This window comes from Indicator indicator, chromosome 15 (assembly GCF_027791375.1).
Source record: "Indicator indicator isolate 239-I01 chromosome 15, UM_Iind_1.1, whole genome shotgun sequence".
Classification (NCBI taxonomy): Eukaryota; Metazoa; Chordata; class Aves; order Piciformes; family Indicatoridae; genus Indicator; species Indicator indicator.
The window spans coordinates 2,865,918-3,010,096 of record NC_072024.1 but is presented as its reverse complement, the minus strand read 5'-3'; the positions used below and the strand labels follow the sequence as shown (position 1 = coordinate 3,010,096).

Sequence of the window (144,179 nt, the reverse complement as noted above, 5' to 3'; positions counted from 1 at the left end):
CTCACCCACCCTCACTTCTTTCTAACATGCAATCAAATCCATCCTCATTCCATCTTTACAACCAATGCCACAATCAAAGCACTGCCAAGTGAGACTTGAGATTTTATTATGGTGGAGGGTGTCCACCATCTCCTGAGAATGATGAACACATACCTGAAATGGAAAGACTGCAGCATTCCAGAAACAGGAAAGTGATCATAGACTCAGACTTGTTTTGATGTGAAAAGACCTTCAGGATCATCAAGTCCCAACCATCCAACCTACCACCACCATGCTCAGTAAACCATGTCCCCAAGTGCCATGCTTTTTGAACACCTCCAGCATAAGTGGATATTAAAAATACTAATGCAAAAAAAACCAAAAAAAAGCAAGCATTAAATCTGCTTCACTTGGAAATGGAAACCCAAGTCAAATTTTCATGCTGTTCCCATACAGGAGGTTTGCACACACTGACATGGGGAAAGACCTTCCCCACAATATATGCTGCTTTCCAGATCATCACAGACTGATCAGCCCTTCCACTGTTTGAAGAAGCCTCTCATGATCTACTTGCTACTTCTTTTTTCATTTAGCATCTCTTGATTGCTCTTTATGTGTGTGTGTGTGTTTCTTGTTGAGCAGAAATTAACATTGAAAACTTTTTGGAATTCACTGCATTCATACCTGCTTGGCATTCCTGGGGAAAAGCTTGGACTGAGGCTTTCAACAATCTGATTTGGGTTTTGGTTTGGTGTTTTTTGTTTGTTTGGCTTATTTGTTTGTTTTTTCTTCCAATCTCTTGGCAGCAAAGCCAAACAAAAATACAGAGAAAGCCTTTTTTTTTTTTTTAATTATAGAATTCCTTTAAATTATTTTATCATCATCATTGGCATTTGCCTGGGACAGAAAATGGTTGCCACAGAGTTTGAGCTCACAGAGTAGTTTCATCCCACACTATTATTTTGAGCTTCTCAGTAGAAGAGAGGCAGGGATCTGCTGGGGACAATCCAACAGAGAGCTACAAGGATGACTGGGGGACTTGAACATCTCTGCTGCAAGGAAAGACTAAGAGCCCTGGGGGTGTTTAGTCTGGAGAAGAGAAGGCTGAGAGGGGATCTGATCAAGATCTATAAATATCTGAGGGGTGGGTGTCAAGAGGAAGGTGCCAGACTCTTTGTGGTGGTGCCCGGCAATAGGACAAGGAGCAAAGCGTACAAGCTAGAACTCAGGAGGTTCCACCTCAGCATGAGGAGATGAGGACACTGGAAGAGGCTGCCCAGAGAGGTTGTGGAGTCTCTTTCTCTGAAGACATTCAAAGTAGCACAGTATATCAGAGGTTGGAAGGGACCTCAAGAGATCATCAGGTCCAACCCCCTGCCAGAGCAGGATCACTTAGTGTAGTCTGCACAGGAATGCATCCAGGTGGGTTTGGAAAGTCTCCAGAGAAGGAGACTCCACAATCCCCCTGGGCAGCCTTTTCCAGGGCTCTGTCACCCTCACTGTAAAGAAGTTTCTTCTCATGTTGAGCTGAAATCTTCCGTGTTCCACCTGGATGTGTCCCTGTGCAGCCTGCCCTAGATGACCCTGCTCTGGACTCAATCTCTAAGGTCTCTTCCAACCCCTAACATCCTTTGATTCAGGCTGTGACTATCATGCCTACATTACAAAAATAAACCTCTTCGAGATGCGAGGCTTTTTTTTTTTCCCCACAGCTATCTGGAAGTGAAAATCTTGTGATTACCACTCAGATTGCTTTGTTGGTGTGTTCAAGGGAAGCCAGCTCTGAGACACATGCTGGTCTGTAATTTGAGAAAAATATGGATGGATTAGTCTAGTGGGACCATGTGTAGGGCTTGGCTGAAGGAAAACACCTGAGAGAGAGATGAAGCATTGTTTGACCCAAGCTATTGCATCTGTGCCATCTGTAAAACACTCCCCTCAGAGGTCTTATTATATTCAGATCCCAGAGTTTTCCTGGGTTTTGTTCCATCAGCTCCAAATACAGTTAAAAATCACAAGTACACATTTTCCTGCAGACTAGAGTCCTGAACATTCAAATAATAATGCAGATAAAAACAATATACAAGGTAAATCAACAGAATCTACTTTTTTCACCTTCCAGAATTCCCCTTTGCTGTATTTTCCATTAAACTTTGCCTCAAAAGCAAACAAAAAGAAAAAGAAAAGAAAATCAAAATTAAATCTCATGGAACTGCATGGTGTTAGGAATTGGAGCTAAACCCCACACTTAGCATTTCAGGCTTTATGTAATTGCTCTGGCTTGTGGCATGAGCATCACACAATCAGCATCCAGACAGAGCTAAAGCTCTCTCCACCTCCTTCTGCATGAGTTAAGAAGGGAACAAACAAAGGCACCACTTTTGAATGTGGAGGTAGACTCCACACACACAGGAGAGCTACAGCCCCCACTTCCCTGGGTCCCTGCTTCCCTCTGTTCAAGGTCCATCTAGGGGTGACTACCCTTGTCCTGGTAGGGCAGACAAAGACGGAAGCTGCCTAAAATTCTACCAAGTTCACATCAAGAAGTAAATGTATAGACTTTTATTCTCATCTCTTTACCTTTATTTTTAATTTTTAGACCCTTTTACAACCTTTAGGATTTTTTTTCCCCCCTTCCTGCATGGTATTTTCTCCTTTGTTCAATATGAATATATGCTTTATTGTTCTATTCTAATTGCAGTCTCATTATTAAAGGGGCAGTACATTTTCCTTTGACAGATATTGGACCTCATTGTTAGTGGATCTTGGGCTTTCTGCACTTATTGTTGCTAATAATTTGTAGTAATTGAGTAGCTATTAGAATATTACTTTGCTAAATCACTTTTGCTGCTAATTAAGGCACTATCTTTGACATTGTTTGGCTCCAAGCATCACACTCCTGCTTTTCAGCCTGCTATAATTACTTGTAAGTCCTTCCTTTCTACTGATGTCAGTCAGGTCTTTCAATCAAGACTCCTGTGAGCTTTGCCATGCCATGAGCTGCCATGGGTAGGAATGAAAAAAGTCCTCATGGAGAAAGATTTTTTTTGCAATGACAAATGCACCTTTTACTGCAGCCCTGAAAGTGCTTAGAAATGGAACAATTGTAGTCAGTGGTTCCAAAGTGGGGACAAAAGAAGAAAGAGGGGTTTGAAGAGAAAGATTAATGAAGCATTGTGCATTGTGTCCAGTCCTGGGCTCCCTAGTTCAAGAAGAACAGCGAAACATTAAAGACAGTCCAATGGAGGCTGTGAGCATGATGAAGAGACTGGAACATGTCTGATGAGGAAAGGCTGAGAGCCCTGGGGTTGTTTAGCCTGGAAAAGAGCAGCCTGAGAGGGGATTTCGTGATTAATGTTTATAGATACCTGAAGGATGGGTGTCAAGAAGGGGCCAGGCTCTTTTCTGTGGTGCCCTGTGACAAGATGAAGGCACAAACCGAAACTCCACTTCAACATGAAGAGAAACTTCTTTACTGCGCAGGTGACAGAGCACTGGAGCAGGCTGGCTGGCTGAAGTGGTTCAGTCTCCTCCTCTGGAGACTTTCCAAACCCACCTAGGTGCGCTCCTGTGTCACCTGCACTAGGTGGTTCTGCTTTAGCAGAGGGTTGGACTCAATGATCTCCAGAGGTGCCTTCCAACCCATACCATTCTATGATTTCATGCTTCTACAATGTAGTCAAGACGTCAGCAAGGAAACTCAACACAGCTCTGAGACCTGGCTCTTCTCTGTCATCAGCTTCACCCTTCTTTTATCCAAAATACACAGGAGATTCTCTTTCCTACCCCCTCCCAGCTCCTCCAGCAGCCAGAGGAAAGCACTTTCAGACAGGCAGGACTGAGGCACTTCATTCCAAAGCCTTCTTGCCTGTTGGGTTATTTCCATGCATCGATCCTGTGCATGGGACTATTTTTTGCCACTGGATTTCCTTCAAAGCAGATGCAAAGCCATTTGGGAGAATTGTCTTGGAAAACAGAAGCTGTTATAAAATCAGAGAACATTGTCCTTTGAGATTGGCTTCCCCTTTACTGTGTAGTTTCAGTTAGATTTTTGGTCTACAATGTTTCATTGCCCCCAGAGACACCCAGGCTGGCACTGCTCCCAAGCCACAGTGCAATCTCCGTCTCAGAAGACTGTGCCCCTAACTCACCTTGGAAAATGACTTTGCAGTTCCTGGCAAAATCTCTCCAAACTTTGTCTGATGTGCTCAAATGGCCTTCCTATCCACACAAAAGTGATTTATGGAATGCAATTTCTTCGTCCTCTAATATTGTCTTATTTTATACACTTATGCCAAATAGGTTTTGGCGATTGATTACTTTTTTTTCTGCAGCTTATATATATATATTTTTTAAGTATATCAATAGAGGCAATGTAGAAGAAACTGCAGGGGTTAATCTCTAATAACATCCTCTTGAGCACTTTTCAGGTTTTATTTCAGTCACATCAGTCTAAAGACACTAAAAACACTCATGATATAATATTACATTCTGGTTTAAGTGGCATTATACCTCCAACCACTGTTTCTAATTACATTTATTCTTCTTTACACTGAACATGGCAGAAATAAGAGTTTTCTCTGCCTCTTTCTTGTAAACATTTGTGGCTTTGCAAAAACACAGATAGTTTGCTCCAGGCCAGAGAAAATGTAGTCATTTATGCAACAGACACTGAATTCATAGCTGCCTGACAAGTGACCTTATCAGCTCTAAGTTGCCATCTTCTAATTAGTCTACATTTGTTTTTCATTATTTTTTTCAGTAAATTAACCCCCAGCCTCTCCTGAAGATGAGTTGGTGATATACCAAATTGCCTGTGGTGATGGTGTATTTAAAATGATGGTCAGAGTGCACTCCACAGAACTCCCTCACTAAAAGTTGCACCTCCTTAAGATCACATCAGGCTCATTACATACTGGAATTTTTTTTTTTGTTTGTTTCTAATGATGTCACTGGCAGTGTTAAGAAGTTCTTCACCATGAAACTGGTGACACATGGGTTTGATGGGTAGACCATGAAATGGATAAAGAACTGGCTTGATGGCTGCACCCAAAGAGTGGCTGTCAATGGCTCCATGTCCCAGTGGAGGCCAGGGACAAGAGGAGTCCCTCAGGGATCAGTCCTGGGACCAGTCTTGTTCAACATCTTTGTTAGCGACATGGGCAGAAGCATTGAGTGCACCCTCAGCAAGTTTGCTGATGGCACCAAGCTGTGTGGTGCAGCAGACAGGCTGGAGGGAAGGGATCCATCCAGAGGGACCTGGACAGGCTGCAGAGCTGGGCACAAGCCAACCTCAGGAGGTTCAACAAGACCAAGTGCAGGGTCCTGCATCTGGGTCAAGGCAATCCCAAGCACAAATCCAGGCTGGGCAGGCACTGGCTGGAAAGCAGCCCTGAGGAGAGGGACTTGGGGGTGCTGGGGGATGAGAAGCTCAACAGGAGCTGTCAGTGTGCACTTGCAGCACAGAAAGCCAAGCAGAGCCTGGGCTGCAGCAAGAGAAGTGTGGCCAGCAGGTCAAGGGAGGTGATTCTCCCCCTCTGCTCAGCTCTGCTGAGACCCCACCTGGAGTACTGCATCCAGTTCTGGAACCTCTGTTACAAGAGGAATCTGGACATGCTGGAAGGTGTCCAGAGAAGGGCCACCAGGAGGAGCAGAGGGCTGGAGCACCTCTCCTATGAGGACAGACTGAAAGAGTTGGGGCTGTTCAGTCTGGAGAGAAGGCTCTGAGGTGACCTTCTTGTGGCCTTCCAGTATCTGAAGGGGGCTCCAAGAAAGCTGGGGAGGGACTTTTTAGGCTATCAGGTAGTGACAGGACTGGGGGGAATGGAACAAAGCTGGAAGTGCGGGAAGTGGGGAGATTCAGGCTGGATGTGAGGAAGAAGTTCTTCCCCATGAGAGTGGTGAGAGCCTGGAATGGGTTGTCCAGGGAGGTGGTTGAGGTCCCATCCCTGGAGGTGTTTAAGGCCAGGCTGGATGAGGCTCTGGCCAGCCTGATCTAGTGTGAGGTGTCCCTGCCCATGGCAGGGGGGTTTGGAACTGAATGATCCTTGAGGTCCCTTCCAACCCTGACTGATTCTGTGATTCTATGAGGGTGGTGAGACACTGGCAGAGGTTGCCCAGGGAAGTGGTAAAAGCCTCATCCCTGGAGACTTTTGCAGCCAGGCTGGATGTGGCTCTGAGCAACCTGATCTAGTGTGAGGTGTTCCTGCCCATGGCAGGGAGGTTGGAACTGGATGACCCTTGAGGTCCCTTCCAACCCTAACAATTCTCTGATTCAAGATTTTACATTGCAGTGCAAATAACTGTACTGTGCATATAAATTTCCAGGGGGAAGCAGAGGAAAGAGCACTTCTGTCAGCCCCAAACTGGGCTTTCATTGCCAGTAAAAATAATACAGAAAAAAAAAAAAAAAAGAAAGTAGTTTATTGCATTGACATTTTAGTAAAATGTCCATATAATTCTCAAGATAATAAAGGTGAAAATACTATCATGCAGAAAATAAAGGTGTTAAGACCAGACCTGCTGTAAATTCAGCTGGAGAAAATTGAGGAGAGCAAAAGGTGCTCCCCTATTTCCTTTTCCTTTAAAACCCCATGCTCTAAGCCTACCTAAATTAGAGTGATGTTTATCATTGATTATGTCATTGCCCAGAAATATGAGCTTCAGGCTCTTTGTCATAACTCTGCAGGTGATACTACACAGCAGACACATTAAGGAGCAGTCAAGATGATACAATTTCCCAACTACTACAAGTCAAGCAAATATGTTCTCAGCCTTCTGGGACAACCTTTCCTGGAGATGGATGACACCAGATTGTGATGTATGGACTGAAGCAGAGCTGTCTCTCATAGACCTTTAAGGTGTTTCTCCACTGGTTTTGATCAGGGGTCTAGCTCTTATAGCAAGGGCAAATACAGAAATAACAACATACCACTGAAATCAGGGGATCAAGAGCCTGAGTTCAGGTGACCCGCAGCCTTTTATCTTCACAATCTGCAATTCTTGTCCACTTCTATCCCTTTGGATTTTTTTTTTTTTTTGATTCGTAATATTATCTTCACATCATTTGGTGCTTTTTACATTTTTTTACATTTTCCTTTGCATTTTTTCCTCTTGTGTTTGCTTCTATTACCTTTGGCCTCTCACATTATCCCCATAATCAGATCACAGAATGTGGTGAGGGTTGGAAGGGACCTCTGGAGATCATCCATTCCAACCCTCATGTCAAAGCAGGGCCACCCACAGGAGGTTTCTCAGGACCAGCTCCCAGGTGGGTTTGGAATCTCTCCAGAGAAGGAGACTCTGCAACTTCTCTGGGCAGCCTGCTCCATGGCTCTAGAAATGCATTCTCATGTTCAGATGGAACCTCCAGTTTGTGTTTTTTGCCCCTTATTCTGTCAGTGGACACCAATGAAAACCTGTCTCCATCCTCTTGCCCCCAACCCTTTAGCTCTTGCATTGAGAAGGTCCACTCAAAGTCTGCTCTTCTCCAGGCTCAACAGCCCCAGGGCTCTCATCCTTTCCTCCTCACAGAGATCCTCCAGGCCCCTCAGCATCTCTGTAACCTGTGCTGGACTCTCTCCAGTAGTTCTCTCTGCCCCACCCTAAGCTCACCATGATGAGAAGGAGCTCCTGTATTGAGTGTCCTTTGGCACTTTATGGCATCAAAACACTTTCCCTATTTTCAATTATTTTATTTTTTTTTCCCCAAACCTGCTCCAGCTTGAATTTCACCCCTGGCAAAGATGAGATGACTAATCCAATTTCTATCTGTGCAGAGAGTCCTCTTGCTGTTCTTCCTGTGCTTCTACTTGTTCCCTGAATAGTAGTCATTCAATGCCTTGTTATCTTAGATAGCACTCATTTAGTGATTTATTAAGCAGTAATTTAGCAGCCTATTATCAGTTCCTACTCCAGGCAGGAAAAAAAAAATATGCAATCCAAGTATGTAAGATTCCCTCAGAATTGCAGCATTTTGGTAATTTTTGGATTGGAGAAAAATTACCAAAAAGTAATAGATAGGAAATGTTTTCCCTGCATTGCATTCTTGTCCCCACACCAAAGCTCTCATCAGGTTGTTCAGAAGGGAGATTGCCTGATCTTGATTTCTGCTGCCAGCCCAAGCAGTGAAACTGTGCAAAACTGCAGAGAACTCAGTGGACTGAGACAGACATAAAGAGGTCCTAAAGCTGGGCTATGTTCTTCTGCCTCTACTCATTATGTCCTCTCTGTAAGGCTTCCAAGTGAGGAGAAAGCATAAAGCTTACATTAGGTTTTGTGAGCTGCTTAAAAATCCCAGGTTTTAAATAAAATAATGGACAGGAATTGTGAGCTTCTTAAAATCCAGATATTTTAAGCTAAAACACTGAGCAGGGGCAGAAACAGAAGTATGCCCTAAGCATTAGAGTAAAACAGAGATCCCTGCAAATGGTTGTTCAAAATAATTTTGATGATAGTGAAGGTCAAGACTTGGTTTGAAATTACAGCTCTTAAAATCTGGATGAAAATGTTGCCTTTCAGTATTTAAAGGGGGAGGGGGGCCCACAAGAAAGATGGGGACAGAATTTTCAGCAGGGCTTCCTGTGACAGGAGAAGGGGTGTTGGGTTTAAAACAGAGAAGGAGAGATTTAAACTAGAGAGAAGGAAGATTTTTTATTTTTTTTTTTTTTTTTTTTTTTACACTGAGGGTTGTGAAACAGTCACAGATTGCAAAGAGAAGTGGTTGATGCTCCCTCCACAGAACCATTCCAGGTCGGGTTCTTTGGGGCTCTGAGCAACCTGATCTATTTAAAGGTGTCCCCTGCTGACTGCATGGGGAGGGGTTGGACTAGATGACCTTTAAAGGTTCATTCCAGTCTATGATACTATGAAATTAGAAATATTAATAAATTATTCCTATACCTTAAAATTACCAGATTGCACACACACAAAAGAGAAGTAGTGAGAGAAGGAAGCAGCTAAGAGGGTGATGAGATATCAACCAGCTAAACTGGCATTGTGATTGATCAGGTACAGGACTTTTTGCACCTATGCAGAACATTTCTGGGTTTGGTGTCCCTCTGGAAGCACAGACACAAGAGGACAAATTGTACAAAGCCTCCCCAAGTGATACATCATCCCACACTCCCCAGGCTCTGCTCTGGAGCCACTGCCTGAGGCACTTAGCAGGGATACCTGGAGAAACTGTCATGTGCACTGCTGATTTACAACAGTGTGGTGTGGGAACCATGTCAAATAGCATAGAAAGGGAAAGGTATAATGGTGGCTTGCTCCATCTTCCCAGTTTTCCCAAGGTTTTTCAGTCTGCTGACACAGCCAGCAACGTTTCCCCCCCTGCATATAGCTCCAAACCTTGCACGGTCAGGCTAGCCCAACCTGATGAACCCTTCTCTTTCTGCCTCTCTTCCAAATCAGAGGCAGCCCTTTTCAGCTGTCTCTTTTCCCTCTCCTCTCAGCTGGGTTTTATTTTGTTATTTTTACTGGTTTTTTTTTTTTTTTGAGATTCAATCAGTTAAAGGTCATTTTCTTTTATTTTTTCTTTTCCCCCCTGAATGGAAAAGAGAAGTGATTAGACAGCGAGACATTCCCAGTTTGCAATACATCTCAAATATTGATGTTAGCTCCTTTAAAAGAGACCAGAGACAAAATTCACCTAAATAGTTGGCAATTATTTTCCAGAAAAGGAACATTTACAAAGTTATGTTTGTGGCTTCTGCTGAATTTTTAGGATGCCATTACTATGGCATCCTATGTAATATATAGGATAGGAATATAGAGGAATAATAAAAAAAAAATCCTTTCAACTCAGTTTGTGTTTGCTCTGAAAAAAAAAAGGAGAGATCATCACAAAGATATTACAACAGTCACAAAAGATGATGGCTTCAGCTAGCATCTTTGGCTGATCTATAATCATCTGCTTGGGCAATTTGAGTCAGGAACATTAGCACTGATCGCTTAACGCTGTGTTCCTAATTATTCCTGAAATATTGTGCTGCTGCTCCTGCTGAAATGCATAACAAGCAGAGCAGTGGCTCAGTTCAAAATGCAACGTTCTAACTGGTTTTTAATCAATGAGTGATAATGATAGCTTGTGTTTTGACTTTCACTGGTTAATTGCCAGCAATAAAAGCAGGTCGTGGGGGAGGATGTTCAGCGGAGTTCGCTTCCATCTATCTCCTTTTATTCTATTTGTTTTCAAAGTGCCTGGGAGCTTTCAGTGCTTGACACAATCACCAAATATACCATGCTAATTATATTTGGGTTGCCTAATATTTGTTCCAGGATAGAGGATTATGATGCCCTTGCACAGGGAGTTATTGCACCTCACTGTTTCTGAAATGCAGGAGGATTCTAATGGGAAAAGCTGTGGTCCATGAAATCCCTACCAGATTTTTCTGAGATACAGCCTCTTTAAATCACTATTTCCCTTCTGCTGCTTTATGATACTTGGGATTTTACTACTTTTTTTTTTTTTTGGCCAGGATGCCAAAATGATAATGAAACATAAATATTCTAGGGGTGAAGCAGATCTGCAGGTGATGCTGCACAAGAAAGTGCATCCCATAAAAACAGGCATAGTGGCTCAGAGTTAAGGTGCATCCAACTGATTATATGACAGTCAGCCAAAAGTAGAGACCTAAAGACAGCTACATGAGCAGTGATGGTAAAGATCTTCAGTTCTATAGTGCATATTCCCCTGCTTTCCCACTATTACAATACTGGGAGAGTTTTTCTGTTCAGAATAGTGGACACAACCAAGCTAAACCCTCTGGCAGCAGAGGCCTGAGCCATACAGTGAGTACCAGGCAGTAAATCCCTAGTTCTATGGCCACTCAAAGGGCTAAAAGGAAAATCAGAGGCAGTTCAGCTTGACCCTTGAAGTTTCTTCACTGCTCAAAAGTTCTGCAATAGACTTTCCTTGATGTTTGGTGAAGAAATACCATTTTTTTTGTTGAAGTTCCAAGTCTAGTTTCAGTCAACTAAATGGATGTCAATACTGTGATGAGAAGCTTATGCAAATCAGTCAGCCCATACGATAAATATTTCTATAATATCCTGCCTGATGAATCTAATTTAAATCAGGATCTGCCTTAGCTTTAGAATGTTATAAATATCTCCTGCATTCCTCTTCAATTATATGTAAGAAAATAAAGGGCTTTTTAATCTTGCCTGCTTTGACATCACCTTAATTGCTAAAGATGATTTATTTTCCCAGATTTTCATTCCCAAGTTATCAATCATCTGAAAGCAAGAAGTAAGTGGCAGCCTGAAATTTCTATAACAGATCTTCCTGTGTCCCAAGGACTTCTGTCGTGGTAGTAATCTGAACTACAAAAATAAATCCTCTCCACATGTTTATTATCTTAATGATCTCCATTGTTGCTAAGATTCATTCCAGAGTATAACCTTTCTATCTACATAGAATGGCTAAGGTTGGAAGGAACCTTAGAGGTCATCTACTCCAACCTCCCCACCATGGGCAGGGGCAGCTCTCAACTGGACTCAGCTGCTCAAGGTCTTTTCTAACCTGGTCCTGAATATCCCAGGGAGGAGGCATTCACAACCTCTTGGGCAATGAATTTCAGAGTCCTACCAGCCTCATGCTGAAGAGCTTCTTCCCAAGATCCAGTCTAACTCTACTTTCCCCCAGCTTCAAACCCTTCCCCCTTGTCCTGTTGCTAGTAATCCTGAAGAAAAGTCCCTGGCCAACCTTTCTGTAGGTTCTCTTCAGGTATTGGAAGGCAGCTTTAAGGCTCCCCTGGAGTCTTCTCTTTCCTAGGCTGAACCTACTCCATCTCCCTCAGCCTGTCCTCACAGCAGTGGTGCTCCAGTCCTTGGACCATCTTTGTGGCCTTCTCTGGACTCACTCCAACACCTCTGTCATCTTATGATGGAAACACCAGAAGTGGAAGCAGTATTTGAGTTAGGGTCTCAGAATAGGAGAGTAGAGAGGCAGAATTCACCTCTTTTGACCACTCTCCTCCTGATGCAGCCCAGGACACCATTTGCCTTCTGGGCTGCATGAGTGCACTGCCAGCTCATGTTGAGCTTCTCAATCAATATACATGCAACAAAAAACTATAATCATACCAATACATGCAAAATCATTTCTGATGTGAAGTTCTTGCAGCTAGTTCCTGCCTGGCTTTATTCATGAGCATTATCTCAGCTCTAGTGGGAAAGGCAAGCAGCTAGGAAAGAATGACTGGAACAAAAGGGCTCTAATTAAATAAGCAAAATGTAAATAACATGTACATGGAGTTTAAACATCCACCTGCAATTCAAGTCCCCTATAACAGTGATTGCATCTAGATTTCTGCAAGGTTTGGGACTCATAAGACTGCAGAACTCAAAAATACTGCTTCACATTACACCATGTTTCCAATTGAGCTAAATGGGAATTACAAAGTGTGCCCTCTGGAAGCAAAAAAAGGAATTGTGGTTTGCTTTAGTGTGTTCAAACTATTTGCAAACTAGCCTTTCCCATCATTTCTTTTTCATGCCACTGTGGCTGGATCTTGGCTGCTAAGTATCTGCTTAAAAACAATGCAGCTGTCTTCATAGCCCAGTAGCTACCACACAAGGAATTGGTGCAGTTTGCAAACACAAAAGTATTTAGTATGTCAAATATAATTTCTTACAGAGCATGAAGTCAATACAAATAGAAGACCAAAGGGATGTTTTTATCAGATCTCTTCTCTTTCCCTACAGTCTAATTGCTTGTAAGGGTGCATATGCATTAGACATTTATGTGCACATAAATATAGGATGTTACATAGTAGTATTGCACAGGAAAAAAATGGATTATCAGTTGCTAATACTTTGTTCAGTAAGGTTGATCCATTGGCCATTGAGGTTTATGAAAGGCTTTTGCTGGCTTCAAAGCCCTTTGGCTCACAGTCTCTACATAGCAAATGAAAAACTATCAACCAAGCATGAAACTGTATCTGCTAGCAGCTATAAAAATGTTATCCAAACTTAGCCTTCATCACGCTGCTGTTTTCTAGACTGAAATTACAGTGGAAAAAAAAATAAAGTGTTCTAGCAAACTCCATTACACTTGATCAGTATTTTCCCAACTGATTCCCCAAGTCTTTTTGCCATGGGGGAGGAAGAAGGTTGCCACGAAAGATGGTAAAGATCTATGTAAACCAACTTGGAGATTAAAAGGCTTGGTTGTCCCAGATACCTCAGGCTAGCCAAGAAGAGGGGCATAGAAGGATAAGGCATTTCATCTAACTCCTTAAAAATCACTCAGATGGTTTATCCTAACACAGCCAAAGGGAGAAAAGAGACAGAGGATCCCTTGCTCAGCATCTAGAGGAAGGAGGCAGTGGAGCAATTCAGTTTTGCCTCCGTTTTCAGAGTCCCTCCGTGGGATTGTAGGGCTGCAAAGCAAGATGCTTAATGAAAAGTCTGAAATGGAGCTGCAATGGAGCTTAGAAGCTGGAAGAACTTTTCATAATTCTCTTTTCCTCTATTTTGTGCACAAGTACAACTAATATACCACCTACTTAAATGTGTATTCAAGCTGAATAAGTATATGAGGAGTGGCTGAAGAAACTGAGATTGTTTAGCCTGGAGAAAATGAGACTTGGGAGAGACCTTACTTGCTACAATTGCCTGAAAGGAGGTTGGAAATGGATGGGGGTCACCCATTTCCACATTGCTGTACACAACTACCTGAAGGGATGTTGTAGCCAGGTGGGGGTTGGTCTCTTCTCCCAGGCAACCAGCAGCAGAATGAGAGGACACAGTCTCAAGCTGTGCCAGGGGAGGTACAGGCTGGATGTTAGGAGGAAGTTCTTCACAGAGAGAGTGATTGCTCATGGGAATGTGCTGCCCAGGGAGGTGGTGGAGTCACCATTCCTGGTGATGTTCAAGAGAAGCCTGGATGAGGCACTTAGTGCCATGGTCTGGTTGATTGCTTAGGACTGGGTGCTAGGTTGGACTGGATGAGCTTGGAGGTCTCTTCCAACCTGGTTGATTCTATGGTTCTATGATTCAATAGTTGCAATGGAGTTTTAGAGTCATCACACTACAACCCAGAACTGATCAATAACAGCAGTGACAAAAACTGAGCTTAATGAACGACCATCAATTCTAGGGCAGTAAAATTCAGCACAGCAAAAAAAAAAATAAAATTGTAAGGAAACAAAGTGCTGGATTTATTTAACTGGCAGGATATTAAATGCTATAGCTGTTATCTTTTCCTGCATTGTAAATTATTGAATTAAGCCTTCAGTCAGTTTGGCAACAGTGCCAAATGAATATTACAAGAGTACAAGGCAGCAAAGGGTATCTGTCATCGAATCTAGGCCTCACTTATAAACTGAAATCACAGTAAACAAAATGCTTGCGCACTAGATTGGAAAAGGTTCATTATTATTTATTCATCTTGCCTAGTAACACACCAGACCTAATGAGATTTCGCTGAGAGGAGCAGGCATCAGGATTACTGCGCCTCATAAAGGCACAGCCCTCTGACTTCACTCTGGGTGTTTGCCTCCCCTCATTAGATGCCTGCTCCACAGTAGTTCTGGGTCTGAAGGGCATGATCAAGTTCATGACAGAGAACAAATCACCTGCACAAATGAAAAGGCTTCCTCTATCCTGTCTAAATCTCACACAGGTCTTCAGAAAATCTGCTCCTTAAAGCCAAGAAGTCACACGGTAACTCAAGTGGTGTTGCTCACACATCTTTTTCTTTCTTATTATTATATTTTTAATGCCAGTTCATACCCTGGTGTGAGCACCTCTCTCCTGAAGGCAGCTGACAGAATTGGGGCTGTTCAGCCTGGAAAGGTGAAGGCTCCAAGGAGACCTTAGAGCTACATTTCAATGTCTGAAACGGACCTAGAGGCAGGCTGGGGAAGGGCTGTTTAGAAGGGCTTGTAGTGATAGGATGAGGGGCAATGGTTTGAAACTGGAGCCGAGGAGATTTGGGGTGGAAACTGGGAGGAAGTTCTGCACAATGAGGGTAGTGAAATACTGGGACAGGTTGCCCAGGGATGTGGTTAATGCTCTGACCCTGGAGACATTCCAGATCAGATTTGATGTGGCCCTGCACAGGCTGATGTGGTTGGAGGTGTCCCTGATGACTGCAGAGGGTTTGGGCAAGATGACCTTTGAGGGTCCCTTCCAACCTGATGCAATCTGTGTATTTATAACTCCTATACCTATTCAGGCTATTGTGACTTAAAACATACCTCCACAATGATTTCTTCATGAATCTATGTTCATCAGTACACCAAAAGAGGAGATTAGCAAAGCTCCATTGAATGCTATCCAAAAAAATGCAACAATTATGAACAATTTTCCCTCACTGGAGCTTGAACTTCTGCTCTGGAATCTTTAGGGAATCTTTTGAATGTTGTGAGAATCATGTAAATCTACAGCTGATAACATACTGAGTACAGCAATCAGGATATCATGAGAAACATCACAGCTTGGCATTTAAAAGATCTATCATTAATTATTTTGGAATTAGAATGTGCCTCTCTCTGGTAGACTGAAATGCAGATGGGTAATAAATTCTCTGATACTCAATTATATCGACAGAAAGTTAACTCCAGGTCTTGAAGCAATGCTCATTATCATGATAGAATTGATGAGGAAAAAAAAAGTTTTGAAGCATCAGATTTTGACAAAATTTTGGGTCAATATATGTATTTAAGTGGAAAAAAAAGGCTCATAATTCAAGAATATGGTCAGTTTTATATATTACAGCCTTAATTATTACCCATGATATATTGCACTCTGATTTTATATGCTAGGTTCTGTCAGTCCTGAGCTGGTTGTGTTAGTAAGGTAATATTTTATACTTTTGTTTGGGTTTATAACCAAGTACTTCAGGAAGGTCTGCATTACAGTATATAACCTGAGTGTCTGCCTTGTCACATTAGTCCCAGGTCCCCCTGCCTACACCACCATACAGGTTCTGTTTCCATATCAGGAAACACACATTGGGATATTTCAATATTTTTTTCAAGGCATCAAATCTAAGAGATGCAGACTTGTTTCATTAAAGACATTTAATGTTTCTGGGCCTTTTGCCAGAGCTGGAAGAGCCTTAACTACTCCACTCTTAAAGGTTACGTCTCCAAATTCAAATCCAGACCAGAGTTATCCAGAAGTCACTGACAGATGTGAACTGTGACTCTCCTGGTTCCACAGATGGGAAGGGATAAAGTGAGGCAGGTGTTTGGAGTGATGGCTCCAGCCCTGCTACTGGCAACTTGCAGGTTAACATTTAAAGGTCCCTTCTAACCCAGACCAGTGATTCTATAAAAGCCATCTAGTCCAACCCTCTCTGCAGTCAGTAGGGACATCTAGAGCAAGTTGCTCACAGCCTTGTCCAACCTGACCTGGAACAGTTCCAGAGATAAGCCATCTTCCACCTATCCAAGCAACCTTGGCCACTGTTTCACCACCTTCACTGTAAAGAATTTCTTCTATCTAGCCTAAATCTGCGTTTTTCTAAAAAGTTTAAACCATCAACCCTTGTCCTGCCACAACAGGGCCTGCTAAAAACAAGTCTCTCCCCATTCTTTCATGTAGACCTCTTAAAGTACTGCAAGGGACACAACAAGGTGTCCTGGGAGTCTTCTCTTCTCCAGGCTGAACACACCCAACTCTCTTAGCCTCTCCTAGCAGCAGAGGTTCCAGCCCTCTGAGCATTTTTGTAGCCTCCTCTGGCTGTTGCCCAAGAGCTCCATGTCTCTCCTGTGCTGAGAACTCCAGCAGGAGGTCTCTCATCTCCTTGTTCTCACTATGTTTCCAGTCTGCAAGGAAGGGGCATCACTACTCTTCAGATTCCCAGATGAAAGGGGTGCCTTGCACTGTTGACTGTCATTGACTAGGCAGCTTCATACAGCAAACCTGGGCTTGAGTGGCAAGCTTCAATTCATTACTGAGAGCTTCTCTGACTTCAGTAGGGCCAGGACTTTGCCCTGCATGTCTCCTCAGTGTGCCTTTCTGCCTACATCAGAGCTCGCTAAGTGTCTTTCTGGTTTGGGTGTCTAATAACAGAGACAATGTAGAATCTCACCACTACTTCCAGTTTGACTTTCTCAACAGAAGCTGAAACTTGAAAGGAGCCCTGTGTCCCTGGAGCTCTGTGCATCAGTGTCTGAAGGGAGAACACACATGAAAGCTGGAAGCCCTTTGGGAAAATCCTACAGATTTTAGGTTGCTTCTCCTTGCTCAAATCTATAACAACTCTTTTAATCACCCTTTCTTTTCTGTCTTCTGCTTCACTCTGATTGAGAGGTGGATGTCACTGAGAGGAATTGGAGGAAAGCCTGCCTCCCACTGCCTGTAGTACTGACAAGCTGAGTTGCTTTTCTTTCTCCAGAATGCTTTCATGGCCCTTTGCTGCTGCTGCTTTTCCCATCTTCTCTTTCAGCATTCTAGCCACTTCTTTGAACTGATGTGTGTTACTTCAGGCTTTCCAGTGTCTCATTCTTTACCTCTCATTTTGCATCTGTCATGCTCTCTTTAAAGTCCTTGAGCTACCCAATCCAAGCTTTTGATGAGGAAAAGGATTAACCCATTCTGTGACAATCAAAAGCCCTGATGTTATCAGCAGAAAAAGAGACTCCACCACATTCAGAAATCTGTGGGCTCTAGGAATTCTCCTCCTTCCAATTAAAATTTACCAATGTCTTTAGCAGTGAAGAACATAAAGCAAGCTTTGAAGCCATTTGGATTTTTCATGTTTCCCTACCTCTGTTATCACCACCAGGAAGTCTCAAATCTGTCCCATTCTTTTTGCTAGATCTAACACATGTTTTACTGCCAAGCTGATTCAAAAGAGGCCCCTTAATCAGGTGTCAGCTTTGGCCCATAAAGTCATATTAATGTTTTGGATCAGATATAAGGCTCTATCTAAAGCACATTAAGAGAGATTCATTAGGAACTCACTACCCTTGGAATTTACAGCCTTTCCTGGAACTTAATAGCCTGGATAAATTCCTCCTTATCTGGTTTGCTTGTGTGAATCATAGCAGTTTTGCATCTGGAAGCTTTTCAGAGTGCAAGTTTGACTGTTACTCTGACCTCTTGAATCTTTAAGCTCCTCAGTAATGATATTCTGATAGGATACTTATAGACCCATACATACATATAGCCGTATGACCTCTCCATCCCTACTGCACAAGTCCAAGTGAGGAAAGAACAGTCCTGATCCATTTGTTATCTGGGTTTCTCCAATGCAAGACCTCTCACTACTTGCTCTCCAGCACACAGGACTCCTAATCTCTGAGCAGCTCAGCCCTGATCCATCATTTATCTGGGATTCTCCAATGTAAGACTACTCTCTGCTTGCTCCACAACACAAAGGACTCCTAATCTCTCAAACAGCTCCACAAAACCTCATGGCAAGAGAAATAATAACAGAAGCTGCAAATACTGCAGACCTTGGAGCTCTCAGAACAACAGAGCTGGTCCCTGGGCAATGAATCCTCTGGAGTTTGTCTGCTTGGAGCTGATTCACCCACAGGCAACACATAAAGCCTCACCTGGTCTTTCTCTGCAAACAGAGCGTGAGGTTTCTAGGACACTTTCAATTTCAAACAGAATTTATCTCATAGGAGTGATCACTTTTGAGTAATGCAACTAATCATTGGCCATAGAACCAGAGGAAAGCACTGAGATATTATCTACATTCAGCCTGCACCCAGGGCTAAACTGTGTCAGTTGCTCTATCACCTCATGACCTCCTCCTAGCTGAGAAAGAAGGATCAGGAAATGAAGAGAAACCCCATGGGTTGAAATTAAAGCAGATGTAATGAAACAGCCAAACTGAACCCAATGCTAATGTCAAATATAAAAAGTTATGGTACTCACTAGAAACAGGAAAGCCATCCTTGGGAGTAGAATGATGAGCAAGAACTACCAGGCTTGAAGAGAAGCAGGAGAATAAAGAAGAAGAGCCCAAGCAGGAGGAGTCCCTTTATACTGAGGATGAATAGGATACACCTTCAGCCAACTCAGGTCAGCTGTCCTGGTTAACTCCAAACAGATGATGGTCTACAGACCACAGCTGGCTTGGGCTTCTGTCCCAGCAAAACCAGGGTGACCTCGTAAGGAGCTAAATATGAAGCCAACCAGGGTCAGACAACAGAAGAAGGAGCTGGATTTGGCTGGAAATTAAGTTGATGGAGTGTGGGCTCCAGAATTATTTTTTTTTTATTCTCAGCACATAAGCATTTAAACATTTATTGTGACTAACCAAAACCTCTTTGATTAAATTTGACACAAATATCATAGTCCAGCAGCACTAACCATTGCCCACAAAGCAGTGAGAGGAAAGCACTGCAACATCCTCTGCTGATACATAATTATCAACAAAATAAACCCCAAAATAGGATTTTTCCTCCTCCATTGGCACTCTGTTAATCTCTGTATTGGCTGGAGACAATGCCACATAATGAATAACAGAGTGGAGCTTCATTTCCATACTTTGGATTTGAATTCAGACTGGCATAATTATGGTCTTTATGGAGATCAAACTGCTTGAGAACCACGAAGAAATACATTTTAACTTATAAAATTTTATCTGGCAAAATTTTGTGTTGGCCTTCAAGCAGCCTGCCGAGGATTAGCACAGCAGTTTTGTGTGAGTGATAAGCTCCATCAAATGTTTGTATTCCAAGAGATTTAAAATAAAATGAAATACAAAATAAAATAAAGTAAATAAAATTTTAAAAATGAATAAAAATAAAATAAAATAATAAAAACATTAAACTAAATTAAATTTAAATTTAAATAAATAAATAAAAGGAAATTAAAAATAAAATAAATTAAATTGAATTAAAATAAAAATAAAATAACCAAATAAATTAATTAAAAATTAAATTACAAATAAATTAAGTTTAAAAAACTAACTAACTAAATTTAAAATAAAATAATAAAATTAAACTAAAAATAAAATAAATAAAATAAATAAAATAAAAAATAAATTAAAATAAACTAAATAAAATAATAAAATAAAATCTTGATTTTTTTTTTCCTTTTAACTCTTACCAAATGTAAACAGTCCTACAATGATTCATTTGTATCTCTGGAGAAGTCATGGTGCCTAGTACTGAACCTGGAGAATGAAGGATGCTGTCTGACCATTCTCCATACAAAACACAAAAGGATGCATCAGGAAATTAGAAGTGACCAGCCTGACCTTTTCCATCAATAAGAGCTGGACTCCCAGCACACCACTGGCTCAGAAGCTGCACACCATTTCTCACAGATTTGATGTTATGTGAGGCAAGCAAGAAAAGGATATTAAAGCAAAACCAAACTGACAGCACAAAGCCACCCTTAGCAAAATTCATGGATGTTATTTTTTGTGATAGGGGCTGTGAGGTGTCTGCTGTAAGGAGTTCTGTAAACTTTTGTGTCCTTCATTAATCTTCCTTATTTAGAAAGAAGTTCTTCAGTAGGAGGGTGGTGAGACTCTGGAGTAGTTTGCCCAGGGAGGTTGTGGATGCCTCCTCCCTGGGGGTGATGAAGGCCAGGCTGGGTGAAGCCTTGAGCAACTGAGTCTAGTTGAGAGGCATCTGTGGCCATGGCAGGGTAGGAAGTTGGAGTAGATGATCTCTAAGGTCCCTTCCTACCTTAGCTATTCTGTGATTCTATGATTAAGTGACCCAATAAGGGTCTGCTGTGTTGAGGACACTGAAAAGGAACACAAGAACTATGATGTTCAAAAGTCTACAAATTCCAAAGACTCTAAATTCCATTTAGAACTCACTGGGGGCATTTAATCCAAAAATATTTCCACTTCTATCAGCTAAGCTAGAGATCCTCCTGTGCAGCAAGTAGCTCCCCACTGTTAATTTCAGGTCCACCCATTTATATTGATTTAAAACAATGATCTCTAGGACATTTTGGTGCTTTAAAAAAGCTTTTCATTGGTATTTCTGGGAAGGCAAGGAGAGTGGCTCACAGGCTGAGCAAATTAACTCAGAGGGGAAGAAAATTCCTATCAAAGAACTGACAAGTCAAAGGATCAGTTGCGGAAACAGTGGGGAAAAGAAGCCTCAAAATTTGTCAAGAGATCAAAAGAAAAGAAAAGAAAGTGGTAAAAAAGAAATAAAGATGATTTAACTATACCCAGCCATCATCTCTGAGGACCTCTCTGCCTTGACCTGCATGAATAAATTGTTTTCTCCTCTACTTTCCACAACAACAGAGATTACCTTGAGAAATAGAAAAAGTTCTGCTTTCCTTTATGATCCTCTGATTCTGAAAGATTGAAATCCAGGAAAAATAGTGTGGGGGTCTATGGTCAGTAGTGGGAGATGTGTAACCCTTCTGATCAGAAAACTTGAACTGTAAGACAGAAGTTAAATATTTCTCCTGCTGCATCTTGCTCTATGATTGAAGACCCCTGGAAGGATCAAGTTATAAAGAATAATTAAAAAAAATAATTTAAGCTGTAGATAGAGCTAAAAGTTTGGAAGATGCTTATCTTTAGGTATTTGAGTAAACCTTTACTGAAAGGGTCATGGAGCACTAGAATAGGTTGTGGAGTCTCCTCTGGAGACTTTCAAGCCCTGTCTGGATGCATTCCTGTGCAACCTGCATGAGATTCTATGGTCCTGCTCTGGCATGGGGGTTGGACTTGATCTCCAGAGGTCCCTTCCAACCCCTAACATCCTGTGATCGTGTGATCCACAGCAAAAGCAAACAGCAAAACCCTATCATGTCTTGAAGGCAGTTGAATGACAGCTTCTTTCACTGTGTTTGCTTCATATTTCCTGAGAATTCCACCTGTGCCACTGGTTATGGATAAGGCATGAAATATTTGGAGCCTACTCTTGGTTCACACACAGTCTGCAAAGTTTAACAGAATCATATAGTTATGGAAATTGATATTTATTTGTGTGTGTGTGTGTGATTTACTGCATTTTATGCTCTGCTCTGTCACTTCTGGCATCAGATATAACATTCAGCCAAGTTTAATGCTTTGTCTGCAAGCCACCAGCTCACCTCAGCTGTTTTACTAGCCTGATGTACTTGATATCCTAAGCTGCAAGGATGTATTTTTCCTTCCTGCCATGCCCAAGCTATCTGCTTTATAACATGAGCTACTCTTAAAATGAGATGTGTCTACCTGAACAGCTATTGTGCTATAAAGCAAAATCAATCTCTTTTGACTGCTGCTTTGAATTTTGCTCCAATAAGGCTATTTCTCACAGGTACTGCTTATGAAAGCACACACACACAGAGCTGGGCTGGCTGAGTTTCCAAAGGGCACACATTTTGGCTATCAGGAATGGGCATCTCAATTTAGATATGTGGATTGTGATTATCAGTTGCCATCCTTAAAAAGGCTTCTGGCCAAAAAGGCTTCAGTATAAAACATTTTCCTTTCTTCTTCACTCTCTAGAGTTTTTCCAGATGTTCTTTGCTTCAGATCATAAAATTATAGAATTGCTAAGGTTGGAAAAGGCCTTTAAAATCATCAGGTGCAACTGTCAACCTAACACCACCACAGCCATTAAACCATGTCCTGAAGTGCCATGTCTACATGGGGTTTGAAGACCTCCAGGGCTGGTGACTGCACCACCTCCTTGGGCAGCCCATCCCAATGCCTGACAGGAAAGAATTGTTTTCCTGATATCCAACATAAACCTCCCTTTGCACAGCTTGAGGACATTTCCTCTCATTTTATCACTTGATACTAGAGAGAAGAGACCAACAACCACCTCATTACAACCTCCTTTCAGAGAGTTGTGGAGACCAAGATCTCCCCTCAGCCTCCTCAACCCCTACCCCTCTGTTGGCTAGGGTGCTAGAGGTCCACCCTCTCCGATGATAGAGACTCCCAGGGGTTGGAGCAACCTGTCTGTCTTGATAGAGTTTGGTCACAGTCATAGAATCACAGAATCAGTCAGGGTTGGAAGGGATCACAAGGATCATCCAGTTCCAACCCCCCTGCCATGAGCAGGGACACCTCACACTACTTCAGGCTGGCCAGAGCCTCATCCAGCCTGGCCTTAAACACCTCCAGGGATGGAGCCTCAACCACCTCCCTGGACAACCCATTCCAGGCTCTCACCACTCTCATGAGGAAGAACTTCTTCCTCACATCCAGCCTGAATCTCCCCACTTCCAGCTTTGTTCCATTCCCCCCAGTCCTGTCACTACCTGATAGCCTAAAAAGTCCCTCCCCAGCTTTCTTGTAGCCCCCTTCAGATACTGGAAGGCCACAAGAAGGTCACCTTGGAGCCTTCTCTTCTCCAGACTGAACAGCCCCAACTCTTTCGGTCTGTCCTCATAGGAGAGGTGCTCCAGCCCTCTGCTCATCCTGGTGGCCCTTCTCTGGACACCTTCCAGCATGTCCAGATCCCTCTTGTAACAGGGACTCCAGACCTGGATGCAGTACTCCAGGTGGGGTCTCAGCAGAGCTGAGCAGAGGGGGAGAATCACCTCCCTTGCCCTGCTGGCCACACTTCTCTTGCTGCAGCCCAGGCTCTGGTTGGCTTTCTGGGCTGCAAGTGCACACTGACAGCTCCTGTTGAGCTTCTCCTCCACCAGCATCCCCAAGTCCCTCTCCTCAGGGCTGCTTTCTAACCAGTCACTGCCCCAGTCAATGAGCTGCTGGTCTTCCAAAGAGTGATGTGAGGCTGATACATTCAGTTCACCAGGTGAGGAAGGAGGCAGAAGCACCAAACACCAAAAGCCACAACTTGAGCCTTGCTTGCCTCCAGTCATGGTCTAGAGCACAGGTATGAGGTAGATGGGGGAGATTTACTAGTCAGCCATAGAGCTTCCAGAGGAAGTATGCAAAGCAGCTAGCCTTCACTGTCACATGCAAAATAAATCTCCAGCACCTGGGATATGGGATTTTATTATCAATCAGGCTTGAAATATTTCCTCCTTAACAGCCAAATGTCTGGAGGTGGATTCTCTGCAGAATGAAATTGCAGACCTTAACTTCTGACCGAAAGCAAAGGACACCAAAGGACATTTTGAAGTGTAAGGGCAATGCTCAAGATGTCTAACCTTAACTTATTGTTTTTCTTTCACAGGGGAAGAAACCCTTCATGGTCCTATTTTTATTCAGGAGCCATATGATGTCACTTATTCCATGGGCTCAACAAATCCAGAAGTCCTACTGAACTGCACAGCTAAAGGATATCCACTCCCATACTACAGGTGAAGTCAGCTTTGGAATAGTGTTGTCTGACTGGGAATCTTTTAATGTGTTTTAATCAGTTGCCCATGGTTGTATGTGTTGATCTCTCACAGCAGAGTACATCAGATACTACACAGGTCCATAGGTACTCACAGCATACTACATAGGTAGAATAAATTTCAGGAATGAAGGAAAAAATATTTCTGCTAGTCTAAGAAAATCAACACAGAAAAAAAAGGGTAAATTAGCACACGAAAAGAAAGCATATCATGGAAAGTTGTTTCTAGGGGGGTTTACAGCATACAAAACTACTTCTGAACCCACCAAACAGCTGGGGAAAATGGAAACATGGAAATGCTGCACATCTGTGTTTGATGAAACTTTCCATAGATCAATAAATGCTTGGATAGCAAGAAAGCAACATCCTCATCCAGTTCTAATGCTTCATGTGTGTATTTATGATGTTTATTCAGAGAAGCAGCAAGCCACAGCTCTGCTCCCCAGCTTACAACACTCTGTAGACTCAATAAAACCTTGGTACATCAGAATGTTTGCTTTATTTCATTACAGCCTCACCATTTAAAACATTGTTGTACCAAGGATCTGGGGATCTGAGTCTTGTAAGAGAAAAAAGATGGAAGTCTGGAATTAAAATGTCAGAGTGCTTTCTTCAGGAAGGAATAGGGGGGAAATTAGGAAAAAGAAGAAAAGTAGAAAGCATTCATGCAAGACATGGAAGAAATTTGTGTTCTACCAAATACCTACTAATTATTCAATGGCTTTTAATTGCTCACATAAGAGATTCCCCTGTAAAGTCCTCCTGCTAGTCACCAATGTGGCTTTTTTATTCTACCCAGAGTAGTGACCTTATCAAACATTTTCATGCAAGTCTGAAATTGAGGATTTATTGTTTTTTCCCCCTCAATAAAATTCACTCAGAGCAGGCAATTGAACCAATAAATAAGAAATCCAAGCAGAGCAGAGGCATTATTCATTATAACAACATTTTAATATTCCAGCATAACTTCAAATGATGCAATCAAATAAGCTGAAGAGATTCCAATTCAATCCAAATCAAAGTATCATGGAGGGTAGCTGTAACAGGCAGGGAGGGGAACAGAAGCACAAAGTCCAGGATGATTGCAAATGACATAAAATATGTTTCTAATCACTGGATGCAATTGCAGAATGATTCCCAGCAACCCCTAAAATACATTTATCTTACTCACACCCTTGAAAAACAAATGACTGCAGTAGTGTAGTTGTTTGCCTTGACTCAGTGCAGATTCTGGCTGCATGAAAGTGGAGTAGAATTAACAATGCTTTCAACTTCTGTTGCATTGTAGTCATTTAAAAAAAATATTTATTTAATTTCTCTCTGGAAATACTGGATACTAGGGGATTTGTAAGGGTTTGTTTGGTTTTTTTTTCCTCCATTACACAAACATCTCAAATGGTTTTCCAAGACATTTCCATTGGAAAGCAAATAATCTTAAGACAGAACACAATGAAGACTTAAAATTATTTATGTGGGTTTTTTTATTACAGCAGTACAATGGAAAAATAATCCATTAAAATATATGTAGATGTATCCACAGAGCTAATTCATATTGAGGAAATACGTATGCAAGGTGTATATGCAAGTAAGAGCTCCAGCCATGATAACATTGGCACAAAACCGTGATGCAGCCATGAATGCTCTGTAAAACTTCCAGGGTTTCTATTTACAGAGCTGGAGAAGGCTCTTTCAGCAGGAAAATCTAAGCACATCTTTTCTTTTTTCTTTAAAGGCAAGGGAAGCAGATTAATGAAATATTGCAGTTGAGTTTATCCAAGATATTTGCACATTGCCTAAGTGGAATCTTTCACTATTTCCTTGAGTGCTTCAAGATTCATACATTGATGGTTTCACTGACATTAACAGACCTTCACATTCCATTTCCAACAAGATGTCACATCTGAAAGGAAATGTTTCCTTTTCTTAAATAGTTTCTATGGACCACTACTCTTTTCCAGATTCGTTAATCACAGAGGTGGGACTCATTTAATTATAACTACACAGCACTGTGCAGTATCCTTAGAGATCAAAATTTTCTGGTTAATTATCCACTGGCCAGAAATCACAATCTTAGCTCAAACATTAAAGTTCTCCCTGTTAAATATCAGAGATCAGAGGTAACCAAACAGCAGTTTTACCTTCCTGAAACAACCTTCTTGCTCTGAAGCTCCTGAGCAGCCCATGAAAGTGTTGGGTTGCAAGGCAGGTGCCTCATGCCTGCATTTTGGATATCAATTGGTGAGTCCAGGCTGAGAGCTCAGCCTCCATGGCTCTGCAAGATTTATATGAACATGGGTTGGGGTGTAGGGACTTAGAAATATCTTGGGAACAACTGTTGGGATCATGTTGCCAGAAGACACATGGCCCAGAATAAACTCTACCCAGAGAGGACAAGGGAGGTGTAAACAACAGAAACCTGTTGCTGTGCAGCTGAGCAGTCAGCTTGTGCACAACAGAACATATTGACATTTCTCCAACAAGTCCTGACAATATTTGTATTCTGCAAAGGTCTCTCATATTTCACCATTTCTCTAAGTTTGATGTGCTTCTGCCTTCTCCCAACGCTTTTAGCTAGATCAATATTTTTTTTGCAGCGTGAAAACATGATCAAAATTAATTTTATTGTTTGGTCCACAACTCTTTCATGAGGTATTACCCCTAAAGACAGCTTGCATGATTTCCACTTGCATTGTAAGTACACACCATACACATCACTCACATGTTCATATTCATTAAGAAATTCTTCCTCCTCCTTGTTAGGATTTGCTTGGAGAAGGAAGCTATTTGAGTAGCAAATCACAAGGAGTATAAATAACAGGAAATCATCATCCATTACAAGTTTATCCTTCCATCAGTGTAGGATAATTTAGAAGGAAAATGAGTCCAGCATCAAAGATCTAACACAACCCAAAGCTTTGGAAGCATATTCAAATAAATATTGGTACATTGGACTGATAGGATAAATTGGTAAAAAACTTAAGAGAACAAGAGAGAGAAAGCTGCCTCTTGCTGGAGATCTTTCACTCAAAATCTCTTGCTTGAGATCTTTAAATCAAATCCTCCTTGTTAGGATTTGCTTGGAGATGGACACTATTTGAGTAGCAAATCACGAGCATTGGTCAGGGATAAATAACAGGAAATCATCACTCATTATAAGTTTATCCTTCTATCACTGTAGGATAATTTAGAAGGCAAATGAGTCCAGCATCAAAGGTCTAACACAACCCAAAGCTTTGGAAGCATATTCAAATAAATATTGGTACATTTGACTGATAGGATAAATTGGTAAAAACTTAAGAGAACAGAAGAGAGAAAGCTGCCTATTGCTGGAGATCTTTCACTCAAAATCTCTTGCTTGAGATCTTTAAATCAAGATGGGAAGAGGAGAAAGTAGTACATATATATATATATATATATGTTCTAAAAGTCTTTAATTTAATAAAGAATTTATTGAGAACATTTTGTAAGTGGGGCTCTAGGAAAAGTTAGATTTTTGTTTGTTTGTTTGTTTGTTTTGATTTTTTTTGAAGCAAATAAAATGGGATCATTTGTTCTATGAGTTCATAAAACAGTTGGATTTTCTGGGTTTTGATATATCAAAAGGATTTGACAGGTTTGACATTCCCAGGGATCTGATGAATTCCACATCAAAATCCAGCATATTTTTTTGAAGTTTAGGAAAAGCTTACCATTAGGAATGGTAAATTTACCATTGCTTTATCATTCAGAGATGGTAAATTTGCAATGTGCTTTACCATTTAGGAATGGTAAAAGCACAATGAATTTTGAACCACACCAGGTTCAGATTCATCAGTGGGCTGAGGTTCAGGAGATGTGAGCTCCTGCTTCACCTCAAGTGAGGAAGGCATGTTTCAGATGTAAGATATGTTCCTCGCATGCTGAGATCCTCCATAGGACTGCTCTTAGCTCCTCTTTCCAAAGTGCCCAAGAGGTGACACTCACATAGCTCACCAAAACATCACTCTCCCCCCACAAATCTTCACAAGCTGTCTCCCAAGGCATCAATTCTTTGCTGTTCGTATTAACAACATATTGGTTCAGGATTTATTTCCTATCATGGATGGAAAGCATTTTCCAATGGCTGCATGAAGAAGTTCACAGAGCTATGAAGGTGATCTCTATCTTAACAGGCTTCAAAGAGTTCTTCAAAGCTTTCTGTGTATCAGACAGCTTATTGCAGAACACACAGAGAGTCATTAAATCACTGTCTATCCTCCAAATTCATTAATTCACTTTCTTCAACGATGTAAACATATTAATTGGGGGTGGGGGGGTGGGGGTGGGGAAGCTCACACCAGGAGATGAACCCCTGATCTATATGCAAAGTTGAACAATCATTGTACCACAGTGATTAGAATGATTATGGGGAGACTGTGAAGAATTCATTTGCAGCAACTAAGCCAACAACTTTGCATTTGTTGTGAAAAACAATTATGGAGCTTAATTGGGAGCCATGTAATGATGACAGCAGTTACTTCAGTGATTGATTCTGAAATTAAAGAGAACTGGCAAACTAAATACCAGAATATCTTATATTAGGCAATTGAAAGGTTCAGGCAGCATGTTCCATATGCAGCTCCTGAAATATGGCAAAATCCTGACACTGATAACGAGCTGCTGCTTCATACAACAGGCTCAGGGATGGGTACCAGCTAAGATGAAGCTTATCTTTGAAAGAAACCCAACAAAACACCCCAAAACAGCAGCAAACAGAATTAGACTGACTAAAGTAAAACATAAAAAAAGGAATAGAAAAGAGGCATGAAAAGATCCCAAATCAGCTGCAATTGGTAGGAAGAATTGCTGATGGTTCACTGTGGCATCAAAATTTCTTAATCTTGATGCACTCACACACACACACACAAAAAAAAAGCAAGCAGTGATTGGCAAACTCAGGTGAATTATGTAAAGTTGCTAGAATTTGTTCACAGAATTCAATTGATTTTGTATTTTAATCACTCATTACTCACCTCTAAAAACAGCAAGCGCCCACTGAAAGGTCAGCATCCTCACTTCCTCTTGATGTGTGTGTCAAGAGTTCTCTCAGAACACAGAACTACACTTCACAGCACAGCTGGAAAAACTTCCTCTGAAAGAACAACAACCTGAGCAGTCTGACCATGTAGAGAAAGGTCTGTGGGTGAGAGAAATAAAGAATTGAGCTGTGTACCCAGGTCAGATCTTCCAGGAATTCAGTTATGGTGCAAGTTTGTTTCAATTTGTTAACTCTGGAAACCACCATCACTGTCAGAAAGTTCACCTCTGCAGACAACAAGAAACAGTACTTTTTCTTCCTGTGAGCCATCAGTCCATCAACAACTGTCCTTGTTTTGAAGGCTGCTATAAAGCCTTCTGCACACCCAAAGTGAGCCATTAGCAACACTTCCGTGGTCCTTGCAGCCCACTGAGGGGGTGGGCATCCCACCCAAGTAGGTCAATGGAAGTGGTAGAGGATGAAGAGGCAGGTGTGGTATTAAAGTAGGAGAAGAAAAGAAATGGTTTAGGATTGCTGACAACCTAAGTGTGGCACTGAGAAGCCTGAAGCTGGCAGACATCAGTGACTGAGGTCCTTGGTTCTTCCTTTGAACCCCATCTGGACAATGGAAGTTGAACCCTTTTGTGACTAGAAGTGAAGCCACACCACTTCCCTTTCTGAACACATGAAATATTTGTTTCCTTTGAAATACAAATTTGATCCTGCCAGGTGTGAATAGCTGTGTAATAGTGCAGGCACAATCCATCCCCTCTTTAGTGGACAAGCAGGGACAGCTCATGTTTTAGAACAGCAGCTTTCTCCTCATTAAATTACCAAACTTGTGTATAAAAACCTCTCTCTCTCTGCTTCTGTCTTGCTGTCTGAAGTGTAATCCTTCCTGATCTATACCACCAAATAATTTTTTTTTTTTTACAGCCAAATTTATGGCATCCTTTGAAAGGACTCTAAATCACATTCAGGTGTTATTAATATCATATAAAAAAAATTAAGGTCTCTGTAGTCAAGGCTTACGGCATACTCCCCACTGGGTGGATAACTCAGTTTGTGTGAATAAGTTATAATTACTTTGTGTGGACATTTGGGGGAATGTTGGTGACCAGCATAAGAGCAGTAAAGGTTTTGCAAAGAAGTAGAATTATTGATACAATTAAGATTGATAGAAGCAGCAGTCTGGTGTGAAAAATGATGTGATTTTTTTTTGGTGCTATTTAACTACATTTTTATCATTACAGGTATGATACAGCACACTATTTAAGATTAATATGAATAGGCTCTGTAAATTATAAGCATAATTTGATTTTTTTCCCCTCAAAGGTGGAAGCAAAATGGCACAGATATTGATCTTACCATGAGTTATCACTACAGGTTGGTTGGAGGCAGCTTGGCAATCAATAACCCACATAAAAAACAGGATATTGGAACATACCAGTGTTTGGCCACAAATTCATTTGGAACAATTCTGAGCAGGAAGGCAAAGCTTCAATTTGCATGTAAGTTGGGAAGACCACATTTATCAGAGCATTGTTTCCTGGTTAATTCTGCAGCTGAAATGTAATGTAAGGGATAATTAAAGCATCATCAGTGACCCTCTTCCTTTAGTGGTGCTTAAAAAAAATATATCATTGTTCCTAGCAAATATTAATAACAAACCCCCAGACAGCTGATGGCTGTTAGCCCTCAGGAATGAGGGAACTTCCAGCAAACTAAAAGGTCAAGGAAGAGGAGTGCAATTATTTCCACTTAATAAAGGGCTTTTCACTTTTTTCTTTCACTCCCTTGCAGGTAGCTACAACTGGAGGGGGGAAGCATTGCAAGAAGTTAGGTTTTTCCCTTTTCTACAACATAATGAGTTTCAAGGCCCAGCTTGACAGGAAGCTGGGCCACCTCATTTAAACTCTCTTCTTACTCTGCAAGGTTGGACTGGATGATCCTTGAGGTCCCTTCCAACCTGGTATCGTAGGAACCTATGAATGAGGTGTGAGTGATGACAACATCCTAGCCCCAGAGTGCCACACTGGTATTTTGCCCATTAACAGAGTAAGAAACATCTTTTTTTCCTTCCTTACCCAGTGTGCAAAAAAAAATACAGCTTTGCTCAGCAATGGCTCCTATTTCAGCTCAACTGGGTGCAGCAGACAAACTGTCTTCAGACCATTTAGGCTTGTCCTCATTTCACTGCTTCAGCACTTCACAACCTTTTTCACAACCCTTACACCTACCCGGTGACTGAGTTTTGGTAATGCCCTGGGGTAGGGCACAACAGCAACAACTCCCTTCCCCCTTTTCCCCAGATATTAGCTCCATTCCTTTTTTTTTTTTTTTTCTCCAGTATAAAAGGCTGGGCTGTCTGTTGCTGGGAGAAAGCAATTGTTTTCAAACCTCATTAATAAAAGATGCACCCAAAGCCAGCCTTGTGTCACTATTTCAGACACCAGAAAACACATTAATTATTAATCCTCTTCCATTTCTCACAGCAAATCTCAGGTCACAGGGGTTATACAAAGGAGACATTAGAGACCAGGATGGTTCACAAACTCTCTTTTAGTACAGCTGATCAAATAGTCTATGGTTAGTATCTCATTTAATAATGTTTTGCCCTGAATTTCTTAAAGAGCTTTGGATTCCCAAGAGCTGGTCAAATGGAAGCACAAATTTTGATTCATTACTTTCCCTCAGCTCAGCTTTTTTTTTTTTTTTTTTTTTCTGAAGCATTTTTGCAAGCCAGCTTTCCTCTATGGGATATTATTGCAAGATCTGGAGATGACAAAATTGTTCAGTGACAGAACAAATCCCATTTTAGAAAGAAGGAAGACTAGATGGCCACCTTAGAATTGTCTGTGCAAACTCTAACCCTCAAGGAACCAGGCAAGGAATGGAGCTAGGAGGAGACTTTAAGGAATATCCTCAAACAAAGGCATAAAGGAGGTTTAAGAAGTAACAGGGATAAAAAAAAAAAAAGGGAAAACCCAGGAATTTGTTGAAAGAAAGGCTCTGTGTTTCAGATAACTCAGTGATTTAATCTTTTTCTGGAAAAATCCATTCCTGGTTCAAATTCCTGGAAGCACTTTAGAGTCCTGCTCACTGCTTTCCCAGCCCCAGCTCTTGGAGCATGCAAACAACTCTTCTGGCCAAGTGCTCCTTTGCATACTGTTTAATTGCACATCTTTGTGTGGTTTTCTAGGTTTAATTTGCCTATCACCATTTCAAAACCATGTGTACGACCAAGACTAGCTCTAGAAAAATTGTCTTGGTTGAAGACTTTGCAAGGGGAAAGGTTTGGAAAAAGCTGAAAGAGTGAAAGAAGAGAAAGAATCTTTATTGGGGAAAGCCTCCTGGGTGAGAAAGAGAGAAGGGAAAAATCCTTTCTCAGGATGCTGGTCCATGTTTGTCCCCACATTCACAAATGCATCATTGAGAGTCCTCAGGGGAATGAAACTGTTGGATGTCTCTTCAAGCTCCTTTGGAAGCTTTCCCTACTAGAAGAGAGAACTCATGCACCACAAGGCACAACTTTCTTGTGAGACTGAGTTTTCTAAGGATCTAAACTCGAATGTACAGCTTCCCACAGAGATCAAGATGACTCTGAAGACCTTCCTGCCATTCCCCCTCTCATGGTGCGGCTGCAAACTGGGAGTCTGAGATCAGACAGGCAAAACCTGGAAGAAATCATGTGTGATTTGTAGCCTGTCTGAGGCAAAGCACATCTCAGTGGGATGAGGCTGATGCCCCTGAGCAGTTAGAGGACCTGTCTGCCTGAAAATGGACTGGGTTGATGGCATCAAATATTTTCAGCTGTTAAAGACTAACTCTTTAATACTCCATGTGGGAGAAGCATTCCCTCTGAAACACTTAACTCACCAAGAGCTTGAAGTCTCTTTCCAACATGCAACAATCAAACCAGGCTAAATATCAAGCAGTTCCTTTACTGAGGCTTCATATCCTCACCAAAGTCACTGCAGGGAGCAGGTGATGATAAGATTGTGTCTCGTCTGTCCACAGCAGCAGACAACCCACATTCACCATCCTGCTTTAACCCCCCAGTAACCATATAATGGCCAACACATCCCAGATCCAAGAAGCACCCTGATTTTTCATTAGCAGTGACAGACCTTCACATCCTTTCCCACACAAAACCCAAAAGGCAGACAAGTTTAAGGCTGCCATTTGCACTGGCAAAAATGAGCACACAGGAAACTGCTTCCATTTAGCAGCAGCACTGTAAAACTCTGAGCTTTAACTTGTCTTATAATAAAAAAACAAACAAACAAACCCCCCCACAATACAGGGAAAATGTTATAATAACCTGATGAGACTAGTGGAACAAATTACCTTGAAACAGTTATTTCACAGTTAACATTTTCTTATTTCTTATTTTCCTGTTGCCATCCAATTTACTTCTTTGTTTCAGCCATTACTTCAGGCTATATCTTAAAATCCAGGCAGGCATGTGGATATTATGACACTCTCATTCAATACCTAGCAAAATGGGACTCTTCCCTGCATTGGGCTGCTTGGAGTATTATTGCAATCACAGTGATAAATAATTGAATCAAGCCTATTATCCAAGTAACAGGGTTTATGCCTATCTGTCTTTTTTACTACAAGGTAACTAACTCTGGGAGTTTGAGTCTGAATTAATGACACCTCTGCAAACCTATTGTGTATCTCCAGTTACTATGTGGGAAATACTTTTGCCTCTGTTCAAGACAGGAAGCTCTCTGAGTAGGAAAATAAATGCAGTATGAGATTAGAAAAATGTCTTCAGGTTCAGCTGGAAGTTTCATGATTATCCCCTCTGAAAAAAAAAAAACAACAGAGCTGTCAAATGAAAGCTACAGGAGGAACCTTGTACAGAAGGAAATGGCATGGATTATTAAAGCTACAAGTTGAAAATGAGAGACAGCATCAGAGAGAGGGAGCAGAGCAAGAGCACATGAATGCATTAGCAGGGTACTAGGATGGCAGTGCTATGTTATCCCTACTTCCTGGAGAAGGTTTGTGTTGTCATAAATAAAGTTGAAAGCTCCCTATAAACCCTGCACATCTCTTGCTACCCAGCCAGCAGCATGTTCTGCAAAGCTAACTTGTGTTTTGCAAGAGCTCAAGCTCTTGATCTGCACCTGCAACCTGGTTCAAAACCACAGCTGTCAGACCCCAGCTTGTGTAGCCAGAGCCTGTCACAGGCACAGCGGTCCTCAAGCAGACTTCAGTTTTCAGCTTTGCTCCCAAGTCACAGCCTGTCACTCACATGGTGCTTTACCCCTTCCAAGTTGATAGGATGAGAGGAAATGGCCTCAAGTTGCATCTGAGGAGGTTTAGGTTGAACATTAGGAACAATTTCTTCATAGAATGGTTTGGGTTGGAAGGGACTTTGAAGCTCATCCAGTTCCAACCCCCTGCCATGGGCTGGGACACCTCTCATCAGCCCAGGTTGCTCAAGGCCTCATCCAGCCTTGCTTTGAGCACCTCCAGGGAGGGGGCATCCACAGACTCCCCCCTGGGCAACCTGTTTCAGTGTCTCATCACCCTTACTGCAAAGAATTCTTTCTAATACCTGATAAAATCTACCCCCCTCAAGCTTCAGTCCATTTCCTCTCATCCTATCCCTACAAGCTCTTGCAGACAGACCCTTCTCTGCTTTCTAGTAGGCACCTTCAGGTACTGGAAGGCTGCTCTAAGCTCTCCCCAGAGCCTTCTCTTCTCCAGGCTGAACAGCCCCAACTGCCTCATCCTGTCCCCATAGGGTAGGTGCTCCAGCACTCTGGTCTTATTTGGGGCCCTTCTTCCCTCAAAGGGTTGTGCAGCTCTGGAGCAGGCTGCCCAGGGCAGTGGTGGAGTCCCCATCCTTGGAGGGATATAAAAGCTGTGTAGACATGGTGCTGAGGGACATGGGTTAGCGGAGATCTGGCAGTTAACTGTTGGACTTGATAATCTTAGAGATCTCTTCCAGCCAAAATGATTCTATGATCTTTGTGAACTCTGCAAGAGAGTCAGCTTGAAGATATGGGTGCATGGAAGCTTTTCCTTCATATTTTGCATGGAAGCTTCTCCTTCATATTTTGCATGGAAGCTTTTCTTTCATATTTTGCAAAACTGAGTTTCCAGACCAAAATGACAATCCTTGTGCACAAGCTGCCCAGGTGGCATGGGTTTAGTTCTTCTGCACAGTGGAGCAGACACTTCTGAGGGAGGAACTACCCTGAGTTTTGCCACCAACAAAGACACAGCAAAACCTGGCCAGGCACAAAGGCAGAATCTATCACTTCTGAGCCAGAGCAAGACACAGCAGGATCACAATCAAAACTCACAAAAAGAAAGAAGCAACCAGGTTTAAAGAAACAATTTCCTCCATAAAAGCTGGAGTTTCTGCTATTCTGTGGAGCCAAGATGTATTTTTATGCATATTAATGAGGTGCTTTGCAAGAATATTTTTGCTAATGAAGAGCATCTCAATTGCATTTCATGCCTTGAAAACAGGCAAACAAAAAAACCCTGTTACAGAGAACTGCTGAAATCTGGCTTCAGCCAGAACTCTATCCCAAGGCACACAGGGGATTTGCTTTAATTATTTCATCAGTTTTAAGTAAAAGTAACTGTGTGCAAACAAGCAGTCTGGAGGGAAATCCCCATAACTGGCTGTAGTAAAACTGTCTGTTGAGGTCTGCTCCTAATTTAGTTGTCACAGTATGGTAGGGGGTTGAAAGGGACCTCTGGAGATCATCAAGTCCAATGCTCCCTGCCAAGGCAAAGCCACCTAAAGAAGGTCACACAGGAGCACATCCAGGTGGGATTTGAATGATTCACCTCTGAGTAGCCTGCTCCAGTGCTCCACCACCCTTAAATTAAAGAGTTCCTCCTCAGGTTTAGATGGAAATTCTTATGTTCAATTTTGTGCCTGTTAGCTTTTGTCCTGTCACTGGGTGCCACTGAAAAAAAGCCTGGTCCCATCCTAAGAGGTGCTCTAGTTCTTTGTAGCCCTTTGTAGATGTGCCATCTATGTCTGTAAAACAGATTAACAGACATCTAGGAGAAGCAAGAACTACAATGAACTAAAGAAGAAAAAAAAAGTACTCCTCCATGAGAAAGAATCATCTGTGAACCTCCTTCAGAAACATTCAAGGCATAAACCCAGAGAATTCAGCATTAATTGGAAATATCTAATTGCTGAGGGATCTTAAATGGGATTCTCAGCCAAATTGTTCTACCCTCACTGATAGACAGCAGTGATGACTGCAGCTTTCTCAGACCTCAGAAGCCTCCCCTTTATTAACCATGAATTCTAAGCCACAAGGACAACAATTGGAACTCAGGAGTTAGATTAGTCTTCTTTCCCTCAACCACACAGGAGGGCACACAGGGGAGACATCCACCCACGTGCTTAAAAGCTCCTTCCAGTGTTACAGACCAAGGAAAGTTTTCTTTTCCATGGCATTTTTGGGCTGCAAGCATATTCTCCTCCTTTTCAAGGGGGTGGTCAGGGGCTTTGCTTGGTGTTTATTCTCACAGGCACTGTGCTAAACACACACATCCTCCCTCCTCTGCTGATGTGCTCAGAGCAGTGTGGATAAGAGTGATAATACTGGAGCTCTTGGAAGAAAATCTGCAGCTCCCAAGTGCTCTCCCTTGTTTTTTCATGAAACAGGCTGAAAAAGGCATGGGTTTGCTGAAATAACAAATTAAAGGGGTAGTAATTCTTCCTAAACAGGATTTACCCATTCTGAAACAGCAAATAATGGTCCATGACCAGCATTTGTATCAGAAATAGTGCAGCCAGGGGTAGGGAAGTGATCCTTGCTCACCTCGAAGCTGCACCTTGAATACTGTGTTTGCTTTAGGGCCCTCACTACAGGAAGGGCATTTTGGTGCTGGAATGCATCCAGAGAAGGGCAAAGAAGCTGCTGAAGGTTCTGAAGATCAGGTCTGGTGATGAGCAGCTGAGGAAACTGGAGTTGATCAACTTGGAGAAAAGGAGGCTGAGGGGAGACCTCATTGCTCTCTACAACTCCCTGGCAGGAGGTTGGAAAGAGGTGGGGTCAGTCTTTTCCCCCTAGTTACAACAGAGAGAGCATAACGATGATCTCTGGAGGTCCCTTCCAACCTCTGATGTACTGTGATACTGTGAAATTGCACCAGGTGAGGCTTATGATGGATGGTAAGAAACATTTCTTCACTTACAGAGTGGTCAGGCATTGGAGAAGGCTTCCAGGGAGATGGTGGAGTCACCATGCCTGAAGGGGTTCAAAAATGTGTAGACATAGCACTTTGGGATGTGGTTTAGTAGGCATGGTGGGTGGTGTGTGGTTGATGGGAAAAGGCTGCCCAGGGGGCTGTGGAGTCTCCTTCTCTAGAGATAGTCAAAAACCTGCCTGGATGTGTTCCTGCTCTAGGTATCACAGCATCACAGCATGTCAGAGGCTGGAAGGGACCTCAAGAGACCATCAGGTCCAACCCCCCTGCCAGAGCAGGATCACTTAGGGTAGTCTGCACAGGAATGCATCCAGGTGGGTTTGGAAAGTCTCCAGAGAAGGAGACTCCACAACCCCCCTGGGCAGCCTGCTCCAGGGCTCTGTCACCCTCACTGGAAAGAAGTTTCTCCTCATGTTGAGCTGAAATCTTCTATGTTCAAGTTTGAACTCGTTCCTTGTCTTGTCACTGTGCACCACCCAAAAGAGCCTGGCACCATCCAGATATACACACTGATCAGATCCCCTCTCAGTCTTCTCTTCTCCAGACTAAACAGCCCCAGGGCTCTCAGTCTCTCTTCACAGGGGAGATGCTCAAGTCCCCTAAGCATCTTCGTGGCTCTCTGTTGGATTCTCTCCAGCAGGTCTCTGTCTCTCTTGAACTGGTGAGCCCCAAACTGGACACAGTATTCCAGGTGTGGTCTCACCAGGGCAGAGCAAAGAGGTAGAACAACTTCCCTAGCCCTGCTGGACACATCTTTCTTGATGCATCCCAGGTTCCCTTTGGCTCTCTTAGGTGATCCTGCTCTGGCAGGGGGGTTGGATTAGATGATCTTTCAGGGTCCCCTCCAACCCCTAACATTCTGTGATCCTGTGATGACCTTAGAGATCTTTTCCAACCTTAAGGCTTCTAGGATTTAACCCTTTCAGGGGAAAACACACTCAAAGCAATCAAGTCTGCTTAGCCTTTGCTAGGTGATGACAGCCTGAGCATGAGCAGAGTCTTGCTGGAGGCACTGCCTGTGAGATGCTCAGCCAGCATCAACACTTTGCAGCTGATTACTTCATCACATTGTTTACCTTTGACTGCACACAAATTACAGACACATCAGAAAGCAATTCAGCACTCTTCAAGATGTCATAACCCTTTCCAGGGGCAGGGGATGCTTTGGAACAGCAAATGGAAAAATCAATGCACTTGGATCAGACAGTCTGGATTTGCAAAGCTTGGATATGCATGAATTGGAGTCTACACAGCTCACACACACACACATGCTCCTGGATTGGTTGCATTGTGCTGCTGAGTGTGTCCAGAATTCCCTCTGTAACAATTGTAATTGATTAAAAGGTGTGCTAAATGTTGTAACTACCACCTTGAGTAAAGCTTGCTGGGTCTTTAGGCTGATTGTTAATTCATCACCACACGTGAGGGCTGGCATACTGATCAGGCTGTCTGGCAGCTCCTGGTGCAAGAACAAGCACTGCAACCTCTTTCTTTCTCAAAGAGGGGGTAGGCTTCTCAACTCAGTGTTCAGTAGGCACTGAAGGATGGCCAGCTGGCAACTGAAGAGCAAACAGGAGGAAAAAAGAACAGCTTTCCAGGGGCAGACTCAGGTCACCAAAGTTCCTCAAAGTTTTACTTCATGTGGAAGGTTAGGGCAGGGCCAGCTACCACATGAGTCCCAGAGACTCTCAGTGAACACTCTCCCTTTCCAAAGGGAAAGGAAGATGAAGAGAGACTGATGGGGTGGGAAAGACACTAAGCCAGCTAGGATGGAAAGCAGAGCAATCCCAAGAAAGAGAGAAAAAGAAATACAAATCAAGAGCCAACCCACCCCCTGATGGCAGTGATGGCACCATTGGCACACTGATGCTGGGGGCAGGTACTGGACAAGTCCCAGACTGGACTCAGCTGCAGATGGGAATTGGACTCAGGAGCTGGATTCAGGAACACATGGATTGGGATGGAAGACAGAGCAGATAGATTCCTCCTGTGGCAATGGCCAGTGAAGAAGAGTCCAGACCCTGGGGATCCCTCAGCTTGCTCCTGAAGATGCCCTCCACGGGCTGCAATCCCTTATTGGGCAGCTGAGGGCTACCTGTCCTGTCCGCTCCTCCCCCCAGCTGCCACCTCTGCCTTCCTGCCCCCCAGGGTGTGGCACAAGCTGTGGCAGTGTCCTTGGTGTGTGCAGCAGCAAGTCTCTGGCAGAGGCTTTCTGCAGCCCAGCCCTTGGCTAGAACAATCCCCGTCAGCTTCTCCCTGCTAGAAGCAGCCCCTGGCTGTGCAAAGCTGCCCTGAACTTCAGCAGGGACCTCACTGAGCAGAGACTGAGCAGAGAACTCACAGGACTGACCAGGATTATTTCTACTGCAGCTCAGACCAGGACACATATGTAACGCAGGGACATCTTGATGTGCAGACATGTGTAGAATTGGATATAAAGCAGTGTCCTTTCCAGGCTCTGCACAGCCCTCCTGCTGATCCTGGTGACACCTCACAATCTGCATCTTCCTGTCAGCAGATGAGAAATAAATGCAACCCGCAGTGGGAATGCTGCCTGTGGATCAGTCCTGCCTGGAGGGTGAAAACACTTCTGTCCTCCCTCCTCATGTCACCATGTAAGCTTACAGCTCACAATTACCTTTTGGACTTTTAACCACAGTTAAAGAACCTCATAAAACCACAGCAGCAGTAGCTACCTGTCCTTGTGTGTGGGCAGGGGGAGTGCAAGCTTTGGAAGAGAAAGAGTTGCAGTAATTATAGCAACAATTCCATTTATCCCTCACCAACAACAACAACAACAAAAAAAAAAAAAAAAAAAAAAAAAAAAAGGAAAAAAAGCCCTTATTTTGCAAAACTCTGCCTGGAGTCAGAAGAAGCAGGCAGCTGATTTATCAACTCAGATTGCTATGGACACTTTGTGCCAATGCTTCAGCACTCTCTGCAGCAGCTCTCTGTGTTGGAAGCCTGCATCAAGGTCTTTGCTTAATGCATGCTCTCCACAGAGCAGACCCAGCAGCCTCAGGCATATTTTCGTTTTTAACCTCTTCTCCACGATATTTTGCCTCAAAATTAGGGAAAACTTGGTGACAACCTGATTTGCATTGCTCAAAGGGGACTGTAAGCTGTTCTAGCCCCTCTAAAGTAGGTCACTGTGTTTCCTTCAAGGCTACTTTGAGCAGAGAGCCAACTATAAGGAGTGCAGCTTACTCTGAGTTTGTTGCAAGACCTCATGGTGTTCATCTCACCTTCCTGTACACCTGCTGAGCTTCCCAGCATCTCTGTCTTTGCAGCAGGCTGTCTACACACACACAGGCTCTCACAGGCTGAGGGAAAAGCAGGAGCCCTCAGTGGCCATTCCACAGTGATGAAGCAGGAAGCCTGGAAGGGATTCACCTGCTTGCTGACAGGACTTGGCAGGGTGAGAAGAGTGTTTCTATTTTAGAGCTCAGATACAACAAGAATAGGATTATGCAAAGATCCAGACATTCCTGAAGAGAGGAAGAACAGCCTGGAATCTTCAAGCCAGAAGATGTGGGCATGACTACATAACGAAGGGAATTTGCTCTCTCCATAGTTCCCTGGATGGCTGAGCCTGATCTGTCTTCTCAGAGTCCATCTGATGCCCACTGACACCAATGCAGTCATGACCTCTCCTGTTAAGCACACAGACTACAGCTGATGGCAGCAACATTCCCCTCTTATTTAATGATACAACAAAACATGCACCATCAGAAGCCCAAGCTGCATTTTAGTCTGTTTCAAATTATGTAATCCCAGCATGGGGATCAGAAGGGACCTCTGGAGATGATCTAGTCCGACCCCTTGCTGAAGAAGGGTCACCTAGAGCAGGTTGTCCAGCATCACATCAAGGAGTCTCCTTGTCAGGAGACTCCACAACCTCTCTGAGCATCCTGCTTCAGGGCTCTGGCACACTCACAGGAAGGAAGTTTTTCCTCATGTTCAAATGGAATCTCCTATTCTAGTTTGTGCCCATTGTCCCTTGTTTCATCACAGCCAACCACAGAAATGAGTCTGAACCTATTTTCCTGACACCTGCCCCTTAGCTCCTCCTGGGCACTGATCAGATCCCCTCTTAGTCTGCTCTTCTGCAGGCTCTCAGCCCCAGGGCTCTCAGCCTTTCCTCCTCACAGAGCTGCTCCAGGCCCCTCAGCATCTTTGTAGCCTCCATCGGACCCTCCCCAGTGGTTCCCTCTCTTCCCAATGTTTTTAGACATCTCTCTCAGAGTGCTTACCAACCACATGCAAGGCTATGCCACATCAGGATGCTTTGTTAAACCTCTTTTATTCCCTTCTGTTAGTTGCTTAAACTATCCTTATCAGAGAAGGCTCTCTCTCCTCTGGCACAGGAATTCTTTATCTATGGAGACATACAGTAAAGAGATGTGGTAAGGAATGATACAGGCAGTGAACCAGTCAGATAAAGCAGTAACAGGGAGTGTGGAAGCATTTGAAGATTATCTTTTTAGTTATGCATTACTTCCTCTTCTGCAGTCCCTAGGAGAAGTGTTGATCCTAAATCAACCCATTGCAAGGTCTATTGAAAAAGCAATCTATGAGATTGAGATATGGTTGGTAACAAAGCAGCCACAGGTCCCAGAGCTGCAAGATCCTGACTGATAAAGCTTAATATTTCTGAAGGATAAAACCAGTCTGCATGGGAAGTCTGGGTGAGTCTCTTTTCTTTTTTCTGTACTCTATTTTCATTGCAGACTTAGATTCTAATAAATTATTGAATGAAGTATCTCTAATAATGTCCCCATGAGCTTCTTCAGTCTTTGGTGTGCAAGGGAAAAAAAATGTTACAGATAGGTGGAGGATAGCAAGGGAAAAAACCCAAACAAACAACCAAACAAAACAACTGAATTAAATTCTTTGGAATAAGTTTCTGTCTTTAACTGAATAAAAATAATGAACTTAATTGATTAGTTGCTTTGGCAGGGAAGGTGCAAAAATATCCTGTCATAAAATGTTAGGGGTTGGAAGGGCACTCTGGAGAGCACTCTGTCTGATACAAAGGTTTTGAAGTAGAAGATAAACTGAGGTCCTCAGCACAGGACAGGCATGGACCTGTTGGAGCAAGCAGAGCCAGAGGAAGCCACAGAAATTATGAGAGGGCTGTGAGGACAGCCTGAGACAGCTGACATTGTACAGCCTGGAGAAGAGAAGGTTCCTGGGAAACCTTCTTGTGGCATTTCAGTACTTAAAGGAGCAAATAAGAAAGATGGAGACAGACTTTTGAACAGGGCTTGTTGTGACAAGACAAGGGATGGTGGTTTCAAACTAAAAGAGGTAGATTTGGGATAGAGAGAAGGAAGAAAATCTGCCGTGAGAATGGTGAGACCCTGGTCCAGGCTGCCCAGAAAGGTGGCAGATGCCAGGAACCAGTTTCCAGATCCCTGGAACCATTCCAGGTCAGGTCAGACAAGGCTGTGAGTAACCTGCTCCAGTTGCAGATGTCCCTACTAACTGCAAGGGGTTGGACTAGATGAGTTTTAAAGGTCCCTTTCAGCTCAAACCATTCTCTGATCCCATGGCTCTCTAGTCCATAACTTAAGTTGAAGAAGGAGCAGCAGTAGTTGTCACTGGTACTTTCCATGGTGGGAAGGAATAAGACCACAGGCAGAGCTTTTCTGAAGAGAGAAACCACATTTGGTACAGAGAACACACTGAGCTATAAATATTCCCTTCTGCTGAAAGCTAATAAGATACTGCACCTGAAATCCCACTTACAAGATTCACATTAAAAAAAAAAAAAATTAAAAAATCCTTTACATCAGGCACTCAGAGTAAATCCTGCAATTCCCATTGGAAGGAAGTCTTTGATGGCTTTGCAGCTGGAATGAGCAAGATAAAGCAGTGGTGTCTGGGGAGAACTTGAGGTAATTCTGCAGGAAGCGATTCTGTGCTGGATCAAGATCTCTACAGTGCTGGGCAGGAATTTGGGAAGGGCTGAAATATTCATGGGTGAGCTTATTGCATGCTTTCAGCTGTGCATGAGACCCTTGGCATTTTATTTCATAGAATCATAGAATCAACCAGGTTGGAAGAGACCTCCAAGATCATCCAGTCCAACCTATCACCCAGCCCTAGCCAATCAACCAGACCATGGCACTAAGTGCCTCATCCAGGCTTCTCTTGAACATCTCCAGGGATGGTGACTCCACCACCTCCCTGGGCAGCACATTCCAATGGGCAATCACCCTCTCTGTGAAGAACTTCCTCCTAACATCCAGCCTGTACCTCCCCTGGCACAGCTTGAGACTGTGTCCTCTTGTTCTGGTGATGGTTGCCTGGGAGAAGAGCCCAACCCCCTCCTGGCTACAACCTCCCTTCAGGTAGTTGTAGACAGCAATGAGGTCTGCCCTGAGCCTCCTCTTCTCCAGGCTAAACACCCCCAGCTCCCTCAGCCTCTCCTCACAGGGCTGTGTTCCAGACCCCTCCCCAGCTTTGTTACCCTTCTCTGGACACATTCCAGTCCCTCAACATCTCTCTTGAATTGAGGAGCCCAGAACTGGACACAGCACTCAAGGTGTGGCCTGAGCAGTGCTGAGTACAGGGCAGAATAACCTCCCTTGTCCTGCTGGCTACACAATTCCTGATCCAGGCCAGGATGCCATTGGCTCTCCTGGCCACCTGGGCACACTGCTGGCTCATGTTCAGCTACTATCACCCAGCACCCCCAGGTCCCTCTCTGTCTGGCTGCTCTCAGCCACTCTGTGCCCAGCCTGTAGTACTGCTTGGGGTTGTTGTGGCCAAATTTGTTGTTTGTTATGAGTGTAGATTATCTTGCTGGTATAAAGAGAATAAAAAGACATAGCTTGAAGTAGGATGTTTGGCAGGAGGTACCCCACAAGAGCCTGGACAGGGAGGCCTCCACAGGATGGCTTGGTTTAGCACAGTCTGCTCTAACACAGCTCACTCCCAAGAAGGGGAGCAAAACACACTGGAATCCCAATGAGTTGAGACAAGGAGAGGTAAATGGAATAGACTAGGACACAGGTCTAGGGGCACTGGCAGCCACAAAAAGATCAAGGTCCTAGGAAAAGGGCAAATTCAGGAACCTTCTCCACACACACACTGGGAAACCAGGTCTCTGAAGGAGCAGGGGGAAGCATGAATGGAAGAAGCCAGTCTGGGTAAGAGTTAACCCACCTGGCAAGAGGTAGTTTTGATGAGGCTGGGGCCATCTCTGGTGTGGGTCAGTGAAATTCTTGTAGTTCTGGCATGGATAAACCCAGCCTCTGAGATTTCAACTGGGGAGAGAAATCTGTGTTTAAGAGCACTCCAATCTGGAGAAACCTTCTGCAGCCAGCAAAGTGACTCTGTGATGACAGGTGACAAATGAACTCAGCTGTGACAAGTGAGAAAACTGTTCAGAAATATAAAATATTTAAACTATATTTCTTACCTCCCCTCCCTGTGAGGGGGTCAGATCCTCAGATACGCCTCTGGCCTGCAGATGGGTTCCAGGGTAAGAGCCCTAAGGCTGCATCAACACTTACTGCTCACTGCAAGTCCTGTGTTGGGTTCAGAAGAGAGCTTTAATATTTGATGCTGCTAACTCAGTAAAAGGAGAGGGAGCGGAAAAAAAAGCAAAAATAACAAAGCCAGATGTAGACCAGCACTACAACTTCACAGCATGTTTCTTTGCACTGAGTTTTTTGGTGCATGAACAAAAAAAATAAAAGAACAATCAAGTCAGCTAAGGCTTTTCCTCCCACCCTCCTTCAGTCACACTCCCTGTTTAATTTAGTTGTGACCTTCCATTTTTTTTCCCTCTAGAGAAGCTTGATATTACTTTATAAAGGGCATTTTCACTTTTTTAATTGAAAAAGACAATCAGGCTGTGGCAGAAATTATTGTTCCCCACCTTGAAAATTAGTGCCTGGATTGGCTATTCATACCATTTAAGCTGAATTGAAGACCTGGGGCCCATGTGCATCTTAATGTGCAAATTACAGGTCCTCTCACTGTAGAAGCTCCAGAGCAATTTAACTAAATAAAGGAGCACTGATGAAGGTCCTTGGTTGATTACCAAGCTTTGGAGAAGGACAAGAGCCAGCAATTGTGATTTTCCCCTCTTGGTTTGAAAGACAGCTGTGTGGGAGCAGAGAGCAGAAGGGCTTTGGAGTGAGAGCACCATCAGGGTTCTCCTGGTGGCCTTTTTCGGGGGGTAAGGGGAGGGCAACTTTCTCTTTTAACCATAGTGGGATGTAGTGTTCAGCTCAGATGGAAAATCAAAAGAAAAGGAAGGTGGAGGGATTAAGAGCAGCCCTGCAGAGAAGAACTTTGGGGTGTTGGTGGGTGAAAAGCTGGACTTAAGCTGGCAGTGTGTACCTGCAGCCAGCCCCAGCCATGTCCTGGGGTGATCCCCAGCAGTGTGGGCAGTAGGTGGAGGGAGTGGATTCTGCCCCCCTGCTCCACTCTGCTGAGACTCCACCTGCAGTGCTGGGGCCAGCTCTGGAGGCATCAGCACAGAGATGTGGACCTGTTGTAGAAGGACAAATCCACAGAAATGATCAGAAGGCTGGAAGACCTCTGCTGTGAGGACAAGCTGGGAGAGTTTGGGTTGTTCAGCCTGGAGAAGAGAAGGCTCCACAGAGATCTCATAGCAGCCTTTGAAGACTTAAAGGGGTTGATAAGAAAGATGGGGACAGACTTCAGCAGGGACTCATGACAGGACAAGGGGTGACAGGTTTAAACTAAAAGAGGGAGATTTAGACTAGATACAAGGAGGAAAACTTTTGACACTGAGGGAGGTGAGACCCTGGCCCAGGTTTCCCAGAGAGGTGGCCCATGGCAGGGGGGTTGGAACTAGATGATCCTTGTGGTCCCTTCCAACCCTGACTGAATCTGTGATTCTATCCCTGGAACCATTCCAGGTCAGGTTGTCTGGGTCTCTGGGCAACCTGCTTTAGCTGCAGACATCCCTGCTGGCTGCAGTGGAGGTGGATTAGATGACCTTGAAAAGTTTTTTCCAACCCAAACTATTCCACTATTCTAAGCAAGACAATGCTCAGTTGCTGCCCAGGCTCATCCTGGCTGAAACCCTACAGACTGTGGTGCTCTACACTCTGACAAAGCAGAGGCTCACACTTCAAACAGAGAAGGAGCAGAAGAGCCCAGCAGGACTTCAGTACAAAACGCAAGTAGTTAAAAATCAGGAAATGGGCAATGCTAAGCAGCTTTCAGACACCTTAATTAGAGATAACACTGTTCTTAATCTCAGAATTGAATTCATAGAAAATCAATTAGAGCATTTAAAAAAAATTGAGATTAGTCAGTAATGGGCAAAGATTAATGTATTGGCACTATTAACAAGACAACTCAACTGTCAGAGGGTTTGCTCAGCAAGTTTACTACAGCTCTGAAGGCTAAAAATAAGTTTACTTTCCAGTGCAAGTTGCCCTTCCTTTGGGAGATATCTTGGGAAAGAAAGGTATTTCTACAGCACTTCCTGTTGGTCACAAGGCTGTAAGAGGTGGGTGCTAGTCTGACACAAGGCAATACAAATAGCAAGAGATAAAATGTGTCAGATGCTCAGGAGGTCTTCTGGAGAGGTTTGAACAGATCAAAATCTCTGGACAAGTCTGTGTCTAAAAGTGATTTTGCCCAACAGAAGCCTGATATTTCCTGTACATGAAAGAATCACAGAATTGTTAGGGTTGGAAGGGACCTCCAACTCCCCCTGCCATGGGCAGGGACACCTCACACCACAGCAGGTTGCTCACAGCCACCTCCAGCCTGGCTGCAAAAACCTCCAGGGATGAGGCTTCCACCACCTCCCTGGGCAACCTGTGCCAGTGTCTCACTGCCCTCATGGGGAAAAACTTCTTCCTAACATCCAATCTGAATCTCTCCATTTCTATTTTTGTTCCATTCCCCCTAATCCTATCACTACCTGACATCCTAAAAAGTCCCTCCCCAGCTTTCTTGTAGCCCCCTTCAGATCCTGGAAGGCCACAAGAAGGTCTCTTCAGAGCCTTCTCTTCTCCAGACTGAACAGCCCCAACTCTCTCAGTCAGTCCTCATAGGAGAGGAACTCCAGCTGATCATCCTGGTGGCCCTTCTCTGGACAAACTACTAAAGAACTGAAACCACAGCCAAAATCTAGTCAGCTATGTGACTTCTCACAATCTGAGGTCACTTAAAAGTGACCAAGCAAGTGCCAGTTTTTCCATCTGAAGCTACAACAGACCTGATTCCTCAGAATCAGATCTTGAATTTGGACCTATGCTTTATCACAATATCTCAGAGGTTGGAAGGCACCTCAAGAGATCATCAAGTCTGACTCCCAGTGGGCCTCCTAATTCCTGACAGGCACAGGAAAGTGAATACAACCAGCTGTCAGCTCAGAGGTGTTAGAAATGCTCACAGCAAACCACAGAATCATTGAGTGCATTGTTTTGAAAGGGGTCTTTAAAGGTCATCATAAGCATGAGCTTCTAAAAGCTGCTGAGGTGGTCACTTTTACCCCATTTCCCTGAGAGAGAATCACAGAATAGAAGCATAGAAGTGTTTTGCATGGAAAAGACCTTTAAGATCATCAAGTCCAACCCTCAATCTAAGACCACCCTGGCCATTAAACCATGTCCCAGTGTGCCCTGTCCACAGGTTTCTTGAACACCTCCAGGGATGGTGACTCCACCACCTCCCTGGGCAGCTGGTGCCAATCCCTGACCACTTTTTCAGTGCAGAAACTTTTGCTAATATTCAACCTCAACCTCTAGCACAATTTCAGACCATTTCCTCTCGTTGTATGACCTGATATCAGGGATAAGAGACACTCACCTCACTCCAACCTCTTCTCAGGGAGCTGTAGAGAGCAATGAAGTCTCCCCCCAGCCTCTTGTTCTCCAGGCTGAACCACCTGAGTTCCCTCAGCTGCTCCTCACCACACCTGTTCTCTAGACCCTCCACAGGCTTGGTTGCCCTTCTCTGGATACACTGCAGCAACCCAGTGCCTGCTGAATTCCTGCCTGTCACATCAAACAACACTGATCATCCTGCAATAGATCATAGCCAATAAGAGAAAGAGAAGAAACTGGATGTGATGCATCACAATTTGACACAGCTCCACAGATATGTAAAAAAAACTTCATTGATTTATCCTCAGGATGATAACTAATTTGGAAAGGGATCTCATTACTAACACCTTTACTATTCATTACATATCTCAATAGCAAGTAATTACAGAGATCATGTTTGGGATGGTGTAATGACAAAACACTGGTGGAAAAAAAAAAAGAATTAAAAAATAATAAAAATCAGAAGTCCAAGCAAGCATGAAATTGCATTAATTCAGATGAACTGCTAGCAATTGCACAAGGTGATAAATTGGACTTTCTCTAATTATCTGTAACAAGTTCATATATTACAGCACCCCAGATTCCTTGTCTGCTCTTTGGTCACACAGAATTGTCCTGTGCTCATAGAGTTATAGAATTGTTAGGGTTGGAAAGGGACCTCAAGGATCATCTAATTCCAACCCCTCTGCCATGGACAGGGACACCTTAAAATGTACTGTTTGGAAGTGCTACAGCTAGCCCTGAGCAGCTTAAGGAATCCCAAACATGACTAAAATCACAGCTGGGCTTGATGATCTTAAAGGACTTCTCCAACCAAAATGATTCCAAGAATATGTTACTCTGTGAGTAACACCCTGCAGCTTCTACAGAATAAAGGTTGACCTGCTAGAAAGCAGCTCCATGAAAAAGGACCTGGGAGTGCTGGTGGACAAGTTCACCATGAGCCAAGGATGTGCCCTTAGGGTTAAGAAGGTCTGCAGTATCCTGGGGTGCATTAAGAAGAGTGTGCACCAGGTCAAGGGAGGTTGTCCTCTCCCTCTACTCTGCCCTAATGAATCATAGAATCAACCAGGATGGAAGAGACCTCCAAGATCATCCAGTCCAACCTATCACCAGCCCTAGCCAATCAACCAGACCATGGCACTAAGTGCCTCATCCAGGCTTCTCTTGAACATCTTCAGATGAGACCACATCTGGAGTATTGCATCCAGTTCTGGGCTCCCCAGTTCAAGAGGGACAGAGAAATACCAGAAAGAGTCCAAGAGAGGTTAAGGTTAAGGAATGTTAAGGAACCTTAAGGAAGGTTAAGAGACTGGAACATTTGTCTTATAAAGAAAGGCTGAGAGACCTGGGGCTGGTTAATCTGGAAGAGAGCAGCCTGAGAGGAGATTTTATTAATGCTTATAAATATTTGAAGGGTGGGTGTCAAGAAGGAGCCAGGCTCTTTTCAGTGGTGGTGTGTGATAGGATGCGTGGAAACGGACACAAAGAGAGTGCAGGAACTTCCATCTCAACAGGAGGAAAATCTTCTTTCGTGTGAGGGTGGCAGAGTCCTGGAGCAGGCTGCCCAGGGAGGATGTGGAGTCTTCTTCTCTAGAGATTTTCTGTCCTGCCCTAGGTGGATCCTCTCTTGGTGTTGGACTCGATGTCCAGAGGTCCATTCCAGCCCCTACTATTCTATGATTCTGTGAGGTTGAAATTAACAAACTTCTCCCTGTGATTAGGTTTTTTAGTTCCTATCATCATTAAGAAGCAGTTTCCAAGGCAAACTGCTCCTGTCTTCACACATTGTGCTGTGCAAGTTCAACCTACCCTCCAACCCTCAGGAGGCAGGTTGACATTGAAAACCCAGCCCAGGTGTGTGGGTAATAGTGGTGGTGGGGAAGCCAGAAGAGAGATTTGTGACAGTTGGCAATTATGTCAGTGCTGAGCTTTAAAGCACTAAAGAAATAATTACTGTGTGGCTGAACCTATCAATTAAGATAAGCACTGCAGCAGGAAATATTTGGGTTTATCAGTTACAATTCCCTTCTCACTCCACAGATCATCACTTCAGGTAGACAACTCACCCAACTTCATGGTGTTGCTTGCCTCTTTCCAGCAGCAGCCCTCTACTCAGTAAATCCAGGATGATGGTCATCCTCATCCCAAACTACTCTTCTCATCTTCTGGCTTTATTGTAGTGGCAGACTCTCACTGAAGCCTTGCAGGCCATATCCTTTGCTGTCATATCTTCCTTTGTCCTACTGGGGCACTACAGACTTATGGCAGCTCAAAAGAGCTCTGGCTGATTCCTCCTCCCCAGACCTCCCCTCATACCTAGTAATGAGCTGAAAGCCTCCTACACCCCCAGAGTTCCCACTTAGATCAGATGAAGCCCTGTCATGGTTTAACTCAGCTTCCACAGAGTGCCCTGTGGTTGGCTTGTTCTGAGCACATCCCTTTCTTGCTTGCCTCTGCAAATGTTCCCAAAGATGATGACTTCTTGCCACAGGCAGCTGAGTCCATATATTCCCTCTCTTTACTGTGAAGAATCCCTTGTTCATCTGAGTGTTTTGCTTAGCCTCCATGCCCTCATTATCACATCCAGCTGATTAATTCTGCTGTACCAACAGTAATCTGCCAACAGGCACAGTGCTCAGGAAAGGAGAAAAAAATATTAAAAAGTTGTTTTTTGGGTTGTTTTTGGGTTGTTTTTCTTTTTTTTTTTTTTTTTGTTAAAACTCACAGCTGAGAGAGCAATGAAATGTGAAGGAACTTGTTCATAAGTACAGATAAAGGATGGAAGGAACTAGGTGATAATTTATTTATAGATCTCTGCAGAAACACTGAAGTTAGCAAATGCACCATCTGTTAAATAGCTGCACTATTCCTCAGTGCATATTAGCAACCTAAATGTGTGCCAAACACCTGATCTTAGCAATCCTGTTTGATGTTCTTCTTGACAAGGAGCACTTATGCTTTACTAGATTATGTCATGCTATGTTACAAAGCTATGCTAGGTGAGGTTTGAGGGAGGTTGTCTTCCCCTTCTGTCCTAGTGAGGCCATACTGGGTCCAGTTCTGGGTTTCCCAGTTCAAGACAGACAGGGAACTACTGGAGAGAGCCCAGTGAAGGCTGCAAAGGTGTTGAGGGGACTGGAGCAGCTCTTTGATGAGCAGGGGCTGTCTAGCCTGGAGAAGAGGAGGTTGAGAGGGGAGCTTCTCAGTGCTGATCAATAGTTAAAGAGCAGCTCTTTGATGAGCAGAGGCTACATAGCCTGGAGAAGAGAAGGCTGAGAGGGGAGCTTCTCAGTGCTGATCAATAGTTAAAGGGTGCAGGGTAAGAGGGTGGGGACAGACACTTTCAGTGGTGCCCAGCAACAGGACAAGAGGCCCCAGGCACAAACTGCCCAGGAGGCTCCACCTGAATGTGAGGAGAAATTCTTTGGTGTGAGGGTGCTGGAGCCCTGGAGCAGGCTGCCCAGAATGGTTGTGGAGAATCCTTGTCTGGAAAGATTCCAAACCCAGCTGGACATTGTGATCCTGGGCAAGCTGCTGTCAGTGATCTGCTTTAGCAGGGGGGTGGACTGGATGATCTCCAGAGGTCCCTTCCAACCCTCACCACTCTGGGACTCTGTGAACAGTAACTGGGAGAAGATTAGTTGTGCTCTGCTGGTGTACATGCCAGCTCAGGCCATGGAGAAGTGGTTTGGAGAAGTAGGCAGATTTTCAGAACCACAGGAGCAAAGTAGAATAAGTGCATTTTATATTCACCTTCAGGTTTGGGTTGTTTGTTTTTTGTTTTGTTTTGTTTTGTTTTAACATATTTAACACATTTTAGACTGCAATTAACCACTGCAAATACAACCAACCTCACAGGGTAGGAAAGGGATGCACAAATCTTTTGGGCAAGGGGGCTGTTTCCAGCAAAAAGAAACATGATTTCTGATGGTCCACCTCCTCCCTCTCTATCACCCTGGGCTACATGACACAGGTAGGCAATTTTATAACCCATTATTGAATCCCATCTGAATGAGGTGTCATAATACATCATAGGAGATGCTGCCTGCCTGGAGAAAGGGTCCAATAAAGATGACAACAGGAGTAAGGCTGCCTCCCCTAATGAGTTATTTTTCACTTATTTTGCTTTGTTTTGCTCTTTCGGATGTTTGGGGTTGTAGGGTTTTTTAATATGCAATGATTCTTTGTTACAGACAGAGGCACTGGAAAATTCTTTCTCTCCATTTATCTATCAAAGTCAACTTCAGATAGGGAAAAAAACAAAAATAAAGAGAACTTTTTTGGTGAGGCTCACTAAATTTTGGGGGAATGAGGGATCTAAAAGATGCCAAGTGATGCAGATGTTAGTGAAGCACCAGAATGGACTCTCTAAAGAAAATGCCTACCCCTGGAGCTATTTAAAAATGGGTTAAATAAGTAACTTATGACAGACATAGCATACTTGAACCTGTCATGGGCCAGAGAAATAAATTAAATGATCATTTATATGCCTCCACATCTACTTTTGGATACCTGTGATTGACTATTAAGCACAATGGAACTAAAATCTTCGCCCCAGCACAAAGAAAAACTGAGTTACTTTGTATAACCAAACTGTAACCATGATATGAAGGACCTCAAACTCCTGGATACAGATTTTGATATCCAATTTAAGGTTGAGAAATGCAGCTTGGGCAGGAAATGTCAGCTGCTTAGGTTCATAGATTTATGGAATGGGTTAGGTTGGAAGGGACCTTGAAGATCTAGTTCCAACCCCCCTTGCCATGGGCAGGGACACCTTCCACTAGACCGGGTTGCTCAAGACCTCATCCAACCTGATCTCCAGGGAGAGAACATCTCCAGAGAGGGCATCCTTGGGCAACCTGTTCCAGTGTCTCACCACCCTCACTCTAAAGAATTTCTTCCTAATCTCCTGTCTAAATCTTCCCTGTACCAGCTCAAAGCCATTCCCTCTCATCCTATCACTACAAGCACTTGTCAAAAGTCCCTTCTCAGCTTTCTTGTAGCCCTCCCTCAGGTACTGGAAAGCTGCTTTAAGGTTTCCCCAGAGCCTTCTCTTCTCCAGGCTGAACAGCCCCAACTCTCCCAGCCTGTCCCTATAGGGGAGCTTCTCCAGCCCTCTCATCATCTTCATGGCCATCCTCTGGACTCACTCTAGCAGATCCACACCATTCTTATGCTGGGGGCACCAGAATTGGATGCAGTACTCCAGGTGGGGCCTCACCAGAGCAGAGAGGCAGAATCCCCTCCCTGGTCCTACTGCTCTCACAGCTTTTGATGCAGCCCAGCACGCAGCTGCCTTCTGGGCTGCCAGAGATCATTGCTGGCTCCTGGGGAGTTTGTCATCAACTGACACCCCCAAGCCCTCCTCCTCCAGACTGCTCTGGAGCTACTCCTTGCCCAGAGAGGTGCAGCTGGCATTGTTGAACTTCAAGAGATTGGCTTGAGCTCCCCTCCTAAGCCTATCCAAGCCCCTCTGCAGTGCATCAGTTCCCCTCAGAGTGTAAACCAGACTCTAGAGCATGACCTCATCCACAAACTCAATCCCACTGCCTGTGCTGCCAGCAAAGATGTTAGACAGCACTGGTCCCAGTACTGAACACCCAGCCTCAGGCCAGCCAGCCCAAGCAAATGCTCATCTACTGCCTTGACAGCTGTCTCAGGGGCCACTTCTTCATACAAATATCTTTTCCCTTCTCAGAAGATACTTAGCCCACAAGAAAGAAAAACAACAACAACCAAAAAAAAAAAAAAAAAAAGCTGGTAGATGTTCTCAGACTGGATTTTCAAACAAGTTAACAAATAAACCCAGACTTAAAGACTGAAGCAGGAAGCTCCTTGTAAGTATAAATCCAAACTCTAGTTAGCCTTATTACAACCATCCACTATTTTTATTTCCAATTAATATTACAGGATGGAATAAAACCAAATCTATTCTCCTTTTTTCAACTTTCTTTTTTTTTTTCCTTCTTTCTCCCCCCGCCCCCCATTTTTTTTTTTTTTTGTCCCTTCAGACTAGCCAGACTGCAAGGCAGAGGTCTAGCCAGCAGGCAATTAAAAGAGCATCAGAGTTTCAAACACTTTCTCAGTGTATTGACAGGCACCATCTATTGTGGCTATGACAGCACAAGGAGGTGCTACAGCTGCCTAATTCAATTCAGTCACCTCTGAGTAGACAATGTCTTCATAGGAGACCAATATACAGGAGATGAAGAGGAGGAAAGAAAAATTAACTGTGTAAAGTTCAACTGAGGGGGAGAAAATTGATGTATTGACATAAATAGCTGAGCCTGTAGAGGTGGTAATCATTATTGCTTTGACCAAGGAGAATTGTTTCTCTATTGAGCTCTGGATCATGCAGTTGTTCAGCTGATGAAAAATGGAACAATTGTTTGAAACAAGAACCTGCAGCAAGGTAAATAAAATAAGCTTAAGGCAAGCAGTTAGCCACATGAAGGCATAAGGAGTTTTAAGGCAAGCTGATAGTTGTGATACTAAAAGAGATTTTTGGATGTATTTCAAGCAATCATTTCCCAGAGTGCTCTGAGAAAGAGGAGTAAGCCTTCCTCTTTGTGGTGGTTTTAAGGCTATGCCTTTTATTTCTTTTCACAGAGTTCGAGCAGAGAAGTCAAAGAATGCAAATAAATCACAACTGGGTGTAAGAAAGCAAAATAAAGATTATTCTAAACACTCCCATTGGAGAGAGAGAAATGTTTAAGAGTCAGTCCTCCAAACAAAGTGCAGTCTGTCTGTTAGCCTGTCTGGTGCTTCTCTGCTGGGCAGTCTAACAGAGTTTTTCAGACTGTGTTTCCCTTCTGGCTTTTCTTTCACAGATAACACACTGGCATACTGACCCTGAAAGCTAAGTTTAACAACCCCTCTGCTTCTTGGCTTTCTTCCTTCTGCCAGGGGGGCCTGGGAAAGGCAGGAAAGGAGGAGGCAGGGGGGCAGCTTTCCTGGCTTTGGCCAGGAGGGTTTTGTGCTGTTTCTGTTAACTGCACATATTTGTAAATCCTGTATATTTTGTATATATCCATTGTATTCCATTGTAGACTGTAATTTCCGCCTGTAAATACAGCTGCATTTGCATCCAAACTGAGCTAGTCTGGTGTCGTTCACGTGGGAGGGATATTTCAGCCCACCACACTACAACCACCTTGCTGGATCAGAGTGTGAAGAATCATATTTTAAAGTACATCTACATGTGTCACTTTGTGATTGAGGTCCTTAAAGAGAACAAGGCTGTCAGTACTTCCACATCTCAGTGATCTGAAAGAGAGTAGAGGAGGTGGAGTGTGGTGTAACATTTGGTAAAGAAAAAAAAATTAAAAGAAATAGCCATAGAGAGGACTGAGAGGGGATCTGATCAATGTCTATCAATATCTGAGGGGTGGGTGTCAAGGGGAGGGGGGCCAGGCTCTTTTCAGTGGTGCACAGTAATAAGCCAAGGAACAACAGGTACAAACTTGAACATAGAAGATTTCACCTCAACAGGAGGAGAAACTTCTTTACAGTGAGAGTGACAGAGCCCTGGAACAGGCTGCCCAGGGGGGTTGTGGAGTCTCCTTCTCTGAAGGCTTTCCAAACCCACCTGGATACATTCCTGTGCAGACTACCCTAAGTGATCTTGCTCTGGCAGGGGAGTTGGACCTGAGGATCTCTTGAGGTCTCTTCCAACCTCTGATGTACTGTGATACTGTTGAAAACACAGAAATTTGGCTTAAATTTACCTGTGTTAGGCAATTCATCCATTCTGTATTTGTGACTTGATTCCTTTGGTCAATAACCAAGGATTTGAACCAGAGACCTAAATAATTTGAGGTATGAGCTGTTACAACCCTGCTAGAAAAGGAATTAATATTTGTAAGGCAGTGCTGCAGGCTGGAGGCCTTGGGGACTGGCAGACAAGGGTGATGTGCACTTCTAATTTCTGTCCCAGTTGTATTTTCAAGTTCAGTACCAAGGATTTGCTGCTGATCTTACTTCTGCTGGAAAAGAAGTCAGCATTTAGCCAAAGCCTCTGTAAAGAGCTGTTCCAAGCATCTCTTCTGCTCTCACATCTCCCCAGGGGGGTTGTGGAGTCTCCTTCTCTGGAGACTTTCCAACCCCACCTGGATGCATTCCTGTGCAGACTACCCTAAATGATGCTGCTCTGGCAGGGGGGTTGGACCTGATGATGTCTCAAGGTCCCTTCCAACCTCTAATATGCTGTGATAAAAATCACCACAGACACATTTACACATCCCTAAACCACCACAAGATTTCCTACTTAGAGCATCCTCTTCCCCCCCCTTGAAAGCCAGTGCTCAGGTTGGTTGCAGTCAATTAAAACACATGCAGGCAAGCTTAGGACAAAACAGACTCGTTAAGAGTACAATGTACTTTTTATCAGCGTTTAAACATGCACTCTGTGGGAGTCCTGATGATGTTTAATTATCTCTTGTAAATATGGGAGAGCACATCTGCTTTTTATATCTATAAAACAAAAGGAAACAACACAAAAATGTCTGTTTTGGTTGTTGTGGTTGGGTTGTTTTCCTACTTGCATGGCTTCAGAGTCGAATAATTTCCAATCGCCGGTGCTAGCAAACATCCTGCTTTGATGTGACACCAGCTTTGCAATTAGGAGTTGTAACTACAAACTCAGAGTATAACTGCTTTATGGATAGAGAGCTCATTACCTAGGGCTAGAGACTAGGCTGGACACAGAAAAATGCTCACATAGTGAGATGATATCATGCTGTTGAATACATAAATGCATTTCTGAGTTATGGGAGTGTTGCGCAGTTTGGGATATGGATAGGAATAAATCAAACAGATAATAACTGGGTCTTGCTTTCTCCTTCTCTCTCTCTCTCAAGATCTTGAACATTTTGAAACAAAGCCAAGAAGCACAGTGTCAGTCAGAGAAGGACAAGGAGTGGTTCTTCTCTGTGGTCCTCCACCACATTATGGAGGTAGGTTGAATGACTCTGCATTGCAAGGCCTGAACGTCAGCTGCTGTAGCTGAAGAGAAGCAGCCTATGAAGCTTCCTGCTGGATTAACAGCACCATTTCTTTGTGCATGATGGGTATGGGGGTGGATTTAAGTGCTTTGAAAGGTACCAGGGCTTCCCACTGCTTCACAGAATCATAGATTTGTCAGGGTTGGAAGGGACCTCAAGGATCATCCAGTTCCAACCCCCCTGCCATGGGCGGGGACATCTCACACTAGAGCAGGTTGCTCACAGCCACATCCAGCCTGGCCTTAGAAACTTCCAGGGATGAGGCTTCCACCACCTCCCTGGGCAACCTGTTCCAGTGTCTCTCCACCCTCATGGTGAAGAACTTCTTGCTGACTTGTGATCTAAATCTCCCCTCCTCTAGCTTGGATCCATTTCCTCTAGTCCTACCACTACGTGACATCCTAAAAAGCCTCTCACCAGCTTTCTTGAAGTAGGCTCCCTTCAGACACTGGAAGGGCATAATAAGGTATTTTGGGAGGCCTTTTATTCTTCTTTGGTTACTTGAGGGACAAGAACACGTCATCCTAGCCCATGGCATAACTGCTTATCTCCTTTGCCCTTATGGAATGGCAGAGAAGAGCCCTGAGAAACTCTTTTACATCCAAACCACTTCAGCTTTAACTAGAATATTTATTAATTTAGTGCTTACTACTTCAATGTCATAATTTGAATCCTGCATTTCACACATCAGTCATGAAAATTTGTCTTCTGTTCTTCAAAAAAATCTCATTCTCTCCTTACTGATAATCATAATAGTCATAGAAAAGTTTAGATTGGAAGGGACTTCTGGAGAAGTAAACTCTCTGCTTAAAGGTCTGATCAGACCACATTGACAGATAACTTTCAGTGCTTCAGATAGAGAATGAAAGGGAGGTATTTTGGGGGATTGATTGGAGGGTCACTTTTATCTACTGCTCCTTAAGGCTGGTTTTGCTGCCTCCCATTTGCATGAGGTCAAATCCAGGGAACATGAACCAGTAATGCACATGATAGGGAACAATTTTCCTTTCCCCCCCTTTGTAGGTGTATTGCTACCTCCAACACCAGCATTTACAGAGTCATGCAAAGGCTTGAGCATGTGTGTACACTGCTGCCATCATTTGTTATTAACACTTTTTGTACCTACTAGAAGTCAGAAGTTCTTAAAGGACTTTTTTCCAGAATTTTTTTTCACCCCACCCATTATTAAGTTCTGAGCCATAAACATTCACAAATCTTCAAGGATGTTAGAACCCTGATCCAAACTGCTTCAGATCTTGGGAATCAAGAAGATCTGTGGTTTCCTAGCTGAAAGTGATTGGAAGCTTTATCCTGGAAATGCAAATTGTATTAATAAAAAGGAAATATCAGTAGCTATAATAACCAAATGACCTTGTTCTGGACTGAAAGAATCAGCAAATCTTAGAGGAGTCACATCCACACATTCACATGAACATGACCTGCTTTCAGCAATGTTTCCTCAACCCTTCTTAAAGGAGCAGAGCTATAGAACAGATTGCCATGAGAAGGTAAATAGTGATCTGTAAAGAGGATGCAATATATCAGAGATGTAGAGAAATCCATCAATCAATTGGAAGCCCTTAAGACTTGAATGGAGAGGACTTGTGTTTGCAGCCACGTGATAGCAGTATGTAAGCAAGGAGATGGAGCAAAACCTGATCCTTAAGGGCAGAAAAGGCTTGAAAGAGCTCCTGAGATATATCAGTGGGACAGACAGAAAGACAACTGGAGTCAGTGAGCTATATATTTCCCTCTTGCTGTAAGGTTAAAGTTATGATTTGACAAATAGGAAGGAGCAGAAGAAAGCATTCAGAAGAAATAAATACTTAAGAAGTGAGCTCAGCCCAGATTAATTGAACTGACAAAACAGGAGCCATGAACAAAGCCTTTGCCACAGTGTTTCTTAAGCTGGAGATGTGAGCTGCTGACCAATAGGCCTGAAAAATACATTATCTGAAATAACAAGTCTCCAGAGACCAGAAACCAACTTCTTTTGTCATCCACACACCCTGTATTTGTGATCCAAAATTACATGCCATGGGGATGAAGCACACAGTCTGAGCTATGATAAGGTGTGTACCAGCTGAGGATGCTTAGGAGGTTGGTTTCTATTGGGAAAAAAAGAAAAAAAGATTGGATTTTGAGTTCTTTTTAACTGAAACTTCTGACTCGCAGCACCAACAGGAGAAAGGATTATTTGCCTTTCATAGAGCTTCCATAACAAGTGTTCTGTACTTCCAATGTGATGGGAATTGGATATCAAGGAATTTGGAAGATATACCAGTAGTAAGAGAGTTACCAGGCCTGTAATGTTGACCTTAAGGCAATAGAAGCTGTATAACTTGTCCTAGACATAAGGAAATCTGATTGCTCTTAGGCTTTCCTATCCAACTTAGCAGATACAGCCCATAACCAGAGCAGACTTTTTGTCTGTTTCTTGTGAGAAGATGAGGTAAACTCTTTGGCTGGAAAAGACTAACTCTGCTCTTGGAAAGAGATTATCTCTCATGGAAAAGACACCCAAGGGAGACAGAGAAGATGGATCCAGCCCTTCAGACACTTCTCCCTAGCAGACCAGCTGTCTCCTTCCCCAGGATGAGTCACTTCAAGACCTGGCCTTATCCATGCATCACAGAGAAGGAAAAGGAACCTGGTGCTGATGCTTATTGGCTTCATTTTCCTTTGACCTGAAGGGAAATACAAGACATCTGTACAGCAGTCATTCAAAGCAATCATCACCAATATACTTATTTTGGGATAGGTAAAGCAGTCTGCCTTCTTGCTAGCCTAGAAAGTCTCTACCAAGAGAAGAGAAGAGACAGAAGAGCAAGAACTCAAGAAAACAAGTTAATATTTATTAATTGAGGTTTCTTCCCATACAGCATCAAGTAGGAATAGGTTAAATAGCTCAAAAATATTACTACCACCTATTGTATCTTAGAACAGTATCTAGAGAAACATTTCACTTCTTATTTGCACTGCAGAGACCAACACATTGCAAAGCTTATCTAGGTCTGTATCACAAACAGTCTGAAGTTCAACTTTCTGCTAGGTTCACAGGAAAACAAGCTCTGCAGTTACCATTAGACCCCTCAGCTCCTTTCAATACGCTTTACGTATTCTCCACCTCCCAAAACATTTCACAGAACAGTAAAGCTTGGAAGAGACCTCTGAGAATCACCCAGCCTAAATCCCCTGCTAAAGCATGGGCACCCAGAGCAGGTTGCTCAGGAAGGGTTGGAATCTCTCCAGAGAAGGAGACTCCACAGCTTCTCTGGGTAGCCTAGTCCAGTGAAACACTTAAATCTTAAAACAAACAAACAAAAACCCCAACCCAGCATTTAAAATTCTTTTTTTATAGTTGACAAGAAAAACTGTGCTGCTCCTTTTTCTCTTTTGCATACACACTTCCTAACTGGGACTGCACTGCTAACCCTTTTTTTTCTTCTACAAAAGAAACAACTTTTTCACTTGAATAGGGAAGAGGAAATATATCAGGCAGCATGGAAAAAAAAAAAAAAAAAACAAAAACAAGGAAAAAAACTTCAAAAGCATTACTCCAACAGCTTTCATGTCAGCTTTAAACCTTAAACTAGCCCCAACAGAACAAAGTCCTTGCAGACTCTTGTGAGAGCCACACTGGTACCAATAACCACAAACAAAACCCTACACTATGTTGCTATGAACAAAGAGTGCCTTTAGCAACGATCAAACAAAATTGAAAGGGAACAGCCCACCTCTTAAAAGCCTTTCTTGTGTTTTCAATCAAGTAAGACATTAAAAATTTGCTACAATTAATGAACAACAAACCACAGCCTACAATTAGCTTTTGAAAGCAGGAGCAAACCTACCCCAGGTTATCCTGCCCTGACCCAAACACTTCATTTCCTCACCCAGCCCCTCCTTGCCTATTTATGCACCAGCCTCTGCTGCTGTTATTTATGATGCTCATTAACACACCTTACAAAGTTCAGCCTGTGACTTTCCTCTGCTTGTTAGTGAGGCTCAGGGATGCAGGGGTGAGAAAGCAAGCTCCAGTTCTTTCTCTGAGCTGTGTCCTTTCACAAGCTGAAGTTCTTCAGGTCAGCTGTTTGTTGTTTTCCTTCCCCCTCCCCAATCAACATGCAATATTGTTTTCTTATCACCAAATGACACTTTATAAAAGCTCCAAGGTAAAGGAAGTCATGTAGGGAGGCTCCATTTCTCTAGTTACATATGAACTTGACCTGACCTCGATGAAGTTGCTGCCTAAAGAGTAATACTTGGCTCAAGACTTGGGGGGCAGGCTGCTGCTCATTTCTTTTTTTAGAAGCAAAGCCTGATGCAAAGCCAAACTCTTTCAAGGTGGCTCCCTTCAGAGCTTTAAGGAAGTTGCTAATCTTGTTAGGAGCAGCAGGGATCACTTGTGCTGCTGCATCTTCTTGTGCACAGGAGCTGCCAGGGTTTGCAGCTGGGCTGCTGAGTCTGTAGGCATTCTCTATGCTGGCATTAGGGCACCAAGGCTGTATCATGGAAACAAAGCACTCCTAAGGAATCAGGAGCCCTGTGGACCTGCTTACTGCAGCAGTAGCCCAAATCCTCAGCACAGAGATGGGGAAAACATGTCCACCCAGCAGAAGGGTGGAGAGGGAGCTGTGCACTGGGAAGCAGGGCAGAGGAAACTGGCAGTGGAAAGCATAGGGTGAGGCTAGAAGTGCTGCCTCTTATCTAAAAGGGTCTTTGGCTTCTGCTGCCTCAGGTTGCTTCTGCATTTCATGTTAAACAGCCTGCTTGGTAAAATGCATAATCTTAAAATGAAGGTTTGAAGTGTGTCTTCCTCTGTAAAACTGAGTCTCTTAGTCATGGGTTTAACATCCCTTTCTCTCCCTGCTCCTATTTCTCAAGGCTCCTATGAATCTTTAATTCTTTCCTGCCATCTCTGGCAGGAGGGGGGAGGTTTCTTCCCTGAGACCAGCCTGTAGCTGTTCTCCTGCAGAACGAGCAATATTGATCTGAATTTGCTTGGGCTTAAGAAAGGCACTGAAATGTTACATTCCCTTAGACTGATATAACAGCAGTGATTATCACCTGCTCTTCTTCCCTCTCAGCTGTGCTCTGAAAGAAAGAGCTCAGGGCTGACAGGCATAGCCAATGTTCTCCTGCTTGCCCAAGCTACAGGACTTGCCCACTGGCAGTGCTTGGCTGGAAGTTGTGATGGAGTTAGCCTAATTTGGAGGGACCTCTGGGTTGAGAAAGGAGATTGGCACCAAGTAGTCACCTGCCTTGGGTAAAACATAAAACCCAAACAAACCCAAGCACACCCCAGGACTGCAGAGCTACTAAAATAAGTAGTTTATGCTCTGGCATGTGCATAATAAAGTTGACATTAATGACCTTTCCACTGATGAGTAGCCTCTTTGAAGTAAAGGAAGTTTTGTGTCCTCCAAGACATCTTCTGATGGACACAATAACACCACTGAGATCATTATTTTGAGTGTAAATACCATTTTCCAGTGTTCAGTGCTCACACAGGTTAATTTGGGCTGGGACTAATCAGCTGCACATGTGAAAAGGAGCAGTACTGTGACATTTATTATACCATAGTTAGAATTACTAAAAAAAACAAAACAAAACAAAACACCAAACCAATTAATTACCTGAAGGTGATAAGCAGTTAGAAAGCTTGTCTTAGAAAACAACTTGGCACAGCGCTGATAAATTAAAAACATTGAGGGGAGAAATTAAATGAATAAATGTTTTATTGCTGGTTTTTGTCAAGTAAACCTCTAAACTTTTATGCTGCTCTGAGTTTTATATTATTATGGAATCATTTTGGTTGGAAAAGACCAAGATCAAGTCCAACCATTATCTAACTACCAAGTCTGGTGCTAAGTCATGCCCTTCAGCATCATTATTTGTAGGACCACATATGAGAAAGATTCTCTGTGGGTATAAAGCTTCATAAGGTTAGAATTTTTTTGGTAATCTGGGCATAAATCATAGTTTTTTTTTTATCTGCTTTTGGAACAAGCTCAGCTTCTACTGCAAGCAATATTTTATGGATTAAAAAAGATCAAAATCCAGGACCAAATTCTGCTTGTTTGTCTGTATCTAAAGCACCACTGAGTCAAGACTCACCCAAGATTGCTCCAATTTGCTCCTTGCCAGACAGAATGGCTCCATGTGATCAATGAACATCTCAAAAGGGTTCCCTTCCCCAGCCCCCCCTCTCCTTATGCCCCACTATGTAGTTTTACCTGGCATTTATTTTTCTAACCCATCCCATTAACTCTAGTGAAAACTGCAATAGGAAAATGGGGGTAATTCATCTGTTATAGGGGAAAAAAAAGATCTCTACTCCCTTGCTTCTGGTATGTTGATTCATCTTCAAGATCATATGAAAAGTGGTTACTCCAGAGGGAAGGTTACAGCACAAAGGAAAATAAAAATCATAGAATCACAGAATCAGTCAGTGTTGGAAGGGACCTCAAGGATCATCCAGTTCCAACCCCCCTGCCATGGCCAGGGACACCTCACACTATATCAGCCTGGCCAGAGCCTCATCCAGCCTGGCCTTAAACACCTCCAGGGATGGGACCTCAACCACCTCCCTGGACAACCCATTCCAGGCTCTCACCACTCTCATGGGGAAGAACTTCTTTCTTACATCCAGTCTGAATCTCCCCACTTCCAGCTTTTTTCCATTCCCCCCAGTCCTGTCACTACCTGATAGCCTAAAAAGTCCCTCCCCAGCTTTCTTGTAGACTCTCTGAGATACTGGAAGGCCACAAGAAGGTCACCTCAGAGCCTTCTTTTCTCCAGACTGAACAGTACTAAGTCTCTCAGTCTGTCCTCATAAGTGAGGAGCTCCAGCCCTCTGCTCATCCTGGTGGCCCTTCTCTGAACACCTTCCAGCATGTCCAGATCCCTCTTGTAATAGAAGCTCCAGAACTGGATGCAGTACTCCAGGTGGGGTCTCACCAGAGCTGAGCAGAGGGGGAGAATCACCTCCCTTGACCTGCTGGCCACACTTCTCCTGATGCAGCCCAGGCTCTGGTTGGCTTTCTGGGCTGCAAGTGCACATTGACAGCTCCTGTTGAGCTTCTCATCCACCAAAGAAAGAGATGGAGGGGGAAAAAGCCCAGAAAACTCTTTGGTGTGGATAACAGCTAAGACCTTTTATGCTAAATCCTTTCATAGCAGGCTGTGAAATTCAACCATTCTGAGGCTTTCAAGGGTGTGCTGAAATCTGATCTCCACTACTGCTTGTGTCAGAAATCTCATGGTTAAATGGAAAGCTTATTTATTTATATATATATATATATATATATATATATATATATATATATATAAACTCAAAAATAATTGTCTCTTTACATTTATTCTTTCATAAAATAGCTGCCAGCAGTCACTTTCAGATTCATTTAAGCTGCACTTCAGCAGCAGGTTGCTGTCTTTACAATCTTCCTTCTATGCCTTTACTGCCTTCACCAGACCCATCCCAGCTGCTAATTTACTCAGGCAAATGACCCTAACCCTACAAGTGATGCCATGCTGCTTTGTTTTGCTAGTTCAACAGGCTTGCTACCCATCTGATTCACTCTCAGTGACCCAAAATGGGAATGGTTAAGTCTTTGTAGCTTTTTCTTATAACACAGCATTAGATTTTCCAACCTACTGCACCTGTTGATGTCTAAACGTTGTCTAAGGGTATTCTACTATAGAAGTGGGGGAGGAGGGGGGGGGGGAATGAAAAAAAAAAAAAAAAAGCTTGGTTTCCCCACTTTGGTTCCTTTCTCTTAGGATTTCATCCAAATCCCATTGAAGTCAATTAAAATGAAGGTTTCCACAGAGTTTAGTGGAGCTGAAGTAGGCTCTAGGCAAGTAGGACCTGCAGATCGGTGATGATGAACCTGGAGTTAGATGAGTAGGAGTGTTTATATTCCTTCTACTGAGGGGGGAAAAAGGATTGAAACATGCAAAGGAGGGGCCTGAACATGTTCCCAGTTAATGGGAAAATTCATCAGGAGGCCCTAAGGCAATGGTGGAATACAGGCAGGGAGCGAGTAACAGAAACTTCAGAGGATGAAGTCAACTGGAGCCCCCTGAGAGCTGAAATCAGGACAGACAAGGACTGACTTTCTCTTACTGCTTAATTAATTCAGAGGCTGACGTCATGAAGAATGTCTGTGTTGCATAAAGTTAGTTTTAATAGGGTTTTACTAGAATTTGCATACTGTATCCTGCACTGAATTTAGCTGCATCCCCAGGCCCTACAGCAAGAATCTGGGGCTTTTGATTGCAAGCCATAAGATACTTCAAAGGTCCTTTGTGGGCATCCATTTGGTGTTTTGTTTGGTATGGAGATGCCATATTAGAGTGGAATGGTGCTTTTTTCCAGCCCTGTAACTGCCAGCACCAGAATTTGACTTTATGAAGGGAACCTCCTAACTCCTTTTGCCTACTGTCTTGCATTTAATATTCCCTCCTGTTTCTCATTGGGTAGACTGTCACAGAAATCTGGGCAGCCAACTCTCAGGTTCAACCATGTGGAGCAGTTTTGTTGCACATAAGCTCTGAGGTGCCTCTGGGTAGGTGTATGTGAGGAGGAAAGCAAAGTTTCCATCTCTCACAAAAAGGGATATCAGGGCACCAGCCCTCAGGTGTTCTCATGAAAACTGAGGAACCTGCAGATCCAAGGTATTTCTTCCACAGAAATCTCAAGTTGGCAAGATAACGTTTGACTTAACATAGATGATTTACCCTGAAAATCTTCAGAGTTTTGTTTACAGTCCCTAACTTGCAGGCTAGAGAACATCAGGTAATGAGTTGGAACCAAGGTGTTCACCACACCAAGCACTTTGGTCTCTTTGTCCAGCCAGGCTACAGTCATCAAACTTTATGCCTTACATTGTCTCTATGTAATAAATCTCTGGAAGACACATCAGGTCATAGAATCATGGAATGGCCTAGGTTGGAAGGGACCTCAGAGATCATCTACTTAAACCTTCCTGCCATAGGCAGGGATAGCTCTCAACTAGACAGCTGCTCAAGGTCTCATCCAACCCAGCCTTGAACACCCCCAGGGAGGAGGCATTCACAGCCTCCCTGGGCAGCCTGTTTCAGAGTCTCACCACCCTCACACTGAAGAACTCCTTCCTCAGCTCCAGTCTAATCCTGCTCTCCACACCTTCAAATCATTCCCTCTTGTCGTGTCTCTGGACACCTTCATGAAAAGTCCCTCTGCAGCCTTCCTGTAGGATCTCTTCAGGTACTGGAAGGCAACTCTAAGGTCCCCCTGGAGTCTTCTCTTCTTTAGGCTGAACAACCTTCCTCAGTTTATCCTCATAGCAGAGGTGTTCTGTGAGGTCATGGTTACATCACTTACATCTGGCTCTAGGCTGATCTTCCCAAAAGGAAACCCCCAGCCATCTTCAGGGGTTTGGTGGGTATTTTTCCTGTGAATATTTGCTTTATTCAGATACCTAAAAGCACATGGATGTGTAAATGTGCAAACACAGTGCTTTTATCTCCTGTGTCTGCAGGTGTATGTGTGCACACAGGGGTTTGTCTCACATTATTTCTGCAATTGTTGCATCTTCAGGTATTGTTGTAGACTAGGAGGGAAAAAAAAGAAAAAAAGAGGAAAAGAAAGAGAAAAAGGGGAAAAAAGAGAAAAAGAGAAAAAAATAGAAAAAGGAGAAAAAAGAGGAAAAAGGGAAAAAAAGAGAAAAACGGGGAAAAGAGAAAAAGGAAAAAAGAGAAAAAGGGAACAAAGAGAAAAAGGAAAGGAGAGAAAATGGGGGAAAGAGAAAAAGGGGGGAAAAGAGGAAAAAGGGGGAAAAGGAGAAAAAGAGAGAAAAGAGAAAAAGGAAAAAAAAGAGAGAAAAAGTAAAAAAAAAGAAAAAGAGAAGAAAGAAAAAGGGGGGGAAGAGAAAAAGGGGGGGGAAGAGGAAAAAGGGGGAAAAAGGAGGAAAAAGGGGAAAAAAGAGAAAAACAGGGGAAAGAGAAAAAGGAAAAAAAGAGAAAAAGGGAACAAAGAGAAAAAGGAAAGAAGAGAAAATGGGGGGAAAAGAGAAAAAGGGGAAAAATGAGGAAAAAGGGGGAAAAGAGAAAAAGAGGGAAAAGAGAAAAAGAAGAAAAAGAGAAAAAGGAAAAAGAGAAAAAGAAAAAAGAGAAAAAAGAGAAAAAGGAGAAAAAGAGAAAAAGAAAAAAGAGAAAAAGAAAAAAGAGAAAAAGAAAAAAGAGAAAAAAGAGAAAAAGGAGGGGAAGAGAAAAAGAAAAAAAAAAAAAGTCTAGCGTTAAACTGCATCAAACCAGAGCTTATTGCAGGATTTAGCCAAGTACAGCAAGTGTCATTGATTGCTCCCTGGAGATGCATCACTTCTAATGAGAGTCCTAAAATGTTAGAAGATGATAACATAAAACTCCACAAAACTACTGGAGTTTGCAGACTTATTACCATACTGTCTCCATGTTGTAACTGAGGTGGGGAGGGGGGAAAGAAACATAAATAATCCTTTTCAAATGGGCTTGTTGATGGGGGAAATGTGTAGAAATGAAGCTGTTGGCAGCACACTGTTAGCTTATGAATTATGCATTTAATTAAGGAAAGCTAAACTGGTAGATTTTGAAAGTTCTGATTTACTGTGCCTTGTTAAAGACGGAATTTCAGCTCTGCTCTGGCTGTTGGGTGTTGGCAGGGATGTGGAGCAGCCACAGCATGGGGCTGGTGGGACACCTTGGGTGAACTCATGTCTGCAGCATGCTGGGTTGGAGACACTGAACCCACTCGCTGTGCTGCTGAGGACTTTGTGACAAGGCTTGGTCAAAAAGGCCTTCAGAGAAGCAAGGTTCTGGGATGACAAGCTGGGTTTGGAGATGTGTGGGTCCAGGGTGGGCTAGTCAAATAAATCAGTCTTAAATTAGATTATAAATAAACATTCATAGAACATCTTGAGTTGGAAGGGACCTTTAAAGTTCATCCAGTCCAAACCCCCTGCAGTTGGCAGGGACATCTGCAGCTAGAGCAGGTTGGTCACAGCCCTAAACAACCTGATCTGGAATGGTTCCAGGGATGGGGGATCTACCACCGCTCTGGGCAACCTGAGCCAGTGTCTCACCACCCTCACAGTAGATGAATTTCTTCCATCTCCCTCTTTTAGTTTAAACCCATCCTCCCTTGTCCTGTCACAAAAAGGCCCTGCTCAAAAGTCTGTCCTCAGCTTTCTGATCAGCCCCTTCACGTACTGGAAGGTCATAAGAAGGTCTCCCTGGAGCCTTCTCTTCTCCAGGCTCAACAGCCCCAACTCTCTCCGCCTGTCTTCACCGCAGAGGTGTTTCAGCCCCCCTAGCATTATTGTAGTATTTTCTGGCTCTGCTCCAATAGGTCTGTGTCTCTCCTGTGCTGAAGAGTCCAGTTCTGTCCCCTGCACTGCAGGTGGGAGCAGAGCAGAGGGCAGAATCCCCTTGTCCCCCTGCTGCCTCTGTTGCTGGGGATCATCCCAAGACACAACTGACTCTGGGCTGTGAGCACATGGTGCTGGCTCATGTCCAGCTTTTCATCCACCAGCACCCCCAAGTCCTTCTCTGCAGGGCTGCTTTCTACCCATTCATCCCCTAGCTTGTATTGACAGTGGGACTTGCCCCAGACTAGGGTCAGGACCTTGCACTCAGGCTTGTTAAATCTCAAGAGGCTCATCCTTCAGCTATGCATTGTGAAGCCCTCAATGGAAATACAAGACAGAGGCAGAGGAGAGTCAGGAAGTTAGGACAAACACAGAACAGATGCAAGCATGGAAGATGAGAAGGGTCAAATGTGCAGTAGAATAAAACATTATGTACTCTCCAAAATATTTACATGCAGATGAGCTCCCCTTGGTTGTAAGAATGTGATGACCAAGATTTATGTTACTGGTTTCTGTTTTCCATACTCAGAGTGAAGAAAGGAGATGCAGCACTGTGACCAGCAATTGGCTCTCTGGACGTTCAGAGCATTATGAACAGAAATTATTTACTAAAGCAGCTTTCTCCTGCATTGTGGCACTGCCATTCCTACTTAAAAATAACCTGAGCAGGGAAATGAAAGGCAGCAGGGGACAGAAACTTTCCTGACCTTCTGAAGTGGCTGAGAATGAGTTTAAAACTAAAGCAATGCTTACCTTGCCTTTGCTAATTTGTGCTTCCCCAGCGGTTTGCCCTATAAGTGGCTCATGCTTTCAGCTGGCAACATTGCACTTCAGCACTGTCAGGAAGTGGATGATCCCCTAAAGGATACATGATGTGTGTCTGGTGTTTTCTAGACTTATCTTACACGTGGACCTTCAACGACAGCACCTTGCACGTTCAGGAGGACGGGCGCCGCTTTGTCTCGCAGGAGACAGGGAATCTGTACATCGCCAAAGTGGAGCCATCAGATGTGGGCAACTACACCTGCGTGGTCACCAATCCCAAAGCAGAGCAAACTGTATGGGGACCACCAACTCCCCTCACTCTCCGCACTGATGGTGAGTTGTCTTGGGTGAGCTTGGCTGAAAGCATGCAGCAGGTCCACCTCCAGTCACTGGAAGCATCCTCATGGAGGTTTAAGGCTTTCCTGTCCGGTTCCCCACATGTTCTGCTGGGCTGAGATCTGAGCTGTCAGGAGAGGGGTGAGGAGCTGAAGATATGCAAAGCAAGCAGTGCTCAATATCATTGAAAAATAGCAAGAGAATGTCAAATGGTGTGTTAATATTTTTCATCTTCTGGCTGGCCATGTGGAGGCTTAAATCTGGAGGAGCTTTCTAAATTGATAACGTAGGTACAGCTCAAGCATCAAATCTAGAAAGCTGTTTCAAGCTTGAGTCATCGAGAAACTCACCCACACATATACAAATGTCTTTCTGGCAACACTTCTAATTAAATGTTCAGAGGGAGCAATATATACCTGGGAAAGCTTTGCCCAGAGTTTCTTTTGTAAGTTTGCTCACCTAAATTTCAATATACTCGTAGTGTTTGCCAAGCAGTGGCAGCAATCACTAACAGAAGTCACTATAGAGCTATGTTCCTGAGATAAATAAAACTCCACTGTCCAGTACAGAATAATATTCCCACTGTGAATCTGTGCTGCCTTGTAACATATTTAATTGGATCACCCAAAGCAAACTCACAACTCAGAAGTTAAGAATTTGGGACTGTCAGTGTAAATACTTCAGATCTTTTCTATTTTCTTCCTTCTCATCACTCTATTCTATTTTTTTTTTTTTCTCAAACTTGTTTTCTCAAGCTCGTTATCTCCTCTGGATCGAGTCCTAAACAAGCAGCCTCTAAGGCAACAGTGGAAATTGTGTGTGGAATGTTAGCCAGATCCCTGTTAAATATCAAATAAGAATCAGTTAAATTTCAGTGTAGGATCTGTCCTAAGCTGATAAGAAATGATCTGCAGTTTATCAGATGTGGAGCCAGATCTTCAAAAGCAACCATGACATCTCATTAAAGCAGGTTTTCTCATGCCTGGAGCTCACACTTGGGTGCTTTAAAGATGTTTCCAGTGGTTTACAAGCACTTTGGACACAGAGTTCCACAATTCTCTCTTGCACCCAGGATCGTGGGATCATTTTGTGTGGAAGAAACCTTTAAGACCAAACCCAAGCATTAACCCAGCACTGCCAGGTCACCACTAAACCATGTCCCTCAGCACCACATCTCCACAGCAGACACAATCTATTCAGTATTCCAAAAAGTCACCTCTCAGTGAAGTGTCCAACGCTAAAACCATTGCTCAATGACAGGTCTGAACCCCTAAATTATCTCCAAAACCTTAAAGCCCACATGTCACACACTTGTAGAACTTAAAGCCAAGCTCTTCAGCTCTCAAATGCATAGAACTCAAAGACCTCACCTAAGGTTGAATTCCACCCAGCAGGCTAAACCTGCTCCACAGACATCATGTTTTGCTTGCCATGGATGGAACAAAAGGCTTTACAATTTTTCTTTTACACTGGTGTGATGGTTTTAAGACTGTCTTTTTAATTTTTCTTCACAAAGTGTGAGCAGAGAAAGCTGAAGAATGTAAATAAATCACTATTGGGTGTAAGAAAGCCGAGTAATGATTGTTCTAAACACTTGCGTTGGAGAGATAGAAATGTTTAAGAATCTCTACTCAAAACAAGGTTGGGGGGTTGGGCAGTTCTCAGCTTGCTGGGCTTCTGTCTGACTCCTTTTCTGGCTGAAGATAACACACTGACCTTGACAAGCTCAGTCTAACATCCTCTCTGCTTCTTGACTCTCTGCCTTCTGCCAGGGGGGTCTGGGGGGACACCTTCTGGCTGGGGGGAGGCCCCTTGGGGGAAGCAAAGGGAGCTTGGTTGTGTTTTTCTGTTGATTGTACATAATTGTAAATGTTGTGACTAGTGTCTATTTGTACAGATTCATTGCATTGCATCATAGATTGTGGATTTGCTTGTAAATACTACTTGCATTTGCTTCCAGACTGAGCTAGCCTGGTTACTGTGGGTGTGGGAAGGGGATTTCAGCTCTCACACTGGTACAATTCAATATTTTGGTGCCCAGCTTTGGCTGACTGCTTGCATGATCTATTTCTGCTCAGCACTGGAATTCTGTTGTAGTAGACAGGTCTCAGGCTCCACTGGAGTGCTAGCTGTTCTGATGTTCAACAGGTGTGATGGGGGAGTACGAGCCAAAGATTGAAGTTCGTTTGCCAGAAACAACTTACGCAGCGAAGGGCTCCTCCGTTAAACTGGAATGCTTTGCCCTTGGGAAGTAAGATTTTTCCTCTTCTATTGACATGGAGGTTCTGTACTGCTCTGCAGTGAGAAACAGAAATTCTTTCTAATTTGCATAGTGGATTTCTTTCTTTTATTCCTTTTTATTTTTTTTCCCCTTGAATGTGAAATTGTGCAGCTTGTTTCCTTTAACTTTGTCTTGGTTTGATTGTTTCCCTGCAAATGTGCTCCTAAGCAAATGAGAAAGAAAATTGTATCATGACTGAAGTTCACTTTGGTTGCAGTTTGAAGCAGGGGAGGAAGGATGGGGAAGACAGGGAAAACCAGGCAAAGCTCTACTGCAGAATCCCAGCATGGTGAAAGGAACCTCTGGAGATCATCCAGTCCAGCCCCACTGCTAAAGCAGGGCACTCACAGCAGCTTGCCCAGGGTCACAATGTCCAGATGGATGTGGAATCTCTCCCAAGATGGAGACTCCACAACCTCTCTGGGTAGCCACCTGGTGTTTTCCTCATGTCCTCATGTTAGAACCTCCTGGGTTCTATTGCCCCTTGTCCTGTCACTGGGCACCACTGTAATTGGTCTGGCCCCATCCTCATGCCCCTACCCTTTAGCTCCTAATGAGAACTGAGAAAATCCCCTCTCAATCTGCTCTTCTCCAGGCTAAACAGCCCCAGATCTCTCAGCCTTTCCTTCTCAAAGTGATGCTCCAATCCCTTAATCCTCCACTGGACTCTGTCCAGCAGTTACTTGTCTTTCTTGAACTGGGGGGCTCAGAACTGGACCCAGCTCACTAGATGGGGCCTCACTAGGGCAGAGCAGAGGGGCAAAAGAACCTCCCTTAGCTTGCCAACAACACTCTTCTTAATGCATCCCAGAATACTTTGAAAGTAGCATTAACCCTGAGATGAGACCTGACTTCAAGTTGCAGCTGTCAGTATAACTGCACATCCACATCCAATCTGCACCAAACCAGGAGTGCTTCTGTATGGTACTGTTACAAACAAGACTTGAGGCTGAGCTTCAAGAGCACATAGAATAGAATCATAGAATCATAGAATCATAGAATCACAGAATCATAGGATCATAGAATCATAGAAACATAGAATCACAGAATCACAGAATCAGTCAGGGTTGGAAGGGACCACAAGGATCATCCAGTTCCAAGCCCCCTGCCATGGGCAGGGACACCTCACACTAGAGCAGCCTGGCCAGAGCCTCATCCAGCCTGGCCTTAAACACCTCCAGGGATGGAGCCTCAACCACCTCCCTGGACAACCCATTCCAGGCTCTCACCACTCTCATGGGGAAGAACTTCTTCCTCACATCCAGTCTGAATCTCCCCAATTCCAGCTTTATTCCATTCCCCCCAGTCCTGTCACTACCTGATAGCCTAAAAAGTCCCTCCCCAGCTTTCTTGTAGACTAAGATTCATGTGGTTCTCAGCACCCCCTCACCCCCTTCTCCTCTGCTTGGGAGCCCTGGGAAGCCCCAACCATAGCCCTTCCTCCTGGAAATCTACACCTCTCTTAGCCTATCTTTTTCCTGGGTTGCTTACAGCATGTGTCCACTTCCAGAAGTCCCAGCAAAGGCTGTTCTGCATTCAAAGAGCAGATGGTTTAACTGATTAAGTGTAACCAGCCAACAAAAAAATAGTCTGTCCAGTGAGCATCCATTGCTCCCTGCAAAAGCTAAAACAACCTCAGATTGTTGACCTCTATTTAGTTTAAGTTTCTTCTGACAATCTGTTTTAAGGCTGTAAGCTTTTAAACAGTTTAGAGCTTTCCCAGAGGTTAAAAGCCTGACTCACAGACAACACAAATTAATCAAATGTTCCTCTGCAACCTATGCTAGGAAGCAAAAACAAAACAAAACAAGAAAAAAAAAAGGGCAAATAAAAAGTTATTAAGATGGGAAATGGCCTTCCATTTCAGATTAAATTTTTATACAAAGTAATCTTAGAGCTAATTTTTATTTGAAGGTGAAGAATATTTCTACAGAGTCACAATGAAAGGTGTATGCAATTGCTTTGAGCCCCAAACAAGTACCAGACTGGTTTTTATATATATTTTTTTTTCTTTTCTTTTCCAAACACTGTTGAGCTGCTTCTCTTTAAATACCTCTTTAATTGTGTGTGAGTCAGTGAAGGCTTTACATTTCAAGTTGTCATTTCATATTGCCATCTGTTGCATGGGAAGCATTTAACAATAATATAGAAAAGCAGTGAAGAAATTAAAGATCTGATGCAAAACTAGGCTGCCTTACTGAAAGGGTGAAGGTGGGGCATGTGAACTTGGCATATGGGCTTGGCCACTTTAAGAACAACTTCAGGAGAAAAAAAAAGGTGGATTGAAAGGACTTATTGATAATAAAATCCTTCAGTGAGCATAATACTTTCTATTCTGTGCTTAGAAATTGACATGGCTGAGAGGGTTGACACAGCTTTAATATATGTTTTATTATCCTTTCACACCATGAGGGTGGTGAGACACTGGCACAGGTTGCCCAGGGAGGTGGTGGAAGCCTCATCCCTGGAGGTTTTTGCAGCCAGGCTGGAGGTGGCTCTGAGCAACCTGCTGTAGTGTGAGGTGTCCCTGTCCATGGCAGTGGGGTTGGAACTGGATGATCCTTGAGGTCCCTTCCAACCCTGACTGATTCTATGATCATTATTATCTCTCTACAGAGGTTGTGATGAGGTTGGTGTTGGCATTTTCTCCAAACTAACACAGGACAAGAGGAAATAGCCTCAAGTTGCACCAGGAGAGGTTTAAATTGGATATTATGAATAATGTCTTTACTGAAAGAGTGGTCAGGCATTGGAAAAGGCTGCCCAGGGAGATGGTGGAGTCACCATCCCTAGAGGTGTTCAAAAAACAAGTAGATGTGGTAATTCAGGATATGGACTAGTAGCCATGGAGGTGTGGGGTAGAAGGTTGAACTTGATGAACTCAGAGGTCTTTTCCAACCTTTATGGTTCTATGATCATGAAATCATTAGGGTTGGAAAAGACCTCCAAGATCACTGAGTCCAGCCATCAGCCCAACACCACCATGGCCACTAAACCATGTCCCAAAGCACCACCTCTACACATCCTTCTTTATATGTGAGACTGCAGTTGAGAACAGTGCTGCCACACTTAAGTGGAGTCATACTGCATAAATAAAGCAGCGGGCAGGCAGTGATCCATGGGCAAAAACCCATTCTTCACTCAGAGTTCTATAGCATGCTGCTAATGTGCATGTAGTCTAGGTCATGTCTGAGAGATGCTGCTTGTGAGCAGAGTGTGTTTGTGGGCAGAATATTTGTCAGCAAAGGGTTTTTTAGGTTAGATTATTCTTTTTTAGACCAGACTCTTTTTTTAGACTAGACTCTTTTTTTTTTTTTTACTAGATTCTTTTTTTTAGGCTAGATTCTTTTTTTTTAGACCAGATTCTCTTGGATACCTACAGTTCTCATACAGACCTGTCCTGTTTTCAGGCTGCTTTTGGTTTTTTTCCCCTCCCTAAGCAGAGCCTTGAGCCACCTTTTCACTGGCATGTCAAGTGGGCGAAAAGCTTTATTTCAGAGCTGGCATTTGTGTGTGGATAAAGCAAGGTAGAAACAGATTGCAGGTGAAATACTCTTAACTCATTAGATAAGGCCAGATTTCTAAAGGTATGTAGGTGATTAGTGGTATTGTTCCAAGCTTGAAGTTTCCTACCTCCAGCTGCTGCCAATTGTAGTTTGGCACATTTAAATGCAGCCATGTGGCCATCTGCACTTTTAGCTGCTTAAATTCCACTAAAACTCTAGCCCCTACTATTGTCTGTTTGTGTTAAAATCAATTCTGCTCAACATTTGTTGAGCTATACCTCTGATCTGCCACAAGCACTAACGGTGATTATCTCTCTTGGATTTCAAAACTGCTTTCCCATTATCCATAATTTTCTATATTCATACTGTTAGTCCAGTGCTTCAGACAATGCTGGCAGCTGCTACTACCCCTGTGCTATGAATAACAGAAATCTTTCACATCTAAGGCAGATTATAGGCAACCTGCTGGGGTTTTGGGCTCTGAAAGTCCTAAATGAAAAGTACTTCTCCTGGTATTTAGAGAAATAGCATCTCTTCTCTGTACGGAACAGCAAATCATACCTATTGGACTTTGCTCAAAATGCAGTTCAGCACTTGAAATGCAAGTACAAGAGGCCAGGCTTGTGGCTGAGTGTTAAGATGCTTTTTTTTTTTTTTTGACCTGAGGGAACTCAAAACAACCTAAGAAGTCCTCCCTCAGACAGGCTGTGGGGCAGCCAGGGGTAGGTGTATGTATTCCACATAACTCTGTTTCAAAGCCCTTTGTGAGTTGAGAGTTGAGGCTGTTCAGTCTGGAGAGAAGAAGGCTTCAGGGAGACACTACAGCAGCCTTCCAGTACCTGAAGGGGGCTACAAGGATCCTGGGAGGGGATTTTTTACAAGGGCTTGTAGGGATAGAATCATAGAATCAGTCAGGGTTGGAAGGGACCACAAGGATCATCCAGTTCCAACCCCCCTGCCATGGGCAGGGACACCTCACACTACATCAGGCTGGCCAGAGCCTCATCCAGCCTGGCCTTAAACACCTCCAGGGATGGAGCCTCAACCACCTCCCTGGACAACCCATTCCAGGCTCTCATCACTCTCATGGGGAAGAACTTCTTCCTCACATCCAGTCTGAATCTCCCCATTTCCAGCTTTATTCCATTCCCCCCAGTCCTATCACTACCTGATAGCCTAAAAAGTCCCTCCCCAGCTTTCTTGTAGGATAAGAATGGATTAAAACTTGAAGAGGGTAAGCTTAGATTGGATATTAAGAAGAGATTCCTTACAATGAGAGTGCTGAGACACTGGAATAGGTTGTTTAGGGATGTCATGGATCCTCCCTCCCTGGAGGTGTTCACATCCAGCTGGGATGAGGCCTTGAGCAATCTGGGCTAGAGGGAGGTGTCCCTGCCCATGTCAGGGGGCTTAGAACTAGATGATTTTTAAGGTGTCTTCCAACCCAAACCATTCTATGGTTCGTGGTTTTAGATGAAAATATCACAGCTGGTTCTTATAAATAGCCTCCTAGCTAAACTCTTTCTTGTGTTAGGAAAAATAAGTATAAGAAAGCCAAAGACCAGGATTTATTCCTGAGAAGAGGATCCCAAATGGACAACATGGGGCCAGCTCTTGAGCTGAATCCTATTCTGCAGAACAGAAACCATGCAGAGTAAAGTAGATTTTTGAGAAGTACATCAGCCCTTACTGTGATGGAAATAAAAGTGGGCAAAAAGGAATGCAAGTAGCACACAGCTACTTACAAGGGCACAGGGAGTCTGAGCAGGTAAAATAAAATAAAATAAAATAAAATAAAATAAAATAAAATAAAATAAAATAAAATAAATAAATGTGCTTCCTACTGAATTCTTAAAAGCAGGAAAACTGAAATCTGAACTAGTAGCTTGACTATTGCAATGCAATGCAATGCTGCAGCCTGTGGCAACTGAATAGAGGAGAGGAGGCTTTGTGTTCTGCACTAATATTCATTATGCTGACAGTGTTTAATGCTATGCCAGTATTAAAAGTCATGTTTTGGATCAAGCTGTATTAATCATGCCATACATCTAAATTATTCTTCACCATGTCTTTGAGAGGATTGAGCACTGTGGAGTTATATTCAGCTGAGTTCCTGTGCTGCTTTCTCTAGATTTCCTCCAAAATAACTTTTCTTTTTTCCTTCTTCTTTTTCTTTTCTTTTTCTTTTTTTTTTTTTTTTCCTGTTGCACAAATAAGAATAGTTTCTGGAATGAAAATAAGCAAAGTAGTTTCCCTGTCTGGTGCTGCATGCACTTATTAAGCTATGTCTATGTTTTACATTTTTCTTCATTCTCTTCTCCAAGATAGGGAAATAATCTGTTTGGAATCCCTGCAGATGGGCCCCTGCCAGCTGAGGTTGTAAAGAGCATATGTGAATAATATAAACCAGGATTTCTTTCAACCCACAATAATCACTTGTGGTTGTTTTTTTTTTTTTTTTTCATAGGAAGCCCTGAAATATTCCAGTAAATGCATTCAGGGAAGGGCTTTTCTAGAGGCTGTTAGTATAAGGAGATAATCACATGGCTACAAGGGGCTTCCAAATAACCATCTTTAGTGAATTTACAGAAAACCCAGTAGGCTTCATTTCTTCATTAGTTGGCTATTCTAGTTTATTTCCAAGCAGTTTACGTAGGAGTCTGTAAAGGGATCAATTATGTGATTCTAAAATCATGGATATATGAACAGTTTCTGCCACCACAAGTGAAATGTGCTGCTTTCAGTGTTCCTTCCTGAAAAGCTAATACCTTAAGAGTTCTTCTCTAAGGGGTGAGCAAGCAGCTCTGGAAGGTCCTCTCTCACAGTAGTTCAGGTGAGTGGCTTGTGAGCAAAGGAGAATAAGGCACAATAGGTTTCAGAGAGCTTTGCTGTTTCCCAAGTAATACATCAGGATGATTAGAAGCCTGAGTGCTTTAATTATGATGCCCCTTGAATCCTAAATCTTCCTTGTGTCAGCAGTTGATGCAGACATGATAGCAGCTTTCAAACCCCAGCTTTGTCTGATTTGTTTAACTAGCCATGGGCTTCATTACCAAAGCTGTAGATTTACTTTTATTGTGAAGTGCCCTCAGATGCATAGGAGAAAAGATGAGGCACAGATGCAATGCATCATCTGGCTGCTGAGTCTCTGCTACAGGAAGGTGGAAGCTTCATCTCCGTGTTGGCTGTAATGCTGCAGACAAATTAATTTCATGTTCAGTGTGACAAGGCTTGTCACCAGCCAAAAAATATTTTTTCCAGGGCCTTTTCTTTCTCTGTTGGTAACTTATGGTTTTGTGATTCAGCTGTGCCTGTGTGGCTGAGAATAAATTAAATTAATACTCCTTGATGCTCTGAAGTTTTCAAATAAACTCTGGATTTATGTACAAAGACACTCTGATATTTATGCACCATTTTCTTATTTACTCAGGTGAAAGCAAGGCTTTGTCTGTGAGGTGTAATAAATTTGAAAAGTGTACTCATTGTTTCTTTACATATATTCCAAAAACTTTTTTAGACCCCAACAGTTACCTATTTCAACCTTTTTTCTTGCTAGTGACTCCATGCAAAAGGCCCAGCCCAGCTGCAGGACCACCCAACATCTGCATCAGAAGGCATTAGTAGCGATGTTAGATAGTGACCTTCAATAGAATATGATTATTGAAAACAGTCCTATGAAAACACACAAAACTCTATTTATTCAACCACGTTTTATATCTATTTACCTAGACCTAAAGGAGTTTCACTTCTGAAAAAGCAGAATGATTTCTTATACAGAAAAAAAAAAAAACCTTCATAAAAGTAATTTTTTTACATTTAATTTCAGAGAGGTTTTTTGGTTTTACTTTGAAAGATTTCCTTATAGCCTGTAGGAAGAGTTGCTGTGAAGAGCCGTTGGTTATAAAAATAGAAACCAACACCAGAAGGGGGTGAAGGCAGCCCCAACCCCCCTGCCTTCTGCAAAATGCAGTGGCTGAGGGTGCTGGGAAGCCTCTGACAGTGGTCAGCAAAGTCAATGAAGAAATGCAGATCTTCTCAAGCTGCTGTGACAGCAAAGGTCTTTCTGGTGGCTGATGGCACACGGCTGAGCTGCAGATCCTCCTGCAGCCTGCTGGTTTAACCTGTAGTCAGGCTGATGTGGAGCTGCTGTCCTGATAAATGAATTCCCTCTGCTGATCAAACTAGGTCACCCAGTGCAAGGCTCCCCTGGCAGGAGAACAAAGTGCTGTTAGCTCTTTATTGCAATTAGGAGTTTAAATGCAGTGAGGCTGATGAACCCACCACTGAGGGGTTTATGCCATCCATCCCTCTCCAGTCCCCATCAGAGGGAGTGTATGTCAAACATCCCTGTGTTTGGCCAAAAATGAGGTAAATTTGCCCCAAAGATGTCATTAGAAGTATGTGGGGTGGGAAAAGAAAACAGGACAATGCCTTCAGCTCCCACTTGCTCAACTTGACTTGCCAAGCTGACAGAAGGGGCTTTCCACAGAGCCCTGCCCCTGGCCTTGCTGTCAGTGCTGACTTCCCTTATTCAGGAATAGCCAGTAGCAAGAGCAAACAAATGGCTAATAGAAGAGGAAATGTTTCACTGGAGGACTTTCAGGTAGCACAGCATGAATGAATGCATCTAATTGTTGTTTTTCTTCTCCCATATGGCTGTTGGCTTCATTTAATCTCTTTGTGAAAGAAGAAACTAATCCAGAGGAGATGCCTTTAAGTAGCTCAGTGCTTCTGGCAGTGAGTGCACTGCATGCTTCTGCTATAGGGTAGCTTTCCACACCCTGTGTAATATGCATGGTGCTGTAAAAATCCAGCCCTGCTCTCCTTTGTGCCATCAACAGTCTGCACCCATCTACAGCAGGACTGCAAAATGCCTCTGGCAGTTTTCCTGGCTAGAGCCCAGCAGTGGTGGGCCAGACCTGTTCTGCACTAGAGCTGCACTTCCTTCAAATAACTGAAAATCATAGAGTCATTTGGGTTGGAAAAGACCTCTGAGACCCTCAAGCCCAACCATCAACCCAACACCACCATGGCCATTAAACCATGTCCTGAAGCACCACATCTGCACACTTCTTGAACACCTCCAAGGATGGTGACTCCACCACCTCCCTGGGAAGCCTATTCCAATGTCTGTCCACTATTTAAAGAAAGGCTTCTTAACATCCAACCCAAAAGCAAACTTGAGGCCATTTCTTCTTGTCCTCTCACTTGCCACTTGGGAGAAGAGACCAAGCCCACACCTTACAGCCTCCTTTCAGCTAGTTGTAGAGAGCAATGAGGTCTCCTCTCAACCTCCTTTTCTCCAGGCTTAAACAACCCCAGTTCCCCCAGCTGCTCCTCACAAGACCTTTTGTCCAGAACCTTCATGAACTTTGTTGCCTTTTTCTGGACCCTCTCCAGCAACTCAGTGTCTTCCATGGAACAGCAATGTGCTCTTGTGGCCAAGAGAGCCAATGGGATCCTGGGGTGCATCGAGAAAGGTGTCCAGCAGGGCTAGGGAAGTTGTTCTACCTCTCTACTCTGCCCTGGTGAAACCACAGCTGCAATCCTGTGTCCAGTTTTCGGCTCCCCAGTTCAAGAGAGACAGAGACCTGCTGGAGAGAGTCCAACAGAGAGCCAGGAGGATGCTTAGGGGACTTGAGCATCTCCCCTATGAAGAGAGACTGAGAGCCCTGGGGCTGTTTAGTCTGGAGAAGAGAAGACTGAGAGGGGATCTGATCAATGTCTATCAATATCTGAGGTGTGGGTGTCAAGGGGAGGGGGCCAGGCTCTTTTGGGTGGTTCACAGTGATAAGACAAGGAACAATGGGTTCAGACTTGAACATAGAAGATTTCAGCTCAACATGAGGAGAAACTTCTTTACAGTGAGGGTGACAGAGCCCTGGAGCAGGCTGCCCAGGGGGGTTGTGGAGTCTCCTTCTCTGGACACTTTCCAAACCCACCTGGATGCATTCCTGTGCAGACTACCCTAAGTGATGCTGCTCTGGCAGGGGGGTTGGACCTGATGGTCTCTGGAGGTCCCTTCCAACCTCTGACATACTGTGAGACTGTGATACTGTGATACTGTTGAAAACACAGAAATTTGGCTTAAATTTACCTGTGTTAGGCAATTCATCCATTCTGTATGTGTGACTTGATTCCTTTGGTCAGTAACCAAGGATTTGAACCAGAGACCTAAATAATTTGAGGTATGAGCTGTTACAACCCTGCTAGAAAAGGAGTAAATATTTGTAAGGCAGTGCTGCAGGCTGGAGGCCTTGGGGACTGGCAGACAAGGGTGATGTGCACTTCTAATTTCTGTCCCAGTTGTATTTTCAAGCTCAGTGCCAAGGATTTGCTGCTGATCTTACTTCTGCTGGAAAAGAAGTCAGCATTTAGCCTCTGTAAAGAGCTGTTCCAAGCATCTCCTCTGCTTAGAAAAAGCAGCTTACTTGTGTTTGCAGAAACAGAAAGCAACTGTGAAATCCAAGGCTATTAATATTTCAAAGTGTTTTGGTGACATAATAGATCAGGAAAGGGAGGCTTGTGTGGTTTGTGACATTGCCAGGAATCCAAGAAGTATTTTTAGCTGCCTTCACACTTGACTATTGCTTTTTGTTTGTTGCTGCATGGAATACATCGATCCAAATCGAAATGAAAATGATAGAAAGCTACAAGGACATGAAACAAGAAATATTCTCTTTAGTCTCTATCTCCTTTCAGCTTCAATGTCTCCTGCTTTTCACTCCTTTGTTCAGCTGCCTGTCTGCCCTCCTCTACACTGGCTCTCCTTCTTTTTATACCTAGATTTAGTGGTATTTTTAAGCACTTTGAATTCTTGTCCAATGTTTTCTGTTTTGAGATGTGAAAATACCTCCAATGCTGCAGGGAATTTGTTTGCTGTGAAAACCAATTGACAATTCAGTGCTCCTATGTTGTCTCTTTGGATTGCCAAAGTGATTCCTTCAATGTCATAGTGTTGAGAAGAATGTTTGAGCCCTAAGCAAGTGTTTCAGTGGGGAAAATCCAAACTGGCCTAAGGAGCAATCAGAGAATTGACTGAGGACCTCATCCCACTTTTGAACTGGTAGCCTCTAAATAAATTGGAGAGGTTACAGAACCTCAGTCATGAACCTCTGTATGTTGTGCTTAGAAACAGAGATTATTTCTGGTTTTTTAGTGTTCTATGAAAGGATTTCATGTTGCCTGTTTCTTCTATAACAAATGCTTTCTCTTTTTCTCTAATGAAACATGAATATTTAGTCCTGTCCCTAGTATTAGCTGGAAGAGGTCTGATGGAAACTCCTTGCCAAAGAAAATTGAAGCCAACAAAACCCAAGGAGTTCTCAAAATCCCAGATATTCAGCAAGAAGATGAAGGCTCTTATGAATGCATTGCAGGAAACATTCGAGGAAGAAACATTGCAAGAGGCCAATTATTTGTCTATGGTAAGGAAATCAGTTAATTTCTTCATTTATTTCTCTTTACAGGGCATGATGGTGTTCAGATGTACTTTGTAGATGAAGTCTATTAGCCTCTTACTGGAGATATGAAATATAGTTCAGGTTAAGCTGGTTAAAAAATGATTGGAGGTCTGCAGTGACCTTCACTGAATTCCATCCTCAGAAAATAAAGATATTTTGCATTAAAACTCAGATTGAAAACGTGGGCTGTGCCATGATGAAGTTGTAAAGGTTAATGTGAGGCAGAAAGAAATCCCTGGTACATTTACATGAAACATTAAGGGCAAGCAAAAAGATTTACTCTCAACAGCTCACAGCAGCATAAAGCTGTGCTGCCCTAGATGCAGATCAGGGAAGGATTCATGAGGTTTTGGTTCATGTGAGTGGAAGATTATTTCACCTTCTATTCCAGCTGAACTCTATTGCTCCATAAACAGATGAGGGCAAAGCAGGGGAAACTCATTCCACTGCCTGCCTCTCTTCCTCCTTGCCAGGAATTGAAGAATAATATTTCAGTGAGACTGTTCTCCTTTTGCTTTTCCCTTCTCACATGCATGAAGTTCTTGTGATTCAAGTCCCACATGAGGGTCAGCCAAGGTGAATTGTATTGCTCTTTAGTCTCATTGCTAATAACCAGGGAAAGCTACATATTTTGACATGACTAAGAAGGGAGATCTTTCCTTTGCCTCATAAACCTTTCAAAAGAGAAGGGGAAAAACAAAAAAGAACAATAAATATAACAGTGAGAAATATATTATGGAAAGCTAGACAGAGCCTCCAGTTAAAGAATCTTAGAAACATTTTGGTTGGAAGAGACCTTTAAGATGATCAGGTCCAGCTGCTAACCCAGCACTGACAGGTCATCACTAAGCCATGTCCCTTAGCATCACATCCATGTGGCTTTTAAACACCTTCAGGGGTGGGGACTCCACCACTGCCCTGGGCAGTTTGCCAATCCTTTCCATGAAGATTTTTGCCCCTAATATCTAATGTAAACCTTCTCTGGTGCAGCTTGAGGCTGTTTCCTCTCATCCTGCCCCTTACTACCTGGCAGGAGAGAAGAACCCCCTCCTGGCTCCAGCCTTCTGTCAGGGAGTTGCAGAGAACCAGGCTTTCCCTGAGCATCCTTTTCTCCAGGCTAAACAACCCCAGTTCCCTCAGCACAAGCACTTCACTGATCTTCTTTGGACATGCTCCAGCACCAAAATGTCCTTTTTGTAGTGAGGGACCCAAAGCTGAACACAGTGTTTGGCCTCACCAATGCTGAGTACAGGAGGACAATCCCTTCCCTGGTCCTGCTGGCCATGCTAGTGCTGATCCAAGCCAGGATGCTGCTGGCTTTTTTGGCCACCTGGCTGTCAACCAATAACCCCAAGTCCCTTTGCACCAGGTAGCTTTTGAGAGGACCTTGACACATTTTTTTTATTATTATTATTATTTGAAGCCAATCTCTTCTAATGAAGAGATGTAGGCTTTGCTAATAAGCCACCAGTCTTCTGCAGCCATGGCTGATGTCAAGATATATGCCAGGAATTGGCTGCTGCTGTTTTGAATATTTAATTATTTCTTTGCTTTTAGGGAGTTATTTTTGTTCTCATTGCTGACTAGTTTTTTTTTACAGAGCATCAATCAAGCAGTTCCATCAAAATCAAGCTCAGCAGATTACCTGGACATGATTGATAACAGCATAGGCAATTACAAAATAATGATCAGTTAATACAATCTAAAACAATGCACTTATTAAATGTGCTTTGTAAATTAATTAATAGCTGCTCGTGGTGAAATGTATAAACAGCACTCAGGAAGCTTCTGCACAAGAGGTTTTTTTAATCATATTAAGGAGTGGGCTGGTATATTAGCTACTTAATTGACTTCCTCATGCTTAATTTCTCTGCTGTTTTTTACTCTATAGGCAGCTTGTCTCTGGGAAATAAAGTTTCTTTCCTGGACACTGTCTGCTGCTCCATTACTGCTCCCTTCCAATGCCTGAAGGGATCCTGCAGGAAGGCTGCAGAGGGACTTTCCATGAGGGTGTCCAGCAACAGGACAAGAGGGGAGGGTTTGAAGCTGAGGGAAGTAGGTTTAGGTTGGATCTTGGAAAGAGGTTCTCCAATACAAGGGTGGTGAGACTCTGGAACAGGCTGCCCAGGGAGGCTGTGGATTTCTCCTCCCTGGGGGTGTTCAAGGCCAGGTTGGATGAGGCCTTCAGCAGCTGAGTCTAGTTGAGTCCAGCAGTGAAGGTCCTCAGCCCTCAGTCTCCTTTTCAGGGCACAGACATCTTCCTCCAACCCTGTTTGTCTCTCCCACCTTCCCCGTGGTGGGGAGGTTGGGGTAGATGATGTCTAGGGTCCCTTCCAACCTAAGCCATTCTGTGGTTCTTTGTGTGATACCTGAATCCCATGTATAGCCTCTGAGAACAATCAGAATGTAATTAGAATCACTTTCAAGCATGCTAAGATGCATCCCAGGTATTATCCTGCTCTGGGAAGCAGCTCATGGCATTGTATTAAGCTAATGGGGTACAATCTTGAGGTACTTTGTTGGGGCAGAGTTATGAGGTATCCCCAGAGCTGTGGTTTAGATGGAGTCTCATTCTGCTAGTCTCAAAGGATGATTCTATTCCTAAAAATGAAATTATTCTAGGTAAGAACCATATGGATGTGTATGTATATACAGTTATATACACCTGGAGACCACAGCTTTGGGCTTTAACAACACAGCCAAAAAAAGAAAAAATTCACAGGATGTTGAGGCAAAAAGCTGCAACCCAGTACCTCACTTGCTTTTTGCTGTCTCAAAATTAGGTAGGTGGTAGTCATTCTCCCTAGATCTTAGCTAAGCACTTTGTACAAGGGCTTGTGGTGGTAGAGCCAGGGAGAATGGCTTTAAGATGTAAGAGGGGAGATTTATACTGGAGTTTAGGATGAAGTTGTTGAGAATGAGGGTGGGGAGACACTGGAACAGGTTGCCCAGGGAGGTTGTGGGTGCCCCCTTCAAGGCCAGGTTAGATGGGGCCTTATAATGGTACATGAAGAACATGTAGCAGTCATGCTCTTCTCCTGTGCTGTGTGTTATGGTGTTTCCAGGGGATGCCAAGATAAGAAGACTTACTGTGAAAGGCAAAAGCATTTACTGCCTATGTAACTAAGCAGAGCACTAAGCACAAGCAAAAGCAAAGAGCTCAAGCATAAGCCAAAGCCTCCTACTCTGTGACACAGTCAGCTTCTCTACTTCTCTAGTACAGAGCTGTCACACCCCACTTGGCAGTCCTTTCCCTGACATGGGTCCAAGCAGAGCAGACAATAGGTTAATACTGACAAACAAGCTTCTCAACACAGCCTCTCAACTTCTGCCTGGTAGCCTTTCTCTTCAGTTACAAGGTGTTTGCATTCTTTCCAACTCAAAGACAAAACAGAGCCTTCTCAGAAGTTGTTCAAAGGTTTGCTCTCTTCCTACAGGGCCTTGAACAACCTGGGCTGGTGGCAGGAGGGTTGGAACTAGCTGATCTTTAAGGTCCCTTCCAACCCACACCATTCTTATGATATTCACCTCTATCTTGACAACTATTCTAAATGTCACACTGCCTCAAGCTAAACCCTGCTTTGACTGCTCAGTTGGATGTTTCCAGAGCTTGCAGATGACGCCTGCAAGTTCTGCTTGCAGGCAGCAGTAATCTTATGACAATGTGCCCCAAGTGCCCCAACAACTCCAAAAGTGTTGTTCTAATTCCTTTGTGTAGTATCTGTGCTGCAAACTGCAAAGAACCCATGATCCAAAGCCATGGGTTCAGGGATGTGTGTGAAAAAGAGAAGTAGTATTTACAACCCCTTGGTTTTTATCAATGATTTTGATGTTTCTAATTTTTTGGTACACAGATTCAAGTACCTTGAGGAGGTTGTTCAGAAAGCAGAGGTTCTTGGTGTTTTCAGACAGCATGCCCAGAATTTCAGGCACCTAAAGCCACTGCTTCTGCAAATGTTGGCAATAAAAAGGAGCAATACCTGAACTAAAGTTTGTGCCCACTAGGTACTTGATCTCTAGCATTTTCCTAAGTGAGTCCTGAAGTTCAGTGTCTGGGAATTGCAGTCCAGAATTCACTGGCAATATAATAAAAGTATGTTGGACAACTATTAATTAGCCTTGCTCGGTTCATTAATTAATGGCAGCATACCTCCAGCAAAATAATTCTTCTCCTGCTTAAAATGCTTTGCATATTCTTTACAGCCCTCCCTGAATGGGAAAAAAAAATCCAAACTGCCTTTCTGTCTCTCTATGACAGTTTAGTGTGGGAATGTAAGGCAAAAGGAAAACCAAGCCCTTCCTACAGCTGGTTGAAAAATGGCCAGCCCCTCATGTCAGAGGTAAGACTCCTGTCACCTTGTTTGCTTTCTTTGCTTCTCCTTTTGGTTTTCCTCAGGCTTTAGTCATTACATTCATTTCACAGTGCATTGTCTTTTTTTTTCCCTTTCTTTTCTCCTTTTCTTTCTTCCTTCTTTCCCCCCCCCCCCCCAGAAACCTAATTAAGGTTAACATACCAAAACAAAGAGCACAAAATAAAGAGCACAAACTCTTTTCAACACAAAGCCTCAATTCTTGGAGTTCATTTGATGAAGGTGGTGCCAGTTTATGGGTTTTTTCATATGTACACTAAATTCTTCATTATCATTTCTCTTACAGAGCATCTAATTGCTGCAAGATGTGGCAGTAGGTGCTGATGGGTTTAAAATATCAATCACAGAGAAAAACAAAACAAAACAAAACAAAACAACAAAAGGTCTGTCCAGAAGCCCTAAACACATGTGTAGACATAATCTGCAATTTGGGAAGCTGGTAGGGTGCCAGCTGACTGTGGATGAGTGTTTCAGAGCTCTTGCTGCAAAATGATCAGCAGTTCACTTGCATTTTCCTTCTGCTTCTGCTCTTCATCTGTGGGCTGGATTGGACCTTTGGTCTCATGTAGTATTGCCTTTCTTATGCTATGTTAATCCTTTAGTTGAATTAATCAGTCGGCTCTGAAAAATCAGTTAATGTCCAAGTTAATACTTCTTTTTGTGTGTGTGTGTGTTATGTGGAGGGATAATAAACCAAAGAAAATCATATGAAGTTATAGGGGAAAATGAGAAAAAGTGAACATTTTTCACTTAAAGGAGAAAGAAGAACCAAGTGGAAAGGGTTTGGAGTGCAGGAGGAGAGGGGAAATCAATTTGAGCTTAGGAAACCTTGTCTGGACAGGTCTTTGAGAACCCAGCTTTTTCTCTTTCCAGATACTATAGTTGTACTTCTGCACTGGCCAAGCTTTGGCACATCCATCTTCCAATCCTCAGTTGCTGGCAATCTCATGGAGGATGTCTTCTGTGGCAGGAGACTCTGCTGTGTTTGCATTCTGCTGAGGCCAAGTTTTCCTTTTTTTAAAGCATTTTTTTTTTCAGCATGTACCAGGCATAAAATGGCCTGGCTCATGTGTACTGCATTTTTATTTGGTTGGGAGGGAAAAAATGAAACAAACAAAAACAACTAAAACCTCAAATAATACTGTGATTAATTTTTGTCTATCATCAGCAGACACAGAATAATTTCCAAAACATAAGGGGCAAACTACCCTCTGCTGGGTTGCAGAACCAGCACTGGTTCGACTTGGTGATACTTGAAGTGATTAGAAGGGTAGTCCAAACTTCCCTATGGTTTTCTGCTGGACTAATCCTGAGCAGAACCCAACCTGCACCCGAGGAAGCTAGCCAGAATTTACTGGGATTGCAATTTTGCTGAACTCGATCATTCTCCTCATTCTCACATCTTCTAAAGCAAGATGATCCAGTTCCTCTCTCTTTGAGGACAGCGGTATTTAGAATCTGTCACTCTTCAAGTGCATCGTTTCAATGAGAAAAGAAAGAATCAAAGACTCTGCAGAGACATTTTCACAGCACTTACAGTGCACGGTAAACTGAATACTTCAGGCAACAAAATGCTGACTGTTATTGCTCAATGGACAAAATGGATAGTTTGGAGGTGAAAGCACACGGGAGGTGCAATAAAATATTCAGCCTCTCACAGCACCCAGCATGTTGGAAATATCACAGTAAGAATACCTCCCAGTTGCCTTCCACCCTGGGGATGATTCTGAGGATATTGTCTGCTCTTTGTCAAACCTTTTCCCTTGACCACCTAGTTGGTCATTCTTGCTTGTGAACATGGTGTGCTTTTATTCTTCTCTTTGTCTGCACAGCTCAAAAGAGCCAGCAGAGAATAGGAGGGGATCCTGCCTGTGAAGGCAACATGAGTGTTGCTTCAGAAGGGGGGTTTTACATTCAGAGGATGCTTGTAAATATAGAATGCATCAAGAGGACAGCAAACAGCCTGAAGGTACAACTAAATATGCAAAAGATAGCTGTAGTGAGAGCCTCCAAAAAAAAAAAAAAAACAAACAAACCAACTTAGCAGTGGATAAGTAATGTCATGTCGTTAATTAGTTTGCAGCACACCAGCCATACAACCTCAGGCTGTGCTCTCATCAAATTTCCAAGCTAAACGAGGTTGGGCTGAGTCACTTCTTGGTTGGGAGACCTCTAAGGAAGAACTAGAGTGTTGGAAAATAGTGTTCCATGGCTCAATAGGTGGCACTCCCTGTCCTGCAAACAATGCAAGAGAAATTTACCTCCCCCTCTATCCACCCCCCAAGCATGAGCTAGCTCAGCAAGCTAGGTTAGATATGTTTAGCAGTTCACAAATCCATTTTAGATGCTCATAGCTGTTCTGCAAAGTCTGGGCTGTGTACGGTCCCATTGCTGCTGCGCAGGGAGGAGAGTAAGCCTAAGTGAGCAGCTAAATAATAGCAACACTGCTAATAGCTGCTGTTCCAGGCTTGCGTTTGGTGATGGAAATCATATTCCCTGTTGTGGACTTCCTCTGAACTAATTTGTTTGGGGGAAAGTATTTTCTGCTCCTTTGCGGTGCTACACTTTGCAGAGGAATTGTAATCGTCTTTGGAGATTAGTCATAGTAAACTCACAAAATATTTAGCCTTAAGTTACTTTGTAAGCATGAAACAGGCTTTTCTTTTTAATAATAATAATAATAATTATTATTATAATAGTTATAGTTATTATTAACAACATTATTATAGACTAATTATATAATTAATTATTATATATTCATATATATTATATATAGTAATTATTATATATAGTAATTATTATATATAATATAATATAATATAATATAATATAATATAATATAATATAATATAATATAATATAATATAATATAATATAATGTAATATAATATAAATTTATTGTTATATGTTATATATTAATATATATTAATTATTATGTATTAACAACACTATTATTATTATTAACAATAATAATTATCGTTATTATGAGTATTATTGTCGTTATTATGAGTATTATTGTTGTTGTTATTATTATTATTATTATTATTATTATTATTATTATTATTATTATTATTATTATTATTGCCAAACCAGAGGGATTAAAAGTCCTCTTAAAACACCAAAATTGAAGTTCTGGTCTAAATATCCCCACTGTGCAGTTTCCCCTTTGTAAGTAGATTTGAACCAAAGAAACTCCTTCTGTGTAGAGAGATTCAGGCCACAAGGAGCAGGTTCCCCCTCTGATCTGAATGCTGCCTGCGGGCTTGAGGGCTTTCAGCAGGGATTCTGCAGTGGGTCATGCTTCTGTGCCTTGTGAGCTGCTGGCTTTTGAAATGTTTCCATTATTTGAGCACCTCTGGCTCCTGTGGAGCTTTTCAGATCATCATCATCATCAGGTTCATCTAATCAGATGAGGTGGGTAGGCCATGCTTCAGGATGTCTCCAGGAAGGGGTCCGGGTGCTGCTTCTCCCAAGCCGCTCCAGGTTCTCAGGTGGAGCAGCTGGATGTGCCCTCTGGCAGCTACTTCTGCATCTGCTTGGTGGTAAAGCATACCTAGACAATGTTCAGCAATGCATAGGAACACACACTGCAGATGGAGCATCTGGGCAAAACCTGCCCAAAGCAGTGATTCTGTAACATGTGCCTGAAGTTCTTCATAGACTCACAGAAAGTTTTGTGTTGAAAAGGACCTCTGGAGATCATCCAGCCCAACCTTCCTGCAGTCAGCAGGGGCATCTGCAGCTAAAGCAAGTTGTTCAGAGCCCCAAACTACCTGATCTGGAAAATTTTCAGGGATGGAGCATCTACCACCTCTCTAGGAAACCTGGGCCAGTGTCTCACCACCTTCATTCTATACAATTTCTTCCTTCTCTCTAATCTAGATCTCCCTCTTTTAGTTTAAACCCATCACCCCTTGTTCTGCCACAACAGGCCCTGCTCTAAACATTGTCCCCAAAATTCTTCAGACGTTTGAATCATGGAGTCATAGAATCATTCCAGTTGGAAAATACCTCTTAAGATCATGCAGTCCTACCATCAGACTCTCAGCTAAGATGTCTGAAAACCTCACAACAGGTCCTGCTCTAAACATTGTCCCCAAACTTCTTCAGAAGTTTGAATCAAAGAGTCATAGAAGCGTTCCAGTTGGAAAAGACCTCTTAAGATCATCAAGTCCAACCATCAGCCTCTCAGCTAAGAGGTCTGAAAACCTAACCACCATCATCTAGCCAAAGTATATCTCATGTTTCTGCTGCACCCCTTCACCTTTCTTGCTCTGAATTACGATGAGTTGCAACCATTCACATTTCTGCTCTGAATTATGATCAGGTGCATCGGTGCCACAGGAAACAAATTATTGTGATTCAAAACTAATTTCAGTGTTTGGATTTTTTTTTCCTTCTTCTTTATTTTTCTTTTCCTAGGAAAGACTCCAAATAGCAAATGGAACTCTTATCATACCTGTGCTGAATATGTCAGACTCTGGCCTCTATCAGTGTGTGGCAGAAAACAAGTACGACACTATTTATGCCAATGCCGAGCTGCGGGTGATAGGTGAGTAAATGTCATCAACTGAGCATTTACTGAGTCTAAAGGGACACTCACTGAGGAAAAAAAAAAAAGAAATTAAGAAATAAATAGATGAAATTCCACCTGGCAGTTGGAGATTGTTGATATTTCTTTGCTTCTTGCTCTTTACCCACATGTGAGGTTTATTTTCTTTCATGGCTGGTTTTGGGGAAGAATCGAATCCCATGTGTGGTCTTTTGCTTTTTTATCACATTCCCACAAGTTTAATGAATGCTGTTTCTCACTTGGTGTTTCGAGTTATTAATAATCATCCTGCAGTTTTTAAAAGTCACTTCAGAAAATGAGAGGAAGAGTTTTTAACAGTAAACAAAGAGCATATAGCATATGGCAAACGTGGATATAAAAACAAATACCATGCTGCAAGAAATCTCATTAAGGATTACCAGAGATGCACATAAACTGGAATTTATTCATATATTATAAAAAGTACTCTGTAATATCAACATGAAGCTTGCTCAACAGCCATATCCTACTGAAAGCAATAAAACACAGACTTTAAGAGCACCTTGTTGTACAGGTCTTGTTTTTCCCCTTCTCCCAGAGTAGATTTTCACATAAATTCCTGCAAAACATAAACACATCTTCAGTAAATAGTGTCAGCTTATGAACAGAAAGGCATTGAAAAGATGTGTTTGTAAAGGAATCCCCTGCAGATGAATACCTGTGGCTGGGATCAGGAGTGTGATGCTTATCCTGCTGACAGGACTTGGCTCAGGAACCTTGTTCTTCACTGCAGCTAGACCTCCCAGTCTGCAGATAACCCTAAGGAAAGATTGCCAGAGCAGCCAGTTTCTAGGCAGACAGTTTAGAAGCAGCATAAATAAAAATAAATAATAAATAAGATACAATGAATTCCATTCTTTGGGACTGAGGTACATTTTTCATGTTTGAAACATCTACTTTTGCAGAAACCTCAAATCAAAGCGATTGTTGGATTCACCTACTGCCCAGCTCCAAGAAAATTGACCAAGTTCACTTATTAAACTGGTCCTGCTCTTCCTTCTGCTTCTCTCTGTTTTTAGTTGCAGCACCAGATTTTTCCAAAAATCCTGTGAAAAAGGTGTCTGTCGTTCAAGTTGGAGGGGAAGTTACAATTGGTTGTAACCCAAGTGCATCTCCCAGAGCAGTCATTAACTGGAGAAAGGGCTCCGAGGCTCTGCGCCAGAACAAAAGGTATTATCCTAAAGTACTTGCTGGGCTGTTGGGTGTTCTCCGTTTTAATATCATTTGAAGGAACAGCACTGGAACACAGTTGGCTTAGTATTGATTTTGACAGGTCCTTGGTGGCAAACTTTGATGCCAGGGGCCTGGTTGTCTTTAGCAGTGGCTGCAGAGCTTCGCTGATGTAAAGCTGGAGGAGAACAAAGCCAAGCCGAAGCCACAGGGGTAATTGTACCATCCATAGCTTGGTGTTCATCAGCAAGGAATTCACTGCAACCTTATCAGAGCTGACTGTTTACCACACACAAAGCCTGAGTCAATCAGGAGACGTCAGTGGAGGCTTCAGGGAAGCTGAGTATACCCCCAGGCGGTGGCATAATTGCTTTGGAGATGTACAGGTTCTACATCAACCCACAGCTAAATCAGCCTTCATGTTCTCTGTCTCTCCTGTCAGGCAGGGTTTGACCACTGGACCAGTACAGTGGTACATTTCCTCACCAACTGGTGTGGGGTTGTGTGGTCCTCAGTAGAGCTTTACTGATGTTGGGGACTAATAGCTGATTTGGGAACTGGCACAAACCATCGAGATTAGGAGATGTTAACATCAAATAAATGGTAAAGCATTAAAATCAGAAGCAGCTTTTGGACTTACATGGTGAGTAGTGTACAAAATACACAACTTTGGTGCTATTTCTAGGTGTAGACAGGTGGCTGAAATGGTCACCAGTGTCTCAGAGCTGTACGCTTTCTCCACATCAGCTGGAGTGGATCCAGAGAAGTGCAATGAAGTTGGTGAAAGGTCTGGAGAAGAGGTCTTGTGAGGAGCAGCTGGGGAGACTGGGAGTGTTTAGTGTGGAGAAAAGGAGGCTCCAGGGAGATGTACTCACTCTCTACAACACACTGACAGGAGGCTGGAGTAGGTGCTGGTCAGTCTCTTCTTCCAAGGAACAAGGGATAGGAGAAGAGGAAATGGCCCAAGTTGTTCCAGGGGAGGTTTAGGTTGGACAAGAGGAAAAATTTCTTCCCTAAAAGGATCCCCAGGGCAGTGGTGAAGTCACCATCCTTGGAGGAATTGAAAAGACACAAAGGTATGGCACTGAGGGACATGTTTAGACTTGGCAGTGCTGGGTTAACTGTTGGACTCAAGGGCTTTTCCAAGCTAAATGGTTCTATGCTTTTTAGGATCTCTTTCAATTCACAAATATAACAGCAGCACTGTTTCAGCACATTTTCAAAGACTGAAAAGAGAATCAGTAATTCATAAAGCTCTGGAAATTGAACACCAGGTTTTGCACACAGGAGCAGCCAGGTGCTCAAGGAGGGTAGTTTGGGCCACATAAGTCTTAAAATAATTATCATTCATTACAACAACTTTAGCCAAATCTGAGAGATGAAGAAATATTTCCCTACGCCATACTGCAGTAATGTACAATGCAGGCAAAACTGAACAGAATCACAGAATTGCTTTGGTTGGAAAATACCTCTTAAGATCATTGAATCCAACCAAGAGAAATATTTGAGGTAGATGTTCACAAAGAAAGAGAAAGATGTGGGTATCAATCCATACCATAGGGCCCAAAAACATTCCAATGATATTTCTTCCCCCCTTTCACTAATGACTGTTGTATTTCTGTTGAGCTGCTCAGCTAATGATGAAAAATCTTTTTCTAACTAGTGTTCAATCGAGTCTTTATTTGCATTCTGATTGTGTGCCCTATTTAACAAAGTTCCCTGTTAATTCTTATTAGATTCAGCCTCTACCTACAGTGTTCAGAAACCATTCTCAGCATCCACAGTTTGCTACAGGTAATCTCTGGGTTTTCTGAGGCTGATGAGAAAAGCAGCAGGGAGAGCACCGTTCAGAACTTACAATTCAAAGAGTTGAATTAAGCTGAGATCCTAAGGTTCTGGTAGCCTGAAATTCCCCACCTAATTTGCTCAGAAAAAAAAGAGAAATAAATTAATATTTGCCTACTGCATACAGTATTTACTTCTGGTTCTGTATTAATTTGCTAACAACAATTATAAGCATGCTGTAATTTTTGAGCATCCCAGAAGGCTTGCTGCTGCTGCTGCTGCTGCTGCTTAGCAGGAGTAAACAAAAGGAACAGGATTTACACTGAGGCAAAGGGAGAAGAGTGTTTAAACTCTCTTGCTCATGTATTACAAACTCCAAAGCAGAATTTATAAGGCTTTTTGATTATTAAATGGCAAATCACCTAACGCTGGGGCTTTAAAGAAGAGACAACAAATAATTGAGGCAGTCATTTTCCAGAGATCTTTGTGACAAAACAAAACCCAGAAAATGAAATCAGGATTTGTATGGCTCTAAGTAAACTATACAGCTAATTACAACACTAAAATCACCTCTACCTTTCCTTATGAAAAAAAAAAATAAAATAAAAGAGAAGGAACCTGGACTGCCTGGCTTTATATATAAAGCAATGAAACCCTGACATGTGACTTGAAGATTAATTATTTTAACTGAGGCTTTCCTTATTTCTGTTCTTATTTTATTGTGAAGCAATTATTATCTTTATGGACTCTCTTACTAGCTCTTTTTTTTTTTTCTTTAAATATTTGGTTAAGTTACTCTGCCATGAGAATAGGCTGAAGGAGCTGGGGTTGTTCAGCCTGGAAAGGAGAAGATTCCAAGGGGACCTGAGAGTTACCTTCCAATACCTGAAAGGATCCCTCAGAAAAGCTGAAGAGAGACTTTTCATAAGGGTATCTAGAGAAAGGACAGGGGGGAATGTTTTGAAGCTGAGGGAGAGTAGGTTTAGACTGGATTTTAGGAAGAAGTTCTTCAGTATGAGACCCTGGAACAGGCTGCCCAGGGAGGCTGTGGATGCCTCCTCCCTGGGGGGTGTTCAAGGCCAGGTTGAATGAGTAGCTGAGTCTAGTTGAGTCCAGCAGTGAAGGTCCTCAGCCCTCAGTCTCCTTTCCAGGGCACAGATATCTTCCTCCAATCCTGTTTGTCTCTCCCATCTTCTCTGCAGCATTGTCCAGATCTTCTTCAGCTTGTGTGCTCTGATTTATGTGGAACACTTGATTGCAGTTGAAGCATATGCATAAAGCCTTCAAACAATTCCCCAATCAATCACTTTTTACATTAGATGGTAAAATAAAGCATCACCATACCCAAACCAGGTCTGCCTCCTATTCCCAGTTTTAATGCCACCTCTCTAATGAGTATCCTGCTTCAGAATTATCAGAAATAGCTGAATTCCACCCTCCTTCATATGGCTCCCTGTAGAGTAGTGGAGTTATCATTGCCACATGCTCCTGTCCACCTTGGAGAGGGAATTCAGCTGCAGGAATCAAAAAGAAATGCCACAGCTGCCCAATCCCAGCTGTTCTTTTCCAGCTCTCTCTTCATGTGATCCCTCAATCAGGATCATCTAGCAGTACAGCTTCAGATCTTCCTTTGGGCAATTAACCTGCTTCTTTGGATCAAAGTCTTGGGAAAGAGGCTTTTGGGAGCAACACCACTTGTCCAGTGGGCAACTCTGAAAAGATTTTTTTTTGTTGCCCTTTGCTAAAGTGCCAGACTTTTCCCTGGCACATGCTGCAGATTTTAATAGAAAGAAAATACAACAAAGAAAAGGCACAAGCTTCATGCTCTGAACTCCCACAGTGGAGTCTGACACAGAGACATGTATGTTAGACACTTAGGAAGTGCAATGGGAGTTTTCTTCATCTCACTTCTAGCATCTCATGTGCCCATTGATGAAAAGAAAGAGTAGAAGGAAACATCTAGTGATTTATTAAATAAATTAGGAAAAAAAATAAAAAAGAAAATGCAAAGAATTAAAGCAAATTTGCAAGTCTAGACACCAGACTCATCATAAATTTATGTCTTGTTACTGCCTTCAGTAAAGAGCAGGACCCTCACGGAAAAACTGATTTTCTCAAGATGCTTTTTGATTGAAGCATTTTAATAAATGGGAAGTGCAAGGCCTTTTGCTTTGCCAGAGAGAGGTGCTATTCCCCCACCACCAGCTGAGGATCCCCAAACACTGCAGTGAATGCACACAAACATATGGGATTCGCTGCACTCGGAATTTGAATGAGGCCAGCTGAGGGAAAATCGAGAAATGAGGCAGGCTGCAAGAATGCATTAGTCATATACAGCACTTCCCATGCATTAATAATCACTAATCAGCAAATAGTCATCATTTAAATTGTTTTCTGGGGACTGGGCAAGAAGTATGTTTAGGGAAGGGGCCAATAGATTGTGCTCAATACTTGCTGGCTCTTAGACTTGCTTGTAGGAGACAGCTCCCTCCCATTTCTGTGATTCCCTGCTGGGAGTAAAGCTGCTCAGGGCTGTAAATTCTCTCTCCCATGCCACACTTCGAGGTTTTGCACCTGAGTTGTTTCCATTACTCAGGAAAGCTAGGAGAATGTTTGAGCACTAAATGAAAGCTGACTTTCAACAACCTCGTGCAAAGAAAATCACGAGTGGAGACTTCTAACAGGGTCGAAAATTATCTGGTGATTGCTGAGATCTTACAGCTGCCCCTTGGAGCCTCAAACTCCAGGAGATTTTCATGCTCCCATGTGAAATGCAAAGAACCAGCAGGTTTTTCTAATTAGAGGCTTGGGCCACAGCCATGTCTTGCTGCCAGTTTTCTGGGCAAGACCATTCTCCATCAGCCTTTTGAGCACTCATGGCCACCACCGCTTCTGGCATTCTGCTGCTCCACCTTTTAGAGTCAGATCCCCAAACTATGAACATTTTAGCAGGTTTTAAACTTTTCTTGTTGCTTGGGGAGAGAATTCTGTCTGGTGAGTGCTGTTGGAGCTAGAGAAATAAGGGGTTAAAAAAAAAATAAAGGCAATTAATCAGTAAACTGGAGAAGTCCTCAACCCACTGATCAAATACAACATCCAAACCACACTGCACTGTGAAAGAAGCATTTCAGCTTGAACCAATTTGAGAAGAAATGTGTCAGGGCAGTTCAGCAAACTTCAATGAAACATTTCAATTACCAGAATGTCAACACTGTTTGTTTAGCTTGTACTGAAACCTTCCAGAGCATCCATTAGTTTAAAAAAAAACCCCACAAAAATCTGCTTGGGGAGGAATCGAGACAAAATGGATTGAAAATTCCCAAATTTGCACTGCTCTGCTAACAAAGGAGGAGATTGATGTCACTTAACTTTTATTTAGCTGGAGTCAATATGCAGGCTGAGGTAGTTGTTTACTTTTTCTTGGCAGGCACATCCATCTCAAACGAGATGCCTAACTTTTAGATGAGCAAAGCTGGGGGAGATGAAAGCTACCCACAGTGCCTGAAAAAAAACCAAACAAACAAACACCCAACCCTACCTGCATTGAAGTCACACCAGGTAAGCAGCACAGGCAAAGAGAAGCTTTCTTGTTGTGCTGCTTAGTGCCACAAACCACCCTGTTTGCTGAAAATGGTAGGATAGGTATTTGTATGCTGGGAGCAAATTTCCTACAGACCATGTTTTCTTATGCTATTCCCAGCTGTCTACAGCAATGCAGCTGGGTGAGTAGAAATGGGATATTAATATTACTATTATTTTACTTTTTTTTAAGTCTGGGTTTTGAAGCCTGGATTAAGTCTAGCTCCATTTTTTTTTTATCCTTCTCGCTTTTCTACCACAAGAAGCTTTGCATAGCTTTGATGATGTGCCTTAACCCTCCTCTCTTATCAGAAGTCCGTTTCCTATTTGAGTTTTTAAATCAAGCACCTGAAGTGTGGGCAGCAGCAATCAGAGCAATTCCAGCTATCTTAGACACTATCTCTGTAAGTCAACATGAATGCAAATTCAGCTTATCTCTTGCTGAAATTCTGATTTTGCTCAGGGAACCAATGGCATTGATTCCACATCTGCTAAATTTGATTAATCACTTCACTCCCATTCCTTGCTAACAAATAGATTGGCAGAAATCAAAGGCATGGATTTACCTGCCTGCTTCAGTGCTTGGTCTGTACTTACATGATGATATGAAAACTCCAACAAAAGCTGAGGCTGCTGTGTAGAATTGCTTTGGTTTTTCATCTCTCAGGCCACACATTACTACATATTCAGTGTTAACCAGGCAAAAGCCATCATTACACCTGTCCTGAGTGAATGCTGAGAGCTGCAAGGAGCTTTCTGTGTTCTAGCTAAAAATATCTTATGCTCAAATTACAGTGGTCTTGGATTCTGTATGAAAGAAAATAGGGTATGGCAAAACACGGATGGAAGCACATAAATACATAATATATTCATGGAATATTTTGTTTTCTGTTGTCAGCATTGATTGTAGGCACAAATATGCAAGCATTTGCCCATGCTTCCTTCTGAATAGCATCACTGAATAGAGGAGGAACACAAACAGAGAGCAGAAATGTTTGGTGATCCAGAAAAAACTGTGATACTGGTATAAGAAAAGTTTTACAACCAAAGGGTTCCCAGAAAATCCCTCAGAAGGACTTGAAGTACCTTCAAGTCTTTCCTTCTGTGTGTTTTCCATGTTCTTTCTTCTCCTCCAAGTTGAGAGCAGAGGGGGGTGGAAAGCATACGAGTGAGAGATGAGGAGGGAGATATAAGGATAAGGAAGAATGAGCACAGATGAGGGGAAATAAAAAAGCAATCTATTATTTTTCTTCTTAATCTCATCTTGCTTTGCTTTCCCCCTTTCTTCTGCCTTGGTTATCTTCCCATTTGAAGTCAACCCACTGCAGAGTAATGCGAAGGCAGAAGGGGACCCCCATTGCTACTTGACCCAAAGAAAAGCTGGCAGGCAACAGACAGAGAGTATTAGTGCAGAGGAAGACATAAGAGAAGGACTTTTCCTTTCTTTTCTTTCTCCTTAGAGAGTTTGCTAATGGAACAAGCCAATAAACCTAATTTCATCATGTATTGCTGACTAGCTAATGCAATAGTGTTTAGCACATCAGAAAGAGTGAGCATCATGTAAGCAAATGAACCATATGTTCCCAGGTATAAAAAAAGAATGACAACCTGCATGATGCTGGATTTATTACCATTCCCCTCCTCTGTGACACCTCTCTAATACAATTTTCCATTGTCCCTGCTCAGCTCCTGGGAACCTTGCTAAGGTGAGCCTTCCTGAGGGGCTGCCCTACGTGCTGAGGTGTCCCCAGCAATCTGTCACTCTTCCATGTCATACAGAGCTGCAAATAAACTAAAGCCCAGTGTATGTCAGCCTTGTGGCCTCTCTCCCTTCCAGAACATGTTCTGCTTCATGCACATATTCCGATTGATCTTCAGGATTTGATCCAAAGTCAGCTAAGCTCATTGGAGTTTCTCCATTGATTGCAGCAAGCTGTGAATCAAGGTTCCTAATTAGGGGTTTGCACCAAAAAAAAAAAAAAAAAAAAAAAAAAAGGAGAGAGAGACTGCAACCTTCTGTGCTTCTCTTTTAGTCTGAGTTGTAGTCCATGCACATCGTTACCGTTGTGCTATTCTGGGATGCATACAGAAGTACTGCTGCTGAATGAAAAACCTGCTGCACAAACATCACAGAAAAGAGACTTTCTGATCCCAAAAGTTTTCAGCCTATGAGCAACATTAAAGGTAACAGATAAGTCAGAATATGTTGTGGAGGGGATGTAAGTAGCAGCACTAAGGTACTGATTAGCACGACAGGCACAGGGACTCCTGCCAGTCATGCTCTTGGCATGAGGAACAGAGTCTTCTAGGGATGGGATTCTGGGCTTATTTTGAGTGGGAAGGGTCATGTGAGTGAAAGCATAAAAATACCACCTTGAAAACATGGCTAATGCTTGGCTGACACAAAGTGTTTGCAGGAGGATGCTAACACCACTTGTTTAGCCATGGGGCTTTATTATACATACTAATATTTCATTACTCCTACCGCAGGTGATCCTGCTCTGGCAGGGAGCTTGGACTCGATGATCTTTTGAGGCCCCTTCCAACCCCTAACATTCTATGATTCTGAGATTCAGTGATGAGAAGTCAAAACATTTCCAAATTTTTTAGTGAGAGGAGGAGCTGCTTAAGGGCTACATGGGAGTGGTAGAATCTTGCACATTAAAAAGACAACGAATTTCTATGCTCTGATCTTTTGAGCAAGGCTTCACTGAACAGTTCCTATCATTATCAGTGAAAATAGCCCAGTGAGGATTGCCCACAAGTTGCCCAGCCAACAGGTGCAAGATGCTAGAGCAGAAGACATGAGGGCAAGGGCTGAAAGAAGCTGAAGTGGGTGAAGATGAACACTGTTCATCTTCAGAGTCTATCTGTTCTGGAGTTGTGTGCACATGAACATCCAGTCCAGGGTTTCTGAAAGCAAGCCAGTGCCATGCTGTGTTCCTGGTGTCACTTACTTGTTGCCAATGCAGAATCCTTTAAAGTTAACAGCAGGTTTCATTGTACTTTTCTTTTTGAAATATGTTCTGCCAAGCAGGGAGGGAAGAAGATTCCTGTAAGTGCATTAAACTCCCACACAGAGGGTAATTCAGGGCCTCAAGTACCATTTAAATTCTACCTAAGTCCCATATTAAGGGCTTAGTTTTACATCTGGAGCAAATTTGGGGGTGTGAATGGCTGTGTCTGAACTCCTAACAATGTCTGAATTGTCAAGATAATGATTAATGTGGGGATTAGGTTGAATAATAGTGTGGGCATCCCATCCTCTGCTGAAAGAACTTTTGCCTGGTGTAGCAGAGTTGTAAAGTTTGCATAGAAACAGGAAAACTTGTAGGCAAGTACTAAACCTGGAAAGCTTTTTCTTTGCCAAGTCAGTTTATTTCCTACCTGAATCCTCAGCATGGAATTTCACAAAGTCTGGTTTCTGATCCCTTCCTTCTAAGTGCATTGCTTTATCACTAATTTTTTTTTATTCTAATGTTCAGAGTAATGAATGTTCAGAGTAATCAATGTAAGGCTACACAAGTTTGGTCTTCAGTTATGTCCTGTCCACAAGGCAGACTCATAACCAAGGAATCTTTCTCTTTGCCTGGACATGCTAAGGAATAGTTCTTGTCTCAGTCCAGGATTGTGCAACAGCTCTCCTCTCCTAACATCCACTGCTTAGATGCAGGTTTGAAACAGGACAAGAACAGACATGGGGAAGATAAGAACCATAACAGACCACATCTTGTAAATATGACAGGAGACCAAGGCCTCTCTTCTTTGAGGGTAACAGAGCACTGGAGCAGGCTGCCAAGACAGATTGTAGAGTCTCCTTGTCTGGAGAGATTCCAAACCTACCTGGACATTGTGATCCTGGCAACCTGCCGTGGGTGATTCTGCTTTAGCAGAGGGGTTGGGCTGGATGATCTCCAGAAGTCCACCTCCACCACGCTGGGATTCTGTGTAAAGAACAAAAATGGCCATTCTTGCTTACTGCAGCAGGGTGAGGATCAGCAGGCTCACAGGCAACTAGCACATGGATTTAGAAAGCTGAAAGGACCAAAACATGACAAGCAACATTTTGGATGGTTGCTTACTTGCTTGTTTTACTTTGTTCCCTCACTAGACTTTGGCACATCTTTCTTTCCCATACACACACAGGTGCTGCTGCCCAGTATTCCCCAGCTGCATGTTTTAAGCTATATTCCCACAATGGGTTTAAACAGATGTCTACAGACATGGTTATTTTGTCAATGTTTCTCCATGTAAGAACCATGTAAGTCACCATGTAAGAACATCTGCCACGTGTTTAATACTTGAGTATACTAAAGACAGGGCAAAAAACCTTTTGCTATTTGATTTTAAAGGGAGTAGCATCTCCTGAAAACTCCATATTCAGTCTGGAAGCTTTATGATGGAGCATAAATCAGTTCAGATCTCTGTATATATTAGCATAGAATAAATATTTGTGGTCCCAAATAGCAAAGACTTTATGCAAAAAAATAATATTCCTTTGGAGGAACAGAGGGGAAATAAGAAGGAATAGAGTTCTAGTGTCACCTTCTGTCATTGTTGTTAGTATTATTAGGCTGAGGGAGCTGGGGCTGTGCAGCCTAGAGAAGAGAAGACTCCAGGGGGACCTTAGAGCTGCCTTCCAATACCTGAAGGGATACTATAGGAAGACTGCAGAAGGACTTTTCGTGAGTGTGTCTACAGACAGGATAAGGGGGAATAGTTTGAAGCTGAGGGAGAGGAAGTTTAGACTGGATCCTAGGAAGAACTTCAGTATAAGGCTGGTGAGACTCTGGTATGGGTTGCCCAGGGAGGTTGTGGATGCCTCCTCCCTGGGAGTGTTCAAAGCCAGACTGAATGAGGCCTTGAGCAGCTGAGTCTTGTTGAGAGGTATCCCAGGCCATGGCAAGTTGGAGTAGATGATCTCTAAGGTCCCTTCCAGTTTAAGCCATCCCAGGATTCCATGACTGTTTTCTAAAGTGTTTCTCATATGACTCTTCAGCTAGATTGTGTAATTTTGTTTTGATCCCCATAGTTAACACACAGTTTAATGGTGATTATTTTATTTCCAGTTAATTGTCAGTCAACTCTGAAGCTCATTTGTATCAGCGTGCAGATAAGGAAAATCTTCTTTTAAGCACAGTTTATTAAATGGCAACGCCATTAGCATACAAATTACACTCAGAATAGGATAAACAGGTACAGAGATCATTAACATAGAACACAGACACTCAGATCTCAGATGGGACTCAGTGGGACCTTTTCAAAAATACCAGAGCTGTCAGCAGCAGGCACAATTCATTCACTCAGTCAAACTTGATTCACATTTACATCTGCACAAATCACTGCTGAGGCTGAGTCACCGGAGAGCTGGGCTCCCTGTCTCTGCCCCTCACTTAGTTCCCTTTGTACTTCCCTCCCTACTGTTTAACTCAGCATCTCTCATACTCCTCAGTCTTTGTGAAATTAGTCAGTTGCTGCCTCAGTGTCCACTGACATCTCTGAGGAAGCTTGCAAACAAACTCTCTTCTCACAGCCTGTGAAATCAAGAGTGGCTCTGCTCTTAGGCAACAAAGTGAGGCCAAGAAAGCAGGGCTTCAGATAGGATTTCTCAGATAACAAAGATTACTTTGCCTCTGGTTTCATCAGGCCCAAAATGCTCCCTTTTGATCTGCACAGTGCTATGATGACGACTTCAGTGACATTGTGAGGTGTCAGATGCTTGATGTTGGAGGCAGACTGGAGAAGAGGAAATATTTACAGTAAGAATCAGGGTTACTTCATTCAGCTAGGAATGATTTTGTGCCCTTGAAGGGATAGCTACCCCACTGGCAGGGCTGGAATGTGCAGAAGTAGCCTTGCTTCACCCCCAATTTTACACCAAAGACATTTGCTGTGTTGAATCCATGCAATTCACATCCACGAATTAAAATCACACAAACTGGCTGAGCTGTGCAGCAGGACACAAAAATCACCTCTGCTGCACTTTACAATCTAATGAGTTGACAGCTCTTGCTTTTCTCAGCTTTTATTTCTCCATCAGCCTTTGTTAAATACATATTATTCTTTCCTGCTCTTAAGATCAAAGCAAACAGCCATCAACAATCTTTTGTTCACACGAGACAGGACTTTTGAAGATGAATTGTTTGGCCTGGTTAATTAAAAGCTGTAGCTAACATCCCTGCTTGATTTCTCAGGTTCTTTACTTAAAAAAAATAGAAATAGTAATGTGTGACATTTTTAATGAGCTCTCACCAGCCTCATGTCTTCTGCAGAAACGTTTCAAACCCTTCTTTTGGATCATGACACAAAGTTTGGGCTCCAGCAGATCCTGGGTAGGCTGTTTGCTTCCTCTTCCTCCATACAATGCTTATCTTGTGTGCTAATGGAGTCACCCAGATAGGGCATGGCTGTGGATCAATCCAGTAGGATGAGTAGATGGAAAGCAAACAAAAGGACATCAATTAGCCTGTGCTTAAATGAACCAGGGAGAACTTCTCACAAACTGCTGTGGGACTATAGGTTTGCAGAGGCTCAAAGGGCTTTGGATTAATCGATGAATCCAAATGAATCTAATGTATCTTTAGATCTTATCAATGCCTTCAGTAGCTAAAGGGCGGGGGGCAAGAGAAGGGTGCCAGACTCTTCTGTGGTGCCCAGTGAGAGAACAAGAGGCAAAGGGAAACTAGAGCACGCATGGTTCCATCTGAACTTGAGGAGAAACTTCTTTGCTGTGAGGGTGCTGGAGTCCTGGAGCAGGGTGCCCAGAGAGTCTCCTTCTCTGGAGACATTCCAAACCCTCCTGGACACTGTGATCATGGGCAACCTGCTATGGCTGACCCTGCTTTAGCAGGGGGGGTGGACTAGATGATTCCAAGAGGTCTCTTCCATGCTCATCATTGTGTGATTGACTCCTGAAGACAGATCTCATCCTGTACAGAAAGGCACCATCTCTACATCCAAAGCATGGCTTCCAGGTCACTCAGTACTGGGACAGGACTGTGGTACCTGCCCTGCATCCTCTGTCAGGGGCACCCTGCAGATGGAAACTTGGCCATACATATCTGTGAACTGGGCTTTAAGGGCAATGCTGTGGTCTGTTGATCCATATGAAGTGAAGAGAATCCAAGAAATCCATTTTTTTTTTTTTTTTTTTGCAGAGAAAGTTCCCAGGCTGGTCACACATGGAATGTATGGTTTATTTCTGAGTACCTCCAATTAGCCCTTGTGTGCAGGAACTTTTTAAGGGTTTATGTAAGTGGATTTTCATCTCTTCTTTTCCTCACAGCAACTTGGCTTAATTGAGCTCCTTACCCAGAGGTAGCACCTGTGTGATTCAGGCAGGAACAGAGATGTCAGCACCAGCCTGATAGAAATTGCAGTGTTTTGTGAGTCAGAGATGCAAGTTCAGAGTCAGGCTTATACTTAATCCCTTGCTGCAACAGGGCTTTATGAACACCTGTGTCCTGAGCAGCTTGTGTAGTTTTTCCTACTCCTACTCCTTTCACAGGGATAAATTTATCAGATCCGCTGCAGAACTTTTGCTTTTTTGTCCCTCAACAGGCACTCACTTAAGGAGAGCAGTCCAGTGTTCCAGGCAGACAAAATGTTCTACTTGTGGTATATTGGACAAGCTAAACTTTTCTGTCTGTCATAGCACTTGGAATTACCTTATCTCCTGATGCAAAGGCTAAAAATTATATTCTCCAGCCTTCACCTAGTCTGAAATGTTGTGAAAAGTAACAGTTTTCAGCCAGCCTCCCAGCAGGTGAGACAAGCGTTTCACAGCTTCTTCCTCAGTCGCTCCTTAGAGCTTGATCTGAAGCCCATTAAAGGAAATATTCCCCTTGCCTTTAGAATCATAGCTCCATTATTTGAAAGACAAATGGAAGAGGATAAAGTGCAGCCCCTCTGAACCTACCCATGGTGTAAAGTCGTGGCTCTTAGGAGGTTTATGACACCAGGGTCAGTATTTCACACTGCTCTTTGTTTTTTTGTTTTTTTTTTTGTGCATTTGAGATGCATCATCTTGATTTTCTGCTGTGCTCTGCTTTCTCATCCCACTCCTGACATGGACCTCAGTAGAGCTGGAAATTATTCACTTCGGGTGTTTTTGGTTTTTTGGGTTGTTTTTTTTTTGGGGGGGGGTTGTTTTGTTTTTTTTTGTTTGTTTGTTTGGTTGGTTGGTTTTTCTTTTTGTTTTTTTGTAATTCCCTTCCCTGGTAACTAATTGCTTTGGAGTCCTTTGTGCTTTGACATAAATTCTGCCTGAGTCTCTTATTTACTGCTGGCTGCCTAATTGTCTTCAGGTAGCCTGACCTCTGTTTCAGACACCTCTGAAGCTTTTATTAGCTCCTTGTTTCTCTTTGCTAAGCTGGTTTTGATCCATTGAAAGAGCCATTCCATCCTCAGCCTGCCCAGCCACTGAAATATTTGTTTCAGAACAAGCATTACTTCAGATCAAACATTACCTTGTCAGCTCTTGAGTGGGTACAAACTGCTCTTAGAGGATAAATCAGGAGGCTTCCAATTATTCAGGTCTCAATTCCTAATGAAGAACACAGAGCAAGGCAAGACTTGTGAGGAGCAGTTGAGGGGACTGGGGTTGTTCAGCCTGGAAAAAAGGAGGCTGAAGGGAGACCTCATTGCTTTCTACAACCCCCTGAAAGAAGGTTGGAACCAGGCATGGGGACTATCTGTTCTCCCAAGAAACAAGCAATGGGACACAAGAAAATGGCCTCAGGTTGCACCAGAGGAGGTTTAGGTTGGATATCAGGAAAAATTTCTTCACTTGAAGAGTGGTCAGGCATTGGAACAGGCTTCCCAGGGAGGTGGTGCCGTCACTATCACTGGAGCTGTTAAAAAAAAACATGTAGAAAGGGCACTTTGGGGCATGGTTTAGTGGGCATGGTGGTGTTTGGTTGATGGTTGAACTTGCTGAATTTAGAGGTCTTTTCCAACCCTAATGATTGTATGATTCTATGACTAACCTTCAGTGAAACAGCACTGACCAGAAATCCACTAAACACGGAGCCTCTGTATTCAAAGCAGCAGCCCTTTATTATACTGTATCTTTAAAAACTACTTTTCCCAGTTTCTTCACCTATATAGGTCACTTCTGAGGAGCAGGGTTGTCTTCTTTTGCCTCATGCACACCTCTGGTTTCTGATTTGTACCTAGAGCTCTTAGGTACAACTGCAATAAAAAATAACAGGGCATCAACATTTGATGGGGGAAAAGGCACCACAGAGGCTTGTTATAACTTATGGCTCAGGTAGCCAATTTATGAACATTTCCTGATTCACGCTTGGATCTCCTTTGACACTGATGAAGCCACCATATGCTAGGTAACCACTCAATTGAATCAACTATTTTATCATCTGCACTTCATATTGAGGGTGTTTTCTGCTGGCTGGTGCAAGGCAATGTGAGGAAATGCATCATTAATGCAAAGAGAATTGCAGAGGCAGAAGAGGAGCACTTGCAAATATTGCTTCATATTTAAACTTGCCTTTGGAATGCTCTCATCAGGTGTGTCCCCATGCTGAGAGGGAGATGCACCCCCCACAGGCCAGCAGAAGGAGGGAAGTGATCCTGTACTGGGCACTGGTGAGGCTGCACCTCAAAAACTGGGTTCAGTTTTGGGCCCCTTACTACAGGAAGAACATTGATGGACTGCAACATGTCCAGAGAAGGACAGCAAAGTTGGTGAAGGGCCTGAACAACAGGGCTGGTGAGGAGTGGGTGAGAGAACTGGCATTGTTTATTCTAGAGAAGAGAAGGCAGAGGGGAAACAACATTGCTCCCCACAGCTCCCTGAAAGGGGGTTGGAGTGAGGTGGGAGTTGGTCTCTTCATCTAGTACCAGGTGATAGAAGGAGAAGAATTTGTGCCAGGGGAGGGTTAGGTTGGAGATCTGGAACAATTTCTTTACTGAAAGAGCTATCAGGGATAGGAACAGGCTGCCCAGGGAAGTGGTGGAGTCCCCATCCCTGGAGATGTTCAAGAAACATGTAGCCATGGCACCTGGGGATATGAATTAATGGCCATGGTGGTCTTAAATTGAGGGTTGGACTTAAATGTCTTGGATGTGTTTGCCAACTGAAACAGTTCTATGATTTTGAGGAACAGTGTCATGAAGCCAGCAGCAAAGCTTACTTCTTTCATGCTTACTCATCCTTCCTTATCTATAAAATCTCATTTAGTTGATACATCATTACATTGAAGACTTGACTTTGCTGCTTGATATTTTCCCTCCTCTCCAGTTTAATGTGGATATATGATGGATTATTAAACCCAAACTTATTTTCTCATTTTACTACAAATTGCACATGAACAACTGCTGCAGTACCTGGTGATTATTGCCAAGGAAACATAGATTTTTCATTCAAGCCTAAATCCCTTCCCCTCTCAGCTCCACACCCAAGTAACAAAGTGCTTGGCACCATGGGGACATCTGAGCTTTTCTCATAGCTAAATCATAGAATCACAGACTGGTTTGGGTTGGAAAAGATCTTTAAAGCTCATCTAGTTCAACCCCCCTTGCATCAGCAAGGACATCTTCAACTAGAGCAGGTTGCTCAAAGCCCCCCAGACAACTCTGAGCTGGAATGATTCCAGTGATGGGGCATCTCCCACCTCTCTGGGTAACCTGGATCAGTGTTTCACTACCCTCTCTCTCTCTCTCTCTTGTTTTATATATATATATATATAAAACAACTCTCTCAGCCTGTCCTCAAAGCTGAGGGGTTCCATATCCACCCCTGCCCTGCTCAGGAGCAGATCTTTCAGCAGAGTAAGGTCAGACAGCCATGGGAGCCATGAAATTTGGGTGATGTTAAACCCCCAAATCTAGTGCTTCTTTTCATCAGCTGAGAGGCTGGGAGCATGTAACAGGAAGCAGAACAAGGTCTAATGTGTGTTACACATCCAGCTACAAGCATATGAGTAGCAGCAGCAAGACACTCTGATGGTTTTCTGTGTTTAGTGGCTATGATATTGCTGCCAGCTTCAACTCCTGCTCTTGTTATTGTTCCTTTCCTTTAATAATTCATTACATCATCCAGTCTGGTGTTGTTAGGGATAAATATTAACTACCCAAGCTGTGATGCATGAATTAGAGGTTTTCTTTTGTGAAAAAGGCTTCTTGTATTAGATTTAAATGTCAATTAAAAGAGGAAGATTAAAAAAAAAGCAAAGGATAATGGCATGCTTCTGTGAGTGGCAGAATGGATGAAGGCTGCTTTCCTGTTGTGTCTTACAGCTGGATGCTCTCAAATGTAAGAAAGTGGCATTGGAGTGCAGCTCTTCCCATCTGAAGGTTTCAACTTCAGGTCTTTGAGCCCAGTGTTCTACTTCTAAAGTCAGAAATAACTAATCAAGAGCTTCAACATACAATCAGAGAATCATTAAGGTTGGAAAAGACCTCTAAGATCAAGCCCAACCATCAACCAACACCACCATGTCCCAAAGTGCCATGCCTGCATGCTTTTGAACACTTCCAGGGATGATGACTCTACCATCTTCCTGGGCAGCCTGTTCCAATGCCTGACCACTCTTGCAGGAGAGAAATTTTTCCTAATATTCAACCTAAACTTCCTCTGGTGTAACTTGAGGTCATTTCCTCTTGTCCTATCTCTAGTTACTTGGAAGAAGAGACCAACCCCCATATCACTGTGACCTCCTCCATCCACCTCCTACTTCTCTTACTACATCTACCACGTGCCAACAGATGGACAGAATAACTGACACAAAATTAACAAAACATTTCAGGATGATCTTATTTTCTGTCCAAAAGGTCCTTTCTTACCTAACTCAGTTTTTCATTTGGGAATTCTCTACCTTTGACAGAGCTGTTCAGTATATTTGTGAAGAAAATTCCCCAACCCTGGAGTGTTTCCCTTGTGTGTAAAAGCAACAAGGTGCCAGGCATGCAGAGAAAGCTTACCTGTGGAAAACATATGCCATAACCTAAGCATCCTAAAGTATCTCCTTGACATGAAGAAGCATATGAACAAGCTTAGAAATTAATTTTGTCCATAAAACCCAAGAGTGATCCTGAAATTTCTACTAAATGCAATTTAGCCAATGCTCTGCAAACTGATGTAAACAACATAGTGACTAATAAGGGCTTTTGAAGGCCCTAGGAGGCAGAGATAGATTTGATTTGGCTCCTTGGCTTGTGAGATGGCATTTCAGCATCTCAGCTAATATCTTTTAATAAACCTGACAAAATTGCACAGGCAGCTGGGCTCAGACACAACATTAGTGTGGCATAAGAGCATTGGGATCCAATGGAAAAAGTCCCCCATGGTAAAACACAGGATAATTAGATAGCAAGTTGGGGGCTTCCTTCTTTCCCTTGAGACTCCAGGTTTGGCTGCCAGCAAGTCAACTGGGTAAGCTAATGGTCAACTCCAGTATGTCAACAGAACATTCCTAATATCAAAATCAATAATAAGCAGAGGTAAAACACGGTTGATAAATATTCAGCTTGTGGTAGGAGAGGGGGGGGGAAAAAAGTATAATGGAAATGTTTAAATATTAAAAGTAGCATTTCTAGTACAGTTCCTGTAGCAGAAGCCTTTTACTCTTCTTTGCTCTTTGTTTTTGTTCCCCAGGGTCATCTTGCTAGAAGATGGCAGTCTCAGGCTCTACAACATCACCAAAGCAGATGCAGGGGTGTACACTTGTATAGCAACAAATCAGTTTGGAGCTGCCAGAAATTCTGGGAACCTGATTGTAAAAGGTACTTTTATAATCTTTTTGTGTGTGCTTGATGAATTTTAGGAAATATTTTTTTCTTCACTGGGATGCCCAAGCCTGTGCCAAGCAGTGCTACTACTGCCAGCTTTTTACTTGCAGTTAAAAGCTGACACTGAGCTCTCCATTGCTTGCAGCAAAGAAAAAACTCATGACCACACCACTCTGAGGATCAATTTGTGTATCAGGATGTGTCGGTGTGAGCTGAAATTCCCCCCCCCCCCCCCCCCCCCCACCAACAAGTAACCAGGCTAGCCCAGTCTGGAAGCAAATGAAGGCTGTATTTACAAGCAGAGTCTAAAATCTACGATGAAATCCAATGAATATGTACAAATATACAAAATTCACAACATTTACAAATATATACAATCAACAGAAAAGCACAACCAATCTCCCTTTGCTTCCCCCCAAGGGGACCCTCCCAAAGGGGGCCTCCCTCTCCCAGGAGCTTCCCCCCAGACCCCCCTGGACAGAGAAGCAGAGTTAGTTAAGCAGAAAGTTGTTAACTTAGCTGCCAAGGTCAGTGTGTTATCTTCAGCCAGAAGAGAAGAAGAAACAGCAGCCAGACAGCCCAGCAACTGCCCCCACCGCCGAACGCAGAATGTGCCGAATGCCTACTTTGTTTTGGGTAATAGTTCTTAAACATTTCTATCTATCCAATGGAAGTGTTTAGAACAATCGTTATTTTGCTTTCTTACACCCAATAGTGACTTATTTACATTCTTTCACTTTCTCTGTTCTGAACTTTGCAAGGAAAAATTAAAAAGACAGTTTCAAACCATCACACAGGAAAAAGAAGTAACATTAATAATGGCATTTGTTCTGCAGCACTATTGATGTGTCACAAGTATGGCCTGCAGGGTTATTCTCCTTCCCTTCAAAACTGCACCTTTGGCTCAGCTCCTGCTGTAACCACACACTCCAGCTCTGCTCCCAGTTCGGTGATGCTCTGCATGGGGTAGGGGGCTATCTTCCCTGGAGTATTCATGGAACAGTTTGGGTTGGAAGGGACCTTAAAGCTCATCTAGTTCCAACTCTCTGCCATGGGCAAGGACACCTTCCACCAGACCTATTTGCTCATGGCCCCTTCCAACCTTAGCCTTGAACACCTCCAGGGAAGGGGCATCCACAACCTCCCTCCCTGGGCAACTTGTGTCTCACCACCATCACTGTCAAGAATTTCTCCCTGATCTCCAGTCTAGATCTCCTTCCTTCCAGCTCAGAGCTGTTACCCCTCCTCCTGACACTACAAACCTTTGTAAAAAGTCCCTCCCCAGCTCTCCTGCATCCCCTTCAGGTACTGGAAAGCTGCTCTAAGGTCTCCCTGGAGTCTTCTCTTCTGCAGGCTGCACAGCCTCAACTCTCCCAGCCTGTCCCCATAGGGGAGGTGCTCCAGCCCTCTGATCATCCTTGTATTTTTCACTCTTCTTTGAAACACAGTGGGACACGTGGTAGGACATATTAAAATACATTTATTGCTCCAAGTTTTTGGTGTGCTGGTGGAGAGTCTATCTCCATTAACAAAAAGACATTGTCCAAATTTACCTCTCAGGTGGACTCACCCAGAGCTGCGGGATATGGAAAGAGAGATTGTTTAGATAGAAATTCCTAAGAGCAGAGCATGAAATACTATGATCTGATCTTTGATCACTAACAGAAAGGGGGAAAAAAGGAAAACTGAAGCAAACTCAGTATGCTTTTTTTTCCCCCCTCCCCTCTGTGCTCTGCAAAGTCTTCTCAATACAGAATTTTTCTTACCAAACCATTCATATTTGTTGATCTTAAATGAGAACAAGTTAAAAAGTGAAACTTCTGAGCTCACAGTAATCATATTGATCAATTCTGCAAGACAGCTAACAGTAATATTGGCTGTAGTTACAAGAGCACATTATTAAGTCTAATTTGTAACTCTCTCTCTCTCTTTTCTTTTTTTTCCCCTTAATATTCTTGTTCTCGATGCCTTCAGAACTGCTTCTGCAGCCTGCAGGCACAACCTCCTCCCTAAGCCACTGCATCTGGCAAAGATCTTTTTCATGATCATGTTATGAAAGTGCAATCAGCACTGATGCAGTGCAAGGTGTGCTCTGAGATGATGTTACAGCGGAGCTAGCAATGAACAAACCAAGAAGTTTAGGGTGCAGGCAGCTCTGCCTTCATTAAGGTTCTATAGCATTTCGCATATCACATCCATCCATCCTAATGGAGCAAACATGGGGAAGTCCTGTTAAAACATGACCAAAATATTGTCTTTGGCATTTATGAAGTTTATTAAAACACTGAGTAACAACATGGTGTAAAAATGATCTTGTTTGCAGGGAACATTTGTTTTTGTTTCCCCTCTGGAGAAGTTTTGGCTGTTCAATTATAGGCCTCATTGCTTCAGCATTATTTTCAACTGAAATGTCAGAACTTGGAAAAGCATATCTAATGTGCAAATTAAGTTTATTGCTGCTCATTGAGTTGTTTATTCTTTGTGTGAGAAGTCTTTATTATACCTCCAGCACTCTCAACATCTTCTCTGTTTTCTCCTCTGGAATGGGATTTGCCATGTAATGAGTGCCTGCAGTTGCTAAGCAAGATAGATAGATAACATGGAACCAAGAGCTTTTAAGAAGCTTTTAAAAACATTTGAGGTGGAAATCTTAAAGACAACCCCATAAAAGAAGAAGAAAATGTCACACCAGTGAACCTATTACACATCTGTGGTGTCACTGGATATGAGCAGGCTAGAAGAGGAGATACAAGAGGACAAGAATAACATAAAAAATGGAGTAATTTGTTTGTTGTTGACTACTAAAACACATACCTTACACATAACCCTGGTGTAATTCACAGGAGGACAGACCCCAGTGTAATTCAGAGGAAAGACTCCAGTGTAATTCAGAAAAGGACAGACCCCAGTGTAATTTAGAGAAGGACAGACCCCAGTGTAATTCAGAAAAGGACAGACCCCAGTGTAATTTAGAGAAGGACAGACCCCAGTGTAATTCAGAGATGGAAAGACCCCAGTGTAATTTAGAGAAGGACAGACCCCAGTGTAATTCAGAGAAGGACAGACCCCAGTGTAATTCAGAGAAGGACAAACTCCAGTGTAATTCAGAGATGGACAGACTCCAGTGTAATTTAGAGAAGGACAGACCCCAGTGTAATTCAGAGAAGGACAGACTCCAGTGTAATTCAGGGAAGGACAGACTCCAGTGTAATTCAGAGAAGGACAGACCCCAGTGTAATTCAGAGAAGGACAAACTCCAGTGTAATTCACAGGAGGACAGACCCCAGTGTAATTCAGAGAAGGACAGACTCCAGTGTAATTAACAGGAGGAGAGACCCCAGTGTAATTCAGAGAAGGACAGACCCCAGTGTAATTCAGAGAAGGACAGACCACAGTGTAATTCAGAGATGGAAAGACCCCAGTGTAATTTAGAGAAGGACAGACCCCAGTGTAATTCAGAGAAGGACAGACCCCAGTGTAATTCACAGGAGGACAGACCCCAGTGTAATTCAGAGAAGGACAGACCCCAGTGTAATTCAGAGAAGGACAGACCACAGTGTAATTCAGAGATGGAAAGACCCCAGTGTAATTTAGAGAAGGACAGACCCCAGTGTAATTCAGAGAAGGACAGACCCCAGTGTAATTTAGAGAAGGACAGACCCCAGTGTAATTTAGAGAAGGACAGACCCCAGTGTAATTCAGAGAAGGACAGACTCCAGTGTAATTCACAGGAGGACAGACCCCAGTGTAATTCAGAGAAGGACAAACTCCAGTGTAATTCAGAGAAGGACAGACCCCAGTGTAATTCAGAGAAGGACAGACTCCAGTGTAATTCAGAGAAGGACAGACCCCAGTGTAATTCAGAGAAGGACAAACTCCAGTGTAATTCAGAGAAGGACAAACTCCAGTGTAATTCAGAGAAGGACAGACCCCAGTGTAATTCAGAGAAGGACAGACCCCAGTGTAATTTAGAGAAGGACAAACTCCAGTGTAATTCAGAGAAGGACAGACCCCAGTGTAATTCAGAGAAGGACAGACCCCAGTGTAATTCACAGGAGGACAGACCCCAGTGTAATTCAGAGAAGGACAGACCCCAGTGTAATTCAGAGAAGGACAGACCACAGTGTAATTCAGAGATGGAAAGACCCCAGTGTAATTTAGAGAAGGACAGACCCCAGTGTAATTCAGAGAAGGACAGACCCCAGTGTAATTTAGAGAAGGACAGACCCCAGTGTAATTTAGAGAAGGACAGACCCCAGTGTAATTCAGAGAAGGACAGACTCCAGTGTAATTCACAGGAGGACAGACCCCAGTGTAATTCAGAGAAGGACAAACTCCAGTGTAATTCAGAGAAGGACAGACCCCAGTGTAATTCAGAGAAGGACAGACTCCAGTGTAATTCAGAGAAGGACAGACCCCAGTGTAATTCAGAGAAGGACAAACTCCAGTGTAATTCAGAGAAGGACAAACTCCAGTGTAATTCAGAGATGGACAGACCCCAGTGTAATTCAGAGAAGGACAGACCCCAGTGTAATTTAGAGAAGGACAAACTCCAGTGTAATTCAGAGAAGGACAGACCCCAGTGTAATTCAGAGAAGGACAAACTCCAGTGTAATTCAGAGAAGGACAAACTCCAGTGTAATTCAGAGATGGACAGACCCCAGTGTAATTCAGAGAAGGACAGACCCCAGTGTAATTTAGAGAAGGACAAACTCCAGTGTAATTCAGAGAAGGACAGACCCCAGTGTAATTCAGAGAAGGACAAACTCCAGTGTAATTCAGAGATGGACAGACCCCAGTGTAATTCAGAGAAGGACAGACCCCAGTGTAATTTAGAGAAGGACAGACCCCAGTGTAATTCAGAGAAGGACAGACTCCAGTGTAATTCAGAGAAGGACAGACCCCAGTGTAATTTAGAGAAGGACAGACCCCAGTGTAATTCAGAGAAGGACAGACCCCAGTGTAATTTAGAGAAGGACAGACCCCAGTGTAATTCAGAGAAGGACAGACCCCAGTGTAATTTAGAGAAGGACAGACCCCAGTGTAATTCAGAGAAGGACAGACCCCAGTGTAATTTAGAGAAGGACAGACCCCAGTGTAATTCAGAGGACAGACCCCAGTGTAATTTAGAGAAGGACAGACCCCAGTGTAATTCAGAGGACAGACCCCAGTGTAATTCAGAGAAGGACAGACCCCAGTGTAAGTCAGAGGACAGACCCCAGTGTAATTCAGAGAAGGACAGACCCCAGTGTAAGTCAGAGGACAGACCCCAGTGTAATTTAGAGAAGGACAGACCCCAGTGTAATTCAGAGGACAGACCCCAGTGTAATTCAGAGAAGGACAGACCCCAGTGTAAGTCAGAGGACAGACCCCAGTGTAATTCAGAGAAGGACAGACTCCAGTGTAATTCAGAGAAGGACAGACCCCAGTGTAATTCAGAGAAGGACAAACCCCAGTGTAATTCAGAGAAGGACAGACTCCAGTGTAATTCAGAGAAGGACAGACCCCAGTGTAATTCAGAGAAGGACAGACCCCAGTGTAATTAACAGGAGGAGAGACCCCAGTGTAATTCAGAGAAGGACAGACCCCAGTGTAATTCAGAGAAGGACAGACTCCAGTGTAATTCACAGGAGGACAGACCCCAGTGTAATTTAGAGAAGGACAGACCCCAGTGTAATTCAGAGAAGGACAGACTCCAGTGTAATTCAGAGGACAGGGAGGAAAATAGATCCACTAAGCATATATCTTATAGATCACAGGATCACAGGATGTTAGGGGTTGGAAGGGACCTCTGGAGATCTTCCAGTCCAACCCCCCTGCCAGAGCAGGACCATAGAATCCAGCAGAGGTCACATAGTAACACATCCAGATGGGTCTTAAAAGTCTCCAGAGAAGGAGGCTCCACAACCCCTCTGAGGAGCCTGTTTCAGTGCTCTGGGACCCTTACAGTAAACAATTTCTTCCTCATGTTGAAGTGGAACTTCCTGTGCTGTTGTTTCCATCCCTTGCCCCTTGTCCTCTCACAGGGCACAAATGAGCAAAGGCTGTCACTGTCCCTTCCTTCCTGACACCAAGCCCTCAGATATTTATAGACATTTATTAGATCCCCTCTCAGTCTTCTCTCCAGACTCAACAGCCCCAGGTCTCTCAGCCTTTTCTCATAAGGCAGTGTTGCAGTCCCTTCACCATCCTAGATTATAGATAACAGGTTATGGATAATAGATGATGTTTTGTAAGAAGAAACCTTTATGTTCTGGTATTCCAAAATACCAGGTTGCCAGAGGGATTCCATAGAACACATTTCTTTCAAAATCCTTAGCTTTTATATTCCTGAGATGTTCACAGGTAAAGGACCTCTGGATCTTTTTGCTTATTCCTCCTAATAGCATTCTCTACCAGGATTACAGATCTCTTATTTCTGATCTCTTTGAACATGTGGTCAAATAATGCCACAAGAAATTACAGGACAGATCTAATGAGGCACCAATAATATTATTGGAACCTGCTGATGAAGAGAAGTTTCAAAACATTCCCAACCACTTTCATTCCAGCCAGCTGGAGCTAATGGCTCCTCCCTCTGCAACAGATGACTGGCTTTGATGGAGGCGTCCAGATAGGACATCATTTTCTATTTGTATTCTATGGATTTTACAATGCAACTGTTGAATCTGATTGCAAATTCTACGCAACCTTGTTTGTATCATCCTTGCTTGCTCTTACTTTGACCTTTCCATGGAAATAAATTGATTTTATTTATAGCCTCTTACTTATTTATGGAATGCTGTAATTGTACACAATGCTTTGCAGAAGTCAAAATGCACCCATCCCTGTGACCAACCATCCAGTACAGAGAAGCAGGAGTTGGAAAAGGAGGTGACATGAAGTCCTATGGCAGTAGAGGTGATGAGGGTCTTGTGAAGGGTAGGCTTTTGGAAGAGGATTTTGATTGACAGGGAGTACTTGGCAAAAAAAAATCACTAGAGGCACAAAGTTTTATTAAAGTTGAATGAGCTCAAGCAGAAAAGGTGAGTTTCATCCCTAGTATAGAAGCCTTGATTTGGAGTTTTGGGAGAATACCCAACTCAAAGGGTATCTCCAGGCTGCCACCAAAGCAGTGCAAAGCAGATACACTTGAGTCATCTTTTAAGCAAGGCAGCTAAAATACCAGCAGCAGTTTATACCTGGGAGCAAAGAGCTCACCTTAGGTTTTGGAATTTATCCAAGCAACTTCAAAGCCACAACCTGTAACCACTCTTTATTCCTATCCATATGTTGAGCTTGCCAGTGGAAGGCTCAGAGAACATACTGTTGACCATCTGATTGATAGACATTGTAGAAGAGCTTCATTAGGGCCAGTCCTCCCTATTCCCAGGGCCAGTTACACCATGAGGGAGGCAGGAACTGAGGAGGTGACCTTTGCAGTGATTTCAGAGGAGCCAGTTCCCACTCCCTGGTTCTCCCAGCTCCACTGCACAGGTCAGACCTGGAGGCTACATAAGGTTGGAGACAGTCCAGGCTGACTTGCCAGACCCTTCAACACCCTCTTGTAAATCAGGCATAACCTTCTGCATCATTTATGAGAGAATATGTGTGGAGACTTCTCTCCTGCACAACTAAAGGCAGAGCAGAAAAACCCCAGATGGAGTCTGGAAGAAAGTGAGTCATAAACATTCAGAGCAGTGTAGAATCCCTGCTTTGAGCTGGATCGTGGCATCTAGGGGAAGGATTTGCTTCTCTAATGCTATATTTCATTGGCCTTAAGAGCTCAACGTAGAGATGCACATGGTTCAGAGGTTTAAAGAAAGAGAGAGTGTTACAAGATGACTCTGGAGGAAGATCTCATGAATTTGGAGAGCCATATCAGGCCAGAAAATGATGCTTCTCAACCTGCTACTGGGAAAGAGAAGTTCCAGCTACCACTAAAAGCAACTTTCCAATTTTTAACATATACCAGGATATTATTTCTTTTTGCTTCTTTTAACATACACAACATATACGACATGATTTGCTTCTTTTAACATATACAACATAATTGCAACTAATAGAATTCCTCTCCTCCAAGTGTTACTCATGCAGTGAGAACAAGTAGAAGGAGGAAAATGAAGAAAAGAAAACTTTGTGGAAGTCCTCTGCAGTTCCCAGATACTTTTCAAAACTATCCTCTAAAGTTACCTGCACTTCCCAATGGAATTACTTCATCTGAGATTTATGGAGCCAAGCCCTCTGCCAGCCTGTGCTGAAACCAGTGGAGTTGTGCCAACAAAGAGTATGGCCCTTGAATCATCTGGAATTTATTGCATCTGACACACTGCTTCCAGTCAGAGGAAGAGATTTCTCTAACCTAATGATCGAGTGTCTTTAAGACAGTCATCTGAGGCCTTCACATTTTCTGCAGCCCTTGACTTCAGACAGACTGATGGAGCTGCCACAGTGATAGCTTTGCATGGCTGTGAAGAGCAATCAGACAATGCAGCAATATCCCAGAAACCACCTTCCAAGCCTGGGCTGTAACTCACACTGAGAACCTCTACCACTCTTGTAATGATACCAGGAAAAAAAAGAAAACACCAAACAACATCTAGTTTGTCTATAACAATAAAAAATCAGACAAATTATTTGTTTTATTTGGAAAACCTTACTTGATGCCTGCAGCAGGTATATCACTGAAGCTACTGAGTTTTAGTTTTAGTTTAGGTTAGCAAAAAATCGTAGAGTCATTAAGGTTGGAAAAGACCTCTGAGATCATCAAGTCCAGCCATCACCCCCACCAGAACACTAAACCATGTCTGAATTGCTATGCACATACATATTTTGAATTCCCACATTCAACCTTGTTTCTACTTGGCCACTGCCATATCAGTCCCTCCTCCAGTGAAACTCAGATGCTGGGAGGAGTATATCAAGTTCCAGCCTATATTGCCTGTCTGTACCTACATATTGTTCACCTACTTCAAGGAAGGTGACAGCTGGAATGAAAACATGTGTGAAGGGAAGGGGCTGGAACCAATGCCTTGGTAAAACCCAAATCCTGACTCATAGTATTGTTGAGGTTGGAAGAGACCTTTGAGATCATCAAGTCCAACCAAATTTTCAAGTACATTTCTAACACAGAATGTTAAGGCAGAATGAACCAATGCAGCTTGTGCTAATTTTTTTCTTCTCCTGTTGCAAGAAAGATCTGGAGGTGCTGGAACAAGCCCAGAGTAGGGCCACGAGGATGATTAGAGGGCTGGAGCTCCCCTCCTGTGAGGACAGGCTGAGAGAGTTGGGGTTCTTCAATTTGGAAAAGAGAAGGCTCCAATGGGAGACCTTATTGTAGCCTTCTAATATTTGAAGGGGGCCTACAGGAAAGCTGGGGATGGACTTTTTAGGGTGTCAAGTAGTGATAGGACTGGGAGGAATGGATCCAAGCTAGAGGAGGAGAGATTTAGATTAGACATTAGGAAGAAGTTCTTCACCATGAGGGTGGTGAAACACTGGAACAGGTTGCCCAGGGAGGTAGTGGAAGCCTCATCCCTGGAAGTTTTTGAGGCCAGGCTCTGGGCAACCTGATCTAGTGGAAACTGTCCTTGCCCATGGCAGGTGCTTGGAACTAGAGGTCCCTTCCCACCCTGACAATTCTATGATTGCTTTCAGAATGTATTCATATTGTTCTGTAGATTCTGCATTCATTTTATTCATGTGCCTCTAAATTCTCACTGTTTCGTAACACTTCCATGCATAAAAGCTTTATTTAATGGAGTTACTTACAACAAAGTGGTTGTTATCCTTAATCTATCTGCCAGTCATCTCAAAAACGTGAAGCCATACAAAACTATTTCTCTCCCCTTCAGCAAGCTACAACTTCTCTTCATAAGAGCTGCAAGTTTGTTTCTTGTAAGGATTAAAAAAAAAAAAAAAAAAAAAAAAAAGATTGCAGAAATAGTTTTCCTGTCTGTGAAAGACTCCTTTGAAGCTGGAACATAAGCAACACTGTGGTAAACTACCACTAACATTGGTATAGATTAAAGATCTTAATGCATAAGGCGAGTGGAGATGAACAGCAATTTTGCTTCTGCTGCAGTTTCTTGTAAGGAAAGATTTTCAAGCTTGAAAAAGCCTGGGCATATTTTTAACAGTCTTAATAATGAGGTCTGTACTTTTGGAGCTGAAATCCTATCTGTTGACTACAGGCTCTCCAAAGCAACCTAGGACTAATTTAGCCTCTTGCCTCTGATGTCTGCTTGCTCTCCGAGGCTCACGGCATGCTCATTGTGTTGGTACTGGGCTGCTCCCAGGTAAAAATGTTCCCAAACCATCACTCTATTAGGGATCATTTTCTGCATTATGGAACATTTGGGCCAATTTGAAACCATTTTGTACCCAATGGTACAAAACTCATTCAAAACCTCCTATTTTTATAAGCATTTTAATAGAAAAGTATGTTATTATGGGTTGATTTTCTTTTTGTCTCCACAGAAAGGACTGTGATTACTGTCCCACCTTCTAACATGGATGCAACAGTTGGAGAAAGCATAGTCCTTCCATGCCAGGTGGCTCATGACCCCTCTGTTGATGTGGGCTTCACATGGTCATTCAATGGCAATAGAATTGATTTCACCAGAGGAATACATCATTTTGAACGCATTGGAAGGGTAAGGTTCTTAACCCCCTCAAGTGCTTAATGAACCTATTTGCCAGTCTTTGGATGGCCCAAGTATTTATCACCATTCTTCCAGCCCTCTTTCTATGCAATTACCTGAAAGGAAGTTGTAGTGAGGTGGGGGTCAGGCTCTTCTCTCAGGCAACTTGTGATAAGAAAAGAGGGCATGGCCTGGAGCTGTGCACAGGTTGGATGTTAGGAAGCACTTCCTCATGGAAAGGGGAATTGGACCTTGGAGTGGATTGCCCAGGGAGGTGGTGGAGTCGCTGTCCCCACAGGTGTTTAAGGAAAGATGGGATGTGGCACTCAGTGACAAGGTCTGGTTGATGTGGTGGTGTTAGGTCATAGGCTGGACTTGATGACCTCAGAGCTCTATTCCAGCCTCAAGGGAGAGCCATGAGGATGATTAGGGGACTTGAGCACTTCCCCTATGAAGAGAGGCTGAGAAACCGCTGGGGGTTTAGTCTTGAGAAGAGAAGACTGAGAGGGGATTTCATCAATGTGTATAAATATCTGAGGGGTGGGTGTTAAGTGGAGCAGGCCAATCTCTTTTCAGTGGTGAGAGAAGGAACAAGGGATACAAACTTGAACATAGAAGGATTCACCTCAACATGAGGAGAAACTTCTTTATAGCAAGGGTGACAGAGCACGGAACAGGCTGCCCAGAGAGGTTGTGGAGTCTCCTTCTCTGGACACATTCACAACCAACCTGGATGCATTCCTGTGCAGACTACCCTGGGTGATCCTGCTTGGGCAGGGTTGTTGGACTCAATGATCTCTGGAGGTCCCTTCTAACCTCCAGTGTACTATGATACTATGATTCTATGGCTAATCACTGTTTCTTTAAAAGGGCTGCAGATATTTATTATTTCTTTCTTAAATTTCATAAAGGAGCTTGGAGTTATTTGTGAAGCCCTAATAAAAATGTCCACATGAAAGAAACTGATGATAGCTATGAATATTTTAATTCCAAAGCTGAATTTTTTATTAATATTGAGCAATTTATAAAAAATGTCCAGTGTGGAAAGCATGTTGTGAGTGATTGGTTTACTTTCTTTGTATCTCCAGGAATCTGTTGGGGATTTGATGATAAGAAATATTCAGCTTCATCATTCAGGGAATTATGTGTGCACAGTACAAACAACTTTAGACAGCCAATCTGCAGCAGCAGATATAATTGTCAGAGGTATGTCTGTTAAACATAGACACATCTGTCTTTTGGAGGAATCAGAAGTTCTTACCATCAGCTGTTGTTTAAATGATTGCTAGAATATCTCTTCAGCACTTCAGTAGTGAGATGGTCTAGATGGCAGACCTTTGGCACCAAAATTGGATTGAGATTCTAACCAGCATGATCTTAATGTGCAGCTAACCCAAGGAGATCTCTGCAGTTCTACCATGGACATTTGGGAGGGTAAAATTTCTGGCCACACAGGTTCAGTACCAGAAGGAGGCCTACAAGAAAGCTGGGGAGGGACTTCTTGCAAGGGCTTCTAGTGATAGGACAAGGGGCAATGGTTTGAAGCTGGAAGAGGGGAAATTTGGACCAGAGATAAGGAAGAAATTCTTAACAGTGAGGGTGGTGAGACACAGCAACTGGTTGCTCAGGGAGGTTGTGCATGCCCCTTCCCTGGAGGCATTCAGAGCCAGGCTGGATGAGGCCTTGAGCAACCTATCCTGGTGGGAGGTGTCCCTGCCCATGGCAGGGGGGGTGGAACTGATTGAGCTTTAAGATCCATTCCAAGCCAAACTATTCTGCAATGATTCTGTGAAATATGGCCAAGGCATAAAGAAGTCCTCTACTTTCAGCAGACTACTGCCACCAGCTTCTTGCTGGGCATCTCTGGGTCACTGTGCAGACTGGGGGAAAAAAAAGAAGAGACTTGATTCTTTTCCACTATTTGAAGATAATCTGACAAATTATTTTCTGTGGTCAACTAACTAATCATTTAACTGCCATGCTATGATGGGAGCAGATCCTCTAAATCCTAGCAGAAACCAGAGATCTGCACAGTGCACCATTTCCCATTTTTTTCCAAGTTTTGATTAAATTCCATAGGAAATCTGAAGTTGTTGGCTGGTTCAGCAAAAGACATCTTGGGTAACTTTCTTTGTCAGACAGAAAAACAAAACAAAAAAAAAATTCGTTTGTTTGTAGTTTTTCTGTCAGTAACCTAAAGACATTCATTTTCCTGACTCCAAACTCCTGCCCAGGGGATTTGTGGAGTCTCCCTCTCTGGAGATATTCAAGACCTGCCTGGATGAGCTCCCGTGGGATCTGGTATAGGTGATCCTGCTGTAACAGGGGGGTTGGACTGGATGATCTCTTGAGGTCCCTTCCAACCCCTACCATTCTGTGATTCTGTGATTAATTAGAAGAATGCAATACATTAAACAGAAAAAATGCATTTAGGAATTGCGCTGCTTTGATGAAACTGCAGCTTCATGAATAACTCCACTGACTTGACAAAGTCAGAGTTGCCCAACTCACTCCAGCAGCGAATCCTCTCTTCCTAATACCTTCAGCTTAAACTGCTAATCATATCAGGCCCCCCAGGTCCACCAGAAGATGTTAAAGTTGAACATGTTTCTAGCACTACTGCTGTGTTGTCCTGGAAGTCTGGAGTAGATAACAACAGTCCAGTGCAGATCTACAGTGTGCAGGTGAGGACTCCATTCTCAGTTGGATGGCAAGCAGTTGCAACAGGTAAGAGACTTGAGATTTCCTTCTGCTTTTTTTTTCATGTACCATTGATTACTCCAATAATACATCATCACTGAGATGTCTGTTTTGCCTTTAGTTCCTGAAGTCATTAATGGGAGGACTCTCAAGGCCACAGTGGTTGACCTAAGCCCTTGGGTTGAGTATGAGTTCCGTGTGGTGGCCAGCAACAGTGTTGGAATTGGGGAGCCAAGCACGCCTTCAGCTCTACTGAAAACTAAAGCAGCAGGTAAGTCCCTAGTGTCTGGCAGGTTTTCTTCCATGCAGATACCTTGCCAGCTCCTGGTTTGAGAACTTCACTGCAGCAGAGCAGAGAAGGGTTAGTTATAGATCTGTCTGGCAGTTTGGTCTGTGGCTGCTAAGGCTTCATGGCAGCAGACCTGAACTGGTGATGCAAGGGATGCTTGGCCATGATTAGAGGCAGCACATGCTTTGCTCTCTGATTTGGAGATAATCAGGCCATCAATCAGAGAACCATAGAATGGTTTGGGTTGGAAGGGACCTTAAAGATCATCTAGTTCCAGCCCCCCTGCCATGAGCAAGGACACTTTCCATGAGACCAGACTGTTCAAGGCTTCATCCAGCTTGGCCTTGAACACCTCCAGGGAGGGCAATCCACAACTTCTCTGGACAGCTTTTTCCAGTGTCTCACCACTCTCACTGGAAAGAATTACTTCCTAACCCTCAATCTAAATCTCCCCTCTTCCATCTTCACTCCATTGCTCTTTGTCCTGTCACTACCAGCCATTATAAAAAGGCCCTCCCCAGCTTTCTTGTAGCCCCCCTTCAGCTACTGGAAGGCCACTCTTAAGATCTCCCCAGAGCCTGGTCCTCTCCAGGCTGAACAGCCCCAACTCTCTCAGCCTGTCCCCATAGGGGAGGTGCTCCAGCCCTCTGATCATCTTTGTGGGCCATGCTTCCTCCTTTTGGTATATGCCAAAATACAGCTAATCCCCACAACCTTTCATTCAAGAAGCTGGGGAGCAGCACTTCTTTGCTTTCAGTCAGAACCACGTTTGTGCCCTGCTCAGAGGCCTGCCCAGGAAATGCTAACGCCAGCTCTCTGGCATATCCTACCACAAGCATGAAATACTTTTGCTGCAGAGGGTGTTTGATATCTGAAAATCAGCAGGGACAGGATATTGGCTTTAACTGGAGGAAATAAATTACAGCATCCAAAGTCCAGCGAAGCTAATAGCTTCCACTGACTCCAGGGCAAGATCCTTATTGTATGTCTGTCTAACCTTTACACATTTATTGTCTGGACCTTTGAACCTCCTAAAAAGAAGATTCATTCTTGAATGACCCACACAGTCAGTCCTTTGACCTACTTAGTTTGGTACAATTTATTTGAAACCCAAACCTTTTTTTTTTTTTTTTTTAATGTCTCTCCCAGCCCACTCTCTCCCTGCTATAAAATCAGTATTTGTAGGACAGAAAACAGTAAAATGGAAGCAGCTTTTAAAATCCACTTTCTCATCTCTCTCTGTTTATCTCTGAAGTTTGGCAAGTTGCAATTCAAGGCAGAAGTCCAAATAGAGTATTGTACAGGAGACAGAAGACAATACATGTGTCCAAAGGAATGGGGAGCCACTTGTTTCTTACAATACCTGCAATATTTGTCCCAAGGCAGAATAACTTCAAAATATATTAATTCAGATTAAATTCTTTTTACTCTTGTTGAAGGAAAGACTTATACTGAGGTATTGATGCCAAAAATAACCATTTGATCATTAGAACACCAATTTTGTTAGATTTTATCAGCTCTGCAGATGCAGAGAGACATCATAGAATCACAGAATCACAGAATCACAGAATCACAGCATCACATGATCAACCAGGTTGGAAGAGACCTCCAAGATCATCAAGTCCAACTGATGATCCAACCCTAACTAATCCACTAGACCATGGCACTAAGTGCCTCATCCAGGATTTTCTTAAACACACAGTTTTGGTTGGAAAAGATCTCTAAGATCATTGAGTCCAACCATTACCCTAACACCACCATGGCCATTAAACCATGTGCCAAAGTGCCATGGCCACTTGTTTTTTGAACACCTCCAGGGATGGTGACTCCACCATCACCCTGGGCAACCTATTCCAATGCCTGACCAGCATCAGTCTTAGCAGCAGTCAGAACTGCTTGGCCAGTGTGGAACAAAGCAGACTGCAAGCTGCTCCCAAGAAAAGGGAAGATCCTGAGAGCCTCCAGCCTGGAAAGATGCACTGATCCTGCCTGGACTTAGGGCTCTGGGTACATGAACTTTTATTCCAGCTGCAAACTAAGAGAAGCTTTCACATACAAAGAGTATAAAGACAATGTGAAAAGGGAAGGCCAAAGGAAAACTGGAGACATGAAGAGGTCAGCTTTGCAAAATTTCCCAACAGAGTATCTCAGATTCTTTTTTCTTTTCTCTCCATTACATGATGGATTATGATGTCAAAATTAGTCTTGAGAAGGTCCTTCTTGCTGTTGGGGGCTTTGTAAAGAGTGGTATTCAAAACCACCTCTAAAGGCAGGAAAGCTTTCATCTTTTAAAACACTTTTTTATTAGAGGGATTTGCAAGGCTGGGGCTAGAACAAAACAATAAAATTAGTATTATTTATCATGCCAACAGCACACGGAATGTTACTTCCTTACAGTGAGGCACTGTCTGAGGCTTAAAAAAAAGCAAGAGAAAGACTCACTTCAGGTTTTAGTTGCTTAACCACTTCACTGCTGTAAATCACTCCAAAATACTGCTGTGCTGTGGGAGAACGAACAGCTTATCTTTATTTTCTTTCTTCTCAAATCAGAATAGGAAGCAACACGCTCTGACAGAGTGGACAGCAAGAAGCTGGTCACAAAAGGGTGAATTTGCACTTGGCTGCTGGAACAGCTCTTTTGCCAGCTGAAATCTGAGCATTAGTAGATTTGTGCATGCAAATGAGCCCACTGTTCATTTCATTAAAATGGAGCTGAGAATTAATTGAGCCTCTGTTGGTGCACTCAGCTGTAAATTTTCATCTGTTTCTCAACTATGACCCAGTTGAGGCTCTGCTGAGCAGCAGTGCATTTTTTTTCCACTGCATGCATTTAACATGTGAACTAATTGAGCATCAACTGGTTCATGAAACAGTGAAATACTAGGCTTAAAAGTCTGATTTGCCTTGGGTTTTCTTGTCTGGTTGGTTTGTTCCTTTTTTATTTCTTTTTTTTTTTTTCCCTTTAATTCTGTTCTTTTCAGTCTCATATTATTTGCCTCTGATGTGCACCAAGATACTGATCGGGAGTGACACAGCTGGAGACCTATGCTAAACTCTCCAAAACAATCCACTCTGTTTACACTCACACCCAATGTGATGCCTGGACAAAAAGAAATATGGTGACATTTCTGTATTTCTAGAAATAGATGAAATGGATGAAATCAGAGAAAGATTGATATGTGTGCTGGTATCTAGAAAGGATAGTGGCTTCACATAAATGTCTGAGAATTGAAATGGATGTTGTTTTCATTGCCCCTCCTAGGGCTGCTCTAATACAGGGTGGAAGAGACAGAATCATAGAATGGTTTGGGTTGCAAGGGACCTTTAAAGCTCATCTACTCAAACTCTGCTGCAGTCAGCAGGGACATCTGCAACTAGAGTAGGTTGCTTAGAGCCCCAGACCATCTGACCTGGAATAATTCCAGGGATGGGGCATCTACCACCACTCTGGGCAACCTTGGCCAGTGTCTCACCACCCTCAGCATAATAAATGACTTCCTTCTCTCTACTCTAAATCTCCCTCTTCTAGTTTCAAACCACCACCCCTTGTCCTGTCACAAAAGGCCCTGCTATAAAGTCTGTCCCCACCTCATGGCAAAACTTACCAAAAATCTCTGAAAAACCTTTTACCCAGCCTGTTTCTGATGCTGTCTTCAGCCCTGTCTTATCACCTCCAATACTAAGATAGTGAAAGCTGAATGAAAGGAACAACAAAACACTCCTGAAATGCCTAAAAATAGCATCAAGGGGGTTGGAGATGGCAAGCAGCATAAATGCCCTCTTCAAGGGAGGTCCTGTCTCAGTTCCAGGGCTCTCCTCTCTTTCTTACTTCTCCAGCAGCTGAAAATGAGCATGATGTCATCCTGGCAAGTAGACCTGCACTGAAGTGTACAGTAAGAACAAGGCTGGTCTGTCTAAATTCCATACATTACATCACAAAGCAGTTCCCCCCCAAAATGTGGCTATTTACAGGCTAATGGGGTAGAGGTCTTGATGGATATATAGAGCAAGAAGCAAGAAATGCCTTTTTTATTTCCTTGCCTTGCTATTTGAGTGATGAGAAACACCTTCAGCCTGAAACACCAGCACATCACTTGACCTTGACCTCCTACCTATGGTGCCACACACCTGGAGCAGCACTGAGGAAATCAAGCTGCAATCAGTGAACTTTTGGGCACTTGCAGTGTCAGAAGCTGGAGAGAAGCAAATTAAGAGTTTGGAATTTGCTAAGAAAAGCATAGAGCCAATTAAAAAAAATTAATATATTGCTCCAACAACATGTTTACTGAACAAATGCATAATTAGTAAATCAGTAGTGTTGCAGCTACAGTCTGAATGGAACATCATTTTGCCAATTAGTTGATGAGGCATAATAATGTCAGATACTTGATGCTACCAGCTCCTTTAATTAATATTTTAAACCAGGGTGCTCATGTATCAAATACATCTGTGGCTCCAGCCTTATCAGCTTGAAAATGCATAAACAGAATTTCAGTTCATTTAAGATGTGCTGTTATGTAATGTAGTCCCTGTTCCACGTGTTGAAAGGCAGAGCAGCTCCATGGGAGCTGGGAGAAGCTTTAATCACCCAGCTGACAGGACCCTCGGCAGTCGTGGAGGAGGGGCTGCAAACACCAACATCTCTTTCTTCTCCAGTTCCTGTTGTGGCACCCACAAACATCAGTGGAGGAGGAGGAACCCGTTCTGAGCTGGTCATCACTTGGGAGGTAATTGTTAGCTCCATTAACCTAAGCTGTCTAATGGGAAAGAGCCCCTGGGTGAAATCACAGCCATGCTGAAATCCAAAGGCTTTAGGTCAATGGCTTTGGCTAAGCCTGAATTTCATCCTGCATTTGGAGAGAAAGGAGCCTGTAAGATACCCAGCAAGTTTTCTGTGTTCTGCTGAACCATTTATAAAAATAAACAGTTTAAGAGGCACGTTATAAAGATGTTTAGAAGTCTGTATAACCCTCTTATCTCCATTGTACAGGAGGTGCTTAACACACTAATCTGCTTGGCCATTTCCTGCATTAACATTTTTCACACTTTTGTTTACATGTTTTTCATTCTGGAACACTGTGCTGACAAGACATATCCTATTATGTGTTAAAAGAGATGAGCCCTTTAATTCTCCTGCTCTCCAGCCAGAGGAGAGAATATACGTTTCCAGAGGAGCTAATACCACACTACCAGTTGCAATGGGTGAGCAGAGGTCATTTCAGAGAGTGGAAAGGGAGTGCTGTGGGAAGGAGTTCTCCTTCTCCAGCCACTAGCATGGAGACTGAAATGAAGACAGGCAGCATCTTGCAAAACCTGTTTTCAAGTGACTGGGGTGGCCACTCAATGAATCCCAGATCCTCTTTGTGAACCCCTCTGCCTTCCCAAGGGGAAGAGAAAGAGAAGAAAGGAGAAAGACTGAGGGACTGGAAAAGAAACTAATCCATCTGGGATGGAAAGAACAATCCCATGGAACTGAGACAGAACGACACAAACCAAGAGCCAACCCAACCCCTAATGGCAATGATGGCACCAATAGCACCACTGATGCCAGAGGCAGGCACTGGGAAAGTTCCAGACTGGATTCAGCAGCAGATGGGATCTGGACTCAGGAGCTATATTCTAGAACTTGATTCAGGAATGCAGGAATCAGGATGGAAGGCAGAAGGGACAGAGTCCTCCTGGGACATTGGACATTGAGTAAAAGGCTTGGCCCTGATTCTGAAGATGATGTCCATGGGCTGCAATCCCTTGTTGGGCAACTGAGGGTCACTTGTCCTGTGTGCTCCTCTCCGCAGGTGTGACCTCTGCCTTCCTGCCCCCCAAGGTGGGGCACAAGCTGTGGTAGTGTCCTTGGCTAGCACAGGAGCAAGTCTCAGGTGGAGCCTTTCTGCAGCCCAGCCCTTGGCAGGAACAATCCCCATCAGCTTCTCCCTGCTGGAAGCAGCCCCTGGCTGTGCAAACCTGCCCTGAACTGCATAAAGGATCATCACTGAGCAAAGGCTGAGCTGAGAAGTCACAGCACTGACCAGGGTTAATTCTACTGTAGCTGAAACCAGGACATTGATGCAGGGATGAAGCAGTAGCTTGGTTGGAGCTGCAACCCTATAGAAAAACTCAGCTCCCACTCTTTAGAGCTTTTTTATTGCCACTCAAAACCACATATGAAGTTAATGTGACTCACCTAATTCAATCTTTCCTCTGGCTTTGAGGACATCTGACTGAATTAGGAGCTGGCCACTGCCATCAGCAGCACTCAGCCTGCAGGACAGGAGCCAGGCAGCCTTGCCTTGTATCTAACTATGAGGTGTGGCTATCCCAGAGGCTGCACAAGATGACCTCTGTTTAATTCTCCATTTGGGATGGAGGCTCCAAAAACACAGTGCTCACTTTGTAAGTCATGGAAACCATTTCTTCATGGGAAAAAATAAAAAAGGAAAAAAAGAAGACTTCTTGTTCAGCTTAAGCAAGGAAAGCTACCCTTGACTTCATTCTTAGCTCAGCTAGACAGTTGGAAGGGCAGGAAAAGGAATTAAATTGAACTGAAAGTGATGTTATTCATCAGCTGAGGGAGTTACCTGTGTTCTGTATGCTAAAAAGATGCCATTTAATCTACACTTTGGGAGAGGAAGGGAGGTGATAGGAAAAAAATGACGTTAAAAGAAAAAAAAAAAAACAAACTACTAGATAAATAATATTGTCAATGCTTTCCTCTCCCTGTTCTCCAAACAGAGCAAAACATCACTTTTCCTGGAGAAAATTTTCCTCCATATGTATCTTTCACTACTTTGTTTCATTTTCTCCTCTACTGAGGAGCAGAAGAACATGAAAATTGAAAACAACCTGAGAGATCTCAATCAAATTATCCTGTTGGACTCCATAGTGAGTCCAGAAGAACAATCAGAAGAAATACTAATTGTGCCCAGCTAACAACACTGAGCAGGGCTCTCCAGCTTTCTGTGATGAACTCACTAAACATCTTGATTAAATCTGAGGTCACAGAAGCCTCAAAAACAAATTAAATGCTCTAGAAAGTACGTTGAGCTCTTATAAATCCCCAGCTCATCACCATCCCTCACACTTAACTCTCTCAGGACTGGAAAAGAGATGGAAAGGCACATCCTGGGGAATTAGTGTTTGTAAAATTCGTGAGGAAAGGCACATTTGTTATACATGCTTGGGATTCAAATTAGAAGGAATTTATGAAGAATAAAATAGGTGTCCTGATCTCCTGATGTCCTTCATGATTTTTGTCTCCCATCTTCTCACCCTCTTAGTGCTCCCAGGAGAGAAGGATGGATCCAGGGATGATCACAGGGACTTGAGGTCCTGCCCTTGTGTTTCTCTTTTCACACCATTTTCCATGTTTACTTTTCCGTGTACCTTACTTCGGTGCAAGCATCTGCAATAAATGAAATTTTGCTGCAAAATGCTTCCTTCCTCCACATACCACTGATCTTTACTTGTTTCATAAATGTTCTCTTGATGAAAAGGCAGCGTGGATGTGTTTTCATCCCATGGAAACAAATAAACAAAAAGGTCGTGTTGGATGCAGCGCTGATCTAATTGCCTGTTCAGTTTGAGTCATTAATACAGACCTTGACACGAGATTTTTATTAACAGAAACATTAACTTTGTCATGTTAACTTGCAAGAACATTTCGGTTCCAAACAAACTTAAATGTTCATGTACTTGAGACTTCCATTTGGGCTGAACAACAGCAACAACAAAAAAATTAACTAAGTACTGTGCTGATATGTAGGCAATTATCCAGCTGATGCACATTTCTGTATCCACATTTGTTCTTTTCCCAACTCTTTATTTTTTTCTTTAAAAATAATTTATTTGAAATTAGCATTCCCCTTGGAAGGGAAAAAGAAAATCAGCTACAAGTTGTACTGAGTGAAATGTTTTTAATTTTTAAAACTCAGTGCCTGCAAGAGAATAACTTTAATGGAGCTGATCAGATCCTTTGTTTCTGAATTGATTGCTTCAATAGATTTATTATTTTGATTTTTATTTCAATAATACATTGACTGATGGAGCAAACATTATTATCTCCTCTAAGGCACAGTCAACTAAATCAATAGCACTAAAATATACTCAGAGAATGAAGATTCAATTAAAGCAGTGTATACTTGCAAATGCTTATTGACTGACTGCCTTGTCACTACAGCCAGTTCCAGAAGAGCTACAAAATGGGGAAGGTTTTGGCTACATCATTGTGTTTCGCCCTCTTGGCTCAACAAGCTGGACAAAAGCAGTGGTGGCTTCAGTGGAAGCAAGCAAATATGTTTATAGGAACGAAAGCATTACGCCTCTCTCTCCTTTTGAAGTGAAAGTTGGAGTCTACAACAACGAAGGAGAAGGAACCCTGAGCTCCATATCCGTTGTCTACTCAGGAGAAGATGGTAACTCCTGTTACTTTGATTGGTTATGGTTGTGCAGCATCAGGAGGTCCTAGATATGATTAAGGAGCCTACTTAAAGTTGCTCATTGGAGATAGGCAAGATACTTGAGGCAGAATATAGTAAACTGAAGTCAAACAAGGCAAGGGAAAGACTTTCAGAATCACTTCAAGTAGACAGTGTGCTTCTTCCCTCCAAGTGGGACATTTAGAAGTGTAACTCTGAGAGGGTCTAGTTTTTCAGACCACTCAGTGCAGCTGATCTCCTCTGAGAATCTGTGCCAGCTTAGGAGTAATGACCAATACTGAACACAGGTTTTGCTGATGTTCTACAATAACTGCATAGCAGAGCCAGTAACTCACACAAGGACTCCTGACTTTCTGCCTGCTGCCCCAGAATCTCTTCCTCTTTTCTTTAAAGTCTCAGTTCCTGACATCACCTCCTCTTGGTAACACAAATATTCCACCAGCTGTGTTTTCTTCCATCACCCAGAGCCACAGATAGCCCCGGCGGGGACTTCAGCACTGAGCATTTCGGCGGCGGAGGTGGAGGTCTCCTGGCAGCCCATCGCATGGAACAGGCACACAGGCAGGGTGCTGGGCTATGAGGTGAGGTGGCTGCTGCTGGTGTCTGACACCTAACAGATGGCCCTTTCCTAGACACATTCATGTTCTGGTTCCTCCTCTCTTGCTCCCAACTTAAGAGGCGATCAGACAGTCAGTCACCCGACTCTCATTAGCAACATCTCACCTGAGATAATCACAGGCATTTACAGACTAGGGCTGCAGCTCCATCCCAGACTGTTTATAATGTAAATTAAAACCTCAAGATTAATCATTTGTGATGGCTACTAGAAAAGGGCTCATGCTTAATTATCACTGTGAACCACCAAAGAGAGCCTGGCCCCCTCCACTTGACACCTACCCCTCAGATATTGATAGACTTTGATGAGATCCTCTCAGTCTTCTCAAGACTAAACAGCCCCAGGGATCTCAGACTCTCCTCATATAGGAGGTGCTCAAGTCCCCTAATTTCACAAATTAAGGCTGATCCTCCCTTCTCTTATCCAGCTGGAATGCTGTCTGAGCATGATGGTTTTGCTGGATAGTTTGGGGTCATGGAGTCAGAATAGTTTGGATTACAAGGGACCTTGAAGATCATCTACTCCAACCCCCCTGCCATGGGCAGGGACATCTGTAATGTGCAAGGTCTGCACACTAGAGAAGAAACCAGGATAAAAACACTTCCTCCTAGTTCTAAAATAAAATAGTAATATATAATCCTGTCTTCCTTGAACTCTTCATTGTCTGCATTGTGTGCTTCCCAGCCAAAGCTGCCATTGATGGAAAACAAGGAATTGCCTGTTCTCTGTTCTTGCTTTTCAGGTTTTATATTGGACTGATGATCCCAAGGAAAGCACAGCTGGTAAAGTCAGAGTCAGTGGGAATGTAACAGCCAAAAACATCACAGGGCTGAAAGCTAACACGGTGTATTTTGCAACCGTCCGGGCTTACAACACCGCAGGGACAGGGCCATCCAGCACCCCAGTGAATGTCACCACTAAAAAATCACGTGAGTATTCCCCTTTGGACTCCAAATGTTGCAGGCTCCCAGGTGTGACAGTGACATTTCAGCTCGTCATGACCCACCTCTGCTAAGTCTTGTAATATCAAAGGAAACTGGCTCCCAAATTTCTTCATAAAATTAAACAACAAAACCTGTGATTGCATCAAAAGATGTGGTACCAGCAGACCCAGAGAGGTGATTCTGCCACTTTGCTCTGGTGAGACAGCACCTGGAGTACTGCATCCAGCTCTGGAGTCCTCAGTTATAGGAAGGACATGGACCTGATGGAGCGGAGGGCCATGAAAATGATCAGAGGACTGCAGCACCTCTGCTACAAGAACAGGCTGAGGGAGCTGGAGGTGCTCAGATTGGAGGAAAGGAGGCTCTGGGAAGACCTAATAGCAGCCTGCCAGTACCTGAAGGGGGCTACAAGAAGGGTGGAGAGAGACTGTCTGCAAAAGTCTGCAGTGACAGAATGAGGGGCAATGGTTTGAAACTAGAAAACTGCAGATTTAGATATTGGGAACAGGTTCTGTACTATGAGGCCACATGCCTGGAGATATTCAAAGTGGAGCTCAACAGGGCTCTGGGCAGCCTGATCTACTTGAGGATGCCCCTGCTGACTGCAGAGGGGATTGGACTAGGTGGCCTTTGGAGGTCATTTCCAATCCAGATCATTCCATGATTCTATGATTCTATTCCATGATTCTATGATTCTATTCCATGACTAAGACACTTCCCTATCTCTTTCCTCCCAATATTTTCTTGGTCACCATCAAGTTTACTCAGACTTTGGCATTTAAGACATTCTTAATATGATATTTAGCTTCAGGTCTGTCTCAGCAGAAGCCAAAATTCTTGACACAAACCAGGTTATTTCATTTCCCCTACCCTATTTATATGCTGAAAGAGTTCTGCACACCTCCAAAATCAGATAATCCCTGTTTGTGCTCCTCCACTGTAACAACCCTTAGGAAGGATTTCTTTTTGCGTTGCCACAGCACGCTGCTTGCTTTCAGGAGGCTTCAAAAGAGATGCACAGTCAATACAGGAAAGATGTTCCACAGGTCAAACAATAGATATGGATGTGGAAACATGGGCTTGGCTCTTTTAAAGAGAACACCTGGATGCTTTTTTGTTTGAGACATCTAAACTGCATTGCTGAGGATAGTATAAGGGATATATTGATATCAATGTTATCCAGTCATTAGTTTTTTAATTTGTCTGCAATTTTAGAAGCAAACCCCTAAGCTGTTTCATTTATGAGAAGCAACTTAAAAAAAAAAAACAAAAAAAAACCAAAAGAAAACAAGAAAAAAAAAAGCCAACAGAAATGCTGTCATGGGGCCTTCTTCCAAGGTAAAAACAAAACACTGGGAATCATTCTGCAGGACTGAAGCCATGAAGTAAATGTTCACTGAGAGAAAACAAAAATCATAAAGAAGGAAATCTTGGTAATCTGCTACATCCCAGAATGTCAAAAATGCATTTTGTTGTTTAAGCTTCCATTTATCTTATACTTTCCCTGCACTGTGTTTCCCCAGTACACAGCTGATCAGCCCTTTTGCACAAAAAGGGAAATAGTTCCCCTTTTCCCATCCATTTTCCTGAATTTTTGGGGTGGAAAAAAACCCTTTATAGCTCATCTAGTCTAACCACACCACAGTCAGCAGAGACATCTTCAGCAAGACCAGGTTGCTCAGAACCCCACCTAACCTGACCTGGAATGGGTCCAGGGAGGGGGCCTCTGTGTGCTACTGCTTGAAGTGCAAGGCAAGACCTAATCTGTAAAATGAATAACATAAAATAGCATAAACCAAAATAAAGCCAGAGAAGGTATTAAGGGCTCAAAGAGGACTTCTCTAACAAGTGATTAATTGATGGAAAATAAAGTCATCTCTGGAAATGATTTTCTGTGTTCAGAGCTATGAAAGACAAATGAGAGGCATGGCAGTCAAATGGCAAGACACACAAGGAATAAATGTGCTTTTGTTTTAGACAGACTTCATCTTCTGTCACATTCAGGACTGTGCTAATGGTTCATTTAAAAATTAAAGTCAAAATAACCCTTTTAATTATTTAGAAACATATATTAAAGTTTTAAGCTTCAGCCTCTGAAAGATGCAAGCACTTCAGTATCAGGAGAGATAATAAGTCAAGAGAACAACAACCTACATCTGCAGTGGGAGCTGTAGCTCCAAGGTAATAGCTCTGTCCCCCTACTCATTGTCCTGGGCTCCTACAATGGTCTGTCCATGCCATTATTGTAGAGACTAAAATGGTCCTTCTGCCAAAGAGGTGCAATTCTGATTGAAACAGACTTATCTAAGATCAGTTGAAGATCTAAGTTGATATCCTGGTTTAAGTTTGAACTACTTAGAAAACTTGAAGTGATGTCCTCCTGCCATGAATGTGCTGCTCCATGAGGAGCTGTTGGGCAACTCAGCCTCTCTGCTTATTAGTTTCTTTGCTTTTGCTTTTTCTTTACAAGTAGAAACATCAACAGATGGAGACAGTAGAAATACTTTGCAAGGATACATCTCAGCTCAGTACAGCAGCAAAAGCCAAGTGTTACCTACACCATGAGACCAACATCATTAACTTAATGAAGTGAAGCATACTTGGGAGGGGGTTGGGGGGTATTATTCTTGACAATGTGGATTACAAGAAATTAGTTGAGTAAATGATCTGACATCTGAAGAACACTTTACTTGGGGATATTATTGATTTTATTGATATTATTGGTTTGATTTTTTTCCTCAAATCTCTGCTCCTTTTTCTTAATTCTTTTCAAGTTGTTGTTTCCTCTAACAACCCCAGTGCCATCCTCCCAGGCAGGGTCCAGGACAGCACACCATGGAGAAGAGGACAATGTGTTGTTCTAAATCTGAGATACAGCTCAAAAGCACAGTTTCAAATTCATGAGTTCACAGAGGATTCAATTTCAGTCACTTGTAGGCAAATTTTCAAAGTCCTGGCACTTAGGCATAAAAAGCCTTTGAAAAGCTACTGTCAGCCTATTGTGCTTGGAATGTATAAAATCCTACCACATTTCCTGATGGAACACACTGAGACTTTAATGTGTAGCTCTTTGTAACCTGTCCTCATGGCTGATGAAAATCTTGTCTTTGGTATTTTGCTCTTAGTTTTCAGCTTTTATTTCTGAAATCCACACAGCCAAACACTCCCCAGCACGTTAAAATACAGATTGGAATAACTTGGTGCTTAGGCAGTATCTATGAAACAGAACTTGAACTGTCAGACACTGTCAGGCTTTTCCTAATTTTGAAAATGAACTCTCACAGTAAGTGGTTTTGTGCTAAGAATAGATCTTCATTCTGACTCATACCAGAGCAGTGATGGACTGGAAACTGGTTCTCTTAGATTTGAATCACCCATGCATTTGCTGCTTCCATGTCAGCAGCTCGTTCAATTACATGACACAAATTAATATTCAGTTGTATCTTGTCCTCAGCATCAGCATCATCATCTTTTTTTTTTATTTTTTTATTTTCTAAAGCACCAAGCCAACCCCCAGCAAACATTGCCTGGAAGCTGACAAATTCCAAAATCTGCTTGAACTGGGAACATGTGAAAACAATGGAGAATGAATCAGAAGTGCTAGGCTACAAAGTAAGTCATTTCTTTAGGTCATTACTGTCATGTTGCTCATAACAGAGGTACAAACAGTGACTTGGTGAAAGGTGCCTGCTCATTACCTGAAAACAGAGACTTTTCTGGAGTTACTGGGGTGGTTGGCTGACATTTAGAGATGGGAGAACATTTGTGCATGTAGTTGCACATGGAAGATCTGCTGTGTTGAACCTCTTCTGTTCTTTGGATATTAGGAACAGGTTCTGTACTATGAGGATGGTGGAACAGTGGAACAGGTTGCCCATGGAGGTGGTTGGGGCCCCATCCCTGGAGATATTCAAAGTAAGGCTTGACAGGGCTCTGGGCAGCCTGATCTAGTTGAGGATGCCCCTGCTGACTGCAGAGGGGGTTGGACTAGATGGCCTTTGGAGGTCCCTTCCAACCCAAACTGTTCTATGATTCTTTATCCCAAGGCATGGATACTCATACAATCATAGAATTGTTCCAGCTGGAAAAGTCATTTAAGACCATCAAGTCCAACCATTAACCCAACACTACCAAGTCCACAGCTAAATGATGTCCTTCAGCACCACATCTTTCAAAAAACCCTTCAGGGGTGGCGACTCCACCAGTTCAAGTAGATATGAACATTTCTATTTGACTATAAATGCTCACCACAACCAGGCAACATTTAAGGAAAAACCCTAAACCCTTGGTTTCTAAAGTGTTAGATGAGTTCTGGATATGAAAGATGTTACAGATTAAAGTCTTATTTAAAGGGGTGTCTAACTTCTGTACTTGCAGAAGAGCACAACTCTATTGGATAAGGATTTCATAGCCCTACTTTCAATGTCAGCCTCATTTCTGGCAGAGAAAGGATCTCTTGAAAGCTGGAGTAAATACCTGCTGTGGTCTGCACCCCAACATTCTGCAGAATGTATTTCTGTGTTCTGAATTAAGTTTAATACTCTGCAGGATGCTTCCAGTGCTCTGCAAAGCTTGGGATGTGACAGAAGATATTCTCAGCCAATAAGTTAAAATATATTGAAACTTCAAAAAAAAAAAAAAGTAACTCTTATTTTCTAATCCCTTTTGACTTAGATTTTGTACAGACAAAACAGACACAGCAAAGCACACATCCTGGAGACAAACAACACTTCAGCTGAACTTCTGGTACCATTTGAAGAAGATTATCTTATAGAAATAAGAACAGTCAGTGATGGTGGCGATGGCAGCAGCAGTGAGGAAATTAGGATTCCAAAAATATCAAGTATGTGAGATTTATTTGTTTTTCTCTGCAAGTTATTGCATAAAAAGAAATCTGTGTGCCTCTAAGAAGCACAGCAGATTAGCAGACTTTCCATTACCACAGGTGGCCTCTTCCCTGTTGCTTTGTAGTGCTGGGTATGTGTTGATTATTCTCTGATCACAGAATCCCAGCTCAGTGGGGGGTTGGAAGGGACCTCTGGAGACCATCCGGTCTACCCCTCCTGCTAAAGCAGGGCACCCACAGAAGCTTGCCCAAGATCACAAGGTCCAGCTGGGTTTGGAATCTCTCCAGAGAAGGAGACTCCACAACTTCTGTGGGCAGCCTGCTCCAGGGCTTTGGTACCCTCACACCAAAGGAGTTCCTCCTCATGTTCAGGTGGAATCTCCTGGGTTCCAATTTGTGCCTGTTGCCTCTTGTCCTGTCCCTGCACACCACTGAGAAGAGTCTGGCCCCATTCTGTTGCCCCCCACCCTTCAGCTCTTGATGAGCATTGAGAAGATCCCCTCTCAGGCTGCTCTTCTCCAGGCTCAACAGCCTCAGGTCTCTCATCCTTTCCTCCTCAGAGAGATGTTCCAATTCCCTTAGCATCTTTGTAGCTTTCACTGGACTCTCTCCAGTAGATCCCTGTCTCTCTTGAACAGGGAAGCCCATTCTTTAATGGAGAAAGTCAGTTTGTTGTACAACACCTAGATGTGACCTTATCTTTAGAGTAGGTCTCCATCTGCCCTATCCTGCAATGCTTAAGGAAGGACAGAGAAATAAGCTGGAGTCCTAAAGTCAAAGCTGCAGCTTTCCCACATAATGTGGCTCCTAACATCTTCTGAAGCTGCTATTGCTGCTGACAGAGAGAACTTCAGCCTTGCTCAAAAGCTGGGCTGAGGTTGACTGTGGTGCAGCCTCTGCTCTCATAAGTGCCTTACTATTCATGCAAAATGGAGCAAAGTATTGCAACAAACTAGCTAAAAGCCTTCTAAAAAATGAGTATTTCCAGAGGGTGTGAAGTTGATTTGAATCTATACTCCATGGAATCACTGCTCCAACCTCAAAATTAAATAAATAGAATCATAGAATCATTAAGGTTGGAAAAGACCTCTAAGATCATCGAGCCCAACCATCAACCCAACAGCAGCATGGCCACTAAACCACAAACAGAAATAACATTGGTGGATAATGTTTCATTTTGAAAACAGAACACAGATCACTGTTACACCAGAGTGCACAGGAAAACCCTTTCCTTGACACAGATTTTCCCCTGCCAGAAAAATTTATGTGCTTGTATTTTTTACAGGCTTAAGCTCTGGAGCAATAAAGTTGTCCCAAAGGATAAAGCATCTATTCACATCTGGGATCCTGCTGTTGAGTTCTGGTCTCATATACCCTTTTCCTTGATGATTAAAGCAATGCCCAGCCACAGACTTTTAGGAAGGAACCATGTGTAGAGTCTACCTTCACACTTCACCACAACCACCATTCCTGCTAAAGAAAGAAGGTGGGGATGGGGGAGGCAGGGAGGAAGGGGGGGAGGCAGAGGTGGTTAATTATTAAGAAAACATTCTCAAGATGACATTAATTTTTTAAAAAAATGAGCTTTGAAATAAATGGATAAATGTATCTGCATTAATTAAATGGAGTGGTGCCAAACAGATTGTCAGGAGAGTGGTCTGAAAGTTTCTATGAGCAGTTGTTATTGGAACTCCAGTGTAGTGCTATGTCAGACATGAGAGACGTGTGCCAGGAAGGGAAGGAGAGGCTTGCAATTGCTTGTGATGTTGATATTATCTATCTCATGTTCTTCAGTGTAACCTGTAACAAAAAAAAACAAAACAAAAAACCACAAACCAAACAAACCAAACCAAACCCACTTTCAACTAAATAAAAGCTATTTGTTTACATTTTGCAGTGGTTTGTATTCAGGGGGAGGTGAGGGGGTGAGGGTGGAGTGTCATACAATGCATTCATGACATCTACTGCAAGAATTTCTTCCAAAAAAGTGAAGTTTAAGTAAGAGGAATCCAGCCCAAAACTCACTGAATTGAATTCCACAGGAAGACTTTCAATCACATCAACAAACCTTGAACTACATCTGAATGAGTATCATTTGTAATCTGAGATTCATAGAATGATTAAGGTTGGAAGGGACATTAATGACCATCTAGTTCCAAGCCCCTGATCATTTTTGTGGCCACTCCATCAGGTCCATGCCCTTCTTGTATTGAGGGCTCCAGAGCTGGATGCAGTACTCCAGGTGAGGTGTCACCAGAGCAAAGTGGCAGAAGCATGTGTTACAGAATGATGTCCAATTTTCATCTAAGGACTCCAGAGGATGAAAAGGAAATTAAATCCCCAGGACAAGATGTTTCACTTGGACTTCCCCAAATTTGCATCTTGTGTTGACACAACCAAAGCTCAAAGTGTTCCATGTTCTCATGGCTGTATAGCTGCAGGTTCACTAAGAAGAGACTGTAGAAACTTGGGGATTTCTCCTTAGTGTGGTAAACAACTATCACTTACAATATGTGATCATTAGGAGTCCCCATTCTGAATGCAACAGAATGTTTCAGAGAGTTGAACGACTCTTTGGTGGAGCTCTGACAGAACTTTTTGCATCATCCTTTCCCAGCAGGTCTCCATCAGGAGCTGCCCTATGCCAGGGCAGCTCACCTGCAGACCTTCTTGTGTCTGTGCAGTGGGCACATTTTTCTTTTTTTTCTTCAGTTGATAGAGGCTTGATTATAGGGAGGCTCTAGAAATATAATGCCACTTTTAGAAGCCTGTCCTCTGAGATTTCTACAAAGATGCTAATCACAGGAGCTCTTAGGGAGAGGGTTAACTTCACTTTCATAACAAGATAACAGTTTAGAAAGAAGTGGAGATGGTATTAAAAATCTTGATAATGCCCTTATGAAGTCAAAGCAATTTTCTTTGCAGTGAAACCAAACAATGAATCATTTCTTCAGACTTGTTTTCATTTCTCTGTGCACTACTGACACTCTCTCCAAAGTACTTCTCTCACTGCAGAAGACACTTTCCCACATCAGGTGGGGGTTGCTGTCTTCTCCCAAGTAACAAGTGAGGAAACAACAAGAGGAAATGGCCTCAATTTGCAGCAAGGGAGATTTAGGTTGGATATTAGGAACAATTTCCTCCCCTAAAGGGTTGGCAAGCCCTGGAACAGGCTGCCCAGGGAAGTGGTGTTGTCCCCACCTCTGGAGGGATTTTAATGGTGTGTAGATGGGGCGCTGAGGGACATGGTTTAGTGGTGACTTGGCAGTGCTGGGTTAGTGATTGGACTTGGATGTCATTAAGGTTCTTTTCCAATTAAACATACCCTGCAGTTCTATGAAAACTACTCCCTTGCTGATCTCCTTTAGAACTAGAGCACAAATGGATCACCAACTGACTGCTGTGCCTTGGGAGCAGAACTTCCAAGCAGTCTTAGAGAGAGTGCTTTTAAACATAAACATAATCACAGCCCTTCCATCCTCCCTAAATCAAGGCAACCGTCTAATTTGTGCAGGTTCATTGTTTTCTCTTCAGCTCCCCAATTCTTCTTTGGTGGTTCACTAGGACTGAGGTCAGAGGTGCCCAAAGCAGTGAAAGTCCAGCTCTTCTGGACTCTTCTGTTATTAAAGCACCTGATGCTGAAATAGAGTTCAGATGACTGGCAGCTTTCACTAAAAGAAAATGAAAGAAAATGTCCCAAAATAGTTTTGTCACTCACAGTTGCAGGGAAAAAAATTGAGAATAGATTTAGTATAAATCCCCTAAAAGCACAAGTCAAAATGAAAACAATGGAAAAAGTAAAAGAAAAACATCTGCAGTGTTCCTGATTTTCAGCAACTGGGAAGCTGAACCAAAAACACTTCTTAAAGGTACTCAACAAGGGAGCCTTGGGCCCAGTCTTACCAGATTTTAGAGGCACCAGATCAAGTCACAGACAAGTTTCCCAATAGCTGGAAGAGTAATACCTATTTTATTTTGATAACTTAAGCAAAGTATCAAAAGAAACAAACAAAAAGATAAAAAGTCACAGTCAAGAGATTTTGCTTTTAAATTTCACTCATGAAATAAAAGCAATTTTGAGCCTATCCAAATGTTTCAGCTCACTCTCAACACAATGTTTCTTTGTGATTTAAGAGCATTTAAACTTATTTTAATGCCTTCTCCTTTCTTTATAGGGCAATTTTTGAATCTGAATGCCCAGAAACTAAATAAAATGGCTCATGTGTGCTTTGGCACCAGCCCCTAAATCAAGATTTTCTTGAAGTGCAGAAACACTCTGAATTTTCTGCAGGTTGTTGGAATTCACCTCTGGTGACGACTCGACACACAGCTCTAAATCACACTTATGTATAAATATGTTGTAAAAAGCAGGGAAAACAACAACAAGAACAAAAAAGATTTTATTAATATCTGACTGTACTGCAGTTGTAGAGAATTTCCCTCAACAATTTTCTGGGCCTGTGTGGAAGAGAGAATTTATCTGCTCAGAGAAGTTTTGAGGTGCACTGAGCTGCCACGGGTCAG

General features: G+C 43.0%; 1 protein-coding gene across 1 annotated transcript; it reads left to right on the top strand.

The window, feature by feature from the left end:
• Positions 1-24,031: 24,031 nt before the first annotated feature.
• CNTN6 (contactin 6) lies at positions 24,032-141,041 on the top strand. The gene is made up of 21 exons (XM_054387631.1): positions 24,032-24,144; positions 30,514-30,689; positions 57,080-57,175; positions 69,505-69,708; positions 71,860-71,962; positions 82,741-82,925; positions 87,165-87,301; positions 91,754-91,883; positions 92,942-93,092; positions 111,073-111,200; positions 121,665-121,840; positions 122,917-123,034; positions 124,397-124,555; positions 124,650-124,799; positions 129,474-129,544; positions 132,991-133,225; positions 133,715-133,830; positions 134,608-134,794; positions 138,309-138,421; positions 139,484-139,652; positions 140,941-141,041. The coding sequence occupies exons 1-21, from the start codon at positions 24,077-24,079 to the stop codon at positions 141,039-141,041; spliced, it is 2,973 nt and encodes a 990-aa protein (XP_054243606.1). The 5' UTR covers positions 24,032-24,076.
• Positions 141,042-144,179: the final 3,138 nt, after the last annotated feature.

Coding starts and splice junctions, on each gene's coding strand:
- CNTN6 (XM_054387631.1), top strand. CDS start 24,077: ATGGGCTCAACAAATCCAGAAGTCCTACTGAACTGCACAGCTAAAGGA. Junction 24,145..30,513: donor TATCCACTCCCATACTACAG/GTGAAGTCAGCT, acceptor TTCCCCTCAAAG/GTGGAAGCAAAATGGCACAG. Junction 124,556..124,649: donor ATGGCAAGCAGTTGCAACAG/GTAAGAGACTTG, acceptor TTTTGCCTTTAG/TTCCTGAAGTCATTAATGGG.